This window comes from Impatiens glandulifera, chromosome 1, assembly GCF_907164915.1.
Source record: "Impatiens glandulifera chromosome 1, dImpGla2.1, whole genome shotgun sequence".
In the NCBI taxonomy this organism is placed as follows: Eukaryota; Viridiplantae; Streptophyta; class Magnoliopsida; order Ericales; family Balsaminaceae; genus Impatiens; species Impatiens glandulifera.
The window spans coordinates 53,831,722-53,975,900 of record NC_061862.1 but is presented as its reverse complement, the minus strand read 5'-3'; the positions used below and the strand labels follow the sequence as shown (position 1 = coordinate 53,975,900).

At 32.7% G+C, this 144,179-nt stretch overlaps 8 protein-coding genes, 2 non-coding genes and 1 pseudogene across 10 annotated transcripts; 4 read left to right on the top strand and 7 right to left on the bottom strand.

The window, feature by feature from the left end:
- Positions 1-43,310: 43,310 nt before the first annotated feature.
- Positions 43,311-45,240, bottom strand: LOC124928126. The gene is made up of 7 exons (XM_047468659.1): positions 45,106-45,240; positions 44,921-45,022; positions 44,595-44,753; positions 44,361-44,522; positions 44,211-44,264; positions 43,944-44,123; positions 43,311-43,703 (listed from the first exon to the last, which is right to left on the bottom strand). The coding sequence occupies exons 1-7, from the start codon at positions 45,238-45,240 to the stop codon at positions 43,311-43,313; spliced, it is 1,185 nt and encodes a 394-aa protein (XP_047324615.1).
- A 28,637-nt stretch (positions 45,241-73,877) lies between these two features.
- On the bottom strand, positions 73,878-79,630 carry LOC124938234 (uncharacterized RNA methyltransferase CT0009). Its single transcript, XM_047478643.1, has 10 exons — positions 79,180-79,630; positions 78,768-79,010; positions 78,485-78,640; positions 78,143-78,252; positions 77,483-77,591; positions 77,195-77,350; positions 77,005-77,120; positions 76,770-76,936; positions 74,527-74,657; positions 73,878-74,444 (listed from the first exon to the last, which is right to left on the bottom strand). Exons 1-10 carry the CDS (start codon positions 79,513-79,515, stop codon positions 74,325-74,327), a joined length of 1,644 nt encoding a protein of 547 aa, XP_047334599.1. The 5' UTR covers positions 79,516-79,630; the 3' UTR covers positions 73,878-74,324.
- Positions 79,631-80,897: 1,267 nt separating this feature from the next.
- LOC124920837 (ESCRT-related protein CHMP1B) lies at positions 80,898-81,876 on the bottom strand. Its single transcript, XM_047461401.1, has one exon. The coding sequence runs from the start codon at positions 81,761-81,763 to the stop codon at positions 81,152-81,154; it is 612 nt and encodes a 203-aa protein (XP_047317357.1). The 5' UTR covers positions 81,764-81,876; the 3' UTR covers positions 80,898-81,151.
- A 4,007-nt stretch (positions 81,877-85,883) lies between these two features.
- Positions 85,884-87,131, bottom strand: LOC124920836 (60S ribosomal protein L28-1-like). The gene is made up of 4 exons (XM_047461400.1): positions 87,001-87,131; positions 86,771-86,920; positions 86,468-86,628; positions 85,884-86,185 (listed from the first exon to the last, which is right to left on the bottom strand). Exons 2-4 carry the CDS (start codon positions 86,916-86,918, stop codon positions 86,060-86,062), a joined length of 435 nt encoding a protein of 144 aa, XP_047317356.1. The 5' UTR covers positions 86,919-86,920; positions 87,001-87,131; the 3' UTR covers positions 85,884-86,059.
- A 14,884-nt stretch (positions 87,132-102,015) lies between these two features.
- LOC124928116 (zinc finger MYM-type protein 1-like) lies at positions 102,016-102,840 on the top strand. Its single transcript, XM_047468648.1, has one exon. The coding sequence runs from the start codon at positions 102,016-102,018 to the stop codon at positions 102,838-102,840; it is 825 nt and encodes a 274-aa protein (XP_047324604.1).
- A 1,841-nt stretch (positions 102,841-104,681) lies between these two features.
- On the top strand, positions 104,682-104,752 carry TRNAG-GCC. The gene has a single exon. It is a non-coding gene; the product is annotated as a tRNA-Gly (tRNA).
- A 280-nt stretch (positions 104,753-105,032) lies between these two features.
- TRNAD-GUC lies at positions 105,033-105,104 on the bottom strand. Its single transcript has one exon. It is a non-coding gene; the product is annotated as a tRNA-Asp (tRNA).
- Positions 105,105-108,043: 2,939 nt separating this feature from the next.
- LOC124928106 lies at positions 108,044-112,931 on the bottom strand (annotated as a pseudogene).
- Positions 112,445-117,765, bottom strand: LOC124938180. Its single transcript, XM_047478574.1, has 4 exons — positions 117,680-117,765; positions 117,062-117,264; positions 114,731-115,245; positions 112,445-113,883 (listed from the first exon to the last, which is right to left on the bottom strand). The coding sequence occupies exons 3-4, from the start codon at positions 115,113-115,115 to the stop codon at positions 112,988-112,990; spliced, it is 1,281 nt and encodes a 426-aa protein (XP_047334530.1). The 5' UTR covers positions 115,116-115,245; positions 117,062-117,264; positions 117,680-117,765; the 3' UTR covers positions 112,445-112,987.
- Positions 117,766-117,938: 173 nt separating this feature from the next.
- Positions 117,939-123,438, top strand: LOC124938189 (RWD domain-containing protein 1). The gene is made up of 11 exons (XM_047478586.1): positions 117,939-118,095; positions 118,799-118,864; positions 118,953-119,020; positions 119,593-119,626; positions 119,874-119,943; positions 120,287-120,344; positions 120,939-121,064; positions 121,707-121,798; positions 122,000-122,084; positions 122,950-123,028; positions 123,106-123,438. The coding sequence occupies exons 1-11, from the start codon at positions 118,089-118,091 to the stop codon at positions 123,183-123,185; spliced, it is 765 nt and encodes a 254-aa protein (XP_047334542.1). The 5' UTR covers positions 117,939-118,088; the 3' UTR covers positions 123,186-123,438.
- Positions 123,439-128,432: 4,994 nt separating this feature from the next.
- LOC124938153 (ubiquitin carboxyl-terminal hydrolase 6-like) lies at positions 128,433-139,453 on the top strand. The gene is made up of 18 exons (XM_047478537.1): positions 128,433-128,603; positions 131,205-131,350; positions 131,484-131,519; positions 131,605-131,712; positions 132,362-132,462; positions 132,570-132,696; positions 133,180-133,239; positions 133,321-133,388; positions 134,518-134,568; positions 135,369-135,477; positions 135,631-135,719; positions 135,815-135,884; positions 135,989-136,069; positions 136,378-136,473; positions 136,558-136,606; positions 137,978-138,097; positions 138,216-138,290; positions 139,158-139,453. Exons 1-18 carry the CDS (start codon positions 128,594-128,596, stop codon positions 139,211-139,213), a joined length of 1,452 nt encoding a protein of 483 aa, XP_047334493.1. The 5' UTR covers positions 128,433-128,593; the 3' UTR covers positions 139,214-139,453.
- The last annotated feature ends 4,726 nt before the right edge of the window (positions 139,454-144,179 follow it).

Here is a 144,179-nt window from a genome sequence, read left to right as displayed (position 1 = left end):
AAGAGGAGGAAGTTTAAGCTTTCTTAAGCCCAACGCAAGGAATGTTCTAGCTGAAAGGATATGGTCTTATGTTAGTCACTTCACTTACAAGAATCTTTTCAAGGAGATTGTATTGACCAGACACGTCATTTTAGAAAAGTGAGATAGGTAAGAAATGAGAGACATATCTAGATTTCTTTTTCTTTCATCTTCATCTTTAGGTGTTGTATTGAATATGCTTATTTTCATCATCAATTTCTTGTTTCTTGCTTCCTTGGTTGTTGATTTAAACAAAAATAAATAAATAAATAGCAACAACTTCATCATCATAAATGAGTGTTATGATGAAATTTATGTAAAGATGACAGAAAAAAGACTATGTACTTATGATCAAATAGAGCAAACACAAAGTGTTTGTTATTTATGCATATAAAATCAAAGAAAGATAGAACTACTAGTCCTATGTTTGGCATTCAATTTTTGATTTGTTGTTGGTGGTATTGGTGATGAAGGTGTATCCATTAAGGATTGTGTCTCTAACCATGATCCATTCATGAAGAGAGAGTTAAAGCTTCTTGGAGGAAATTAGCAGATCTACAGCCTGAAATGGGGGTGAGAATGACAAGCAGATCTTTGAGTACGTCTCATTCCTATTTTTTGGACATTTTATTTTAGAAAATTAAATTCTGACTTTAACAAACTAGACCCTAGATTAATTTTTTTGCATGTTGGAGAATTAGCATACCATAGACTGTTGTTCTTTTCCCTTGAAGTACTTCTCCAATATGTCATTTGTTCTGGTTGCATAACTAATATCTAATTATGATTAATATTTCTGTAACTTAGTCTCTTTGTTTTTTTTAAAATAGGTGTACGTTGATTGTGATGATTCCACATTTTGGAAGAATCAAATCAAGTTCACTGATATGCTATAAATTAGGATTCAGTAATGTTTAGATCTAGGGAAGGACAGTACCTTAGTAACAGCTTGAGATTTGATGAGTTGAGAAGAGATAAGAAGAGAATTGTGATTACAGATCCTGCAATTAGATAGACGGGATTAGAATTGTAGAGGCGAATAGAAATTGAGGAGAGAGAGTTATGACTAACCTTAGATTGAAATAATGGTTGAATGCTTTTCATTCTCAGATTGCTGCTTTCTTAATCATTCAATTGTTGTAACTTCTTTTCCCTCCAAGTTTTCCCGCCAAAACCAGTTATAGTTTTCCAACCCAACTTCTTTTCCCACATTTTATTTAAATACTAAAATATAAAAAGATTGTTGTTAAAACAGCTTATTTGTAGAATAACTGTCGACTTATACCCGCCAGCTTATTCTAGGGCTGATAGCCCTAATTCTCAATTCCCTTCATAACATTAACCTCTCCATCACATCTTGTTCGACCACGAACAAGCTGAGAATTAGAAGTAGTTTTCTCCACTGACAGCACAAAATTGGGATAACGATCCATCAACCAAGATTCTTCCTCCCATGTTGCATCATCATCGGAGGAATTAGACCATCTAATCAAGAATTGGCCCACACTATTTCCTTTTTTCTACACCACTCTTTCATCCAAAATAGCCACTGATGTTAAAGCATCATTAGTGCACAAGATTGGAATATGAGGTATAGCTAAGACAGCACCTACTCTTTTCTTCAACTGTGAAACATGTATAATATTGTGCATTCGTGCTGTTGAAAGAATGTCCAACTTATATGCATCTTTTCCAATTTTTTCCACCACTAGAAAAGGTCCATAGAATTTTGGAGTAAGTTTATACATTTTCCTCGAATTGACAATTATTAGTATGGTTGTAATTTAAAAAACACCCAATCCCCTAGTTAATACACAAAGTCCACCCGTTTTTTGTCTACTTGTTATTTCATGCAATTTTGGGCTCTTTGAAGATGAAATTTCAACAACTTAAGGGCTTCTTCACTAGTAGATAGGCTACGATCAACTACTTCTACTTTTGAATCTCCAGCCAACTAAGGATAATGGTGGAAGTTGTCCATATACAATCTCATACGGTGATGATAAAACTGGCGAATGAAAGTTGGTATTGTAGCACCATTCCGCTAAAGAAAGCCAAGTTACCCATGACTTAGGCTTTTGGCCAAACATACAATATAAATACGTTTCTAAACTCCGGTTGACTACCTAAGTTTGACCAACAGTTTGTGGATGATATACCGATGACATGCCTTGTTGAATGCCCTACGACTTACATAATTCTCACTTAATTCTCTCTAGAATATACTTACAAAGATCTTGTCCCTATCACTAACAATAGTTAAGGGCATACCATGGAGCTTAAAACTATTTTCAAGGAATACCTAAGCAATTGTACTCGCTGAATATGGATATCGAAGAGTGATAAAATGTGCCATCTTCAAAAGTATGTCTACTACCACCAAAAATGTTGAGTGCCCATTAGATTTAGGCAACCCCTCAATGAAATCCATAGATATGTCGCTCCAAATTGGCTTAGGAATAGACAAAGATTGCAACAAACCTTTGTAACCTTGAGTTTCCCAATTTTGTTGTTGGCAAACATCACAATTTCTTATAATTTCTTGGACATTCCGTTCTAAACTTCACCAATGTTAAGCTTGTCGAAGTTTCTGATAGGTGACCATCACCCTCGAATGTCCACTCACCGCTGAGTTGTGCATTAAAGAAATTACATAGTTTCTCAACTCTTGGTCAGCACCTACTATAATCTTTCCTTCCTTCCTCAATTGTTGATTAATGAAAGTGAAACCTACCACCCTTGAAGCATCTTTTTCCAATGTGAGTATAATCCTTTTCAAAATATAATCATTCTCCCATAATTGTACGATTCTCTTCATTAAGATCGATGAAAATTCAGAAATAGCAGAACATGATCCTTCCAACGAAATTCTGGATAAATCATATGTTTCCAGGTTCTCATTACCCTTCTTATATTGGAAATAAAATCGAAACCTCACCAGCTTGTATAATCACTTTTCCTGGCTTAGATGTTTTATCTTATATCTTAGCAAATGTTTAAGTGATTCATGGTCTGTCTTAATAACAAATGGTTTGAATTGTAAGTAGCTTCTCCACATTTTAATGACATGTAGTACATCTAGCATTTCTCGTTCATATTTTTATAGAGCTTATAGTTTTGGTCCTAACATTTGCTGATCAATGCAATCAGATGTCCTTTTTGTGTCAAAACTTTCCCATTTCTGTCATACTTGCATCTGTTTCAATCACAAATTCATCTTCAAATTTTGGCAGTTTAAGTACTGGAGGTCTGGTCATCACCTCCTTGAGTCTTTCAAAAGTGATTGTAGTTGCATCATTCCATTCGAACTTTCCATTTTCTTTAACAATTTTGTCAATGTCCCCACAATTGACTCATAGTCTCTAATAAATCGCCAATAGTAGCCTGTCAATCCCAGAAAACCTCTTAACTTCTTCAGATTATTCAGTTCGAACCATTCCTTGGCATCTGTAATTTTGGACATATCTATTGCAACTCCTCTTCACGATATCACATGCCCCAGGTAATCAATTTCCAGACAAGAGAAAACACATTTGGAATACTTAAGTATTAGTTGATGTTGTCTTAGTTGACCAAAAACCAATATTAGATGTTTGATATGATCATTACATCTTTTACAATAGATAAAAATGTCATCAAAGAATACTAACACAAACTTTATAAGATGAGGTTTAAAACTCTCGTTCATCATCCTCTGAAATATCGATGGGATATTGGTTAACCCAAAAGGCATCACCACAAACTCATAATGCCCTGTATGCACTTTGAAAGTTGTTTTACAAATATCCTCTTCATTCATCCTCTTGATGATAGCCTGAACGTAAATAGAGTTTAGAAAAATATAGCTACCATACAGTTCATCCATTAACTATTCGATCAAAGGAATAGGAAACTTATCTTTAATAGTCAATGCATAATCTCCAGGTTTGATCCTTCTTTTTAACAAGCACGACTGGTGATGAAAAATGATTGTAACTCTTCCTGATTATTCTCGCATTGAGCATTTCCTTAACCATGTTTTCCATTTCATCCTTCTGTAGAACCGGATATCGGTAAGGCCTCAAGATTACTGCCTTTGCTCCTTCCTTTAAACATATTTGATGATCATAACTTCTAATTGGAAGTAACATTGTCAGCTCCTGAAATAAGTATTCAAGTTCCTTTAACAGTTGGTCCTCCAAATCTTTCTTAGGTAAAGAAGCTATGATGGAATATAATTCTGTCGGACTGATTTCTTCCTCCCTAATAGTAAGAACTACTATTCAGCTATCTTTTTAACTATTTTTTCAGCATTTTCCATCTAACAGTTCTACCTTTCTTGTAGTGTCACCCTTCAGATTTACCACTTCTCCCAAATACTCAAAACTCATTAACAATTATTTGAAGTTCCAACTTATACCATTAAGAGTTGATAACCATTTCACTCCAAGAATGATATCATATTTTGGAATTGAAAATACTCTGGCATTTATAATGAACTCAACCCCTTGATAAGACCATTTAAGACCAACACAGTCACTGTTGCTCATTAACCGATGTCCACTTACCACTGTTACCATTAGTTGTTCAGTAGTAGTCTTTATAAACTTAGTATTACGAAGTATCCGAGAATTCACAAAGTTATGAGTGCTACCCGAATCTATTAGCATATACACACTGTTTTTCCCACCGTACCTTTAACCTTTATAGTTTCAAAGTTATGACCTCCTTCTATATTAAACAAATGTGTTTTTTCCAGGATTTCTTCATTTCTGTATTTAGTTACCTCCTCCAATTGTACCTCCCTTCCCACACATCAGTATTCATAATAATCGGTATAGTTTTACACCTGTGTCCATACTCCCATTTTTTCACAATTAAAACATTGATTCTGCTTTCTTCGTTCATACATGGTTTTCTAGTCCAAATTAGTCCTCCTAGGATTCTGACCGATTGCTACAAGTTTATGAATTACACTACTACTACTTGAAGTACCCGAATTTTGCGTACATGGTCTAACGGAGACGTCACTACTGTTATTCCTATTTGCCAAATGCAGGTTTCCTCGATGTAAGAAAAAGTGGATTTCCCTTATTAGATAAGTAGCCTCTTCACGCCAATGATTCACAGAATGCCTCTTATAATTTCTGATTAGTCCTTTCCTCCTTTCCTGCAGCTTGACCATTCCTATAGCTTCCGATAAAGAATTTGGTTTCTGAATTCTAATAGGATTATCTATTTCTTCTCTTAAATCATTTAGGTAGCCTTTAATGGATATTCTTCAGTTATATGAGGGAGTTTATAGATCACATTTAGATAACTCTTACCATACTTCTTAACCGTTGTCGTTTTCTTGAGATCCTTCCATTTGTCTAAAGGATCATCGAATTCGCTTGGAGAAAATTCTTTTAGAACCAATGTTCGTAACTCTGTCCAAATCATAGCTCTTACAAGTAGTTGGTGATGTAGATGTGAGCTAAACCAGCAGCGAGCTTGTCTATTCAAGTGTGCATATGCATACTCTACTTTGGACTCTTCTAACGTTCGATCCACTTGGAAAAACATCTCTACTCCATAGACCCAGTCATCTAGCTCATCGCTGTTAAACTTTGGGAAATTCATCTTCGAAAGTCTCGTCGGTAGTTGGTACATATGAACCCGATAGTCCCGATCACCATTTTGATTTCTCGCTTCGTCAACTCTTCTGCAATCGGGAAAATTGTCACCTTGGAAGTCTCTTTTCTCTACACCTCCTGATTCATGGTTAAATCTACATGATGCTGGAGTTAAAAATCCAATTGCCACGTCCATGGAAGTCATTAGTTCTTCAATCCAATCAAAACAAGCATCCTACGCCGACAATTGTTCGTCCTGTGTCTGACTACAACTTCGAATTTCGTTCAATTCCTCTTCCATACGTGTTTCCACTATTATGACAAAAATGTGCTCTGATACTAGTGATATGCTATGAATTAGGATTCAGTAATGTTTAGATTTAGGGCAGGATAGTACTTTAGTAACAACTTTAGATTGGATAGCATGAGAAAAGATATGAAGAGAATTGTGATTACAGATTCTGCAATCGGATAGATGGGATTAGAATTATAGGGGAGAATAGGAATTGAGAAGAGAGAGTTATGACTAACTTTAGATTGAAATAATGGTTGAATGTCTTCCATTCTCATATTGTTGTCTTCTTAATCATTCAATTGCTATAACCTCTTTTCCCTCCAAGTTTTCCTGTCAAAACCAGTTACAGTTGTCCAACCCAACTTCTTTCCCACATTTTATTTAACTACTAAAATATAAAAAATTTGTTGTTAAAACAACTTATTTATAAAATAATTGCCGACGATTGTACCCGCCAGCTTATTCTAGGGCTTACAGCCCTAATTTTCAATTCCTTTGTAACAGTCACCTTCAAACTTTACACCTATTTGATTCTATTTCAGATTCCATTTTGAGTCTGTCATGATAAAGAAAATTATAGTCGAAAGACTTCACTCTTTAATGTAAAAGTTTATCAATTTTTCATTGACCGGAAAACCATTCCGGTCATCTACTCGATTTTTTAGGAGAACTTATTGACTGGTCCAACATTTACAAAATGTTCAATTTAACTGGCCCGCAAGATGAAGATTGATGAAAAAATAAAATGATAGACTGTATTTCCTCTTTTTTACTATTAATACATGAAAATGTTCTTAATTATATGCATATCGAATCTGCATTAGAGGATTTCAGATTTGGGAATGTTGTCATCGACCAATACACCAACAATTAGTATGAGAGAGAATTCCTCCGCTCCACCTGATTTTTCCCCAAGATAACCGATTGAAACATTCAGAAGTCATGCCTCTCCGTCCAATTGCAACACACAATCGTCGCCCATTATCCCAGCAGCCATGTACAGTGCTTCCAGCACATAGGCGAATGACGACAATCTATTTAAAGACTTCAAGGAAGCCATATATAGGTGGAGCTCAGAAGAAATGAAGAAAATATTCTCTAACCGCTCGTAAGAGGGAGGGAAACGTGATGAGTAGAAGTGAATCTGTTTGATTGGAATTACAATGTGATTGATCGATGTGTGGGTTGATGCAAGAAAAGAACCGATCGTGAAGACATTATATGCACCTTTGATTCATCTACCAATCAAATTCATAACTAGCTTGTCAAAATAGAGTTAACACTTAACAATGTAATTCTTTTTGCATGACTTGTAAGTCTGTATACAGCTAAATTCGAAATGTAGAGATTACAATAACTTATGTTGTGAAAACGCATGCGACGATTGAAAGTCAGTATTGAACATTGATGATTCAAAGAGAGTATGAGTTATGTTGATGCTTATATCCAACACAAAATTTTAAGTTGATAGTCTTGTCAGTTGTATCATGACCCTCACAGTTATATCCAATATACTTATGTAGTATTATAATTAGCAAACTAATTGGAATTCTTAACTAGTTTACTTAGTATAAATAATTAATACCAGTTTCATATCAAATCAGACATACACATTTCATGAGACATTCGTAACTAATTGAAGATGATCTCTCCTCCTAATAAGAGAAGAAACAAATGCATAATAATAACTTATTGATTGTAATTGCATATGTAATTTGCATCTCAAGAAGAAGAGCTTGTAAATCTTCTCATTCCTCTAACCCAATATTAGGTGTTGAAGTGTCATTAGTAGAGTAAATGATTTGTTGGACTTTGTACATCTTTGCTTGTTCTTTTTCCTATTTTAATTAACAATGTAGCCTCTAAAATTATAGTTCTAATTAACTTTTTTAACTTAAGAGTCTAGATTTTCAGAAAATGCTATTGATATAGATGTTAAAGAGCTCATTATAGTTGTGACACTTGGAGAAAGACTTTTTTCAAACTTTTATTTTGTTGTCAATGGTACAACTTTACCTGCTTTTGTGATGCTAAAAAATATAGCTATAGTATTGTTAGATAAAATTAGATCGGTTAAATAAGAACTTAACAAAAACAAACTTCTTGTACAGGAACGGTTAAAGAATTCAACCGGTTAAGAAACTCAACCGGTCAAGCAACCCAACCGACCAAAAACCTGACCGAACAAGAAGATAAGACCGGTCAAATCAGAAGGCCAAAATCGTTGAACATTCGGTCAATCTGAAGTTATGGAAAAACCGGAAGTCATTCGGTTAACCTAAACAACCGACCAGTACAAAGAGATACTTCGAGTATTTGTTGAGGATGATACCGAAAGGACAGACTTTAGTATTGCCATATTCATACAAGTCTGAAGACAATCTGCAGGCTGCAGAAGATCGTCCGACAAGATCTTTCCACTCCGGGATAAATCAGAGGCGCAATCCTCCAAGTGCAGGCAACTGTCCAACCGACAGTTTCCATACTAAGTAAAAGACAAACCTAGCCGGTTTGACCTATACATTGGAAGCTTAGACCGCTAGGTCTGAATCATTGAACCTCTGCTCAACCAATCAAATTCAAGGAAATGAAATGTGACCGTTGGCACATTTCACCTATAAAAGAAGGAGCTCAAGAGGAATAAATGCAGCTCTAAAAACAAGTTACAAACGGTTACCAGTTCTAAAAAACTACAAGCTCTAAGATTTATTGCAAGTTTATCTCTCTACAAGATTTAGAGCTTAAGTGTCTATTTAGATTGTGATTACAATTTCGGTGAGAATTATACGAGTGTTTATCGAGCAGAAAATAAGTTTCGATCGGATTGTGCTTGTGTATTCCTTAATGAATATCCTTCTCGCGGTTTCGAGAGGAAGGGGTGACGTAGGAGTTTATCTCCGAACATCCATAAAATTCTGCCTTGTTATTTACTTTCTGCCGGCCTTGTACTCTAACCGATTCTACTCAAACCGAATTACCGAGTCCCAAAAACCGATCCACTATACTCCAAACCGACCTTATCTAAATCCGGTTTTGTCTATCTAGTGTGTGTGTTGCTTCAACTTGAAACAAACCACTTCCGCGCTTGAACTCGGTTCAAGGGTTTGTGACAGTTTGTGTAGTATTGAAACCCCGGTGTTAATCTCTAACCGGATTAAACACCAACCGTTGAGTGAAGGCGCTAACCGATCAGACCCCGGTCCCTCAGCCGCGATCTAGATCCTAACAATTGGTATCAGAGCAATTAGTTTCAATACTCAAGCAAGCATGTCTTTTGATAGACCACCAATGCTAGAGGTTGACGACTTTGCCAACTGGAAGGCACGCATGCACCTGCATTTAATCACCATGGATGACGAGATGCAGTTCATCCTGACTGAAGGAACGGTAAAGATTGATAAAGACAGAAAAGACTGGACAGCTGAATACAAGAGAAGAAACAATCTGGACAACCATGCCAGAAATCGCATCACTAACGGTTTGGACAGAAATACGTTCTGTAAGGTTAGAGGTTGCAAAACCGCAAAGGAAATATGAGAAGCGGTGATTCAATTTCATGAGAGAAATAAAAGAACCAAGGAAAACAAGATAATGGTGGATACCCAGAAGTTTGAAAACATCAAGATGAAACCGGGAGAAACAATGAGAGAATACAGTGACCAGTTCACAAATGTGATAAACGAGCTATCAACTCTTAGCAAAAAGTATGACAACAAGGAAGTTATCATAAAAGCGCTAAGATCCCTTCCAAGTGCATGGGATATAAAGACAATGGTGATGAGGGAATCAAACTGTCTAAGCAAGATGAAGCTACACGATGTATTCGAAGATCTTAAGGCATATGAGTTTGAAATGAGATCAAGGACTGAAGATGAAGTCTCAGCCTCAACTTCAACCAGAGCATTGGTCACATCCACAGAACCGGTTGCTCCTGCAGCGATCAGAACCGCTGAACAGATCACCGAGGATGCCATGGCAATGCTTGCACATAAATTTGGCAGATTCATGAATAGAAGTCAACCGACAAACAACAACAACTATAACTACAGTGATAAATCTAATATTAGATGTTATAACTGCAACTATTTGGGACATTTCAGGTGGGAATGTAGAAAATCAAGACGGGATGACCGGAAACTAGACGATCAGAATCACCGAAATAACTATCAACAAACCGGTGAAGGAAGTGAAGTTCAGAAAGCACTGATAGTCGGTGATGGAGGAAGCTTATGGGCACACAGTGATATTGATGATGAACTAACATGCCTCATGGCAATTGAGGAACATGTATTTGACTCTCCCTGTGAAGAATTTACTAATGATAAATTATTTAATGCATTAAATGATATGGTAGCAGAATATAAGAACCTATTAACATTAATACCTACCCCACTCAACTTTAGAACCGACCCCATAGCACCTACCTTGACCGAACCAAAAATCATCCAACCTGATAAAATCCTGGAAATCGAGATAGCACCTGAAATATCCTCTAAGACCAAACAGCTCAAGGAATCAGTCCAAGAGTTGACCGAAGAGGATGATGCCCGAATCCAGTATCGAATAGCTGCATGGAAAAGATCCAGTGACATGGTGAACCAGATGTCTAAGTACAAAAGACATCCCAAATGCAAATTTGGTCTTGGGTACAATGACAACGACCCCGCCAACCGGAACCATTTGGACAAAATAAAGCTTACAAAAGGCAACCTTCCCTTTGTAAAGTTTGTCAAGAGCTCTATAACCGACGATGAGGAACTAAGTGCCTCATATCTGGAAGACGAACTAATCTATGTAAGTCCAACTAGCTCTGAAAAATGACTTCACCCTAAGAAAAGGATAGCCAACCGGCCTAAAGGTAAGAAAACCGAACCACATAAGTTAAACCAAAGGCCACCTCTGAATAAGGCACCTTTAGGAAAACAAAAGGATCTCAAACCGTATACAGGAAAACTAGTTAGAATTATAACTGGGAAAGTTGTTCGACTTATTAAAGTCTGGATACCTAAGGGACTAATCGCTTGTGGACCCCAAGTAAATGTGGGTACCAAATAGTTGTAAATATGTATATTTTGCAGGATATGAAGAAACGACTAGGAAACTCCAAGTGGTACCTGGATAGCGGTTACTCTAGACACATGACTGGAAACAACAATCTTCTAACCGACATCAGAATAGAAACCGGTGCAGTGATTACTTTCGGTGATAACTCAAAAGGTAGAACTATGGGCAATGGTAAAATTGTCCATGGTAATTTAACAATTGATAATGTACTTTTAGTTGAAAACCTACATTTTAACATGTTAAGTATTAGCCAAATGTGTGATGCTAGATACACTGTAGAATTTCTCAAAGATGCATGTTTAGTTAAAAATATATATAAGGTAGATTGGAAAAATAAAGTAAAATACTTTGTTTGCATGGTGGCTAAAACCGATCAAACCTGGCTTTGGCATAAAAGGTTAAACCACTTAAACCTGAAAACCTTAAACTATATCCGCGGTAAAAAGCTAGTTGAAGGAAATTCCTGATATAGTATTCAATAAGGATAAGGTTTGTTCAGCATGTCAAATGGGTAAACAAACTAAGTCAACCTTCAAGAGTAAAGGACACATTCAATCTAACCGATGTTTAGATCTCCTTCACATGGACCTATTTGGACCGATTAGGGTCGTCAGCCTAGGAGGTATGCTTTATACCATGGTAGTAGTTGATGATTATTCTAGGTATACATGGGTAATATTCTTGGCATCCAAACGTGAAACCGACTCAAATTTAATTACATTGCTTAAACGGTTACAAAACGAAAAATCAACACGCATCAATAGCATTAGGAGTGATAGAGGAATCGAAATTACAAACAGTACTCTAAATGCATTTCTTGATGAATCCGGTATTAGACACGAGTTGTCTAGTGCTCGGACTCCTCAACAGAACGACATGGCCGCGAGAAGAAACCGAACTCTCAAGGAAGTCGCAAGGTCCATGATAGCCGATTCGGGTATTGCCCAGAAATTCTGGGCTGAGGCTATCAATATTGCATGTCACACACAAAACCGGTCTCTAATTAACAAATTCCACGACAAAACACCGTATGAAGTATATTTTGATAGGATTCCTAACCTTAAGTATCTTAAAATTTTCGGTTGTAAATGTTACATTCACATAAATGGCAAAACCTACCTATCTGCTTTTGATGCAAAATCTGATATTGGGATCATGTTAGGTTACTCAGCAGTCAGTAAAGCTTATAGAGTGTACAATATTAGAACTTTAACCGTGGAGGAGTCACTTCATGTCGTTTTCGATGAATCGGTTGAAAGCAACACTACATCATCCTTTGATCTACACAACAGATTGGAAAACAACAATATCCATTCTGATAGTGAAGACGAGGTTCCGATTTTCAGATGGTTTGTCCATGACCTAATGGGTAATGATGAAACCCAGCCGGATCAAGCTGTCACACGGCAGGAAGCTGACACCTCGGTTCAAACTGATGAAATCGGTCGGTCTGACACTTCTGTTCAGCCTACCGATATGTCTAGCCTTGATCAAATAAACGGTGATTTGGTAGACACTCCTGAACCGAATCTCAAAAGGAACACAAATCATCCTCCTGAGCTAATTATAGGTGATCCTTCAAAACTTGATCGAACTAGGCGACAAATCCTGGAGGAATATTTCAATTCCGCTTTCATATCCCAGATTGAGCCGAAAAGAGTGGATGAAGCATTTTCAGATCCGGATTGGATCTTGGGAATGCAAGAAGAGTTAAACCAATTTTAGAGTAATAAAGTCTAGTACCTAGTCCCTAGACCGAAAGATCAACCGGTCATAGGAACAAGATGGGTATTTAGAAATAAACTCAATGAAGACGGTTTGGTCACGAGGAACAAAGCCGGATTAGTGGCACAAGGATACAAACAGGAAGAAGGCATTGATTTTGAAGAATCATTTGCCCCTGTAGCTAGGATTGAAGCCATTATGATTTTTCTAGCCTTTGCTGCTTTCAAAAATTTTAAAGTTTTTCAAATGGATGTCAAAAGTGCATTCTTGAATGGTGAACTACGTGAGGAAGTATATGTTGAACAACCACCCGGTTTCAAAATTGTTGACCTGCCTAATTATGTATACTGCTTAAACAAAGCAGTATACGGTTTAAAACAAGATCCTAGAGCTTGGTATGATACACTAACCGCATTCTTGTTAAAGCATGATTTCACCATCGGTTCGGTGGATAAAACCCTATTTAAATTTGAGAAAAAGGAGCACATCCTACTTGTTCAAATATATATGGATGATATCATTTTCGGCTCAACCGAACCTAAGCTATGTGATAAATTCTCAACCTTGATGACTAACAAATTTGAAATGAGTATGATGGGAGCGATAAGCTTCTTCTTAGGCCTTCAGGTTAAGCAACTCAGAGGAGGAACTTTCATCAGTCAACCCAAATACACAAAGGAACTTCTAAAGAAATTTGGGATGGATACATGCTCGTCAGCCGCTACCCCAATGAGCTCATCAATCAAATTGGACAAAAATGATGACGGTCAGGCAGTAGACTTGACAATTTATCGAGGAATCATCGGTTCTCTCTTATACCTGGCAGCAAGTAGACCGGATATACTATTTGCGGTCGGTGTGTGTGGAAGATTCTATGCTAATCCAAAACAATCTCATTACACAGCCGCAAAGCGAATCTTGAAATACCTAAAGGGAACTCCTGAAGTCGGTCTGTGGTATCCAAATGACTCATCTTTTAACCTCACAAGTTACTCAGATGCAGACTATGCAGGTTGCAAAGTTGACAGAAAAAGTACCAGCGGGACATCCCAATTCCTAGGTGATCTGCTTGTTTCATGGCACAGCAAGAAACAGACATCAGTTGCCACGTCAACCGCAGAAGATGAATATCTGGCAGCCGGAAGTTGCTGTTCACAACTTCTATGGATCCAACAACAACTGAAGGATTTCGGTATCACAGCCGAAGAATCTCTGATATTCTATGATAACACAAGTGCCATAGCAATCACATATAAATCGGTCTTACACTCTAGAATAAAGCACATCGACATAAGGCATCACTTCATCCGGGAACATGTCATGTTGAAGCACATCCGGCTGGAATACGTATTAACAGTACAACAAGTAGCCGATATCTTCACAAAGCCCCACAGGAAGCTAAGTTTTCTCACTTCAGAAACATACTCAGTTTAACCGATATTAATCAGCTTATCTCTTAGAAATGTCTAAAAGGGAAAATCGGTTCAGATAGACAAAACCGGTAGTTCCTCCTAAATTGTCGGAATTCGAATTCACCAAGGTACCTATTGAAGAACCGCTTTGTCTATCAGTTAGAGTAAATCGACTGGTTACTTAGTGCATGCACCAATTAACCGCATCGGAACAAATAACAGAAAACCGACCGGTTTGGAAATAATGTACTCCGGATTATTTGGTCTCCGAACAAAAGTGGAATAATTATCTGTGTTTAGAGTTATCTGTTCTGAAAAGATACATTTTCAAAGCAAAATGGTCATACCTCAAAAGACGTGAAGATATGATATCTTTCACCGTCCAGGCCTATGACTCACATCCTAGGTTGTAGACATGCCTATTTCATGCAATATGTTTTATACTATGGTCAATAGAATACATCAACTGTCACCCACTGGATAATACTATCATCCCTCTACTAATATATAACTTAGGCAAAAATCAGACAAAATATTCACAAGTATCAACTTATCCTCTCACTAAGACAAAAATATCTCAGTTTCCAAACATTCTCCAAGTCGATTTTGACTCTTCTTAAAGTACAGAGCACTATGAAATTTTCAAAATGATCAAGTCACTTAAAGACACCGGTCTAAAATCCTTCCTAGATGACAAAAATGTCATCTTCCCTGAAACCGTCCTGGAGTTCTTTTATAACGCTAGGGTTTTCAGGGGTACCCCTCATTTCGACACCCTAATTCAATCTAGGGTCGGAGGGACCGTGTTTGATTTCTCGGAGAGTGACTTCACCAGATGCTTCGATCTTCCGAAGCAAGGGATCACTGATCTGAACGTCCCGGTCGGACTAAAAGCCGAAATTTCCCTAAGCTTCTCTCGGTCAAACCATCCGGTTAGTGACCACGGTGCTAGGTCATCATTCAGATCTGAATACCAGCTTCTCAATGATATCATTGGTCAGGGCATCCTAGGTAAGGATGTGACCAACACCTACTGTGCTACAGTTTTCAACATGATGACCGTTATCACAACAGATACGCCGGTCAACTGGTCCAGGGTGTTATTCGATGTCCTGATCTGGATGATCAGCATTCGCCAAACCGACCTTATTCCACAGATCAGCTGCCTACTCATGGAACTCGGTGTTCCACTCTGTCCGGGTGAAGGACTGAATTAGGCCCAGGTCATAACCAAGGAAGTTGCCGACTCATTCTATGAGCGGTTCGAGAAGGCCTGGAAAAGGAAGAACTGACACCTCAACTCCTCCGGCAATTAAGTCACTCCTTCCTATAACCGGTCATTTTGCTGTACGAACCGGTTGTATCGCTATCCCACTCCATTATAATCATTTCGGCTTAGACTATGTTTCTTAAGGTTTGAACTATGTCTCTTTCGGTTTTATGTACTTCTCCTTCATTAATGAAAAGTAACTTTCAATTTCCAACTACATGGGAAATTACACAAACTTAGTTACTTTCCAACTAGATTCTCCACCTCGAGCTCCGCAACCGGTCAAAAGTAACTCATTCCCAAGGAGTTTTGGAAACATAAATATTCCCTTCATAAATAAGACAAGACTGAATTTCAGCATTAAATGCCCATATTTTCCCTCCAATCTCAAATCTATATAAGGAACCCATCTTATCAATTCACCATACCTTCAAACAAATCAGAATCCCTTAAACTTTCTCTCTCTTGACAAACTTTAAAAAATGTCGAACCGCACACTAAGAAACTATCTATGCATCGACTTCAACTCCGTCCTCACGATGGAGGATATTGAAGTAAAGGAAGTCCTCTTTGAATCCTTAATCGACACTGGCCTTCGTAATTTTCTCGAAGAATCCGGACCTATGCTCATTCCAGAAGTACTGGAATTCTTCAACAATGCATTCATGAGTGGCGATATCATTGTTTCCATGGTGAAAAGGCGCACCGTTTTTATGAACGAAAGCGCATTCGCTCAAATGTTTAATCTGCCCACTGAAGGGTTTTCCGATTTCCCATCCCGGGTGGGTAGTGCAACAATCGATTATTCGGAAATGTTCTCCGGAACCGAAGTACCGGTGGAAAACCATGGTCTGAAAACCCGCCTTGCCCATCACATCCAACTCCTTCACGAGATCATCAACCGATCCATCATTTGTCAATCTCTGAACCAATACTATTCCAAGAGAGTCTTCGACATGATGAATTACATCGTCAGCAACACCCCCATAAATTGGTCATCGGTTATCTTCAAAAACCTGAGGACTATGGTCGAGATAAAGAAAGGTCTCGGCTACGCCCCCCACATAAGTCGGCTCCTTCTTGCACATAGTCCAGATTTTTGACCGGGTACACTGACGTACCTATCAAATGTTCTCAATAAGGAAGGGGTGGAGGACAAGCTCTCTAGAATAACTATTACATAAGCTATAATTTTGTATCTTATGTATCCCAAACCGATCAGTGTATCGGTCTCTATCATGTTCCTTTTCATTAAATGATTATCTGAATTTCTAAGCTTGAAAACCGAGTCAAAATCACATTATTAAAATATCTATCTACATGATTAACCGGCTAAAAACGCTAACTACCTCGTTGACTAACCGGTCATTCTGTTCTTTATCATCGGTTAAATAACCGCTCCATAATCGGTTACAAGAACAAACCGCTTCATCGCTGGTTGAATAACCGCATCAAAATCCCGCTCAAAGTTTCCCGTCCATCACTTGCCGCCCAAAGCATTTTGGAGGGAAAATTCCCGCCCAATCCTGATGTGACGGTTCGCGGCGGTTGAAATTCCAACCCGCGACTATAAATAGGGTCCTTAGCCATTTTTTTCATTCTCACGCGAATCGGCTTTCTCTCTAGCTCTTAAACCTTTCAAAACTTTCAATCCTTCGATCTCTCGCTTTATTCAACCTACAATGGGTCGTGAATCTATGCTGTTCACCCACATCGTCCAAGTCGACTTCGATGAAGTTCGAGAGAATGGTTCGGCGGAGGTAAAACGAGTGTTAACCCAGATCTCAGAGTCCGGTCTTGAATATTTCTTGAACGGATCATTTGTCTTGTATCAGGATGCGGTCAACGAATTCTTTCAAACCGACGTCCTCACCGAAGGAACGATAACCGCAACTATAGGCGGATAACCGTTCAAACTGACGAAGGAGTCGGTTGTTGATGTACTATATCTACCAACCGAGGGGAGCGACTTCTCGGTGGTCACAGACGAGGAAACATTCCAGGCGGCTTGCAGGGATCTTTCGGATACGGAGGTCCCTATCGCGGTATCCGGTAAGAAACCTCACTTAAACCAGAATATAGACCACTGTGCGAGATTTTCACCAAATCGGTTCAAGCGAGAGGAGGCAACTATGATAGCCTCACCCGGATAAAGATTGAGATGATTGTCGGTTTAGTCAACGGCACCAAAATCAACTGGGCAAAGGAGGTTTTCACAAACTTATGTGAGATGGTGGATCCGACATCCAAACGGTCATGGGGATACGCCGTCCCACTCGGTAAACTGATGCGTCACTTCAACGCTAACACCGGTCCTGGTGTTTTCCTCGCCCCTAGCAAAGTCATTAAATCCCATCAATTTCTTAAACCGGAGGACAAGCAAGGCAAAAAGAAGGCCTCCGGTTCTACAAGCGGACGAAAGAAGAGACAAGCTAGAAAGAAAACGGCTCCGGTCAAAGAAAAATCCGGAAGCAAGGCGGATAAGAAACCAACCAAATCGGCTAATCCGCAGTCTGATACTCTTAACACAGAAAATTCGGCATCCAGCTCGGGCTGAACCTCTTCACAACACACCGGAGAAAATCGGACTAGCAAAGGAAAAGAGCCGGTAGTCGAGGAACAATCAGCAAGAACTGACGATAATGAAACCGGTCCGACTGGGCGAACGGATACCTCGGACGAACACATCCGGCAAACGGGCGAGGACCTAGTCAACCGAATCATGGAAGAAAATCATGAGCAGGCTCACGCGGCAACCGATGTCTACTATCACTGCGCCCTGAACCGGCAAGAAATATTCTACAACAACATGCTACCGGACCTCCCTACTGACTGGAAATTCGAGAAGCTGGTTAAGATGGAAGCGGAAGTCACAACCTAACAAAAGCTTAGAGCATCTTGATCGCTCTTCGACGAAGTAGGATGGTCGAACCGCATGCTCGGTTACTGGTGTAGACACTCATTTTTTACCCCCCCCCCCCAACTTTATAGTTTATGCTTTTCATAAATCCGAGCCTATACAAGTTTTTTCGAATTCATTCACGGGCTCATTGCACGATTTATTTTAAAGACGGTTATTTTTAGAACAATTAAGTTTTTGAAAATAATTGATTTAGTTTTCTTTTAATTAAATTAGTTGTTAGATTAGTTTGTTAGATTAGTTGTCGATTAGATTTTATTTTATTTTTTGAATAAATTAGTTAGTATTTTTTTTAAATTAGAATTGTTCCTTATAAATAGGAATAATTAAAAATAAAAATTTTTGTGTGTTTTTAACAAAATCTTTTTTTGTAGGATGAAGGGGGTGTAAAGGGGATAACTGTGCAAAAATAGAAGATAACGGTGTCTACACAATCGTGAGAAGCACCCTAGGTCAAAGAAAAAAAAGATGAAGGAAGAAGTTGCCATGAAAAAAGGGAAGAAGTTAAGAAGGATTCAACTGGTCATTTTTTTAATTAAAAATTAAAATGACCAAGTATTAGATAATTTATTTATTAAAGTTTAAATCCTATTTGATATTCCATGACATTTAGTGACATGTCAAGATATGGTTCCGAAGGATGAACCGGATATGGACAGTTCCAATAAGATTTCATTCTTGAACAAAAATCATGTCAAGTGGAGATTGTTCATTTAAAATATTTTGACATATTTTAAAATGGAAAAATCTTTCCAGTGGGCCTTTGGGCCCTAGGGTTTCTCTTGTGAATTCCCTATAAATACCCCTCTTAACACCCTAGCAAAGGGCGGAAAAACAAAAAACTCTCGACCTTGACCTTCACCTTCTTCTCTCTCTTTTCACATTGCACTCTTTTGACATTGCATGTGACATTTTCAAGATCCCAAATTTTAATATTAAAGTGCCCTTAGGATGCCCCTTTTGAAGTAAAAGCGTTCATTCACTTGAGTCAAGAAAGCAACCATCTTTGTAAGCTTCTTGTTTCTACTTTTAGTTTTTGTCTTTAATAAGATTGATTTTGGTCTTTCTATTATATATCTTTAATAAGATTGCTTTTGGTCTATGATTTATGTAAACTTTAATAACATACTTAACATGTAAATAAAATATAACTAAAAAAACAACTGTTTTCTTTATATAAACTTTAAGGGCTTTTGAATTTTAAGAATCCTAATTAAAAAAATTCATTATATAGTTTTGTAATTAATTATTATTATATTATTATTATTTGAAAAATTAGATCTGAGATGTTAAACTTTTCTAAGTAAAAAAAAAATTGTACAGTTTTATTATTATTATATTATTATTATTTGAATAATTAGATACGTTGAATTATATATTAATAATTTTTTATAAAACTTTAGAGCCATTTGAATTTGAAAAGCCCTAAATAAAAAAAATAAAAATAAAACCAATTTGTTTTCTTTAAACAGTTTTATTTGTTTTAGTTATTTTTTTCTTTATTTATTTATTTTTTTATTTTATTTTTTTATTTTTTTTATTTATTTATTTATTTATTATTATTATTATTTTTATTATTATTTATTATTATTATTATTATTTTTTATTTTATCATTATTTTTTTATTATTTTTATGCAAACCCTTTAATGCTTAAAATGGAAAAGTTCTAAAATGTAAAGCGTAAAAATGTTTTAAAGAAAGGCCAAAACTAATTAGTAGAGACCTTAGGGGCATTGTGGGACATAGTGTCTAAAAAAACCTTTCCCACACGTAACCAAACGCCGAACTCAAATCTTTTAAATTCCTAATTTTAAAAATTAGGTGGCGACTCTCTAGTCGTGAGGTTAATTAATAAAAAAAAAAGTTAAAAAAGGCCTATGACACACTTACCATTAAAAAACTCCCAATCTCTCCCAGATTCGACAAGAAGGTAAGATATGGAGTTGTCTATAAAGCCTCGTTTTTTTTAAAACTTAAATTTTTTTGACATTAAAATTAATTCCCCTCACGTTTTCAAAAATAAATTTTTTAAAGAGTGTCCCAGAATTTTCAAACTAGTCGATCAAAATATTTTTTTTTAAAAAAATCGATCACAGTTTTCTTGCGACTCTACTGGGGACATTCAACGATTGACTTGAAAGTAATTTTGGCCAAGTATTTAAACTTTCTTACGCTTTAATTCATACTCCATTTTCACATTAATTAATTATTTGCTTGAGACTTGGAGCTCCAATGTGAAGGTGTGTGGGTATACATCGTTGGATGAAGCTCACACATCTATATTTTATGTGCTAAGGGTAGTCAATCTGAATGACACCCTCAACCCTATGTCTTGAAGGCTTTTGTGTGATTTGAGAGTTGAGAAAAACAATAAGAAAAAACCCGGATTAACCCTCTCTTCTTTTCAAATATTCCCTACTATTGAAAATGAGGGATTTTGAAATAGAGGTGAGGGGATGTCCAATTGAGAGCTCCTCTTACATTGAGAGATCCCTTTTGGGATAGTATCCTTGTCGGTGGAACAACTCTCTCTTAAGCCATTTCCAACTTTAGAACAAAAATCCAAAAAGTCAATTCTACCAAGTCGTTGCCTCGTCTCGTCCTGTCGAGCAACAAAGCCACATCACGAAGCCCTTTACTTGACTACTATATATGATAAATACATGTATGCATATAGATATTTCTAGGCGCTCAATTTATCCATTCAAAGTTTTAAAATGTCATGAAACATGTGAACAAATTCGAAATTTTGAGGCTAAACCTAATAGTTTTAAAGGAGTAAAATCGAGGAAACTTAGAAAAGCTAAAAGAAGAATATAATGTAACTAGTTTTCTTTCTTTGTGTCTTTACTACTCAGATTCTAAGCGTAAGATATAATTAAGAAAAACGCGTGAAACACAAAGACGATCAAGAGAGACGCATGAGACACAAAGACGATCAAGAAAGATGGAAAGACTTGAAGATTCGAAGACTTAGAGTAGATTTCTTTGTGCTTGAAATGTAAATCTCTTTATGATGATACATGAGCGATATTGTAACGAAAGCATGAGGGTTGCTTGCTTTCTTTTCTTATTTTATTTTATGACTTGAGTTTGTGATTTTATCCATGACACTTAGGATTTTAATAAAATAACTCATTCTTATTTTACTCATCATTTTCTACATGTTATACATTGTGAATGGGTAAATTGAGCGTCTATTGCGTGTTAGGGATTATGTGCATACGAGCAACGCATTGCTTGTTTTACTTGATAAAGGCGTTCGAACTGACTTTGTTCTCTTGAACACAACATACTCATATTCATCATAATTTACAATGACTAACCCACCAAGAAGGTTCAATGAATCAGTCCGTCTAAAGCTAGACGATCTTCGTGATACACTGATACAATTGGGGCAACCGCTTGAAGACCTCACAGCAGAAGTCGAATCTTATGCGACAATCAAACCCCTTAATCCGAAAAGCTTGCGAGAAGAAAGAGAAAGGGTATGCAGGGCATTCATGGACGGTTGGAAATCTGCAGAAAGGTCTATTCAAAATAAGAGTCATGGACAAAATGCTCATCAAGAGAACTCATTTCTTCTAAACAAAATCAACAATCATCACAAGAAAGGAGTGCCACTACTGCTCCACCTCGTAGAAAATTTGACGACTTAGGGATGTCATTGTCGAAGGCCTTAAGGAACTTGTTGTAGAAGAAACAATTGAAATAAACCTTAACACAGAAGAAGATCATCAGATTGTTTTAATCGAAAAAGGTTTAAATGATTTAAAACGAGAAAATCTAACTAAACTTTTAAAAGTAAACAAAGACGTTTTTGCATGGTCTTATAAAGATGTGTCAGGCATTGATCCAGAAATCATCCAGCACCGTATACCACTTTACGAAGACGCAAAACTGGTAAAGTAGAAGCTTTGAAGAATGAAGGCAGACATCATGGACAAGATCAAAGAGGAAGTTCAAAAATAGCTCTACGCAGGATTCCTCGAAATGGTAGATTACCCAGAATGGATCGCCAATGTAGTCCCAGTCGTGAAGAAAGATGGAAAGATTCGAGTGTGTGTAGACTATCAAGATCTCAACAAAGCAAGCCCTAAAGATAGTTTCCCACTACCACACATCGACGTGCTAGTGTATCATGCAGCAAGCAATCAACTCCTATCATTCATGGACGGATTCTTAGTCTACAATCAAGTACTGATGGCTCCAGAAGACAAGGAGAAGACAACGTTCATCACAGAAGTTGTAACATTTTGTTATTGAGTCATGCCTTTTGGGCTGAAGAACGTAGGAGCAACGTATCAACGAGCTACCACGATGATTCTTCACGATATGATCCACAAGGAGGTAGAAGTCTATATCGACGATATGATTGTCAAATCAAAAGATCGAGAAGGGCACATCCAAAATCTTGACAAATTCTTACAACGCATCAGGAAGTTCTAACTTAGGCTCAACCTAAAGAAGTGCACATTTGGAGTGACAGCAGGAAAGATGTTAGGCTTCTTAATCACGCAAAAGGAATTGAGGTTGATCCGAGCAAGATAAAAGCGATCACGGCAATGCCACCTCCACAAAGCGAGAAAGAAGTGCGAGGCTTTCTAGGAAAGACCCAGTATATAAGTTGATTCATAAACAAGTTGACTATGACATGTGATCCTTTGTTTAAACTTTTAAGGAAAAATTAAAGATTTGTTTGGGATGACGCTTCTCAGAACGCATTCGAGAAGATAAAGAGATACCTCAAGAATCCTCCCATTCTGATGCCACCAAGACTAGGCGTACCGCTAATCCTATACTTAACAGTCACAGAAACGCAATGGGTAGTCTACTAGCACAAGAAAACGAAGAAAAGATGGAAGTCGCAGTCTACTACATAAGCAAGCGCATGACAGCCTACGAACTTAATTACTCGCCAGTAGAAAAGGTGTGTTGGGCCCTAACTTGGGTCACTAAGAGGCTAAGGCATTACACGCAAGCCCACACAGTCAAGTTAGTATCAAGACTCGATCCAATTCGTCATTTATTCTAGAAAACTCTTTTGTCTCTGAGATTAGCTAAGTGGATGATGATGATATCAGAGCACGACATCGTGTACACAGTTTAGAAATCTATCAAGGGGAGCGTTGTAGCAGATTTTCTCGCAGACCAACCATCGAAGTTAAAGACGAAGAGGAGTTAGCATTCCCAGACAACGAAGTGATGACTATTAACCCTACAACCTAGAAGCTATTATTCGATGGAGCTTCAAGAAAACAATGTTATGGCATCGGAATACTACTCATCGATCCTATGGGAACATACAACCCAATCTCAGTCAAGCTCGAATATCAAGTGACGAACAATGAGGCAGAGTATGAAGCGTGTATCTATGGTTTGAAGATTGCTCATGAAATTGGAGCGAGACGTCTAGAAGAAGTAGGAGACTCAAACTTAGTCATTTCACAAGCTAATTGTGAATGGAAAGTCAAAGGACACAACCTCAAACCCTACCATCAACACTTATCGACTCTAATAGAAAATTTTGAACATGTAACATTCACACATGCTCCGAGAAGTCAGAATCAATTCGCAGACGCTTTGGCCACGTTAGCAGCCATGATGCAAATCCCAGAAGGAATCAAAATCAAGCCTTTGAAGATTCGTCAAAAACAGAAACGAGACTTCGAGAAGAGGACGATTACCAACACCGAAGTGGCGCCCAAACCTTGGTTCGAACCTCTACAGAAGTACGTTGAGCATGGAGAGTATCCTTCACACTTCCAAAAGAAAGAGAGGAGAGCTCTACGCCAATACACAACCAACTATGTGCTACTCGCAGGAAAGCTATGTCGACGCTCCTTTGACGGTCATAACATGTTATGCATCGACCAACCTCAAGCATCATAGATCATGGAGGAAGTACATGCAAGAACATGTGGCCCACACATGAACGGATCAGCACTCGCTAAGAAGATCCTTCGCTTTGGCTATTACTGGCAGAACATGGAACAAGAATGTGTAGAATATGTTAAGAAGTGCATCAATGTCAAGTTTACGCGAACTTTAAGCACACCCCATCATCTCTACTTTACAACATGACTTCACCATGGCCATTCTCGACATGGGGAATAGATATCATCGGGAAAATTTATCCTCACGCTTCAAACGGACACGAATTCATCCTGGTAGCTATCGATTATTTCAAAAAGTGGGTTGAAGCTCAATCATACAAGGTTCTCAAGTCATCACATGTTGCCAAGTTCATACGAAACAACATCATTGCACGTTATGGAGTTCCTCATGCCTTGATCTCAGACAATGGTGGACACTTCTGGGAAGAAGTACTCAAAGTACTAGATGAATACATGATTGAACACCACAAATCCTCACATTATCGTCCTCAAACGAACGGCGCAGTAGAGGCAGCGAACAAGAACATCATCACTATCATCAAGAAGATGACTTAGACATACAAGGATTGACACGAGAAGCTTCCATACGCCTTATGGGAATATAGAACAACCATTCGAACGTCAACGGGAGAAACGCCATTTGCATTGGTCTACAGAATGGATGCAGTGCAACCTATCGAAATCGAAGTTCCTACTTTAAGAATTTTACTTGAGACACAAGTAGTGGAGGAAGATTAGTGTAAGTCATGGTACAATCAGCTAGCCTTTATGGAAGACAAGAGGTTAGACGCATTATGTCACACGCAAGCATACCAAAGAAGAATGACCAGAGCTTTCAACAAGAAGGTGAAACCTAGGAACATTCAAGAAGGCGATTTAGTTCTAAAGAAGAACTTATAGATACTAAACCCTAGAGGGAAATTCCAAACACCATGGGAAGGACCCTACCTCGTCAAGAAGGTCTTTTCAGGTGGTACCACGAGATTGACCACCTTGGACGGAGAAGAACTCTCAGCACCCTTCAATGTCGACATGCTCTAAAGATACTTCATCTAAAGCATGTGTGTTGAATCCCATACATCAAAGTTCATAACATCATAAGTTGTGAACTACGTGAGACCTGATCTCTCTCGAGAATACGTAGGCAACCCATCTAGGGTGCGGTCACCACTGTCAATTATCGAAAGAAGTTGATAGACATTTTATTTCACAACACATCGCATACATTCATTGCATATACATTAAAAAGGGAGTTAATCACACTCTGAGTTGACTCCTAAACCAAAAACTCCTAGTCAATATGTTACGTGCGGCTCATCAAAAACCTCGGTCCTAAAATATTTCATGCATCCATCTCTCGGCCCAAGTGTGCATATGGGCCCGTTTATGTTTTTTATAGAATAATTCTGTTTTGTTTACTTTCTCTCTTATTTCTTTTGAAACTGAATTCTGTTATTTTGAAAGTTTGTTGTAACCGAATACTCTTGGGTAAATCAGCCTCTTTAAATGGTGATGCCCACCCCACTTTTTGGGGCTATGAATTGAATATTTTGGAACTTGGTGTTTAAGTTATCTCTCGGCCCTCCTCCCCCTTCTTGGACCGCTAGGTGTGATCTAGTGGTATTTCTCTCCTCCCCTTCGGCTCTTCTCTCCCTAACCTCGAATTCTCCTCTAATTCTATGTCCGCTGCGCTAGAGTGTTGAATTCCATCATCAAGAACCCGTTTCTTGAATTAAAGAACTTGAAAGGCTCGGTCATAATTTAAAAGTCTAACAACTTGGTATCAGAGCTGGCCGATTCTCAACATGGTAGAAACTCGCCAGCAATCGGAAATGGATGCGCTCAAGACCCTGATTGAAAACTTGTCCCAGCAAACAGCAGCAATGCAAGCTGCCATAGACCGTAGATTTGATGTGGCCGAAGAAAGAATGGCGGTCCTTGAGAGCGGGGCATCTGGAAACATGCAAGAACCCCGCCACAGACCCTATGATGATAATTCTTGCCACGGTCCTTCACCATTTAGGCCCCCGCACCCTGGCCAGAACCGCGATCAACACTATGCTCCTCCTACTCGGCTAACCAAGGTCGATTTTCCTCGGTTTGATGGGTCGGATGTCGAGGGCTGGCTAATTTCTGCCGAGCAATTTTTCAGAGTGGACAAAACTAAGGATGCCACGAAATTAGAAATCGCCCCCATTCATTTTTCTGGAGAAGCAAGAATGTGGTACGGGTCATATCTTCAAAACCGAAATCATATGGAGGCCCTATCTTGGGCCGTGTTCAAGAGAGACCTTATGACTCAATTCGGGCCATCTATACATGATACACCAATGAGACAGCTAATAAATTTAAAACAGGTTGGGTCGGTTCAAGAATACAATCTCCGGTACATGTCGATCTCTCAAAAGTTATTACATATGCCAAGGGACTACGTCATTGATTGTTATTTGTCCGGTCTAAGGGAAGAAATTGCAAACTGCATCAGGCTGCGATTTCCAGATTCTTTAAACGAAGCAATGGCCATGGCTAAAGTCCAAGAAGCAACATATCGGTCCTTAATGAGCAGTGGTAACTTGTACAGCGCTGAAGCATCATTGCTGCCCACGCCATCCAATACCAACACAGCCGGGCCGAGCACCAATACTGACTTCAAGAATTCATCGTATGGGTCCTCTTCCAATGCAAACCAGGGCCATGTTAAGCAATTAGACTCAGCCTCAATGGATGAAAAGCGAAAGAAGGGTCTATGCTATTCTTGCAATGAAAAATGGCAACCAAACCATAGGTGTAAATCCAAGTTATTCATGGTTTCGGCCAATCAAGAAGATCAAGAACCTGACCAAGAACCTGTTTTGGATGATTTTCCTTCATTGCTCGGCTCAAGGGATGAACCATCCATATCCTTACATGCCCTGACCGGGTCTAAAGCCTTCCATACGCTCCAGATTCTTGGAAAAATTGGGAACCTGCCGGTGGTGATCTTGATCGATACAGGCAGCACCCATAATTTTATCAATAGCACGATTTTGGAGAAAATAGACCACAAAAGTATAGCAACCCAGGTACAATCGGTTAGAGTGGTTGATGGATCTAATGTTTTATGTTCTAGTGTTTGCAAGGACTTGAAGTGGTCGATGGAAGGCAATGAATACCAAACAGAAATGAAGGTAATTTCCATGGACGGATATGATATTGTATTGGGAATTGAATGGCTGATTACTCTAGGCCCGTCTTCTTGGGACTTTGAAAAGCTGACCCTATCTTATGATAAGCAAGATAGAACCACGGTCCTTAAAGGGATTCCTCGGTCGCAGGCCAGTTTGATGCATGGAAACCAGCTGGAAAAGACCTTAGATGAATATAATGTTGCTGCCAAAATGCAAGTAAAGAGTAAGCCCGAAGGCCAAACTGTTTCACTAGCTGCAATGACTTTGGAAGATATTCCTAATGATCTAATTAGAAGCTATGGTTCATTCGATGCTGCTGTTATGCTGGTTCGGGAAAAAGACTTGGCATGGATTTTTGAGCCAAGTATGGAGTTTAATCGAAGTTGGAAGAAATTATTTTTGCACCAGGCGCTGGGGACATTGCAGCAACCAAGGCCAGCTCTAAACACTGAAAAACTCGACCTTGGGTGCACAGAAATTCTAGACAGGGGCGGAGTGGCAAGCGACCTGGCAGCACAAAGGACCGCAAGGACCGGGCCAGTTCCACTACTGAAGCGATTCTGTCGAAAGTTTTTTGTGAAAATACGGTCTTATGTTGCACCTTTTGCTGAATGTGCCGAAGGCCGACCGAAGCAATAGTTTTGAAGTTGAAGATGCATATTAGAGGCTGACCAGTCCACGTTCTTTTCGTCGAGGGCGACGAATCTCGAAGGGGGGGATTATGTTACGTGCGGCTCATCAAAAACCTCGGTCCTAAAATATTTCATGCATCCATCTCTCGGCCCAAGTGTGCATATGGGCCCGTTTATGTTTTTTATAGAATAATTCTGTTTTGTTTACTTTCTCTCTTATTTCTTTTGAAACTGAATTCTGTTATTTTGAAAGTTTGTTGTAACCGAATACTCTTGGGTAAATCAGCCTCTTTAAATGGTGATGCCCACCCCACTTTTTGGGGCTATGAATTGAATATTTTGGAACTTGGTGTTTAAGTTATCTCTCGGCCCTCCTCCCCCTTCTTGGACCGCTAGGTGTGATCTAGTGGTATTTCTCTCCTCCCCTTCGGCTCTTCTCTCCCTAACCTCGAATTCTCCTCTAATTCTATGTCCGCTGCGCTAGAGTGTTGAATTCCATCATCAAGAACCCGTTTCTTGAATTAAAGAACTTGAAAGGCTCGGTCATAATTTAAAAGTCTAACACAATACTAGGGACATTTTTATTAAAATAAAAATGACTACAAGATCCTCACAGAGTCCCACTTGAGAAAATATGACGCCCAAAGCTAAAGTATTTTTCTCTTCGACTTATGATCTCAAAAAAATTTCAAAACATTCACACATACACAAACATTTTTCACAAAAATGTGCATGGAACTACGTTGGACCTGAATTCCCCTAGCTATGGGATACGTAGGCAGCTTGAAAATGAAATGATTGAAAGATCCTCACATAGTTAGCTTAAATGAGTAAATATAACGCCTAACACATGGCTAAAGAACTTTATTCTCTAGCAGCTTAGGATCTTAAATGATTTTCAGCTTATGTCAATTGCCACTCCAGCAGATACTTAAGAAAATTTCCCCAACTTAAGTCAATTGCAACTCCAGGAGAAACTTAAGAAAATTCCTCAACGAAATGCAGAATCACGATCTATCCGTGATACAATTTCGGAACTACGTTCGGACCGGATTTCTCCTTTTATGAGAATACATAGGCAACTTTTCATAAGTACGGTCCCAAATCCCCAGCAAGCCAAATCTTGAGCTAGGACAAAATACATCCCCAATGAGTTCAAGCCAACGAGAAATTGGGATCACAAATCTATCCAAAACAATCAAACCCCTTTGTCGAAACTAGGGGCATTTGTGGAAGATAAAAACAAGATAGACCCCTAAATTTTTCTAGTGCCAAGCGAACTGATGAGCGAGTGCAAGGAATAAGTAGGGATGCGGGAAAATATGTTTCTCCCCAATGAATGTCTCTTGACGAACTAATGTAACTAGTGGAATCCGAGTAAAGCGCTTCGCAAATGGATCTATCTCGAGCCTAGACAAAAGCTTAAACTACTGATGTTTAAGAGGGAGCTCATGAAAGATGAATGCCCAAACTCAGAACCATGTCATCAATAAAGGCGATGTCTCGTCTCAATTGAAGGTCAAGTGCCGAAGATCTAAGACTTCAAGAAAAGTATAATCAATTAAACAAAGACTGTGTTGGTTGAGATATGAAATATAATACTGTTGTTCATTTAGATTCTATCTAATTGCTAAGCAAGAACAAAGTGTTTGAATCTATCAGATACACCCCGGTCATAAATAAAAGAGGCCGAATAAAATAGAAAAATACTCGTAGAGGTTGAGATATTGAAATCACTATTTGTTGTTCATCTAGACTCTTTTCTAAATTGCCAATGCAAGAACAAGAATGTACCGATTCTATTAAATATACCCTCAGTATAAAAAGAGTCCAAGGCCATAGAATCTTAAGCACATTGACCTCCAAATTTGAGAAACGAGACTCAACCTCATGACGCATGGTTGAAAGATTAAGCATTCGAGCGAACAAATCCCTCGAAAAACTCAGGGCAAAACTTCTCGGCGAAAGACAAGTCCCCAAAAGTGAAAGCATGAATCTCGAAGAACATCGGTTACATGTGGTTTCCTCTCGAAACACTCTAAGGAAGAAAGTATGGAACCGATTCTTGAAAGTATTTAAAGACCGTTGAAGAAGACGCTAGTGTTTTGAAAATTAAGGAAGTCTAACTTCGAACTTAAATCACTAAACAATGTTGTGATTAAAAAGTGTTTCGCTAAACTGACCAGCGATACTTAAATCTAAATTTAGACACTAATTATAATTGTGATTAAAAAAGTATTTCGCTAAACTGACCAGCGATACTCAAATCTATATAATCACTAGGCAGAATTGTGATTAAAAAGTGTTTCGCTAAACTGACCAGCGGCACTTAAACCTATATAATCACTAAGCATAATTGTGATTAAATAGTATTCGCTAAATTGACCAGCGATACTTAGATTTATAATAATCACTAAGTAGAATTGTGATTAAAAAGTATTTCGCTAAACTGAAAAGCGATACTCTAAATCTATAATAATCACTGAGCAGAATTGTGATTAAATAGTATTTAGCTAAACTGACTAGCGATACTTAAATCTATAATAATCACTAAGTAGAGTTGTGATTATATAGTATTTCGCTAAACTGACCAGCGATACTTAAACCTATAATAATCACTAAGCATAGTTGTGATTAGAATAATCATTATGATTTTTCACTCCATGTGAAAAGCGAGACATACATAATCACTAAACAGAGTTGTGATTAAAATGACTATTAAATTGCTCAATGAAAAGAGTAATAAATAATAAATACAATCAGCAAACTGAGTCAAGATGTGTACTCATGTACAATCCAAAGAATAGGTGAGGTGTGTAGAAATATGGTCGAAACTACCAGGCTCGATCTACACGATCGATAAACCAGGAGCGATGCATATTCTAAACAAAGGTGAATCGTCAACGAGTGGATGATAAACCGACTTTGAAGAATGAAAGGTAAATTACACGGGTCTCCTAAGAGACTCGTCAGGTTTGTTCTCTTTTCATTCAAAGGATCCGAAATAAACTATAAATTGGGTGTTTTCAAAACGCAGTGCCTATTTTGAAGCTTGGACATGCATATTTCTAAAACCGAGTGTTTTCTACAAAATTTGTCCAAGAGGGGCATTCTGTAGACACTCATTTTTTACCCCTCCAATTTTATAGTTTATCCTTTTAATAAATCCGAGCCTATACAAATTTTTCGAATTCATTCACAGGCTCATTGCACGATTTATTTTAAAGAGGGTTATTTTTAGAACAATTGAGTTTTTGAAAATAATTGATTTAGTTTTCTTTTAATTAAATTAGTTGTTAGATTAGTTTGTTAGATTAGTTGTCGATTAGATTTTATTTTATTTTTTGAATAAGTTAGTTAGTATTTTTTTAAAATTAGAATTGTTCCTTATAAATAGGAATAATTAAAAATAAAATTGTTTTTTTTGTGTTTTTAACAAAGTCTTTTTTTGTAGGATGAAGGGGGTGTAAAGGGGATAACGGTACAAAAATAGAAGATAACGGTGTCTACACAATCGTGAGAAGCACCCTAGGTCAAAGAAAAAAAAGATGAAGGAAGAAGTTGCCAAGAAAAAAGGGAAGAAGTTACAAAGGATTCAATAGTGCATGAAGGCTTGGTCATTTTTTTAATTAAAAATTAAAATGACCAAGTATAACATAATTTATTTATTAAAGTTTAAATCACATTGGATATTCCATGACATTTAGTGACATGTCAAGTGGAGATTGTTCATTTAAAATATTTTGACATATTTTAAAATGGAAAAATCTTTCCAACGTCAAGGGTGTTAAGTGGGCCTTTGGGCCCTAGGGTTTCCCTTGTGAATTCCCTATAAATACCCCCTCTTAACACCTTAACACCCTAGCAAATAGCGGAAAAACAAAAAACTCTCGACCTTGACCTTGACCTTCACCTTCTTCTCTCTCTTTTCACATTGCACTCTTTTCACATTGCACGTGACATTTTCAAGATCCCAAATTTTAATATTAAAGTGCGCTTAGGCTGCCCCTTTTGAAGTAAAAACGTTCATTCACTTAGTCAAGAAAGCAACCATCTTTGTAAGCTTCTTGATTCTACTTTTAGTTTTTGTCTTTAATAATTTTGTTTTTGGTCTTTCTATTATATATCTTTAATAAGATTGTTTTTTGTCTTTTTATTATATAATATGATTGTATGTATGGTTATTAAATAATTAGGTCTTTAACTTTATGTATGATTTATGTAAACTGTAATAACATACTTAACATGTAAAAAAAATTAAAAAAAAACTTTTTTCTTTGTATAAGGGCTTGTGAATTTTAAGAAACCTAATTAAAAAAATTCATTGTATAGTTTTGTAATTAATTATTATTATATTATTATTATTTGAATAATTAGATCTAAGATGTTAAACTCTTCTAAGTAAAAAAAAAACTTTTTTTTTGTACAGTTTTATTATTATTATATTATTATTATTTGAATAATTAGATACGTTGAATTATATGTTAATAAACTTTTATAAAACTTTCGAGACATTTGAATTTGAATAGCCCTAAGTAAAAAAAATAAAAATAAAAACAATTTGTTTTCTTTGTAAAGTTTTATTTGTATTAGTTATTTTTTGTCTTTATTTATTTATTTTTTATTATTATTATTTTTTTATTTTTTTTATTTTTTTTATTTTTTTTTATTTTTTTTATTTTTTATTTTTTTTACTTTTTTTTAATTTTTTTTATTTTCATGCAAACCCTTTAATGCTTAAAATGGAAAAGTTCTAAAATGTAAAGCGTAAAAATGTTTTAAAGAAAGGCCAAAACTAATTAGTAGAGACCTTAGGGGCGTTGTGGGACATAGTGTCTAAAAAACCTTTTCCCACACGTAACCAAACGCCGAACTCAAATCTCTTAAATTTCTAATTTTTAAAATTAGGTGGCAACTCTCTAGTCGTGAGGTTAATTAATAAAAAAAAGTTAAAAAAGGCCTATGACACACTTACCATTAAAAAACTCCCAATCTCTCCCAGATTCGACGGGAATGTAAGATATGGAGTTGTCTATAAAGCCTCGTTTTTTTTAAAAAAACTTAAATTTTTTTTTACATTAAAATTAATTCCCCTCACGTTTTCAAAAATAAAATTTTTAAAGAGTGTCCCAGAATTTTCAAACTAGTTGATCAAAAAGTTATTTTTTTTAAAAAAATCGATCACAACTGGGGCTCACCGAACACATCCAACGACTCCAAGGAAAATATATCGTAGGGACAGCGGACTCTCAACTTGAGCTCTTGGTGTTGGACATTCTAGCGGTCAAGGAAAAGGAACTGACCGAGGAAATGGCTCGGTTGGAATCTGAACCCGAACATCAGGAGGCGTCGCATTTCTCTAGATCTCCACCTGAGGATGAAGGCGGTCCAAATCCGGCCGAAGATAAGCATTTCTCTCCTCCACCGGAATAGGAAATCAACAAGACCAAACTCAGAACGGGTACACCGCCCACCGACCAGAGAGTCTCTCTTCAAACCGAGGACTCGGTACCAGCGGTAACAGAAGATAGGGTAAAGGACCTCATCGAGGAATTTGTTAATGCCGCCATTCCGCCGTGGAAAAAGAAGATCAAAGAAACCGCAACTAAATCTATCGAGATGATTGAGTCGATAAATAAAGAGCTACAAACCGCGGTCGGACGGATCACGTCCATTGAAGACAATTACGGCATGACCGATCAGTTGTACAGTGGCTATACTAACAGAACTAAGGCATTGGAGGAGGAAACTAAGAAGCTGGAGACCGACCTCGCTCTTACCAACCAAAATGTCGGTATGACGGAACAAACCCAATTAACAACCGATCAAAGGTTGAATAAGATTGTTGAGGATCTGGCTCAATCCGGTGTCCAAGCCGGTTCTACACTTGAGAGGGTGGCGATGCTTGAGGAAAAGCATGCCAAAACCGGGGCTGGTCTAAAGGCGGTCACCAAACAACTGGCAGAAATGATAGCGGCAAAGCTGGCTGCCGATAAGGCACTTGAGGAAGCAAATGAGCTCGCGGCTCAAAAGATTCAAGATGCATTGGACGAGCAAACCCGACTTAAAAAAGAAATGGCGGAGGCAGATGCGAACTTGGCCGGACATCTGCAAACATTAGAAAACATTGCACCGACCGTGGTGATTCAGCAGAATGAAGATGCGGCTCGACTAATCGGCCAACAGACAACATACAATGACTTCGCCGAGGCTCATCAAAAGTCCAAAGCGGTTGCTTCACCATCCGGTCCGGTTACAAGAAAGAGAAAGAATTCTTCCAAGAGGGCGGCCATCTCAAAGTTAATAGACAGAGTTACTGACACGGTTGTCGACCCTCCAAGAAACCCGGCTTCACATGAAAATGAAGATCTCGAGGAAGAAGACGTACCGCTAAACAAAAGACCGCGAGGTCTTGACGTAGCTCCAATCAGATCGTCTACTCCACCGGCTTCCCCTTTCACCGGCACTTCAGGCGGTCAAGGATCTTCCTCCATGCATGTTCCACCAGTCAAGGGACAACCAACTGAGGAAATGGTGGACAAATTCTTGTCGCCCAGGAAGAAGAAATAGGGGTTTTCTTTACTTATATTTCCTATGTTTACTTTAGTTTAACTTTATATATATCAAGTATTTTTACCTTAGTATATTTTTATATATATATCAAGTATTTTTGGAAACCGGCCTACATTTGCATTCTTACATAGTTTTGAATATTTTAAATAAAATAATCAAAAAAGGAGAAATTGGTAAGATAAAAATATAAAATTATAAAATTTTTCCAAAATTTTTCTCAAAATGTTTCCGAATTTTTCGAAAAATTCTTCTAAGTCAGTTTCCAAAAATCCGGCCAAATAAACTTTTAAAAACATCCAGCCTACATTTGCATTCTTACATGGTTTTGAATATTTTAAATAAAATAATCAAAAAGGGAGAAATTGTTAGATAAAATTAGATCGGTTAAATAAGAACTTAACGAAAACAAACTTCTTGTGCAAGAACGGTTAAAGAATTCAACCGGTTAAGAAACTCAACCGGTCAAGCAACCCAACCGACCAAAACCCTGACCGAACAAGAAGATAAGACCGGTCAAATCAGAAGGCCAAAATCGCTGAACATTTGGTCAATCTGAAGTTATGGAAAAACCGGAAGTCATCTGGTTAACCCAAACAACCGACCAGTACAAATAGATACTTCGAGTATCTGTTGAGGATGATACCGAAGGGACAGACTTTAGTATTGCCATATTCATACAAGTCTGAAGACAATCTGCAGGATGCAGAAGATCGTCCGACAAGATCTTTCCACTCCGGGATAAATTAGAGGCGCAATCCTCCAGGTGCAGGCAACTGTCCAACCGACAGTTGTCATACTAAGTAAAAGACAAACCTAGCCGGTTTGACCTATACACTGGAAGCCTAGACCGCCAGGTCTGAATTACTGAACCTCTGCTCAACCAATCAAATTCAAGGAAATGAAATGTGACCGTTGGCGCATTTCACCTATAAAAGAAGGAGCTCAAGAGGAATAAATGCAGCTTTAAAAACAAGTTACAAACGGTTACCAGTTCTACCAACTACAAGCTCTAATATTTATTGCAAGTTTATCTCTCTACAAGATTTAGAGCTTAAGTGTCTATTTAGAGTGTGATTACAATTTCGGTGAGAATTGTACGAGTGTTTATCGAGCAGAAAATAAGTTTCGATCGGATTGTGCTTGTGTATTCCTTAGTGAATATCCTTCTCGCGGTTTCGAGGGGAAGGGGTGACGTAGGAGTTTATCTCTGAACATCCATAAAATTCTGCCTTGTTATTTACTTTCTGCGGCCTTGTACTCTAACCGATTCTATTCAAACCGAATTACCGAGTCCCAAAAACCGACCCACTATACTCCAAACCGACCTTATCTAAATTTGGTTTTGTCCATCTAGTGTGTGTGCTGCTTCAACCTGAAACAAACCACTTCCGCGCTTGAACTTGGTTCAAGGGTTTGTGACAGTTTGTGTAGTATTGAAACCCCGGTGTTATTGTCTAACCGGATTAAACACCAACCGTTGAGTGAAGGCGCTAACCGGTCAGACCCCGGTCCCCCAGCCGCGATCTAGATCCTAACAAGTATTTTTTTTAAGAGATTGTTCACTGTTTTGACAAAATTATTTTTATTTTTGACAAATAGTTGACCAAGTACAGCTAGATAATGCCCAAAAGCCAACAAAGTCTGTTATTCTGATAAATTTTGAGTCTGATATTTGGATCCTTGCACAGAGCTGACCTAAACTTAAAATAGGTATACTGTCCTAATAAAATTGTTATTGAATTTTTTGTTTGGAATACATTAACTACGTAATTTTCCTCTGGTTTCATGAGTTCAAGCCTTCAAGGTTAAACATAGTGCCATTTAAGATGGTTTGAAGAATTAGTAATATAAAAGGTTTTATAACGATGGTGAAAAGCGGGTCATTTCTCTTTCACAGAGTATTATACCGGTTTTATAAGCTTTTCTAAATTGAAAGTGTTGTTATTTTATTTTATGTTATTAACAAATCTATAAAGAGAATTTAAGAATTAATAGCAGAGTATAAAAATAAGAATTTACATCTGGGCTGATTTGAATCCTGCATTATCTAAAACAAGGAGTTGTCTCAATGATGTTTGCTTACAATCAGGTAACAACAACTTTACTATGACAATATAAACTTAAATATGACTATATAAAATATATGATTTCAATTGTTCTTATATTTGATTGTCTCTTAAGATATAATTCGGTTGAACCATTATTGGGCAATATATATCAAGTTGTACAGTTGAACATAATGAATAACATAGTAAAGATGTTCTTTAATTTCTTTTCAACCTACCAATTAGTATATTAGTGCATGGAGATTTCCAAATTGCAGGTGATGATTGATAATGGAATTCTCCAATTTTTTATTTTATTGAAACCAAGTGAAACTATCATTGCTATTCAGTATAATAAAATTTATAATTTGGTTAAAACTAACAATCCTGAACTAAATGGAGGGTATGAGTTATGACATAATTTATGCATGTATTTCTTACATATGTGTTTAGCTTTAATGGAAATTATTTCTTTTTACCAGTTCTGGGATCTTAATTGGTTTGAACTAGGTTTAGTTAATCCATATTCTCTAGTCAAGCAAACAGAGAAGAAGAAAATGGTATCCCTTGTTTTTTTATCTTGCTATAAATATGAGAGGCGCGAAGGTAACAAAGTTTGTCCCCAATGTAAGGTGTGAAATAGTTGTTTGTTTCTTAATTGAATTTGTTTTCATAGTTATCAACTAAATGCAATGTACATAGATTTAAGAACATTGTTCTTTGATTGAAATTGCATTTACAATGGATGGTTGTGGATTTTGGTAATCTTTGTGAATTTAGTTATATTCTTTATTCTATTTTTCTTTGTCTTAAATATGGTTTAGTATAGAAATGTATATGTTTCTTATCTTGATCACAATGTATGTGAAATATCTTTTTGATTACATGATTCTGCTAATAAGAACAACTTGTTTTTGTCAATTACATTATTATACTTTAATTAAGACTCTTAAAGAAATATATACATTTTCATTTCAGTATAAAATTTGTTTTGTGTTAGAAGGTTGTGGATTCATCGACGCTAGAGAGACATGTACAACAACTAAAAGGGATCACTACAAGAAATCGATAATTCAATTAACCTTCTTCCGTCTTTTGTCCTCTAGATTGAACAATGACATATAATTATGTTTGATTGATAATACAGAATGACATACTTAATCAATTAAATTTTGATGATAAACATATTAGATGTTCAATACAGTTTTGATGGTAATTTTTTGAAAAGATAGTTGTTAGGTTGTTGTGCTCTGTGCTGTTTCGTTGGACACAAGATTCACTCATTCTTCTCGTATAAACTCTTAGGCCTTATTTTTACTTTGAAATATTTCTTTATATATATGATCATCGTTATGAAGAAAGGTTACCATACAAAATGGAACAATTTAATTTTTTTTATATAATCAATAAGTATTGTTTAATTGATGGACAATTATTTAATACATATTTATGGAGTATCATGGTAATTAGATTATTAAATTTGTATTGGGTATATTATAGGAGAATGTTAAATTCTTAATAGATATATTAGGACAAATTAAACTATTTGTTCATCTATATATATAAATATATATAATGATGCTTAATTTTGAAAGTGTCCAGATTGTCGGGTCGAAAGTTGTGGTTAATTTAGATATATATGTGAGATTAAATGAATATTTGGGTCGGATTATGGGTTGACTCAACCATAAACATAAAATAGTTAAAAATAAAATTAAAAATGCTATAGATATGTTTCGAACTCGCAACCTAATAAAACAAGCACAATTCTTTAACCAACTAGGCTAATAAAACATTATATTTTAAATTCAACACCAAATTTGATAGACACGGGACATTTTTAACTAACTAATCTATATATATATATATAATGATGCTTAATTTTGAAAGTGTCCGAATTATCGGGTCGAGAGCTGTGGTTAATTTGGATATATATGTGAGATTAAATGGATATAAACTTAAAACGGTTAAAAATAAAATTAAAAATGGTATAGGTAAGTTTTGAACTCACAACCTAACAAAACAAGTACAACTATTTAACTAAATAAACTAATAACACTTTATATTTTAAATTCAACACCAAATTTGATGAACGCGGGACGTTGTAACCAAATATTTTTATCCGTGTGCATCGCATGGGGATCTTCAGTTGGATTAAAAAGACTTATTATTTTAGATTGGCTTAATTTGATAATCATATTAATTTTATTTATTTGTTGTAGGGATTAATCATGGATTACAAAAATAAAAAGAAATTGTTGAGACTAGATTGAATGCAACATATTACAAGAGTTCAAATTTTAATTTTAAACAAAATTTGTAATATAAAAATATTATAGGTAATATAAATATTTAATTTTAGTATTATAAAATTGTATTTTATTTTTAACATTATTTTTTAGTTAATAATAGATCACGAGACAGTTTTTAAATTTTTGTTTCAGCTGCCATTCTTTTAGCGACTGTAATTTGTTCATGTGGCTATAGGTTAGCTACGAAACCATTTATTGACTTCCATCGATGGTAAATTGATCAATAACGACAATATTTCTTGTCGCTATTGATCTCTTTTCTCTAGTGTACTATTTAATACAATATCATGATATTAGAGTCAAATTTTCGTTATAGAGCACACAAAATCATAATCTAGTTTTATGGGGCCTCCATAAATTGTTACTTTAGTTATTCATGAAAGGCTCTAAATCTCTAATAATTTATTATTATATTTTTGTTGTTGCTTTTATTTTATTCAATTATCATAAACTCAAAATTCTTTTTTAGTTGTTGTTTCACCCTAACATTCAATGTCCACGAGATTCTACATTTTTCGCTAGTTTATTTAGTCAATACACAATCATTCGGTTGTTGGATAGATCTCAACACTCATGAGTAACTTCGTAGTTCTTTTTAGTTTTTATTTCACCCCAAATTTAATGTCGATAAGATTCTACTTTTTTCGTTAATTTATTAGTAGACACACTATCATCCTATTGTTTAATGTATCTCAACACTCATGACTTAATCCAATTTTAAGAACATAACATTATCATTTTACAATCTAATCTATTTTCCCCCACCCACCAACAACACAAACTCATTCTAACCATATTATCAAAAATGAACTCTCAATTAACATTATCATATGCTTTTTCGTCATCAAATTTAATAAAAGCACACTTATCGCCTCTAGAGTTAGCCGAATCAATACATTCATTGACAATTGCAAACACTTATTTTTAACTTTTCAAATTGATACTTTTTAATAATAATCCTGAGCATATAATTTTTTATAAAATGACATAGAGCCTTACTGCACAGGAATTAAAAATATAATTATTTGAATGCGATGCCATATCGATAGAATCCCAAAATTAATTAATTTTGGACTTTAAAATCGATCCAAAATATAAATGATAAGTTGTTAATTGGGGTGATTAAAATAACTATACATATTATTATTATTATTCATGTTATTGTTTTAAGTATTTTGGGAATAAGAAAAAATACTAAATAAATATAACTATATCATTATTTTATTTTTGATAGGTATGTTGGAAAAAATAAAAAGAATGAGTCAAAAAGATTAATGTTATTCCAGCCAATTAGGAGGCAGCAAAATATGGACGTGGATCTCCATGAAGGCAATTGGATGAGAAGTCTGTCTAGGCCTTTGGATCATCCTCACTTGGATCACTAATATAGCCAGCAACCAGACCATGTCTTCCTGTAAGCTGGATCTTCTGCTATCGATTCCCATGTTTCTCTGTTGCGGACCGATCAAAATGCAGGAGCATTATTATATTAATAAATAAAAGCTGGGTTGAGGGAAATGAGAGAGAATTCGGAACCCGGATTTCATTTCGAGTTGACACCAAACGACGTTAATGAAATATAGAGATAACATATGGAGCGAAGCTTCCTTCCCCCAGGTTCTATGTCAAAAGGAATGAAGATATATTATTTTGAGCGAAGCTCAATTCGCTCAAGGCACCATGTAAGGCAGAATGGAGAGAAGCGGTACGGAGCGAAGCATACTTCGCCTAGGCGCCCCGTTGAACGTAACGAAGAGTTTCTTTTTAGTGAAGCATACTTCGTTTCAATTATTTTTAATACCTTAACGTTCATGTAAAACCTCCAACACACCCATGTAAAGATCGTTTAACTATCATGTGAAAACATTTATTCATGTATGTGAAATACAAAAATTAACAAAAAAATAAAATATTTTAATATTAAAAATAAAAAAATTTATGAAGAGACGCTTTTCAGTGAAGCATACTTCGCTTCAATTAATTATTTTTATATATAAAAAAAATTAAAAATTTTATTTATGAAGAGACGTTTTTCAGTGAAACATACTTCGCTTAAATTAGTTTATATGTCTAGAGAATCGAGCGAAGCAGACTTCGCCCAGGCGCCATATAAAGCTGATAGAATATACTGGTTTCGAGCGAAGCATCCATCGCCCAGGCGCCATGTAAAACGTAATGAATAGACTATTTTCGAGCAAAGCGTCCATCGCCCAGGCGCCATATAAAGCGGAATGAATAGACTATTTTAGAGCGAAGCATCCATCGCCCAAGCACCAAGTGAAACGGAATGAATAGATGCTTTTCGAGGGAAGTGTACTTCGCCCGGGCTCCATGTGAAACATAATGAATAGAGGCTTTTCGAGCGAACATACTTTGTTTCAATTAGTTATATGCCTATACGTTCATGTAAAACCACCAGCATACCCATGTATATACCTTTTAACTTTCATGTAAAAACATTTATTCATTCATGTATGTGAAATAAATTAATTAAAAAGTAGTAAAAATAATTTTAAAATTATGAAGAGACGATTTTCAGTGAAGCATACTTCGCTTCAAGAGTTACTTAGCGATGCTTACTTCACTTGTATTAATAACTTTAATATATATAATCCCTAATATCATTATTATAAAAAACACTTCCACCCGATTCATCTCTCTCTTCAAGCTTCTGCCTCCTTTCACGGCGATTCGCATCCGGCTCCCCGTCTACCAGACAAAAAGATCTTGACGTGTACGTACACCAAAATAGTAAAATTTTCTTTATATTTATGAAACCACTAAACCCTATGATTATGTACCCACAATAAAACCACTAAACCCTACTCGAAAAATATCACGTTCAATGAAAATCCTTCGTATTTAGAAAAAAGTACATAGGGTTAGGGTTGTGTATATTATTTCCACGAAACCCTAGTTTTTTTATATTGATAAAGCCTATTTTTTAATGTGCAGGCAACAAACAACGCAATCGTCCAAAACATTGTAGGAAAAGACTGGATTTTTTTTCCAAATCAATTAGTTAGTGAAGATATAGTACTATTCTTGACCTATATCCATTTTGTTCATATTATGTAAGTTTTCATTGTAATGACCATGATTGTTAGAGATATTATTATTGTTTTTACACCAGCTGTTGACGGTGCAATATGCTGACACTTGTGGTGCCACGGTGTCAATGAGGTGAAGAGACGATGTAACTCATGTCATAGCTTCCACCGATGCTAATGATGGATGTGGTCGAACTATCAAAGTATTGAAGGTAATATTGAACGGGAGATGGGTCCTTACAATTGATTGTGAGACTCTGTTAGTCTTAACGCAATATTTTCCTTTTAATGTCCAACATTATTTATTTTTATTGTTTTTGTATATTTAATGTCTTGAATCAATTAACAAAAAATACCCAATACCGAAAGATTTGGGTATATCTTTCGCTAATTCCTCATTCCAACAATTAGAAGTATTTTCATGTTTTTTGGGGAACAGCCAATATCGAAAGATTTGAGTATATCTTTCGTTAATTCTCCATCCCAACACTTAAAATTATTTTCATGTTTTTGGGAAAGAGCCAATACCGAAAGATTTAGATATATCTTTCGATATTGACTTTTCCCAACACTTAGAATTATTTTCGTATTTGGGAATAGGGTAATGTCGAAAGATATTCGGAAATCTTTCGTTAAAAAATTCTAATAACGAAAGATTTATGCATCTCTCGGTAAATAATTCTATTAATGAATGATTTATACATCTCTCGGTATAATCTGTGGATAAAGACCAATTTTTTACTAGTGATATATATTTAGATTAATGATAAATACAGCACCCTTATACAGCACCTTCACATAACACCTACCTCATTTGGAAAGAAAGAGAATATTTTTCTCTCTCTTGTTTTTTTTTTAAGATATATTTTCTTTTTTTTTAAATGAGGTAAGTGTTATGCAAAGATACTGTATAAAAGTGTGCTGTATATATATATCCTTACTCATGTATTTATATTTATTAGTATAATATAATAATTGTGGACATTTTGAAAAGGATACATAACCTCCATAATAAATATAAATTTCAATCCTTTTCTTTTAATTAATTTAATTTGTTTTCTTATTTTTAATTATTATTATATATATATATAATAATATAATATAAAATATATTTTTATATATTTGAAAATTAGTGAAAAGGGAGGGGATAAATACTTATCGAGGAATAAAATAGAATGACAAATCATTAAAAAAAAATTAATACTAATTGTATTTATTTAGAATTAACTACATAATGTCAACTCATTTTGGGCCTCATTCCATTGAAATCTTTGATTCACCCTACTATTATTATTATTATTATTATTATTATTATTATTATTATTAATATTATTATTAATATGGACATTTGTCGGAATATCCATAACCTCCGTAATAAAAATAAACCCTCCAATTCTCTTTCCTTACAAAAATACTTGGAAATTTTAAGTCATAACAATTAGAGTTTGATATCATTTCTTTAAGAGACCAATGAGAAGGAGTCTTCCATTCGTTTGTCTCCTTCATGACTTGAAGATTGCGGACATGACTAGCTATATTGTTATATTTAGGAAATGCCCCCATGCCCATCTGAGTAGTCGTGTGGAACCCACGACGTGAAGGTTTTGAGTAGACATCTCCGCCCCATAAAATTTGATTGGCGTTTGCACCTAAATTGCTGAAAAGATCATGTTGCCAATATCCTATCGTTTCATTGTTCACTTTGAGCCACCAGTCACCTGTGACTGCCTGTCACGTTTAAATAAAAGAGGTTGAAATGATGTTTGATTTTTTTAGATTATTTTAATCATCCAAAAACCCCAACAAGATGGCGTAAGAGTCTTAATTAGTAGGTTTGTGAGATGAATTTGTTATTTTGGTTTAATCTTAAATAAGCCTTTGAATATCTTATACATCATATCATATCAAGATCTAGATCTAGACTAATTAAAAGGATTACGACATAATTCTAGATATTTCATTTCAAACCTTATAGACAGAAATTTGTATCTCGGTCAATATTATATTGTCCAATTTGGAATTTATCGGTAGGGGCGCGCCGATGGAAAATGTTTGGCTTGTTTGCACGAAGCCAGGGCATATGAGATTATAACATCCTGTACCGTTATAGCCATTATTCTGCATTGCCGCATAAACTAGGTTATCGTACTAAACAAATTTCAACATTGAATAATGTTACAATAATAATCTTAAAAAAAACACCCATTATGTTGGAAGAGTATAGAGAGAACTCACTGTCCAATATATGAAAAACCTTGTTTTATTGTCTCCATACATGTGGGGATGGACCTAAGGAATTAATTAAATCGATAATAAATCAATTAAACAAGATATGTATATAAATAATGTTTTGACATAAAATGTTCAATTGAGTTTTGTACTTACTATCCAACCGGCTTCAATAGAGTTTGATTTCGGTGTGCCATGATCAGTTGCAAGCATAAGTTGCACTAAACTGAAATCACCTTCCTCAGTTCGAGGGTTCGAAACACTGAATATTGCAGAACCTCCATAGTAGTTTCCTTTTTTATTCGATACCATTGCATGCTAACATTTTTATTTGTTACATTAAATTATTTAAAAAACAATATAATTTAAAATGTAAAAGAATAATCATACCTTATGATTCTGAATTTCAACATTTTTGATGGCTGGAAGTGAATGAAACGAGGAAGTTTGACGTCTACGGGATCTTAGAATGGGGACTGTTTGAAATGGGCATTCTCCATATATATGCCAGTCCTGGACATTCTTGGGGATATAGTTATCCCTTTTCATCTATAAACATTAATTAATTAGCTTAATCAGATTCTAAAGCGCGTCTGATGCCCTCCAAAGGCATTTCGCCCCCTCACAACTAACAATGAACTATAGATCTTGATTAAAATTTGAATTCAGATTACGAACCAAGAATTTAGGGAATAATTTCATGTGGTATAATGTACCTGCTCCAAGTTAAGATCGAGTTGCGAGCTCTTAATCAATGGATTGTCGAAACTTATTTGTTTGTAGATATTAACACAATCGATAATATCTCCGTTTAAAGTCTGCATACATCATAAATGATTTTATTGTATAACATTAATGTTGAAACTGAAAAGAAATAAATAATGAAGATGATGGTGATGACCTTGATGGTTTGAACAGTTCCTTTGGGTTCTGACAAGTACATAAATGTTGGAGTGGCTTCTGTAAATCCATGGTGTAACAAATGGGCTATGGCTATTATCCCAAATGCAGAGATCAATGCAAGAAAATTCATCATTTTTAAAAATACGTTCAAGGTGGATTCATTATTTGAGAGTCATTGGTGGTAGGTTATATAAGACTCATAAGGCTTTCTTATGTTTAAATCTATTAATTGTAAGAACAAAAATAAGAAATTACAGACCTGATATGATCCCAAAGTGTTTAGGCATTAATTATACATTTTCTTTTAAATAAATTAATTGCATCATAATAAAATATAATCTAATCCAATGGAAAGATTTCTTTTTCTTTTGTTAAAAAAAAAATTATAATATACATAATTTTATATAAATTATATAGGGATAAAATCTACTTTTGTTTTCAAAAATAAGATTTACATTCAAGGACCTTTTTTAAAATATAAATAAATTAAGATATACATAATTTTATGAAAAAATTAGCAAAGTCTTTTACATAAATAAAAACTCAAACAAACCTATATATATCATCGAATAATATATTTATTAAAATATAATAATTATATTAATTTACGTACAAGTTTAATATAATTTCTATATATTAAACATAAACAGTCTAATTTAATATATACTATTTAATATAATATCTTTATATTTTAACATGGTATTAAATTCAAGTTATCATTTTAGAGCACATAAAATCATACTCTAATAATTTATTATTACATTTTCTTAATAATTATAATTATAAATATTTTATTTTATTCAATTATCATAGACTTACAATTTTTTCTCATGAGATCTCCTATTGTCAAATTAACATGTTTCTATGTTCCCCTCTCAAAGGGGAGGAGTAATATGGTAAATAAATTATAAAAATAATTTATTTACCATATTACTTATCCCCTTGTGAGAGGGGAACATAGAAACATGTTAATTTGACAACAAGAGATCTGCTTCCCAATTTTTTTCGTTTTTGTTCAACTAAGGGAAAAAACATTATCAAAAATATTGTTATATTGAAAATATCGTACCGTAAAATATTGATTTTTTCAGTATACCGAAAAAATTGTAAGGTATAATACTGATACCAAAATTATTAGTAAGAAAGTAAAGGTACAAGATTTTCAAAATTTCAGTATCGATATATACCGAAATAATGTATATATAATATATATATATATATAATACTTATAATGAATAAATAATTACTAATTAAATTTTAAATAATTATACTTTAATTTCTGTTTTAGAAATTATATTCACGAATGTGTTATGAAATTTGTAGTAAGATTAAACGTTTATCAACGAATCAACCAATTTTAATAAATTTATTTATAATCCTAACATATTTTAATAGATTTTATGTTAATTCAATTATAAAAATAAATTTTTGAAAATAAAATAAAAAATAATTGTACTGTAATATTATTCAATATATATAATTCATACATATATTAAACTAATTTTATTTTACAATAATGTGTCTTTTTCCTTTAAAATAAACCTAATGGAGCCTAATATGTTGTCAAGTTAATCTCAAATATAAAAATTTGAAACACATGAGTTCACAACTCGAAAAAGAATAAGAACAATTTCAAAACCAAAACTCATTGTAACTCCTAAATAATGTAGAAGTATATTCTAGGAACCATTTGAAAAGAGTTGGTTGATTAAAGAATTCAATCAATCGGGATATACAATTACTGTGAATTTGAGATTCAGCCATTTTTAGAAATACTAGAGGGTTGAAAATCACCTATTAAAAATGTGTAAGTTGAGTCCACTCTACGAAACAAGTGAAGGTGATAAAAAAATAAATTATATTTACAAACAAGACGATATGGCAAGAAAGTGTTTTGTTTCACACACTTTTAAACCAGAAAATGTGTGAAATGTATCTTATTTAGGTACAAAGGGTATACAATGATACCCTACCGAAATCAAAGTATACCGAAATTAATGTAAAAAAAACGTATGGATTTTTTTATACCAAAACTTTTAATAAGATATATATAGTATATATAAAAAAAATTAAGGTATACCATATCGACCCATCCCTAATTTCATAATAACATTCAATGTCTAAGAGATTTTTCTATGTTAGTTTATTTAGTTAATACACGATCATTGTTTGATGGATCATAACACTCATTAGTAACTTCGTAGTTCTTTTTTTTTTTTTGTTATTTTACCACAACATTTAATGTCGGTAAGATTTTACATTATTCACTAATCTATTAGTAAACACACTATTATCACGTCTTGTTTTTTTTTATGAATCTCAACACTCACAAGTTTATTCAGTTTGGAAAACATAACATCATCATTTTATAATCTATAATATGGTGATAATATTATTATATTAAGAAAGTTTAATGTAACGTGTTTATATTATAAATAAATATTTATTTTAAATGAAATGAAATGAAAATTTAATCGTTTTGGAAGAATATTTCTTTTTATTTTATTTTTAAAAAAATACAATTTGCATAAACAAATTATGAAGGGATAAAAATTCTTTTGTTTTCCAAATAAGATTACATTCATGGACATTTATAAAAGAAATAAGATTTACATAATTTTATACAAATGGTAAAGTAATGAAAAAAGGTAACACGGTATTCTATGAAAATGAAAACTCAAACAAACATATATGTCAAGAATACTACCAACAATATTTTCATAATAAGAATATAAGTGAAATAAAAAACTACTCTTGTAGTTTTGATGGTTATATTGTCTTAATTTTCATCAAGAATTCAATTATTAAAAGTATTAAAATATTTCTCCAAATGTTAATAATTACAATTTGAACTTATAATATGGTTTGCGTCTCCACCTAACCATTTTTATTTATAACTCTAACATATATTTATTTCTAACACTAGTAAAAAAAAGAGTACACTGAAATCCCCTAAAACCGTTAGTATGACCTTCTGTAACGACATTTATCGCCGTTACCATTCGTTACAAAATCAACTCTAAAATAGAACAATTTGTTTTTATCGATTTTTTTTTTATGTTATTTTCATTTAAAATTGACAACAATTCTTTTTTGTAGATCCTTATGAACTTGAACTCTAAATGTTTTAAGTTATAGTGTCACCAACCAGATTATTAAAATTCAATTCCCAAGTCAATTAATAAATCAAGATCACTTAATAAAACACTTAGAGTCTACAACCAACTGTCGAACTAGGTACTATCCTCTTGTCCCCATAGTCGAGGTAAAGAAACACTCGAGTTCAATGTCATAGAAATTAATGATGACGACCCTTATGGTTTTAACAATTCCTTTGGGTTTTGTCAAGTACATAAATGTCATAGTGGCCTCTATAAATCCATGGTGTAACAAATGGGCTATGCTATTATCCCAAATGCAGAGATCAATGCAAGAAAATTCATCATTTTTAGAAATGCATTCAAGGAGGATTCATTCTTTGAGAGTAATTGGTGTTGGGTTATATAAGACTTTCAGAGCTTCCTTATGTTTAAATCTATTAATTGTAAGAACAAAGAGAAGAAAATACACACCTGATATGATCCCATGGTGTTTAGCTATTAACTGTACATTTCCTTTTAAAAAAATTAATCGCATCATAATAAAATAATTTAATTTTGGAAGGACAGTTTTTTTCTTTTGTCTTAAAAAGATATTTACATAATTTTAAATAAATTATAAAAGAATAAAACTTCCTTTTGTTTTCAAAAATAATATTTACCTTCATAGACATTTTAAAGAAAAATTAAGATATTCATAACTTTTTATAAATTATAAAGGAATAAAAAAAGTAACAAATCTTCTATGAAAACTCAAACTCAAACAAAATATCAAGAACTGTGTATTTCAATATACCATATTTCAATTGAATAATATATTCATAAAAAATTATCAAAATTTTAAAATATAATAATTATATTAATTATATTAATTTTCAATTATAAATTTAATATAATATCTATATATTAAACATAAATGAATATGAAAAATTGATAAAAAAAATTTATTACATTAGTTATTATAATACTTTTAAATTTTAACATTATATTAGTGCAAGTTTTATTTTTGAGCACATAAAATAGTCTAGTTCTCTACCAGCTTTATAAATGGTTAATAATTTATTATTATATATTGTTTTTTAATAATCATTTTTCTTTTTAAATGTTTTAGTGATGAAATTATCATACTCAGCATTCTTTTTTCAGTTGGTGTTTCAACAAGGGGTGAAAAATTATCACAATTTTCGTTATATTGAAAATATCCTACCAAAAATTATCGAAAGTATTGATTTTTCGGTGTACCAAAAAAAAATGTAATTGATACCGATACTGAAATTATTAGTAAAGTCAAGGTAAGAGATTTTCAAAATTTTGTTATATCGATATATATGACATAATATTTTTCAATAAAAATTTATATATATTTATATATATATATAATTGGAAATAAATAATTACTAATTAAATTTTAAATAATTATACTTTAATTTTCATTTTAAAATTATATGCACGCATGCATTATAAAAAAATTTATTAAGATCAAATGGTTATCAACGAATCAATCAATTTTAGTAAATTTATTTTCTTAACCGGACATATTTTAGAAGATTTGATGTTAATTCAATTATAAAAATATAATTTTTGAAAATAAAATAAAAAATAATTATACTTTAATATTATTTAATATATGTAATTCATAGACTATATGAAGCTAATTTTATTTCACTATAAAATGTTTTTCTTCTTCTTTTAGAACAGACCCAATGGAATCTAATGTGTTGTCAAGTTTATCTCAAATATAAAATACAATGAAATTTGAAACATAAAAGTTCACGAACATCAAAACAAAAACTTCTTCCAACTCCTAAACAAGATATAAGGATATTCTAGGAACACTATGAAAAGAAGACAAGAGAGTTGGTTGATGAAAGAATACAACCAATCGGGATATACAAGTACTATAAAGTTGAGATTCTAGTCATTTTTAGAAGTATTAGAGGGTTAAAAATCACCTATTAAAAATGTGTAAGTTGAGTCCTCCCTACAAAAGAAGTGAGTGAGATAAAGTCAAATCATATTAACGAATGAGACGATAGGGCAAAAAGTGTTTTGTTCCACACACTTTTAAACCATAAAATGTGTGAAGTAAAATTAAAAAAGTATATTTTTAGGTATGAAGGGTATTATGTATCTATCGATAGCATACCGAAATTAAGGTATACTGAAATTAATGTAAGATTAACTTATGAATTTTTCTATACTGAATTTTTTAGTAAGGTATAAGCTATTGATAAATATTAAGGTATATTATACCAACCCACCCCTTATTTCATACTAGCATTCAATTTCTATGATATTCTACATTCTCCTTTGATTTATTTAGTCAATATACAATCATTTCGTTGTTTGATGGATCTCAAATACTCATATATAACTTCATAGTTCTTTTTTTATTTTGTTATTTCACCACAACATTTAATTCTGATAAGGTTTTACATTTTATTGATTTGTTAGTAAACAAACTATTATCGCGTTCCATTTTTTTATTAATCTCAACACTCACCAGTTTAAAAACATAACAACATAACATTATCATTTCACAGAGTCTCGTGTTCAACCTTGAATTGTCAAAGTCTGGAGGAATGTTATCCTTTAGAATAATAAAAAAAATTAATATTATCCCAATATTATAATTTTGTGATAATATTATTATATTAGTTTTTTTTATAAATTTGATGTAATTTCTAGTATACCTAAATCATTATTTAAAACAAAATGATCAGTTGCATCATAATAAAATAATCTAATTATTTTGGAAGGACGTTTGTTTTTATTTTGTTTAAAAAAAGTTTTTATTTTGTTTAAAAAAATACAATTTACATAATTTTATATAAATTATAAAGGATAAAAAATTCTTTTTTTTCAAAAATAAGAGTTACGTTTATGGACATAAAAAAAAGATTTACATAATTTTATATAAATTATAAAGAAAAAAATTAATAGAATCTTCAACGAAAATATGAAAACTCACACAAACATATCAAGAACACGACAAACAATTTTTTCGTAATAAGAATATAAGTGAAATATAAGACTTTATCACCTATGGTTCGTGTAGCTTTGAGGTTAGATTGTCTTATTCCTCACCAAGAATTCAATTATTAAAAGTATTTAAAATCTTTCTCCAATATTAATAATTACAATTTCAACTCCTAATAAATTTTTAATCTCCGTCTAATAAACTTTTTTCTCATTTATAACTCTAATATATATTTATTACTAATAATTTCAATTATATATAAAATCAACTCTCAAATAGAACAATTATTATTTTTATCCATTTTGTTTCTATGTTATTTTCATTTAAAACTGACCACTTTTTTTTTTTTTTTGTCCATTCTTATGAAATTGATATCTAAATTTTTTTTTTATGTTTATCTGTTATACTTCAGATATTTTATTGATCATTAAAGTTAAAAAAAAATGAAGTAAAATAATCTATTAATCAATATATAGGGTAAAAAGAACTTTTTTTTAGAAAACAATTAGAAACATTTCATTAAAATTCCGAAAGTGAGAGGGTTAAAAATCAATGCTAGACAAACCTTAGCTATGATTAAGATTGACAATCAAAAGACCCTAAAAAACTTATTAGTAGCATTCATACATTTAAAAAAAACAGATATTACAAACATAATAGACTACATTCAAATCTAACTATCACAGTCTAACATTTTCGCATGCCATCAATTTTCATTGAGAGACTTTCTTTCCCTTCCTCTAACAATAAAATGAGACTGTATTGAATATGATGATGAGTATTGTTGTTTCTCATTTTGAAATCTCTCTTTGTACGAGCTTATTCTGATTTGATAGAAAAAAAAATGTTTTTGAGAATTTTAGTACTTTATCTTTGTTATCTTCAACATGAATTTTTGTGTTCTTGTCTTCATTATCTTCGTCTTCAGCTTCAGACTCCACATTGGTTTTGGAATCTTCTTTATCGGCTTTAGAATTCTCTGTTTCAGCTTTGAAATTTTTGGTATCTTCCTCTTGAGTTTCCTCAACAACAACTTGAGGTTCCTCAACAACAACTTGAGGTTCATCTTCCATTTACACCCTGATCCTTCGCATTATAGCAATTTTATTTTTCTCTTCACCTTTATTTCCTTTTACTTTATTTCTTTCACTACTTTCGTTTTTTCCAGAATTCTTCTTACATTCTTTTACAACAGTTTGATCTTTGACTTAATCCTCTTCTATTTCCTTCTTTTTCTTTTCTGTTTCTTGTCTTTTATGTTTTTTTTGCTTTTTTTAGCTTTATCACATTTATTGTGCAGAAAAATGTTACAAAAAGCACACATCTTTGATTTCCATTCATAAGAGATCTCCATGACATTTGTGATTTTCTTTCCTATCAAGAATTGTTATTTTTATTGGTAGAACACTCATAGGATGCACTTCAATATTAATTCTAGCAAAGGACAAATGCTCTCCTCCTTTAGTTATTGGGTCCATATATAATGGCTTCCAAATTGTACCTGCAAAATGACTAGTTGCTATAGCATTGTATGTGGGATGGAATGTTACAGAGATTGAACCATACCTAGGTCGTTTCCTTTGGTCTGCTATGTAGATTCATCTCTTCTGACCACTTTTTCAGCTTCATACAATTTTATCATATGTAAGTATATGTCATTTCTCTAAGATTTCTTTTAGATTTGAGCCCTTTTTGAATAGCAGGAAGTATATGTCATGTATGTTTGTAGAAACTTTTTCAAGCCTCTTTTCTCCTCACTATTTAATTAGAGCCTCTTTGGTAGTTGAGAATGATACTTTTATTTTTCCAATGAAGTTTCCATCCATCACAAACTTCCAGTCTTCAATACATTTCTCCTCTACTTTAGAAGACAGTTTGAATTCAAAAGGAGAGTTGAGTAACTCTACCTTTGTTTGGATATCCCCCAAGTAGACTTTTCCTTTGTAGACATAGTTTTCAGATTTCTTTTCTACTTTATTCTTCTATATACCTTGTTGACTTTCCATGTTTAATTACTCTTGTTAGTGTAGGTCTTGGTTTTTAGAGCCTTCATAAGCTCCTTCATTGCATCAATTGACCATTTAACTATCTCCTCATATTCTGCTTTTTTCAGTAAATTACAGTCTTTGAGATAATGAATATTGAGTTTGACTGTTATTTGTTGAGATTTCTATTTACTAATTATGATTTCTTCCTTCTTAGAATGCATCAAGAGTTTAGTAATCTGGTTTTAGGACTAAACATCTTGGCTCTTTCATTATAACTAACCTTCCATACTCCCTCTTTGTTGTCTTGTTTTCTTGCATTTTTTCTACAAAAATTTCTATAGGATCTGTTGATTTAACATTGCTTTCCTCCTATTTTTCTTGGATAACTTCATCAACTATTTACCTAAATTTTCGCAATAAACCTAAAATCTCAAGAGTTTTTCTCTCTCTTCCTTGAATCTTGTAGTAGTGTGTAAAAAAGAACCTTGGCTATTGAGCCTTTGTAATAAAAGAGTACACATCTTAGTTTCTATTTTAATTTCAAATATTATTTAATAAATGGATATAAAAAAAACATTAAACTATAAACTCCTTCCCTAACCCTAACCTAAACAAAACTACATTAACCCAAGCTCGCTTAGGGGCCAGAGCTACGAATCGAAGAAATGATCTAGATGACAGGAAGTAGCTACTGTTCGAGTTGTTCGTCCTGACTGTCGGTTACTTTCTTTTCTCTCAATCTTAAGACTTTATCCTTATTTTACGATAAATGTAGGATTGACATTCATTGCATAGACTTGATACTCTCTCAAATTGTGGCATCAAATATTCAATTTATGTACAGCTTTGTTCTTGACAAAGAAGATCTTGACTAGGGCATTAAAAAACTCATTTTCGATTGTAGCAATGTTCAATTTAATATTTTGTTATTTAATTTAATGTTGTAATCACAATTGTATGCATTCAATTGAATCCTTGTTGTGCTATAGTATTTTATTGTTTAATCTGAAATTACGCAGTGTTGTAGATTCCATTGTCTATCTTTACTATTTACCAAGTATGTTTCATCCCTAGTTCTTTCATACACTCGTTTCTTAAGAGTCGTTGTTAGGCCCTTAACTTGCAAGAATCTTATCAGGGAGATGGTCTTATGTTAGGCACTTCACTTACAAGAATCTTTTCAAGGAGATTGTCTTGACTAGACTCGTCATTTTAGACAAGTGAGATAGGTAAGAAATGAGAGACAGGTCTAGATTTCTTTTTCTTTCATCTTTAGGTGTTGTATTGAATATGCTTATTTTCATCATCAAGTGTCCGTTGCTTGCTTGCTTCCTTGGTTGTTGGAACTCTTAATATATATCTCCTCGTGTTGGAATTATTAACTTCTTTATCATGTGCTTCCAGAGCTAACACCTTCATAATTCTTGCATACAAGTACCAACATATTTTTTCCCTAAAAACACAAAAGCCTGTAGTATAAACTCACAAACATTATATTAAGTTACCCAAAAGATCTAACTTATTATTTAATAGCGATAATTTAAAAAGCAATAGTTTAACCGGCTTATATTGTCATTTTCTTCTTTAGAAAGTGTGCCAACAATACCCAAGACATGCTTTGATAATGGACGCTCGGAACCATGACTTCCATAATAAGTTTTAAATTAACACAAAACACTTTCATTTGTTAGCATTCTTGTCTTCAAAATAACAAAATATATATATAAACACGATGTTACAAAAAAATGATCTATAATATACAGAAAACGAAATCACCATAATACAATGTTGATTTGAGTCATGTGCTTAACATATTTCACTTAAAATAGTTTTACCGTCTCTCCCTATGCTGAAACTTATCGCAGATGACTATCACTAAGGGTACAACGAATTTAGTAATGATTTAGTCGTGAAATCACTACGCAACAAACTTGAGAAAGTACCTAAATCGATCACTAGGTTTCAATAGAAATACGACGAGTAAAGAACTCGAAGAACACTCGGTTGAGTGAAGAACTCAAAATATACTCGGTTGAGTGAAGAACTCGAAGAACACTCAAGAAACAAAGAAAATATTTTTCAGAGTTCTAAAGAGATAATTAGATGACTGAAAATAAGAAATATATTAAGAGTTCCAACATGAGGGGATATATATAGTTGGAAATTAAACCATCATAATAAATTCATTTTTATCAATTCAACAGTTGATAATTCATCCAATGGCTGTCATTCCTAGACTCTTGGTATTTACTCTTTATCCATTGTCATTAAATTTTACCAAAAATTCACATTTGAATTTGGTATGAATTTATATTTATTTGGATTAAATTACATTTAATTTATTTGTCCTAATTCTCATTTTTATTTAATTAATGAAATTAGTTTAAAATTCTAACAATCTCTCATATTAATGGAAATTGAAAGATTAAGTCAATGAAATGTTCATTTGGTTGAATCCTACATAGGATAGGTAGGTAAAACCCTTTGAACATTCTCTTAATTGAACGAGTTAAGAGCCATACGTATAATGGTAAGTCTAAACATATACGTCGTAAACATAATATCATTAGACATTACTCTCTAGTGGAATTATCTCAATTGAATACATAAAATCAAAAAAAATAATATTGTGGATTTGTTAACCAACGGGTTAAATAGTTGAATCCTACATAGGATAGGTAGGTGTAATCCTTTGAACATTTCATTAATCAGATAAGCTAAGAGTCATATGTGTTAGGATCGATGACAACAATAGAAGGGGGTTGAATATTGTTGTGCTAATTATCACTTTTAATTCGATTTTAATCCTGTTAGAGATGAAATTTTGTTTCTATTCTTTGACAAATCGTAGCAAGCTCTTGAACGGTTTCAAGTGCGGAAATTACTTGCTAGATTTGTAGCTGCAGATAACGGACTAAGTAAAGTAGTAAGGAAATAACACACGATTTTATGGATGTTCGGAGATAAAACTCTTACGTCACCCTTTTCCGTTTACAGAAGAATTCCACTAGAAGGCTTTGATTTGTATAGTGCCTACACAAACCCAGTCAGAACTCAGGACTTAACAGTTGTCTGTTCTAAACTCCTAGCTATCACTCATTGTTCAACAAACAACATTTTGTTCAACTTACAACACACTAAAAATGACTATCAGGTAGTACAGTAAATTATCTCTCAGCTTAACGTAGTGAATTACAGAATACATTTGAGAAATATGAGCTAGAGAGAGAGTGAATTGATTCAAGATTCGCGCAGAGAGATCTGGTAATCAAGAATTCTGGAAGCGAGAGATTCACAGTTGTACTCTACTACTCTTTTATCTTTGAAGCATAGCAACGGTCAAATATAATTCTTGGATACGTGTCAACTTTTTAATGGTTGTACGCCAAGTGTACAGGATAGTACGTATTGGAATATATTTGTTAGATCGTGGAGTACGGGATAGTACTACGAAATATTCGGTAGAACGTGGTGTACTGGAAGGTACAACGCGGACTAGTGGAATAAAAGCGTATGTGCAAGTTTCACATTTTTGTCGTGTTAAGCTTACTGGGCAGTCTATTGATAGCGGACACTATTGTTGATGTGGCACAGTTGTTTGTTACTCTTCAAACTGTTGCTAGCGTTACTCGGCTATTAGCGCTTCTTCAGACAGCTGTTGAAGCAAGGCGTCTACTCACACTTCTTTAGACTGCTGCTGAAGTAAGGAGTATGCTCGCGCTTCTTCAAACTGTTGCTAAAACAAGGCGTCTGCTCGTGCATCTTCAAACTGTTGCTGAAGTAATGCGTCTGCTCACACTTCTTTAGACTAATGCTGAAATGAGACGTCCGCTCACGCTTTTTGAGTTGTACATGCGCATTAAACATTTGCACAACTTAGTTTTATTCACTTATGAATACATGATCAAAATTATGTCGTATTAATAAACTTATTTTTACTCACCTAAGTTCATTTTAATCAATTATAAAAAATTTCTTAATTCATTATTTCTCATTTAATTAATTTCTATTTTTCTTTATTTAACTTAATCTAACAATTTTCCCCCTTTTGATAATGTTAAAACTAAGTTAAGAGCAAGGAATTAAAAGGTAAATAAAATATTTACATAAATATAAAATATATAAATTAAAGAAAAAATCCTCCCTTCTTTTTCTTCTCCCTCTGAAGCTTCAGCCTTTAGCCGAATATGAGGCTTTCTCATCCTCTCCATCCTCCTCGACCTGGCTTCCTTCCTGTTCTGCCACCCCGACTGTTACCTTCCCTTCCACCATGACTAATGTCGTCTCCTCCACCTCGACTACTACATTTCCCTTTTTAACAGCATCACCAGCTTCTTCTATTTGTTTGTCTGTTGCATTCCTGAGGTGGTTGGTCACCTCAACAAACTGAAAGCCGAGAGTATCCATTTTTGTAGAGAGTTTTAGGGTTTCAAAAATCGCAAAAGAGGATAATAAAACGTCTTAGGCGTGTAGAACACCTTTTATATAATCTAACTGACACGTGTCAAAATTAAAAGACATCATTAAATAAGTATGTGTGTGGTAATTAATTAACTATGTGTGGGTCACATTTAAGGACATGATAGACACGTGTCTTCATGTTATTTTAAAATAAATGAAGGGAAAATATTTATTTTAAAATGTGACCGTTCACTGTCTGAATGGGAATGAAACGACAGCGTTTAGATAAGATTAAGACAGTTGTCCCACTCGTCTTAAGACGAGTCGTCTGAAGTACACTTAGACAGTCGATTGATTGTGTTGTCCACGTGTCTTGAATTTAAGCTTAATGAGAAGTTTGTTCTGAAGGCGTCTGCTGACTCATAGCAACAACTGTGTCAGCAGCCGTCTGTCTAATCGCTTAGTGTCTAACTATGCTAAAATTATAAGCTGCTTAGGCACAGCTCGTCTGATGTACAATGTCATCAGAGAACTGTTCTTTCAGCACGATTTGAGACATCTGTCTTAACACGTCTGGCTTACCATCTTATTAACAAAATCCCCCTAACTTTATGCGTACTAAATTAAATTAATTTAAATCTAAAAGACTCAAATATTTCTAAAGTAAAGAAAACTTAGTCTCGGGGAGTAGTTTCGTGAAGATGTCGGTCACTTATTGTTCCGTTAGCACATATTCCAGCCGAATATTCTTCTACACCACGTGATCCCGAATGAAATGATTTTGGATGTCGATATGCTTCGTCGAGAATGCAACACTGGATTGTAGGTGATCACGATAGCACTAGTGTTGTCACAAAAGATTGGATACTCATCTACATGGATGCCAAAGTCTCTCAACTACTGTTGAATCCACAACAATTGAGCATAGGAGCTGCATACGGCAAGATATTTTGTTTCTTCTATATACGTGGCGATAGACGTCTTCTTCTTGCTAAACCAAGGGATTAGACAGTCACCAAGGAACTGACACGTTCCACTGGTGATCTTCTGATCAATCTTGCAATCTGCATAGTCTGCATTAGAGTAACTAATTAAGTTGAAACTGAAATCCTTCAGATACCACAGTCCAACAGATTGAGTTCCCTTTAGATATTTCAAAATACGTTCAGCAGCTATGTATTGAGATTGTTTAGGGTTAATTTGAAATCTTCCACACACGCCGACAACAAACAGAATGTTTGGTCGGCTGGCTGTTAGATATAACAGAGATCCAATGATTCCTCGATAGGTTATATTGTCGACATCCTGATCACCTTCATCCTTATCCAGCTTGCTTAACGAGCATGATGGGTGAGCTGACGTTCTTCCTTGGTTTTCAAGTTCGGAAACTTGAAGTTGGCATCTTCATCAATCAAGCGAAGTATACACTTGTTAGGATCGATGACAATAATAGAAGGGGGGTTGAATATTGTTGTACTAATTATCACTTTTAATTCGATTTTAATCATGTTAGAGATAAAAATATGTTTCTATTCTTTGAAAAATCGTTGAAATCTCTTGAACGGTTTCAAGTATAGAAATTATTTTCTAGATTTGTTCATGGGTGTAGAGGTAGTTGAATAGTTCTTCATGCCGAATTTCTTCAGCAATTCCCTGGTATACTTCACTTGATTAATGAAGATGTCAACTTCAAGTTGACGAACTTAAAGAACAAAGAAGAATGTTAGTTCCCTCATCATACTCATCTCAAACTTATCTTGCATCAGCTTAGAAACTTTTCACATAATTTGGGGTTAGTTGACCCAAATATGATATCATTCACATAGATTTGAACAAGTAATATATGTGAATCTTTAACAAATCTGAAAAGTGTTTTATCTACTATGTCTATAATAAAATCATTCTCAAATAAGAATTTAGTCAAACTGTCATACCAAGCTCTAGGAGCTTGCTTAAGACCATATAAGGCTTTATCTAATTTGAAGACATGATTAGATAAAGAATGATTTTGAAATGGAGGAGGTTGTCAAAATAAACATCCTCAATCAATAGACTGTTAAGAAAAGTGCTTTTAACATCCATTTGATATACTTTAAAGTTTTTAAAAGTTGCATAAACTAGTAAGATTCTAATAGTTTTAAGTCTAGCCATAGGGGCGAATGACTCCTCAAAGTCAATTTCTTCCTCCTGTCTATATCTTTGAGCTACCAATCTGGCTTTATTTCTCACAACTAATCCATCTTCACTTAGCTTGTTTCTAAAACCCATCTAGTTCTAATAACAGATTGATCATCCGGTCTTGAAGTTAGATGTCACACTTTGTTTCTTTCAAATTGATTTAACTCTTCATGCATAGCATTGATCCAATCTGGATCAAGCAATGCTTCATTTATTTTCTTAGGCTCAATTTGAGAGATAAAAACAGAGTTTGCAAATTCATCCATTAATTGGTTTCTAGTTCTAAGAGGTGCGTTAGGATTATCTATTATTAGATCAGGTGTGTGGTTTATGTTCCATCTGAAGTTTGGTCCTAGAAGATTAGTCGTTTGGTCAGCTATATCAGCAACATCCAGACAGTCAACAACTTGTTAACTCTCAGTTTGGCTTTCTGGTTGAACTTCAACTAGATCAGTTGGATGATCAACTAGATCAGTTGGTTGATAGACATGTTGTTTCTGATGACCTGAATTTCATCGTCACTATCAGATATAAGATTATCAACTTCTAATCTTTTAGCCACTTTGATGATTTCTTTCGAATTACTTTTCAACAGATTCATCAAAAATAATATGGGTAGATTTTTCAACGGTTAGAGTTTGTTTATTAAAAACTCTATAAGCTTTGCTAACTGAAGAATAGCCTAACATTATGCCAGCATCTACTTTAGCATCGAAAGTAGTCAAATTATTTTTGTCATTGTTATGAATAAAACACTTACATCATAATATCCTAAAATATAAAATTTTAGCAACTTTGTCATAAAAGATTTCGTAAAGTGTTTTATTGAAACGTTTATTAATCATTGATATGTTTTTAGTATAGTATGTTGTGTTAATAGATTCTGCCCAAAGTTTTTTTTAAGAAACACCGGAATCAGCTAACATTGACCTAGCTGCTTCCTTCAGTATTTTGTTCCTCCTTTCAGCAACGTCATTTTGTTGTGGAGTTATAGCACTAGACAACTCTTGTCTAATACTAGATTCCTCAATGAAAGAAGATAGACTCGTGTTTGTAAATCCAGTTCCTCTGTCACTTCTAATCTTTATGATACTTAAAAAAAATTCTTTTGTAGTCTTCTAAGGATTTTAATCAAATTTTCAGCAGTTTAATCCTTAGATACCTAAAATATTATCCAAGTAAATCTAGAATAATCATCAATTATGACAAGGGTATATCTCATTCCCCATAAACTGGTTACTAGAATTGGACCAAACAGATTCATGTGTAATAATTCCAGACACTCCTCGGATTAAATATTCCCTTTATTTTTAAAAGTTGATCTGTCATGTTTTCCCATCTAACAAACAGGACAGACCTTATCTTTAGAAAACTTCAGTTTAGGTATTCCAATTACTAAATCTTTTGAACAGATGTTGTTAGTGGTTTTAAAATTAAAATGATTTAGTCTTTTATGCCATAGCCAGTTTTGATCATTTTTAACTATCATGCATACAGGATTAGACGCCTTATTCTTCTAGTTCATCTTATATGAGTTTCCTACCCTACTTCCTATCAACAGGGTCTTCACTTGTTGATCCTTAACAAGACAGGCATGTTTTTGAAGATCTATTGTATATCCGTTATCACACATCTGACTAATATTAATCAAGTTATAATATATATTTTCTACCAGCAACACGTTATTAATATTAAGGCTACCATGGATAATCTTACATTTACCCATGGTTTTACTAAATGTGATCTTAGGTCATGTAAATTTCGTTATTTTAGTTAGTAGTCGGTCATTGCCTGTCATGTGTCTAGAGTAGTCGTTGTTCAGATACTAAACAGATTCTTCCAGGCAGTTGTCCTAATTTACCTACAAATAAACATATTTACATCTTTGGTACCTATATTCATTTGGGTCCATGGTTGATCAGTCCCTTGGGGATCCATATTTGAGTTATCTTTATGGATCTCCCATTTTGAGTTGTTAATATTGCGTATGATTTAGACTCGACAGACGTCTTCCTGCCAGCTGATGATCCCTTAACTTTAGAAGATGGTTTTTGATAATAAAAAAAAACTTCTTGACTTTTTGTCAAGTTTTTGTTTGCCAGACCAGCTGGCTGCCCTTTTCTTGAGCTTAAACCAGCTTGAAGTTGGCTTAATATATTTAATCTCATCTTTTAAATTTAAGTCATCACAACTGTTATTATTTATAGTGTCAGTTAAATTTCTCTTGATAAAACTTATGGGTTTAAGTTCGCCTTTTTATTGGGTTCAACATTTTGTTGGACTCATTTGGGTTGCCATTAACAAATCCTAAACTGGATTTGTATCTGACAGGTCTTTGCTGCGTAATTAGTAGCTTGACGGCATCTCCAGACTTTTCTCTAGGAACTAACCACGTAATTTAACCTTTGGTTTTTAGTAGAAAAATTTGGATAGTTTCTTTGAGCTTCTCATTCTCAGCTGAGAGCTCATTTATTTTATTTTTCAAGACTTCTGGTTCATTGTTTTGGGATGAAGAGCTCGTACTGGCAGATTTGTTTTTCAAATTTATTTTATTAAAAGAGTTTGACAGTTTCTTGTACTCAATGACCATGTCATTGAGTGTAGTAGTTAGTTCATCTCTCGTGAATTTGTCAGAAGAGAAGTCAAATACCTCAGTGTTATTAGCCATGAAGAATTTGATGTTTTCGTCTTCACTCTCGCTTGATGAGTTATCATCTGAATCGTTGTCAGCCCACTTGATTTTACTTTCTTCAGACAGTAGAGCTTTCTACTCCTTCTTGTTTATTTTGTCAAGGGGCTTCTTGTCGTCCCTCTTTGGCTTTCTGCAATCTGCCTTGAAGTGACATGGTTTTTCAGAGTTAAAGAATTTTAAGTTAGTTTTGGATTCATTCTTATAATTATTATCATTAGACTTAGAGTTGGAATGAGTCTTCTTCATGAATTTGTCAAACTTCTTGACGAATAATGACATTGCATTGCTATTGATCTGCTCAGCAGACTTCGCAGCTGTCGGGGCAGGTGACTCTTTAACAGTCACCAACGCTTTTGTTGAGACGGATGTGGATGGCTCCTCTGCATTCCTTGATTTTATTTCAAACTCATAGGCTTTCAGATCGGCGAATAGGTCATGCAGCTCAAGCTTGTTGAGATCTTTGGATTCCCTCATCATCATCGTCTTGATTTCCCATTCTCTGGGCAGAGATCTCGTGACTTTAATGGAAACCTCTCTGTTGCTATATGTCTTTCCCAGAGTGGATAGTTCAATGACAATGTTGTTGAATCGTTCATCGAATTCAGTCATTGTCTCTCTAGGACGCATCTTGATGCTGTCAAACTTTTGTGTGGTAACCATTAGTTTGTTTTCTTTGGTTTGGTCATTTCCCTCACACAGCTGAGTCATCTTCTCCCAAATTTCTTTGGCAGTAGAGCATGACTTGATCTTGCTGAATATATTCTTGTTTAGCATCTTGTAGAGAATATTTTTGGTCACATTGTCGAGGTTGGTTTTCCTCTTATCTTCAGCAGACCACTCAAATCTTGGTTTCTCCTTCATTTCAGGAGCACCATCAGTTGAAGTTATGGTTGTGCTGACCTTCATAATCTTCATTAGACCATTAGTGATGACATACTACATATCATCATCTTGAGCAGCCAAATGAGCTTGCATCATAATCTTCCAATCATCATATCTTCCTTTGAGAACATTGAGATTTTGTTTAGGAGAGACATTACTTAGGAAAACCTTGCTCTGATCACTTGTTAGGATCGATGACAATAATAAAAGGGAGTTAAATATTATTGTATTAATTATCATTTTCAATTCGATTTTAATCCTGTTAGAGATGAAAATTTGTTTTTATTCTTTGAAAAATCGTAGCAAGCTCTTGAACGGTTTCAAGTGAAGAAATTACTTGCTATATTTGTAGCTACATATAATGGATTGAGTAAAACAGTAAGTTAATAACACACGATTTAATGGATGTTCGGAGATAAAACTCTTACGTCACCCCTTCTTCTATTTCTAGAAGAATTCCACTAGAAGGCTTTGATTTATATAGCGCCTACACAAACCCAGCCAGAACTCAAGACTTAACAACGGTCTGTTCTGAACTTCTAGCTATCACTCACTGTTTAATAGACAACGTTCTGTTCAATTTACAACACATTGAAAATGACTATCAAGTAGTACAGTAAATTATCTCTCAGCTTAACGTAGTGAATTAAAAAATAAACTTGAGAAATATGAGCTGGAGAGAGAGTGAATTGATTCAAGATTCGCGCAAAGAGATCTGGTAATCAAGATTTCTGGAAACGAGAGATTCACCGTTGTACTATGCTGCTCTTTTATCTTTGAAGCGTAGCAATGGTCGAATCTGATTCTTGGATATGTGTCAGTTTTTTAATGGTTGTAAGCCAAGTGTACGAGATAGTACGCATTGAAATATATTCGTTGGATCGTGGCGTACGAGATAGTACTACAAAATATTCGGTAGAACGTGGTGTATTGGAAGGTACAGCGCGGGCTAGTGGAATAATAGTGTATGTGGCAGTTGTACATTTTTATCATGTTAAGCTGACTGGGCAGTCTGCTGATAGCGGACACTACTGTTGACGCAGTACAGTTGTTCATTACTTTAGACTACTTCTAGCATTACTCGGTTGTTAGCGCTTCTTTAGACTAATGCTGAAGCAAGGCGTCTGATCGCACTTCTTCAGACTGCTGCTAAAGCAAGGCGTCTGCTCGCACTTCTTCAAACTGCTGTTGAAGCAAGGCGTCTTCTCGCACTTCTTCAGACTGTTGCTGAAGCAATGTGTCTTCTCGCGTTTCTTCAGACTACTGCTAAAGCAAGGAGTCTGCTCACACTTCTTTAGACTGCTTCTGAAATGAGACGTTCGCTCGCGCTTCCTCAGCTTTGCTGTTGAAGTGATGCGCTTATTGATTTGTATATGCGCATTAAACATTTGCAGAACTTAGTTTTATTCACTTATTAATGCATCATCAAAACTATTTTGTATTGATTAAATTTATTTTTATTCACCTAAGTTCATTTTAATCAATTATAGCAATTTTCTTAATTCAACTTAATTAATTATTTCTCTTTTAATTAGTTTCATTTTTTCTTTATTTAACTTAATCTAACAATATGTATAATGGTAAGTCTAGACATATACGTCGTTGACATAATATCATTAGACAATTACTCTCTACTAGAATTATCTCAATTAATTATGTAAAATCAAAAGATAATATTGTGGATTTACTAACCAAAGTGTTAAATAGAGAGTTGATGTTAAAGTCCTCTCAAGGATTGAGACTTAAGCCTACAATAAGTTAGTATGAAGGGAAATCCAACCTATGATAACTAGAGATACCAAGAACTTGTTCAATGGGACAATCCTATTGAACTAAACTTGGTGGATTTATATGGGTGGAAAATCCTACGATAAAATCGTATTTCGGGAAAGAATAATCACACGAGATTTTAATGATTTTTTGTGAACAGAGAGATCACCTATTTGAGAGAGAAGTGGAGTCGCCTCGAAAAAATTGTACAGCTCAATTATAAACCCACTCACTGAACTAGGTGAGTGTTTATGGTCAAAACGAACACAATCATGAGAACTGACATGTATCAAGAAAAATTTTATGTAAGAGCGTGTAATCGTTCACACAAAAGACAAAATCGTTCAAGGACATCGAGTTTACTAATCGGTTTACTTTCATAAAGGAATGTTCATAGGGTCACACTTACATATCCTATATAGGATTCAACTATTGAACATTTTACCAAGTTAATATTTCAATTTCCATTAATGTGGGGGATTGTTAAAATTAAACTAATCTCGTTAATTAAATGGAAATGATATTTGGATAAATGAAATTCACACTAAATTTAAATATGAATTAATGGTAAATTTTAATCAAAATGAAATTCATACCAAATTTAAATGTGAATTAATGGTGAAATTTAATCCAAATAAAATTCACATCAAATTCAAATATGAATTAAGGTGAAATTTAATTCAAATGAAATTCACCAAATTCAATGTGAATTAAGATAAAATTCAATCCAAATGAAAATAAATTTGTTAATTGTTACAATTTATATTAATGTCTTGGATGAGGCAATTAACAAATGTTGTTAATTTCTATTGTAATTAACTACAAAATACTTATTGATAAATGTAACTTGAAAGAATAATGAAAAGGCAAAATATTTATAAAGTGGTAATTATGTCACGAAGACTAAATTACTCTAAGATTATCCGATTAACTCTAAACTTAATTAACATTGGTATATAAGTCACCTACACAACCGTTATAATACAAAATCTATCTGCCTACAGAAATAGGACTCACATTCACATCTAAATTATTAAAAAGTTGGCGTGATCAATACCATATTAACTCCCTTATCCAATTGGAGCAATCAATTTCTTGTTCGATTGTCCTGGTACATCCATCATTTTCGTATTAAAATTATGATTCTTCCAAGATGATTTATTAGGTTAGAAAGTAAAATCACTAAGCATTTAATCATGAAACACTTTGTAACTTAGAAATATAAATTTATATCTCCTTCAATTTTTTGTTATAAGTGGAAATTTGTCTTAGGGCCGAGCCAAAGACAAACGTTCAACTTGTTTGAACGAAGCCACTACATTTGAGATTGTAGCATCCAGTTTGTTTGTAATTATATCTATGCAATCCGCCACCATTAACTAGGTTCCTTAATTGAAAATCCATTTCAAAAGTTAATTTTGATTTAACAATTTAATATTTTTAATTGAAAGTAAAATCATAAACCAGAATCAGCATGGTTTATATATGATCTAACATTTATTCCATCAAATTAGGAAAATAAAAAAGACTAGGTACTAATAACATTAATTTTTAAAGAATAAAACTCTTTTTTTTTTATCTATTTAATCATTGAAGATGACAACCAAATATTGAAATTCTATTAAAAATATTTATTTCAAATTATAACATGATTTTTAATAAATTATCTGGAAAATCACTCAAAATTTGTGATTTATCAGACAAAGAAAGAAAGAATCAAATGCAGTAGTTAACCACAACATTCAATAATAGTCTTATAGATACACACATTATGTTGGAAGTCTCAAGATAAATTTGCAGTCCAATAGATGAAAATTCTTGTTTGGTTCTCCATACAAGTGGGGATAGCCTATTTCAATAAAAAAAAAAAGTGTTAATAGTTATTTTGTCGTAAAATAATATTGTTAATCAATCGAGTTAGTGTTAATAGTTATTTTGTCGTAAAATAATATTGTTAATCAATCGAGTTTTGTACTCACGTTCCAACCGGCCTCAATTTTGTTTTTCACAGTTATTTATGGAATAAACTGAAATCATTATATGCTCCTTTTTAGTTAATACCACCTCATTCTAACAAATCAATAAATAATATAAAATTTAAATACTAATTTAAAAAGCATATAAAAGAAATATATAATTTATATAAATTAACAACATTCCTTAGGTGAAAAGAAAATAATTTAAAAAAAAAATTATCAAACATTAAATTTTGAATCAAATTACCAATCAAATTATATAAAATTTTACTTGGGTATAATATTTTTATAATATATTTATTTGAAAAATAACAATACTAAAAAATCATCTAACTACTTCATTTAATTTTTTTTATATTTATAATAATTTTAATTATTTAATAACCAAATTTAGTAAAATTGACATTTATTAAAAATAGAAAAATAAATAAATTGAATAGAATAAATTATTTAAAAATAAATAAATTAATATAATAATTAATTGGAAAAATATAATATAAAAAATATTTAAAATTAATATATATATATATATAATTTTAAAAAATATGTAGTAAAAAATTGTTAAATAAAGTGTCTTAATTTATTTTTAAAATAATAAATTATTATAATAGATAATTGAAAAAAAAAATAATTAAACTAAAAAAATAGGTTTTTTACAATAATAAATTATTAACAACTATTTAAACCTAACATATGTATATATAGATATAGATATATAAATAATTAAATAAAAATATATGTGATAATAAAAAATAAGTCTCAAATATGTTTCTTAATAAATTTAAAATTTAACATATTTAGTTATCAAATATGTTTCTTAATCAATTTAAAATTTAACATATTTAGTTAAATATATTTTTAATTTAAATATATATTAATATTTTTCTTTTTTAAATTTTCTGTCAATTCTAAACTATTTTTTAAGTATGTAATTTCTTATTTTGTTTATTACAATAATAAATAAAAAAATTCAAACACTTTATAAACTTAACTTATTTAGTTAAATATTTTTAATTTTATTTTTTAATTTTTATATTTTTTAAAATATATATATATATAATATAAATTAAAATAACAAATATTTATTATATTTTATGAATTTTATATATATATATATATATATATATATATATATATATAATTAATAATTTTAATGCTGAAAAAAAATGTATTATTAACCGTGGGCAAATTGGCGCATTACCAAATTACGTCCCAACCAATTGCCACAGCTATAGATATAGGTATTTTGATAACACGCCCTAAGGATCAATGATTAATGCCGGCTCTAATGGGTGATTTTGCGAACTTAAATTAAAAAAGGCGTAATGGAAATCAAATTCCATTTGATGAATCTTAAAACGACAGATGCCTCTATAGTAAACAAACCAAAGTAGATGATTCGATCAAAAAGAATTCTTATTTCAACTAAACACATCAGTAGTTTGAAATGTTGACCTATTCGTGAATCTCCAGATCTATGCTTATTTTCAAATCCCCGAAGCATTTCGTCGCTTACTACGTCATTCCTCGTCTATGGATGCCTAGGTATCCACCATAAGCCTTTCTTCGTTTGAACGTCGTCCTTAACTTTAAGGCTATGGCATTCTAAGGTGTTGCTAAATGGAAGAATCTTATCAACGTCCATGAATGATAAATCATAGATCGAATCGCCGAATATGAAAAATTGAGTGGTATTATATAGCTTTGTATCGGCTAAGTTCACAAGTTAGAGATAAGCGGTTGGTAAACCACTGCCTCTCAGGTCCCCGACAAATTCTACCCATAGAGGCCATATATATATATATATATATATATATGGAAGAACTTAATTTGTGGCCAGGGTGCATACATTATCGTTTTCGCTTCATTTATCAATGTTCGCACACCCACATATAATAATTACTTTTAGAAAGATTCGAACCTTAGTTTTAAGTATGAAATGTTAACACTTTAATTTTTAAATTACTTTTGATTATTGAAATAATTTTATAATTATATATATATATATATATATATATATATATATATATATATATATATATATATATATATATATATTTGTAAGTTATATTTTCAATAAGAAAAAAACTTGTTTAAATAAACTTGTTTAAATGTATGTGCTGGTTCAACTATCTTAATTAGAGGTAAGAGGTATGAACTATTAAAAATTCTAACCATTTTTAATAAAGAGAATTCATTTTTTTAAATAATATTTAATAATTAAATATTTATTTTTCTCTCCCTTCTTTTTTTAGTAATTAAATACTCATTTTATATTTTTCTTTATTCTTCCTTTAATGATTATATTTCTCTTCTATCTTTTCAATTTTTTTCTAGTATTAGTTTTGTTCTATTAATGTTTTTGGAAGGATTTGTTCTATTATAACCAGTCTTTAAATTTTGTTGAAAAAATTTAATTATTTATTTGTGAATTTTGTTCTAATATAATATTTGTGTGTAGTATTTTTTTTAAATATAAATAAAAATAAAATTAATATTCATTCTATTTAATCTTTAATTCATGATTTATAATTTTTAATATAAATAAATATTACATTAAACATTGAACTACTTTGTACATCATAATATATAAGTATTATTTCCTAAAATGACCAATCAATTTTAAAATAATTTATGTTAATATAGAAAGAAGATAAAAGACATAAAAATAAACAAACAAAAAGAAGGATAAATTAATTAACCAATTAATAAAAAAAAATGAAAGTGAGAAAATTTATATTTAATTAATAAATATTATATTTAATATAAAAAAAATAACCATGTTTACGATACTATATGAGCCCATGTATAGAGCCAATTTAAAATGGTATATATATATATATATATATATATATATATATATATATTTAAATGAACTTTTATTAGTTTATAGTATGTAAATGAGTTTTTTATATATATAATTTTTTATAAAAATTATAATAAAATATTACTATCTTTTATTCTAATATCAAATAAAATAATAATAATAATAATAATAATATATAAGATTATTATTATATCCTAATTTTTCTCAATATATTATATAAATTTATTAATAAAAATAATTTTATTTTTTTCTCTTTTATATATATATATATATATATATATATATTATTCTAAAAAAATATTTATCTTTTAATTTCATTTTTAATATATAATAATTATATAATGTTACATATTTATTTATATATATAAATATTTATATCATATTTTTCCTAACTATTTTTTTTTAAATACTTTGTGTTTTATATATCTTTATTCTTATTTTTAATTTATATGTATATAGTATTCTGATTTAATAGGTTAAGCTTTTATTTATATATAAATATAATAAAAGAAAAAATATTTATATAAAATTATTGATAATAGAGAGGTTATTTGTTACACATTCATTCAATTTTATGTAGAATTTAAAATATAATTTTATGTAGAATTTAAAATATAAAATTTTAGAGAAATGATTAGGTGGGGGAATTTGGTGAGGGAATGACGTGGCATAATCTTATTCGCTGAAAAAATTAAATAATTTCTCTCTTTTCTCTCACTTTTATCTTTTCCAAAATGAAGGTGATGCCACGTCATTCCCTCACTAAATTCCCTCATTAAATCCTTCATTCTATCACTCCTCAAAATTTTATTAGCTCAAGTAAAATTTTGTTAAGTTGTAAGCCTATAAATTTTTATTTTCATTTTTAATCATTTCAAGTTGATGAGTATGTTAACTCAATTAATAAACATTATTATATAAACATATCTCATGATTTTTTATGTCAATACGGGTTTGAAATGGACGAGGATCTAATGTCCCAATTATATTATAAAGGCGGTGTCATTTTTCAAAATAAATGTATTTTAAAATAATTTGTTGGATCGACATACAATTTTATCTATAAAATACATTAATTTTAAAATATGGTGCCTTTGAGACATACTTAGGGACAACCAATCCTCTCCCAACTATGGGCAAGGAATATATAAAAAATAGCAATTTTACCACTAAATTATATCGTCACAATCTTAATCATTAATAAAAATATATATAAAGAGAATAAAATATTAAATATGAAATTTATTAATATTTTTTTACTTTACTAATTATTTCTTTTTTTTATTTATTTATTTATATATATATATATATTAAATTAATTTAATATATTTTTTAATTAAGTAATGATAGGAAGAGAATAAACAAAAATAATAAAGTTAATATATTAAATTATAAAATATATAAAAATTTAATATAAAAATTAATTACTGTACTATTTTAATATTCTTAATAGTATTCCTCTGACCAAAGCAAACATTATCAATGCTAATGTTAATTATTATCGGACTTAACCAAACAATACACTTCTATCAATCATACATATTCTTATTACACATTCTCATTATCTTCCTTTATTTGAACCAAGCGCACCTTTATTTTTAAATAATAATGTATCTATTATCCAATAGAAAATTGGAGATAATTAAGATAAACACATAAATCATTACATAAAATACATATGATAAAAATTTATAGTTTAATTTTTATTTTTTAATAGTTTCAGATAAAATTATTTATCAGGTTTTAATAATTAAAATATGTACTATTAAAATAACAAGAAAGTTTAGCTTTATTTATTGTATTCTTTCTTAGCTTTTATTTTTGTTCAAAAAGAGCCCCGCTAAATTATGGTAGAGCAGTTTATGAATGTCTCCGCGCAGTGGACTTGATTTTACCAAAGAAAATAAAAATGTGAACTCTCAACCATTTATGTGTTGGCAAGACCCAACTAGGTCGTTTCTTGTTTTGTGCCAAAGCAATTTATAAATCACAAAGCAATTTATAAATCACAAAGCGGGACATACGAAGAAATTATCAAAAGGGATGTCTTTGCCAGAGAATTAGGAATTCATATTGTAATGAATGACTACGAGTTCACTGCAAACACTAGCTTGCTTTATTATTGTCGAGATAATGGCTTATTTCTTCACCTCCACAGAAAGTGTACTTGCGACAGAAGAATCATGATATACACTTTCGCAATAGCAGCGGGTTAAGAAAGTGTACATCCATCACCTAAAAGAATTGGGACTTTCCCATTCTCGTTTTTCTACCATTCTCATTCACAGGGCTAAGGCGAACCAACTCTTAACCCGCGCCAATTGAAGCCAAAAGAAGTAGTAGGGTGCCCACTTTCGTGTACTGAAATGTTATGTCTGTCTGGGGAGAAGGTAAATTAGAAGGGAAAGAGACATTATTTTGGGCTTTGTTGATTTATTATGGGATGATTTTATTAAAAATGATAAAAATTGATGTATTTATTTCACATTGTTTCAGGGTATTCACGTTTGGCATATGCATGCCCAAATTGAGATCTTAGGATGATTTTGTACTACAATTTGGTGGAGAAACATTAGGACACTGCAATTCGAACTGAGGACGGGTTTTTGGGGGTTAGCTTACCCTCACGCTGCCATTTGTCCCGGCCATTGTAGTACGTGTGTCGCCCAAGACATAAGGGCATGATGACTTGACGTCATCCTCACCTTCCTCTTGTTTATCACCAGTAGTCTGTTCAAGATTCCAACCTCAATGATGGCAACTAAACACGAGGGTTGCGCTCGTTGGGACTTAACCCAACACCTTACGGCATGAGCTGACGACAGTCATGCACCATCTGTGTCCGCATTCCCAAGGGCACTCCTCTTTTTCAAGAGGATTCGCGGCATGTCAAGCCCGGGTAAGGTTCTTCGTTTTGCATCGAATTCAACCACATGCTCCACTTGTGCGATCCCCTGGGCCATAAGTCTCTTTCGCCCGTCAAAAAGTCAAACTCTCCTAGTATAAACTTTGGTACTCAATCGAGTAATTGAATAGTATGATACTCAGCTCGACTCGTTTACACCCATAGGTATAACATAAAATGATAAAAATCAAAGTTTGTCTCGTCATGTATTTCATTTTTTTTAAATAAGGAGAAATAACATGACGCCGCACAACAATGGTTCTCTGTTTTCATTTAAAACGTTTCCAATGAGAATCGAACCCATGACTTTTTGATCTCTTATGTCGACTATTTTTATTGATCACTATGTTGATATCTCGTCTCTTTGTGTTGGAGATGCAGATGAGTTATTTACTTTAACAAGTATATTAAATTAAATAAATGGTAGAGTTCTACATTCTAAAATTCTCTAAGTACTTTTTCTTATGTTATTTATACATATGTATTTTTGTCCTTTTCAATGATGTCAATGCCACAATAAAGTGATACATTTGGTTGGTTTTTCTCTTCGTGTTGGAAATGCAGATGAGTTAAGTGAAACCATTATTTAACTTAATAAGTATTTTAAATTAAACAAATGGTAGAATTCTACATTCTAAAATTCTCTAAGTACTTTTTGTTAAGTTATTTATACATTTGTGTTTTTGTCCTTTCCAATGATGTCAATGCCACAATAAAGTGATACATTTGGTTGGTTTTTCTGTGGCCTATAATTTTCTAAAAGAATTCTCGTAAAACATAAAGGTATAGTAATAAAAGTCGACTTAAGAGACCTAAAGGTAACAAGTTCGATTCCATCTTGAAAGCGTTTTGAGTTTAAGTGAGAGAGGATGACTGTGGAGTGTCATACTAGTTCTCCTTTAATTCTCAAATAATAAAAAAAAAACTAAGGGTTTCACTGAGAGCATAATTCCTTGTGAAAACATCCACTAGTTTCATGCCTTACATATAAGAATCTACAAAAATGTAACATCGATATTGTCATACAAAACAACTAACATGAGAACACAAAAGCTCACCCGAAAGTGATCACAGTCAGCAAATCCAATCTTAAAATTGACATTGAAAATGAAGTTTCAATAATATGAATACATGGCTATCATCTCTCTGTTAGCAAATTAACATTCAAAACACTACAAATATAAAAATTCATTGACTTATTTCTACCATGCCCTTTCTCCTTCCATAGCTCCAAGTGCAAGTGATTGAAGCCATGACACTTACAAGTGTTCTAGTCTTAGAGCAGCTCAATCTCAAAGACCCTTTGTTTTCTCGTCAAAAAAATAAAATCATTGTCAATTGATTGTGATGTAGAACACTCACAAGAATATATCTATAATTAACACTCCTTGAATTCATCGGGTTCATTGGCCTTGACAAGCAAGCTAACCAAAAACAAAGAACATGATCATAAGGCCGAGAATTAAATACTTGCAAACTCTTCGTCGATTCTCTAAAACTCTCAAATTCCCGTAATAACCCTAATGTTCTTGATCACTAAGCTCCAGGAGGCAAACACACTCAATGTGAGGGGTATGAGGGAACATGTCTACTGGCTGTAGCTTCGTTAAGTTATAGCATCCTTTCACATTTTTTCCTTCCTGCAAAAAAAGTTTTAAACTCTTTTCACGTAAAAAGAAAATTAACAAAAAAAAACTGTAAAGATTGGACGTTAGCCAGTACCACGCCATGACATAAATAATCCAGGTCACGTGCACAGGTTGCTGGGTTGCACGATACATAAATGATTCGAGGGGCTTGCAACTTCAATAAAAACATAATCAACTTCATGTGCATACCAGGTCTGTTTGGATCTGAAATGTGTTTTTTTTCATGTGAGATAGACAGTACTTAAGATGGTAGGATCATTAGTATGTACAATAACCAAAGGAAGTTGAAATAATCTTTTATTTTGCAATTTGATCTTAGGTACCAAGTACTAATCTTTACTCTTCATTGTGATATTTACATAGACTTCATGTATATTAACCATACATAGTCTCAATATGCTGTTTTGGTATGACATTTTTTCATGTTGATCATAAAAAATTTATATTTGTTATTTTTGTCAAAAACCACAATCATCTAAAAAAATGTTTTCATGATTAAAAATGATCTAATCATGATGTTAGAAAAAAATAATCTGAACCGTCTCTCCAAGTCTATCTCTAAAGTGTAACGTGTCCGACAAGACAGTTTCGGGTGTATCTGTTAATCAGAGAGCTCAAGTAACATTTGTCATTCTTTCAGTCTTAGGATCGATGTAAACGAGGTTACAAGTAGGCAGGCAAAGTGAAGAACGGCCTGAGTCGAAATCTTCTGAATCCGAAATCAATCTTGTACACTCATAAGCAAGAAAGTGAAGGGAAGAGACATTACACCACCCCGTTTCTCTGTTTCTCTATGGGAGATCAGGAGGTAGGGAAAAGTTGAATAGTTATACATCTGTAGTGGCCAAAAGAGTTTCAAAGCCGAAGGTTATCCTCATCCCAGATATATCTTTTGAAAGTCTCCCCTACAGGTAAAACTAATGAGTCTGAATGAGTTTGAGTGATAATTGATTCATCCCAGATATATCTTTTGAAAGTCTACAGGTAAAACTAATGAGTCTGAATGAGTTTGAGTGATAATTGATGACGGGGATTGTGAACATTTTTTAATGAAAAACCATCTGATTAATAAAAATGTCACAGATTGAAATAGTTTTGATAATATTGGAAATGGTGAAAGTTTATTTGAAAAATGTTTTAAGACTAATCTTATTTCTAGTTACAACAAAATTTATAAGTTTCTGAAAATATTGGCAGTAAGGATATTGGTGGTGTTGAATGTTATTCCCTCAATTTTGCTAGGTGGGTTGTAAAATAACTCACAAAATTAGAGAACTGATAGCGTCATTCCTAATGGGACAGGCTCACAACTGTTTAGAAAATGGGGAAATGAAGAGATAATGATTTAGTTCAATGTTTGTTATTTGCAATACTGGAAATAGTTCTGTGAGAATGTATACAAGGACATTGTTTCATGTTCTGTCAATATTATTGAAAGAACTGAGGGCGTGTCCGAAGCGTAGGGTTACCAAACATATAATAGTGGAAAGAACTTGGCAAAGAAAGACACCAGCTAGCATCACCCCTTTTGAGTTCTCCCTCCCAGTTAAAGTGGAGGAAGAAGGCATAAAGTTCTCATTACCGGCTGTTAAGGACTCCCTAATGAAGCAATGTGAATTTATTAGGCTTGAGAAAGTGCTCAGAAATAAGTGGGCTTCTATTATCTTATGTTTAGAAGCGGAAGTGATTTGTTTAAAGTTGAAAAGTGGAAAGAATGTATGAATCTGAAATTTAGACCCACGGAACAAATCTGGGTAAATTTTAGAAACATCACACCACATGTACACCGATAAAGGACTTGGCCACTTTGGCAGCCTACTTGGAACTCCGCTTTACATTGATCCTGAGACTGAGATAATGACAAATGTTACTTGAGCTCGGATCAGCATCATGATACACTCGAAAAGTGTTTTGTCAAACACGTTACACTTCAGATATAGACTTGGGGATACGTTCCAGATTGATGTGAAGTATGAATGATTACAAATGAAAAAAAAAATACTTTATAATTTGGATAATGATCTGGAATATGATTCGTATACAAAAGCAACAAAAATTACACTATAATCTTATACCAAATGAAATTTTCAATTTTAACTTTGGAAATTTCTCATTGTGATTGTGAAAGAGATCGTGATCAAATACAAGATTCCAAATAGGCTTGTTTCACCGACAATAAGATTCCAAGTTTCTTTGTTTTTCAACAGTGGTCTAACTAATTTTTTATTTGCTTCTTTAGTTCATCAGGGAGAAATGTCTATGTTGTTTCAACATATTACATATACTAACAAGTCTAATGTTAATGAGTTACGTTACCTGTTATGACAATATCAGGCTTGGGAAAATTCTTCCCAAAATTCTCATCAATCTTATTCAGATCACCCTGGACAAATGTAGCATTTGAGATGTTGTTCAGTTTAGCATTCCTATGAGCATCAGCAACAGCTTGAGGAACAACTTCATAGCCATAAACATGTTTGACTCTGAAAGAAGCCCACCAAAAGGACAATCTTAGGTTTCTGGAACCTCACAAAAAAAAAATCTGATTTACCTTTTGGCAAGTGTCAAGCCGATTGTGCCTGTGCCACAGAAAAGGTCGAGAACAATTTCTGATTTGTCTCCTCTTAGACCAGCATAATCTTCAACAACACCATAAAGAACCTCTGCCTAATGAAAAAGCTTGACAATGAGAATTAATAATGCATATGTAGACTGAAATACGTTATGCCTCTAGTGGGTACCTGGAATGAATTTGTCTGGAAGAAGGAATTTGCTGAAATTTGAAATGTTAGCCCCCTTAACATTTCTGTGATTGAAGATTTTCCGAACAATACATATTCTTCCTCTCCAACTGATGTATTACTAACAGAAGAATTTACATTGTTTACAACGCTCACCTGTTCCAACAGAGACTGTAGCTATCAGAAAATGAAATCTAAAAAGTCGTAATTTTTGGCTAGTATAATAGCATAAATGATGGGAATTGGGATTCAGTTTAGAATAAATTGCTTATTTTTTTCAGTACAAACCACTTCAGGAATGCTTTTAATTTTCTCTACGAGGGGCTTCAAAAGCTCTGGCTTGTATTCCGATGTCACAAAATTAACCATAATTTCAGGCAGCAGGCTATCAACATCCCTGAAAGTTATTGGTGCAAGTATTAAGTTAATTTATTTATTTAAATTAGTATCCACACTTAAAAGGGATTTAAAAAGATATCTCACAAAATGAACAAGCAAGGATTTATAATTCTGGACAAAGAGATGCTCCTTAAGACTATGAGACAAGCAGGTAACAAACTTTAAACTATCCAATTTATAAAGAAAAGAAAACAAAACATTAAGTGTTTAGAAAAAAAAAATGGAAGATTTGATTTATTTGATTAGCATACTGTATACATAGAGCCATGTATTCTAGTTTTTTTCATTCGGAAATAATACAGATTCTCTCTTCACATACAAATTACATGACCACTTGATAAGTTCAAGAGTCAAGTAAAGGTAATTAAACTAAACCATCAAAATTAAATATATAGATATAATTTAATTATATCACAAATTCCTTGATATTTAATTCCTTCATTATCTCTACATTATGATATAATGATAATTGATAAGTAAGATGTTTAAAGAAGGTCAAGGAGCTTAATATCTAGCATACATTATGACTGTTAGACAGATGATGGATACCTGCCTGTTCTTAGCATTAAGTGCTTAAGAAACCCCATATGAGAATACACGTCATATGGAGTAATGCTCAATTCTGGGTCTCTCCAACAATCTTGAATAACTTTGAGAACCTAAAAATCAAGTTAACAAAATTAGATAAATGGGAGAAAAGAGAAACAATTGTATTACTAGGAAGTAACATTAAGCATTATAGGCATTAGAAGGACAAAAATCGTGCATATATCTAGAGCTAAAAGAGAAAAGTCTGAATAAAATGCACACACAACAATCACATACATAGGGATTGCCATGGATCAGAATCATGCATATTGCCACCATTTGAAAAACATCATATGATAATACCTTGTTAGCAGGCTCACTTTGCAGCAAGCAATTGTTGACATTCAGAACTTTATCGAAGAATCCAGGAGCATGCAATCCCAGAGCATAGCTATTAGTTCTTTGTTTATCTTCTGGGGGTTCTGGCAGCCATTCATGATTTCCAAATGAAAATTCCATCTGAAGCATGTAAAATATAACTTGAAATAGAATCAACATGCAATGGGTACAAAGCAAAAAAAGGAATCAGAATCAGAAACATAAGCCATAATTCTATTGTCCTTGGTAACTTAGTTTTCGCAATTACCTTGTTCCTGTAATGAAACTGAATATCGCATGGAATGATTGGCTTCATTACGTTAAATTCAACCAATTCTTTATCAGGAACCTTCCCAACATGTCGTACCAGCTCATGAACTTGTTGCTCCTTCGCCCTAACTTGTGCCTCATACAACAGATTCTGTGTTTTACAACCTCCACAGTATGAAGCATATTCACAAGGGGCTTCCACTGAGTCCCAATGTGGCGATATAGTCTTTATTTTGGTTACCTGAGAAAAATTGAAGTGGTATAATTTGGATCACATAGACATAGCACCAATTTAATTTAAAGGGGAAAGAACGGTAGCAGATAAAGTGGATGAATTCATAATTAGTAGATAGAATTAGAAAAAGAACAAGCTTGTATCTTTTTCAAAGAAATTAAAAGCAAAAATGAACCTCGGCATAGTTATCCTTCTTGCGAGTGACACGGCCGAGGAAACGCTCTCCGGGTAGAGCTCTGTCGCACATGACAACGAACCCACTTTCTTCTACTTTACAAAGACCTTTCCCTTTGAAAGCCAAGCTCTCGCAAGCCAGCTCCAATGTTTGTCCTTTCTTAGGAAAATAGGACTGAGACTTCTTTGGCAGCGTCTGTCCCGTACCTTCAGATGTTTGAGGCGGGGGAGGAGAGGACATGGAAAATGCGGATGAGAAAGACGGAGACGCCGTCGTGCAAAAGTTGTGAAGCCATGGACGGGAGTTTAAGCGTCGAATTCCGCAACTTGGCATCATCGCCTTGCCCAGCTGCTGCGCAGAGCTTAGTCTGCAAAATCGGCAGGCAAAAGTGTGGCCTTTCCTAGATGGGGTTGGGGATAATACTTGGGTTTAGTTTCGAAAATGGTGGTAATATAATAGTAGTCTAACTTTAACCTATTTAAGAATGAAAGTATGCATCTCTACTTCATTCTATTTAAGGATTATTTTTTACTACCATTTTCGTATCATTCGGTTTCAAATAATTGATCGGTCAAATAATCTATGCGATCAAATAATCTATGCGAGACACTGTTATACTATGTTATTTAAAAAATAAATTTTAAATAAATATATTGGTGACGTTATATATCGGGACAGAATTGGAGCGGGAGACACAAATACTGTCTTCACATTATCCTCATTCGATTTCGGAGAAAAACATTCTCTAACAGGACAGTTCGAATCAAAAATTACGGAACGGTTTATAATTATCGTCCTTATTCATCATGATTGGTATAGAAAAAAATGAGCAATGTTATCCCTTATGCGATACCTCTTCTAGTAAAATGGCAATTTATTCATGTTCTTGACAAAAAGATATATGTGCAATTAGGTCATTGCAACAAGTTCTAATTTCAGCCTTTTTATGAGAAGCTCATAATATAAATAAATTTGCAAAACAATTGTTTTGCTTTTCGAACTTCAAAAAAGTGCAAATATTTATTATTTTAGTTAATAAGGTTAATGTCATGACATGCACTTTAAATAAAATTATGTGCAAAATTTGTGATATTTTAGTGAAATGAGATCATAATTTGTGTAGATTCATTTTTTTTTAGACATTATGAGCTCATTTAAAACAATAGAGGAGGTAAGTGTAGACAAACAAATGTTGGTTCTAATTAAATTATGCTTCAAAATATTATTTAATCCAGAAGAGATACTCGACCTAAAAACTGTTTATTCGACCAAACCCATATTCAGATTCAACTCCACAAAGACTACTTTTCTTTCTAAAGAAGACTAGCATAATATTTACAAGAAATCTACTTAAACCAATGTGTTTTCAACTAGACATCAACATTGTAAGTTTTTCCCAATGCATTGAAGAAGAGCAATAACACATAAATCCACATTCCACAACACACCCGGGTGAAAAACCATTCCAAATGTTGTTTCCAAAACCATAATCACATGATGTAGCTAGACTAAGAGTTATCGAGTTTCTGAATCAGGGCCATAGTTTAATTAAACATAACCATAACAGATGATGCAAATATATCTTTTTTAGACACAACAGTCAACAGAGTGTAATCAATTTCAGATTCAACTCCACAAAAACATAATATTTACGAGTAATCTACTTAAATCAATGTGTTTTCAACTAGACATCGACATTGTAAGTTTTTCCCAATGCATCGAAGAAGAGCAAGAACACATATATCCACATTCCACAACACACCCAGGTGAGAAACCATTCCAAATGTTGTTTCCAAAACCATAATCACATATCTAGCTTCTGAATCAGGGCCATAGTTGAATTAAACATAACCATAAACAGATGATGCAAATATATCTTTTAGACACAACAGAGAAAGTAATCAATTTCACAGATTGAATAAGGCATCAAATGTATGTGGGTCATACTCATTATCTCATACTGAAATACTGATCAGCCTCGGGCTTTGAGCTCAGCAAGGCGTCTGGACAAGTCATCTTCATCAACCTTCTCCTCAGATTTAGCAGCCACCGCATGAGCAGCTGGCTGTGGAAGCCCAACTGACACTTCAAGGCCATAATCATCGGCGACTTGTTGCATAAGACTGTTGACATCTCCTTCAGGTGTGGAAAGTGAAGTGCTACCAGCCATAGAACTCTCCATGAACTCGGCTTGGACCTCCATGTTAACGAACTGACGCTCGAATCTGTCCATTGTCTCTGACATCTTCTGTAAATTGCCGGTGGTTAGAGACGATTCAAGAGATTTCACGATCGATCCCATGGATTTACTGATGGTGGTCATCTTCGCTTGAGTATCGAGCCTGGAGACGACCGCGTCAAGGCGAGAAGCTAAGCGGAGATAATTCATCTGCTCGCTGCGTTTACGGATGGAATTCTCGGCGTAGATCCGGGCACCGTCCATGTTTCCTTTCTCAATCGCCTTCTTTACTTTGAGCTTTTCACTTTTCTCTTCTTTTTCGCACTTCTTAGCCTGACGCTGGAGACTCTTCGATGTGAACTTTAACTCCATGATCTGATTCATCAATTTATCTGTGTTCCCCATCTCACTGATGATCGAATTCGATCGATCTCAAATCCAAGATTTCTTAGCTTTTGCTTTGGGAAATTTCTTCAACTCAGGATTTGTGAGGGTTCTTCCGTTACAAGTCTTTGACCTACCCACCCCACTAAGAACATCAATTTTATAATAAGGTTGTTTTGTTTTTTTTATTATTTAAAAGAGAAATGCGATGAAATTACCTTAATTAATAATTGTCTTAATTGCTTAATTGCGCAAATGATCCGTGCCTAATAAAAATTATGCAAATAACAATTTCATACTTTTCAGACAATATATTCCCGTGTCGACGCCGACATACTCGACGAATTAGGGTTACGTCGTGTAACGCGACGGCACACTTGACAAGTTAGGATTCTGCGCATTAAGTAACGATGATATTTTTGTCTGAAAAATAGGAAATAATCTTTTGTGCAATTTTTATTAATCGTCAGGTCATTTCCAGTGTTTAAGTCAATTATTAGGATCATTTCATCAAATTTCTCATTTTTTTTTTACTATTCGAATAATGTGATAATATTAAATTTAAATAATTTAATATCTTGTTACATTTGGGTGATTTGAATAAACTAATTAAAAAAATGAATTATTGAAAATTAATCTGAAAACATAAGTTAATTATATGTACTTCTAATAATTATATTAATTAAAATAAATATTTTTTCAAATATATACTCAAAATATTGTTTTTTTTTTTTTAATATCCAAAATAATATACTTATCAATCAAATAATATTATACTCAAAACTGAATAAGGCATAATTATTCTTAAATAATTATGTTCAACATAGTTGATTGAAAAAGGGTATTATTTGTGTTAAAAATATTTAATAAAAAAATTAAAAAATTTTGTGACATTTTGTGATATGATAAAATATTATTAGATGATTAATTAATTGAAATTAAACTTTAATAAACTAAATTTAAATTATTCAAATCTAATATTGGGAAATGTATTGGGATAGAGGGGTAGACAATTATTTATATACAAATTTCATTTAACTAAACTAATTTGTTCTATTTAAAATAAAATATGAATATACATATACCACCATTCTAAATATAAATTTAAATTCTATTGGTGATAATATGTTTCTAATATTAATGATCTGTATATTTTATGATATAGCAAAATACACAACCAAATACTATTTGAAAAAAAATTACAAATACGATTTCGATTTAATTATTTTAATTGTTTCATTTTCAAAAATAAAAACTATTACTAAATTAGACAATTATACATACAAAATTGTTTTGAACCATCAGTTTTGCTTACCCATAATCTTATACTAGGATGTATGGGTGCTTCGTTTCTGTAGCGCACTGCGCACCGGGTGCTTCGGGGTGCGGTTGGGAGTGCGTACGGGGTGCGCCACGTGGCGTATCCCAGAATTGAAGGTGAGGGTACGGGAATGACATATTCAGTAAATATGAGTTCCAAAATATTAAAAAAATCCCAAATTAAAAAACCCCCAAATATTAAATATGACTATGAACCCCCAGCCCCCAAATTAAAAAACCTAATTTCTAATTTCTACGGTGCTTCTCTCTCGGCTGCCTGTCTTCCACTACCATTCTTCCACTATCAGGTTAGTTCTTCTTCTTCTGTGTGAGAGAGAGATTATAGCAGATGGAATCAATGGCTTCCTCTAACTCAGCTTCAAAGACGACAGCCACTCCAAGCCAATAAAGTTCAGTAGATAAGGACCCGCTGTGGAAACATGTGACAAAATTAGTGAAAATGAAAGAGAGGTGGAAATACGAAAATTAAATGCAACTTCTGTAATCTGGAATTTACGGGTTCTTATTCAAGGGTTAAAGCACACATGTTGCAGATCAAAGGAGAAGGAGTTTCAGTGTGTCCCAGAGTCACTGCTGATATTTTGTTGCAACTTCGAAGGGAGATGGCTTAGGAAGCACGGATATGGGTGCATGAGTGCGGGTGCGCAGTGCGGGGATACGCCGATTCGGCAAAATTTAAAAAACTAGAATTCGGGTGCGGGGATACGTCATATAAAATATAATTATATAAATTATAAGTACACAAAGTTACAATTTGACTTCCATATTGCCAACAGTCTTAATCATCTTGTAAAAACATTGCTTCAAACTCCGGCTCATCTAATGAAAGGCTAGATATTTCAAGTTCTTCGGCACCATCAAACAGATCAAATCGGTCACCTCCTACATCCTAGAGTCACAGCTGATATTTTGTTGCAACTTCGAAAGGAGATGGCAGATGCAGAAGAAAGAAAAAGGCAGGTTGTGATTCCACTCCCACCATTGAGTTATTATGCTTCATCAGATTCTGCCTGGGGAGGAGCTGAAATGCTGCCAAAACAAGGTTTCAAAAGAAGAACAGTTGACAAGAACAGTCATATAAATAAAGCTTTTAATCAGGAGGTGAGAGCACAAGTGGATGGCGAAATTGCAAAAGCATTTTATTCAGGATGGCGAAATTACAAGAGCATTTTATATATGATATGTGGGACGATATGATAGAGAAGGTAAAAATATCATATATAGGCATGAAGAGAAAGAGCTCACGGAGGGTTCTGAATTTTATGATGTAGTCTATGCAATACTAAAAGATAGATGGACTAAAAGCTCTTCACCGCTTCAGTGCTTGGCTCATTCACTAAATCCGAGGTGAACTTTTATTTTATAATATATTACCATACTTCTTAAGATCATTTTTGTCATCTTTGAGCTTTAATTTAATTTATTTACTTGTTTTTGTTTAGGTATTATAGTGACACAATGGCTTAGTGCCGCTCCGAATCGTATTCCTCCTCATCTTGATATTAAGCTATCAGAAGAAAGAAATAAGTGTCTCAAACGATACTTTCCATCAAGTGAAGCAAGAACAACGTTAAATATTGAATTTGCTCGCTTTTCGGGGCATATGGATTTTTTTGATTGTCCCGATTCCGTGGAAAAAGAGGCATTATGGAACCACGAATGTGGTGGATTGTTCGTGGAGCTTCAGCACCAAATCTCCAAAAAATAGCTTTGAAACTATTATGTCAACCTTGTTCTTCTTCTTGTTGTGAGCGAAATTGGAGCACATATTCCTTTATTCACTCAATTCGAAGGATTAAGATACTACAAAAAACGAGCGGAAGATTTAGTTTTTGTGCACAACAATCTTAGGCTTTTTTCAAGAACGAATGAATATTACAAACAAGGGCAATCAAGGTTGTGGGATGTAGGAGGTGACCGATTTGATCCGCTTGATGGTGCCGAAGAACTTGAAATATCTAGCCTTTCACTAGATGAGCCGGAGTTTGAAGCAATGTTTTTACAAGATGATTAAGACTGTTGGCAATATGGAAGTAAGATTGTAACTTTTTGTATTTATAATTTATATAATTATATTTTATATGACTGTTCCCGCACGCGAATTCTTGTTTTTTAAATTTTGCCGAATCAGCGTATCCCCTCACTGCGCACACGTGCTTCCTAGATCTCATATTTGTGTTTAAGACTTGAATATAATTGTTTTTATCAAAATTATACTTATAACAACATATGAATATAAATTTTGAATAAAATATGTTGAATTGAAAATATTACTTGCAAATGCACAAGCTTCTTTATTTTCAGTCTTAATTTATTTTGTTTTTATCTCTAAATGATTAGTTAGTCAATTCAAGGACTTATTTTATTGAATAACAATTTGTTAAGACTTAAATAAGATAAACAAATATTTAAAAAATGGTATGTGTATTAAAAATAACAATGAACAATAAAATATTTAAAATTATGATCCATAAGCCAAATAAAGAAAAGAATAAATAATATAATCTTTATACCAAATGAGTTATTAAAAAAATATGATCTAAATTGTAATAAAGAAGCTTAAAAATATCAATCCAAAAACTAACATGGATCACATTATTCACAAAAGAAAAAAAATCTTGTAACAAACAAAAAAGAAATCAATTCAAATTTCATATGAGATCATGACAAAATTGAAACATTTCAACATACTCAACTAGTAGTAGCACAAGCTCTTCCAGTTTAAAGGAACATAAGGCAAGAATGACAAATATTCTGTACTTTAAGAGAATATTGGCTTAAAGACTATAACATTGGTCCAAATCACAAGTAAACATGATTCATTAAAGCTCAAATTACTTCCATGATTCTTGCAAACAAAGATTTCTAGAGGAGAATAAAGTTTAACCAAAAATATCCAGCCAGATATTCGATAGTTCAATCAAATCGAAAGAAAAGAACATAACACAAACAAGAACGAACTAAAGCCTTGATAACTTAGTTACCCGCCTGCCTGTTCTTCTTCTTCACACCAGACTTGGAAACCTTGAGGCTCCTGTGTACAGCACTCAACCTTGCAAGGGCTGCACTCTTTAGATCTGCCCTGTAGTAGTTCTCAGCCACCTGTGTAACGATTACCCAAATCAATAAACAAAACGATGTTTGACCTTAAAAATTCCATCTGACCAAACATAAAACATTCACAGTGAATGGAGAAACAAAAGAGGCAATTGACATATCAGTTATACATATTTGCTAATGATTAGGGAGAAAACACAGTGGATATCACATGAAAACTAATTGTCAATGTTATTCAAGATTAAAGTATGATATATACTACATCTTCAACACAATTCAGATTATAATAGAAATTTAAAAGAAAACCCATGTTGGTATTTTTGATACCTGATTCTCAACAGCCTTAGCCATACGAGGGAACTCTTTCTTCAAGATAGACTTGTGAAGTAAACTAGCAGGCTTTCCTTGTTTTCTTGTCTTTGTCGTTGCAAAGACTACAGTTTGATCTTTGCCTTCTTGAATTGTGACAGTTTTCTTATTTGCCAACCCTATCAATTTCCATTATTGAATCAAATATGCACACTTTAGTACATGTGACAATCAACTAACTATCTTGTTTCAGTGCTTTATTTCAAAATTAGAGAACCATGTATATTCAGATCACTAAAAACATCTATTTCATAAAATTACCAGAGTGCTTGTAAGAGTTAAGGTTGTAAAGATTGTTGCTTTCTGTGCTGAACTGAACCCTAGCAGATCCATTACCGAATTCCTTCACCAGAAACGAGTTGTTGTTCTTCACGATCTCCCAGATTAAAGGTCCAGGGACTGTTGCCATTTCTACAAATCGTGGATTCATAATAAAATTAGCTAAAAGATCAGATCGAATGATGAAGAAATACAAAAGTATTAGAAATTACCAGATAAATGAATCCTGAATGAAGACTGATTTCTCTGGTTCTGCGGCGGCAAGGCTTTTGGAACGAGGTAGATAGAGAAAGAGAGAGGCGCGAAGTTGATAACTATTTATACCGTATATGCTTTAGTAAACCCTAGAGCCTGGATGAAAAAAAAAACTCATTTTACTAATTTGTACATTTATTTTATTAAATTGACCACTTTTGTCCTTGGATTTCTATACAATATATCCTCATAAATTATAATAATTTTGAGATATTTACTGATTTTTATCTCATATTTATATTTTTTCCAATAATTAAAATGTTAAAGAACTATTATTTTAATATTATAAAGTTTATTTAAATATTTTATGATATTTTAGTAATTCAAATAATTTATTTTTTCATCAAAAAGTTTTTATTTTATTTTTAAAAATCAATAAAAAAAAAAAACCCCACGAAATAACCAATATCAAACCAGCCCTAAGAGTATGTTTCTCAAATTTAAGACAAACTAATGTAAAATAAATAAGTTCAATTGGACACTTAGATATTACATCTATATAGTATATAACCATTTTAACTCATTAAGAGTAATACTATTACATAAATGAATATAGGTATTTACCTAAAGTTGTATGTCATGATGTCACGAACTAGTGTGTCGAGACCAACTTTTGTGCTGACAAAGAGGGCGTACGGCAAGTTCGATCATCAAGTGGTTATTTAGTCGCTTGGGATCTTATTCCAGAAGAGCCCGTAAAGAAGAAGAGCAAAGATCATAAACGACATAATTTCGCGATGATGGAGTTTGCATTAATGATGATACACTTAGAACTTCGAATGTGGAGTTTGAGACATTATTGGTGCGGATTGAAATAAATTCAAATTTTAGAGTTGGGTGGGCTTGAAATTTTTTTGGAATGGGTTTAAAAGAATAACGAGAAAAAATTAAATAAAATGAGTGGATAAATGTAAGTTATACCATTTATTAATAATTAAATAAACAAACAATAAATTATGTTAAAATTTTGTAAAAAAATAGGTAGTGAAGGCACATTTGTACCATTAATTTTTTTCTTTTTCGGGGGTGAGTTTCAACAAACCCGAATCCCTACATAGATCCGTCCTTACGTGCGGATGTCTATGGCTAAAAAAATTTGATATTGTTAGGGATCTAGTAATGTTTTATAATCCAAACTTCTGAGGAGCACATTGAAGAATAAGAAAATATACACCGAAAGGGAAGCTTACAAATAACATTCGTCCCTTTTATATACGACATCTTGACTTGTTTTCATCATTTCATGTATTTTGTTTGGAATATGCAAGTCACAAGTGTTTGGAAAGGAATGCTACATGGTTGATCATGTTAGTAGTCATATGCGTGTCTCAAAGATTAAACCGTGCATGTGTAAGTATGAACTAATTCAGACTGTGAAACTGCGAATGGACGTTCCCTAGCGAATTCCTCGAAAATTGGAAATATGTCATGCATGATACGTAGTCGTGTAAACCATTGCCAAGCTGAATCTTCTCGGTCTTAAGTAACTAATGTGTCTAATTTCTGCCGCCCTCGGTCCTAAACCATGACACCGCACACCCCTTTTCAGACAATGGTCGAAAATCATATCGCCACAAATTCCAGTACACGGGGAAATTTACCAGGTCCATACATAGTAAGGATTGACATCCTAAGAGCTCTTTCTTGATTCTATGGGTGGTGGTGCATGGTCGTTCTTAGTTGGTGGAGCGATTTATCTGGTTAATTCCGTTAACGAACGAGACCTCAACCTGTCTCAAGTCATTTCACAAAGTCGGACTAGAGTCAAGCTCAATAGGGTCTTTTTTTCCCGTTGATTCTGTCATGCCCGTTCCCTTGGCTGTGGTTTCGCTGGATAGTAGACAGAGACAGTAGAAATCTCGTTAATCCATTAATGCGCGTCACTAATTAGATGACGAGGCATTTAGCTACCTTAAGAGAGTCATAATTACTCTCGTTGTTTACCCGCGCTTGATTGAAGCAAAACTGATGATGCGGGATGAATCGGAAGTTTAGTTACAGTGCCCAACTATGCGCTAATCTAGATCCCACAAAGGGTGTTGGTCGATTAAGACAGAGTTCTAAAACTTGTTTGTAAATTCTTATATAAGTTGTAGTGTGGTATTTATAATTGCTTGGGACATTGTTGTGTAATAACATTGTAAGTTCATAATGAAGAATGACTTTCTTAGTTATAATAAGCACATATACTCAAATTTGAAGAAAGTGTTTGTCTAGACCATAATATAAGGGATATAAGTTTATAGTTTAGTAATTTTAGAATCATGCTTATGAAAAAAAAAAATTAGCGACATTAATATGCTTGAAAATGAGTCACAAAGAAGATGCAGCAAAATGTCTTGATTCCCAATGTTCCCATCTGCCGGATTGATTGGAATTTTGAGGCCGCATCTATTTTTTATTATTATTTTTTTTAATCTTGGATGTGATATTATTTTTTTTTTTTTTTTATCTTGAATTTGTTTTTTATTTTTATTTTTGAATAATTTATGATAATTTTTTTATATGATAAATTATGTTATTACTCGAACTAATTTATTTGTATAATTTTGAATGAGTTTATATACTTAGACGCTTTGAAAAAAAATGAGAATAAAATTTCATCTTTTGATTGTGCTCAATAACTAAAATCATTGGTGAACTCTATATAAAGCACCACTTATATCCAGTATTAGTTTATATGAAAATAATTAGCCGAAAATTCGTATTTATTCTTTAACAAATATGAGCTATTAACTTTAAACCTTATCAACTATTACCCAAAAGTCTATGCAGCTGCTTAGAACAAAGACAAATGTAAAACTTGTAAGTTTTATTTATTTATTATTATTATTATTATTATTATTATTATTATTATTATTATTAGAATGCAGAATGCAGAATGCTAGAGTTACATAAATATAGTCAACTAATTTAATTAGACATGTCAAACATACTCTAACGGTACTCTAACGGGTTCGAACTCAAAACCTTGAGAAGACTTGATAAAACGTGTTACTTTAGAATGTATTGAATCTATAAGTTACTTGATCTGGAATTAGTCTAACACTTGGATTTTCAAGTCACTTTAATATTGAATTAGCCTTAGCAGAATTTTCTTGATATAGAATTACACTATTCATATGTCTTTTTATTGTGTTCGGATCTGCTGTTCCATAATATATCATACTAAGTATCGTTCAAAATTCTTCAGAAATCGTAGAAAGAGAAACTAACTTTTTATCAAGAGAATGATTTATGAAAAATTTTGAACAAGGAACAACTAGTGTGATGTATATTGTGGGACAGCAGATCCAACCCCTTTTTATTTAACTTCACAATATTAGATTTTATTTAACTTCACAATATTAGATTGACACGTCTATATCTTTTTAGTAATAACTAAACGCCATGGAAGTTATCAATTGTGTAAGGTTGCACTAACCTTACTAATAGGGCGGTTTTCTGGGAACAATTATTTTTTTTTTTTTCCATGTATCTATGTGTGGGAGTTTTTAACGATTAATTAGAAAGATAGTGTTAGTGAGAGGAATGTTAATATATTTTTTTTATTAACTTGAGAAAAATTATTAATAAAAAACTAGATAGAACCTTTACAACTGAGAAATAGAGAAACATGTTTCTATAAGCAACAATAATCCAAAATTTAACTCTAAACGGCTCAGATCATTCCCCATGATTATTAATTTGTTTCATCAAGAAAATTTTTCAAGCAAACCATTTCGTTTTGAACATTACTTGATCGATAATGAATGTTTCCATGATTTGATTAAAATCAATGGAATAAACTAAAAATGCAAGACATACCTTTATGTTTCAAACTACCACGGGTTGTCAACACCCATTTTATTTGGAACAAAACTCTCTATGGAAATATTTTTATTCAAATATCTAACCTTTCCACTACATCAAAATGCAGGTTTATGTATTGAAATCAAACAAATTAAAGAGAAACTTTAACTGCTCAAGAAGAACGAGAAGTATTAAGGAGCGAGATCGGGAATTAAAAAATGTTTTGCGATGATTCTAATACGAGATATTTTAATACAACCACAATCCATAAAAGGTAGAATAATAAGATGTTAAGACTTAAAGATCAATTTGGCATTTGAGTCTTAAATACTATGAGAATCAATATCAATCAGAAGGCTCAGTTAATTTGGACCCATCACACACCTTGTTCAACCAAGAGTTAACTAATAAATTAATTCACAATTGCTCAAACTCGTAATCTTAGAAGAAATTTGATTTACGATATTAAGTCTAAAGGGATAATAAGGCCCCAAACTTGATGGCTTATTGCGTATTTTTCTGAAATGGTTGGGATATCATTAAAGTCGATTTCTTTCAACTTTGTACTGATTTCTTTTTATCAGGTATTTTGCCCCCCCCCCCCCCCCCCCCTTATCTTAATAAAACAAACTTTGTCCTCATTCTAAAGATACCAAATCTTGAACAGATTAGTCAATTTCTCCCCATCGGTCTTTGTAATTTTGCATACAAAGATATAAATTGTTTCGTGTATATTTTCAGACCTATCAATAAGAAGAATATGGAAGGCAAAGTAACAAAATTTATAATAAAATAATTAGAAGGCAACCACCTTTTTAACCCTATCATCTTTGTGCGAGTCTCATAATAGATCTAATCAATCAAAACCTAATAAGAGATAAATAAGGAAAAGAGTAAACCTATTCATTTGACAAATTTTAAAAATCGTCGAATCTATATATTATATTTGACAAAATATAAAAATCATCGAAACTATATTTTCGACAAATAATAAAACCATCGAAACTTTACATATTTCGACACATTGTAGAAATCATTGAAGTTATATCTCATATTTCGATAAATTATAAAAATCGTCGAAACTATATCTCATATTTGACAAAATATAAAAAACATCGAAACTATACTTTCGACAAATAATGAAACCATCGAAACTTTACATATTTCGACACATTATAAAAATCATCGAAACTGTATCATCATATTTCAACAAATTTTAAAAATTGTCGAAATTATATCTCATATTTCGACAAATTATAAAAATCATCAAAATTGTATCTCATATTTTGATAAATTATAGAAATCGTTGAAATTATATCTCAAATTTCGATGAATTATAAAAATTGTCGAAACTATATCTCATATTACGATAAATTTTAAAAATCGTTGAAACTGTGTCTCATATTTTGACAAAATAAAAAATTGTTAAAATTATATTTATGACAAATAATGAAACCATTGAAACTTTACATATTTTGACAAATCCTAAAATTCGTCGAAAGTGTATCTCATATTTCGACAAATTGTAAATATCGTCAAAGTTGTATCTCATATTTTGACAAAATATAAAAATCATCGAAATTATATATCATATTTTGACGAAACAAAAATCGTGATAACATTTACTAGTGATTCATAGAATAATTTGTTGAAATATTTCCATGTAATTTCCACCTAATTGATTTCAATAAATTTATAGATAAAAAATTATTATCAAAATATTTTGTAACAATATTTTCCATCATAAATATTTTTTTGTGATGAATTATAATAATTGTCATGAAATAAGTTGTAATTTTGTCACTAATTTCTTACATTTGTTTTTATCGCGTTTAATAACGTCGTAAAACTAGTATTATTTTTTTAGTGTTTAGACTATATTTGGTATGGAGTATAAGAAGTATAACAATATTGGTATAGTATAAACTATACCAATAATATTTTTTTATATTTTTATATGTTGTTTGTTAGGATTTTACTATTAGTATAAATTTATATTTTTATATAATTTATACATAATATTTAGTATAAAATTATAACTACTACTTTAATTATAACACTTTTTTTTAATATCACTAATTTTTAATTTATCATTATACCCTTTATTAATATTAAATATAACTTATTATTGTATAATATATTAAATATATTTTATTTAGTTTTAATATTATTATTATACATAATTATTTTTAATATATATTTTTTAAAGAGTTTAATATTTTAATTAAATATATATATATATATATATTTTTATAACGATAATTTTATTAATTATTTTTTTATATATTTACTTATTATAAATAGTATTTTTATTTTATTTATTTTAAGTGAATTTTATTATAATTATTAATAATATTCAAATTAAATAAATATAATTTACCGTTTATATTAATTATTAAATAATAAACAGTTCAATAATTTATAATAATAAATAATATTATTTATAATATAAGTAAATATAAAAAATAATAATGATAACAATTTGAAATTCATATTTATACAACTTATATATTACATTCGAGGCTATGTTTGGTTGACAGTATAAGTAGGTACAACACTATTGGTATAGTATAAACTATACCAATAGTGTTTTAATCCGGTGTTTTTTAACATTTTTATTATTGGTATAAATTTATATCCTTATATAATTTATACCTCTTGGTATAAAATAATAACTGGTCCCCCATAGGTACAACACTATTCTTATTTCATTTAATTTTTAATTTCTCATTATACTCTTTATTAATACTATATTATTATATAATATATTTTATTTAATTTTAATAATAATATTATTATTATATATAATTATTTTTAATATTGCTATTTTTTAAATAATTCAATTTTTTAATTAAAAAATATTTATTTATTTTTATAACTATAATTTTATTAATTATTATTTTCTATATTTACTTATATTATAAATAATATTTTTATTTTATTACAATTATTAATAATATTTAAATTAAATAAACATAATAATTTATCGTTTATATTATAATTAATTTTTTATATGTTAATTAAATTTATATTAATTATTAAATAATAGTACAATAATTTATAATAATAAAAAATATTATTTATAATATAAATAAATACAAAATAATAATAATAATTAACATTTTAAATTAATATTTATATAACTTACACTACATTCTTATACTATATACCAAACACAAAATTATAAACCATATACAACTTATATCATTTCTTATAATTCATACCAAACATCAATAACCTATACAATTTATACTACCCTATATTATTTATACATCGTTACAATTTATACCTCTATACAACTTATACCTTATATAATTTGTACCACCAACCAAACCTTACCTTATAGTATATATCAAACACAAAATTATAAACCACATACAACTTATACCATTTTTTATAATTCATACAAAATATCAATAATTTATACAACTTATATTATCCTATACAATTTATATATAGTTATAAGTTATATTTCTATACAACTTATACTTTATATAATTTGTATCATGTACCAAACCCTACCTAATTAAATTATGAAACTTAATTCTTTCCTCTACCATTAAATATAGAGAAATGATTGAGGGAATTTGAGAGAGGGAATGACACCATAACAAATAACAAAATTTCTCTTTATTCGCTCTCTCTCTACCATTTATTATTTTTCCAACTAATGATATGACACACCATTCCCCAGTTCCTATCTCCCAAATTATTTCTCCCTGTCTCTCCTCTTAAATATATATTTATATATCGATTTCTTTCTTATTTTTTTTTAAAATAACTTCATTAGCATTAAAATATTATATCTATGACATATATATCATAATTTGTATATAATATAATATAATTTTAACGGTATAAAAGCCATACTAATGATTTAATTCTCTCTCTACATTCATATCTATATACATAACTCATGCATATAACAAATTCCTTAACTATATATTGTTTAGAATTCAATAACTCCAAATCTCCATATCAAATACATATATATGATCCATATATAATTAAATTGAGTTGTTCTTAATTATATAATATGACATATAAACGGTTCATCTTCCTCATTCATCAATAAATCTGTTTAGATATTATGATGACTTTCTTCTTTATCTTAATTGAATCTGATTTTAGCATTTCATACGAATATATGCTTTACAAGTTTTGTGATTTCTAATTCAGTGATTCACCTTATCATTATCAGTCTCTATTCACATTCTTAATTTTTTTATAAACCTAAATCACAATTCAAATTTTAGGCCCTCAAAATTAAAATAAATATAATAGTGATATATTATATCAAAAACTTATTAAATATACAAATTAAATATATAATTAACTAGATTTTGGTGATTTTGAAATCTCCTTTAATAATATTTGTGATATATTGTGTATGATATTTCTATAATGAAAAAAAATGATAAATATTTTAAAACAGAAGAGATTATAAAATAAACATTAAGATTAAAAACAAATGAAAAATAAATTTAAAAGTATTGAAATTTAACCTTAAAGATGATTTTCACAATTAGGTTAGGGTTGAATTTATGATAAAATAAAAATAAAATTAGAGATGAAAAAAGTTTAGTGATATAAAAGATAATTATAATTAGTGATATAAAAGGGTTACGGAGAGATAAATTATTTTAATATATTATTATATTAGATATAATATATATAGAGAGAAAATTAATATATTATATATAATATAGAGAAAAATAAGTAATATATATTATTATATAATATGGAGTGAGAAAAGAGGAAAAAGTTAGTGTATTATAAAAAAATAAATATAACATTATATATAGAGAGAAAAAGTTAATATATTATAAAGAAATAAATATAATATTATATATAGACGGAAAAAGTTAGCGTATTATAATGAAGTAATAAAATATTATACTATAAAATATAAATTGTATATTATATATTAAGAATTTTTAATCTAAATCTTTATTTATTAAGTCTTTAATCATTAATACTCTTTGCAGAAACATACAAGAATCTTTAATAAAGAATGATCTATTAGATTTCCCAATCTTTAATAAAGAATGATCTATTAGATTTCCCAGTTCTAGATCTAGACCTAAATCAGAATGTTTGATATGTGTGGGGTTTAAGTCTTCTAACCTTCTATCGATAATCCTTTAGTGTTCTTAAGAGATGAACAACATTGTATTTTTCAATATGAGTTTAACATAATAGGTAGACTATCTATATGTTGTGAATTTATCCATAATATACTCATTACCACTGGCGGAGCCACGTAGCGAGCTGGGGTGGGCTGCCCACCCCAGGGTAATTAATTAAAAAAAAATTATATATATATATATATTATTTATATTTAATTATTATTCATGTAGTGGGGCATATGAAATTGAAAATGTCACCCTGACCTATAAATATGATTATGATTGAAATTGTCAACTTAGAAATAGGTTGTGTATATTAATTTTTTAATTTTATACACGTCACTTAAATTATTTAATAATTGAGTATAATTTTATTTCTTCAACTTTTTATTATTTAATAATTTTTGTCTCTTTAATTTTTTTATTATAAAATTATTATAAATATTCACTTAATTTGAAATTAGATGATTATTGAAATTGAAACGAAATAAATTCTTAATTATTAAGAGTTTAAAATTATTCAACTGACAAACTATTCTACTAATATTTAAAATATAATATAAAAAAATAAAAGAGATATAACTTTATATTGTAATATAAAAGATAAATTATAATATTATGTGTTAGATTAATTTGAGAAAAAAAATAGAAAAAAAGAGATTTATAAGGAAAAAATAAGATTCAAACAATTTAAAAGGAGAAAATTTTAATTTATATATATTTAATTTAATATAAACACATAAATAATTTAATAAATTTTGACCGCAAAATAAAGTAATTAATTAGATTAAAAAATAATTAATAATTTTCATATTTAACTTCTTATTTATTAAATATAATATATATATTTATTATATTATACAGTTATTACTCTTAAAAATATATAAATTAATTAATTAATTCAAATATATAATTACAAATTAATAAATAAAAATATAAAAATATAAAAATAATAAAAGAAGAGATATATTATTAATAAAAAGAATAAAGATAAATAAATATTTAAATTAGACTTAGTCATCAATAATAATTTCTCATCATTTCATTACTAGGTTAAAATAATTTTTTCACTTAAATTTTCATATTTTCTTTATTTTAGCCTTTACTTATTAAAAACCTAATTAATTTAATTTGTTTACTTCTTTTATTTAATTTCTCTTCAACTAAATTTTCATATTTTCTTTATTTTAGCCTTTACTTATTAAAAACTAATTAATTTGTTTACTTCATTTATTTAATTTCTCTTCAACTATCATAGTTCGTCTCTCTCTTAAATCTCCTCTGTATATGTATAACTTTCGATTAATTTTTCTATAATATAAGATGGTATAAATTGTATATATTCTCATCATGATTATATGTTTTTGTTAATAGATTACAATGGAAAATGAAGGAAGTAAAAAAAGAAAAATCCTATTTTCATTTTTCAAAACATAAAGGAAGTTCATCCACTATTAACAACGAGGTAAATCTTCAATCTGATACATCTAATACTGAAGAAGAGCAACCTATTTTAAATTTTCCATCTAATACTGAAGAAGAGCAACCTATTTTAAATTTTCCAAGAGTTGAAATTGATCTTAATACTCTTAAACGATCCCGCCATTCGAATTCCTATATGGCAACATCCTGTTAATCTACAAGATGAAATTAGGTGAGCTTATATTAGAATGAGTCCGTATCAACCTAAGTTGGATGAGTATCCAAGAACTAATTATGGATCACAAACCCAATATCGCAAATTTCAATACTCGTGGTTTGAAAAGTTTCCTTGGTTAGAGTACTCTCCATCAAAGGATTTAATATTTTGTTTTCCTTGTTTTCTTTTCCAAAAGAAATCACCTCTTAATCCTTCATTCACTATTGATGGATTTAATAATTGGAAAAGGGTTAACTATGGAGTTAAATGTTTATTTTTAATTCATATGGGAGGTCCTACTTCATCACATAGTAATGTAGTCAAATGTGTTGAAGATTTGATGAAAGTGAGTGGACATATTGACAAAATGTTGAATTTTCAAAGTTTAGACGAAATTCAGAAAAATCGGCTGCGACTTAAAACGACAATTGAGAGTATTCGATGGCTTAGTTTACAAGCTTGTGCATTTAGAGGTCATGATGAATCTTCATCTTCTAAAAATCATGGTAATTTTATAGAGATGATAAAACTTATGGGTCGATTGAATGTTGATATTGGTGATGTAGTGTTAGAAAAAGCTCCAAAAAAATGCAACATATACTTCACCAATTATTCAGAAAGAAATTTTGCATATTTTTGTAAATAAAATAAGAAAAAAAATCCGTGAAGAAATTTGTGATGCGAAGTTCTGTATTTTAGTTGATGAAACTAAAGATATTTCAAATAAAGAGAAGATGTCAATTATTCTGAGATTTGTTGATTGTTTGAGTATTTTACGAGAGCGTTTCTTTGATATTGTTAATGTTCCTAATACTGCTGGTTTAATGATGCAGCGTGCGTGGCTAGGATGAACCTGTATCAAGATTCGTTGATTCTTACGAATACCGAAAGTCGATAGATATTGAGGAAACCTCGTTTTCTGATTAATAATCTTCCCCTAACAAAGTGTTTTAAGATCCTTTTAAATACTCAAACCCTAGCTTGCAAAAGAAATAAACAACTTTTAATAAATTGCAAAAAAAACACCCGAAACTAATAAAAATGCGATTTTGAGCCCCTAAACGTTTCCGCCCGAAAAACACTAGGCAATCGTCGAAATCTGACACTTGCGAGATATTTTCGGATGCTGCAACTTTCGCATAAACGCCTCTTCGACTCGCACCGCATCATTCCCCCCAGGGTAGAAAAGATTCGTCCTCGAATCTGGAACCGCATCATCCTCATCAGAAGAAGACTCACCCACAAAAGGAACAAGATGCTTCACATTGAACACATCAGAGGTACGCACATGGCTGGGAAGGCGTAAACGATAAGCATTGGGGTTGATCTTCTCCACAATCTCAACAGGACCAATCTTCTTAGCAGCAAGCTTGCTATATTCATGAGCTGGAAAACGATCCTTAGTCAGAATAGCCCACACAAAGTCACCAACTTCAAAATCAACAGCACGCCTTCTCGAATCAGCCTTCTCCTTGTACTTGGCAGTAGCAGCAACCAAGCGGTCATGAGTGGTCTGATGAACCTGAGCCAACTGACCAACAAAATCCGCAGCAGTGGAATGAGGACGCACCTTGCTGGGCAGCGCTAACAAATCAAGAGGAGCACGCTGAGACAGCCCGTAAATCACATGGAAAGGACTGAAACCAGTGGAGCGATTAACAGCATGATTGTGAGCAAACTCGGCCTGAGGCAGCTTCAGATCCCAAGCCTTAGGATGATCCCCAATTAAACTGCGCAGAAGGTTCCCCAAAGACCTATTAACAACTTCAGTTTGGCCATCAGTTTGCGGGTGATAGGCACTGCTAAAATTCAGCTGAGTATTAACCAAACGCCAAAGACTCCTCCAAAAGTGACTCACAAAGCGAGTGTCCCGATCAGAAACTATGGAGGCAGGAAGTCCATGAAGGCGATACACATCCCTGAAATAAAGCTGTGCAACAGCCACAGCATCAGATAACGCACCACCCAACTGATCCAACAAGTCATCCAACCGGGGAATAGGAAACCGATAACGCACTGTAATCTTGTTGATAGCACGACTATCAATGCACATACGCCAAGACCCATCCTTTTTTGGGGTAAGAAGGGCCGGGACAGCACAGGGACTAAGGCTCTCTCGAATGTGTCCCTTAGCCAGCAAGTCCTCCACCTGTCTACGCAACTCTTCATGTTCTTTGGGACTCATGCGGTAATGAGGACGGTTGGGTAGGGCAGCACCTGGAACCAAGTCAATGTGATGCTGGATATCACGCAAAGGAGGCAAGGCACAAGGCAGATTCTCAGGAAAAAACATCTGCAAACTCCTGTAACAGCGGCTGCACTGGAATAGGCACCTCAGAACTAGCACCACAGGTAATCAGCGAACAAAATAGAGCAAACACCATGCCCGATTCGACCATGGCGGTCTGAAAAGGACCCCGAGACAACAAGGTGGTAGGGGGGACGCATGATGAGTGGGGGCAGCACCCTTCTTGGGCTGATTTGGCATCAACACAATCTTGGTACCATGAAATAAGAACGTGTAGGTATTAGCACGCCCATCATGTATAACAGAATGATCAAACTGCCAAGGGCGACCAAGTAAAAGGTGACAAGCATCCATAGGAACCACATCACAATATACAGCATCACGATAATGGGAACCAATGGAAAAATTAACAAGTACGCGCTTGGAAACTGTAACATCCGTACCTTGACTCAGCCAGGACAGACGATAAGGCTTGGGGTGAGGTTCAGTGGACAGATCCAGCTTCGAAACTGCAACCTCAGAAATCACATTCTCACAACTCCCAGCATCAATGATGAAGGTGCAAACTTTGCCACCGATGGTACAAGTGGAATGGAACAGATTATTACGTAACCACTCGTTGTCAGGAGCACGAGGGGTTAAACATGATCGACGAATCACCAAAAGGGGGCCAACATCACCAGAAACATACTCCTCCGCTGCCTCATCATCATAAACATCATACACTGGCGCTGAATCTGAAGGAAGAGCAGAGTCAGGATCATCCACCTCAGTAAAAAGACCACGATTGGTGGACTTTGGGTTGCGACACTCTGCTTGGCGATGGCCAATTTCACCACAATTGAAACAACGCAAGCCACCGGGACGTCCCTGCGGGGGGGCTGGGGTGGGATGGGCCGGCTGGGAAGAAGAACCAATGCCACTAGTGGGGACAACCTGTTTTCCAAAGCTACCCGAACCGCGCCTGGCTAGCTGTTTCTCAGCCTGTGAAGCACGCTGATGTGCCTCAGAAACAGTCAAGGGATCAAACATATTCAAAATATCCTGCAACTAGAGGCGAAGGCCACCAATATAGCGAGAAACCAACTGGAGAGGGGACTCAGATAGGTCAACACGAGCCACAAAGGTGTAAAACTCAGTGGAATAGTCATCCACAGAACGAGAACCCTGACGAAGATTCTGGAACCGCTGGTACAAGTTACGTTCGTAATTATATGGTAGAAACGCAGCCCTAATATGCTTCCTGAATTTGTCCCAATTCGTGAGCTTTGCCTTACCATGACGAACACGTGTCTGTTTCAACTGCTGCCACCATGCTTGTGCACGACCATGTAAGCGGATCGTAACAAGGGGTACACGACGATCTGCAGGAACTTCCTTGAAATCCAGAATCTCTTCAACCTGAGAAAGCCAATCAATAAACTCTTCCGGTGATAGACTACCATCGAACTTAGGGATGTCCACCCTGAAAGCCTGCTCCCAGCGATGATTGGAGCGTTCAGGGGATCGATTCCGAAGACCACCGAGAGGGTTTTCATCTGTCATCGTAACATCATCTTTAGGGTGGTGCATGTGCATAGATGCATCCATCCGTTGCGTCAACCATTCAACCTGCCGCCTCAAATCGTCGTTATCACGGCGAAACTCAGCGTTTTCACGTCGCAACTCAGCAAGGTCACCATCATCAGCACCAAGGGTAGGGTTGCGCGGCTGTCTTCGGGGCGGCATACCTCAGGGTCGACTGGAAACTGATACCAACTGATGGAGCGTGCGTGGCTAGGATGAACCTGTATCAAGATTCGTTGATTCTTACGAATACCGAAAGTCGATAGATATTGAGGAAACCTCGTTTTCTGATTAATAATCTTCCCCTAACAAAGTGTTTTAAGATCCTTTTAAATACTCAAACCCTAGCTTGCAAAAGAAATAAACAACTTTTAATAAATTGCAAAAAAAACACCCGAAACTAATAAAAATGCGATTTTGAGCCCCTAAACGTTTCCGCCCGAAAAACACTAGGCAATCGTCGAAATCTGACACTTGCGAGATATTTTCGGATGCTGCAACTTTCGCATAAACGCCTCTTCGACTCGCACCGCATCATTTAACATTAAAGAAGAGCATATCAGATGTTCTTTCTCGACATAATTTGAATGTCACTAATATGAGAGGGCAAGGGTACGACGATGCTAGTAACATGTCTGGTGCTTGGAATGGACTTCAAGCTTTATTTCTTCGAGAGTGTCCATATGCATATTATATACATTGCTTTGCTCATAGGTTGCAATTAGCATTAGTTGGAGCTTCTACAACAGAGATTTCTGTTTGGCTATTCTTTTCAAAATTATCCACCATTATTAATCTTATTGGTTGTTCTTCCAAATGGCATTCTGAGTTACATTCTGTTCAAACTATTGAAATTGATCGCATGGTTACTTCGGGTGAACGTGATACTGGTAAAGGAAAGAATCAAATTGGTAATTTACATCGTAGTGGATCTACTCGATGGAGCTCTCATTTTGAATCTATTTGCAGTTTAATTGATATGTTTGGTGCAACTATTTCTGTGCTTGAAAGTATTGTGGAAGAAGGATCGTCTAGTTCTTTACGTGGAGAAGCATGTGGTTGTCTGATAGCTTTGAGATCTTTTGAATTTATTTTCACACTTTATATGATGTACAAAATTATGGGAATTACAAAACTATTTTGTCAAGCTTTGCAACAAAAATCTATTGATATTATAAGTGCCATGGATCTGGTCTCAACTACTAAAAGACTACTTTTCAATTTAAGAGAGGAAGAATTTGATCAACTCTTGGAGTCCGTGCAAATGGTTTGCACACAACATGACATTGAAATTCCAGATCTAAATGCTTCATACAAAAGTGCAACAAGACGTTCATGCCAACAAAAAGATTCGTTGACAATTCGGCAACACTATCATTTCAATGTCTTCAATTCAGTTATAGATTTTAACAAGAAAAGTTGAATTCCAGATTTAGTGATGAAATAATAGAGCTACTTATACTTAGTTCTGCTTTAGACTCTAAAGATAATTTTAAAGCATTTAAAGCTGGAGATATTTACAAATTGGCTGAAAAGTATTATCCAGGAGATTTCAGTGAACAAGAAATGCATTATTTGAGACCTCAACTCCAACATTAATAAATTGAAGTTTCTCGTAATGAGAATTTTCAAAATATGTCTTCCATCATTGAATTGTGTCGCAGATTAGTTGAAACAAACAAGTCATCAAATTATAATTTGATTGATAGATTGATTCGACTTGTTTTGACTTTACCAGTTTCTACTGTCACTACAGAAAGGTCATTTTCAGCAATGAAACATTTGAAAAATATTCAACGGAATAAGATGGAAGAAGAGTTTTTAGCAGATATTATGATAATTTATATTGAACGAGAGCTTGTTGAAGATATTGATTCAGATTCTATAATAGATGAATTTTATTCTATAAAGAATAGAAGGTTACAACTAAAATAATATGTAAACGTTCGTTAAATTTTATAGATTTTTTTTTGTCTTAGTTTTAGATTTTTTTGTCTTATTTTTTAGATTTTCAATAATACTATATACAATTATATATATAAATTTGTTATTTTAATCAGGTATTCACATCAATTTTTAGATTTTGTATATTTATTTTATTTTAGTAGTTCGATGATTATGTTTAATATTCTCACTTATTACCCGTAATAGTGAAATGTATAATCTTGATAACCCAAGGAAGAAAAATTCCTGGATACACCTTGCTCATTACTATTCGGCTCATCAACGAAATAGTAAATGAAATAGTAAATGATATTTCTGTTTCTACACAAATATGTCCTTATATTTATTATAGACGTTTAAACAAGTTCATAACATTTATACTTTAATAAATTATTTTAATTGGGCTTTAATTTTATTTTGATAAAAATTTATTTATAAAATTATTAAATAATATAGGTACTCAAGAATGGTATTCAAAGTTAACCAATTGTTTGACAGATTGTTGGAATTATTTACAACATGGACATTATCTTTTTATTTTATTTATTTATTTTTGAAAATTGCAATGATATAACTTGCTTATGAGTAAGGCAGGATGCTACTTTTGATTGGCCTAATTTGTGACATTTATTTGGACCTTGTGATGATCAATATAAGTCTGTGATTTATGTTATGTTTCTTTTAGTATTCCCACTTGTCATTCGCTATTACTAAACATTATGTCACCGGTTTTTTTACTCATTTTTCTCTTGTGTGCATATTTTTCTTTCTAATTGATTAAATTATTCCTTTGTTTTTAGCCATTTTTGTAAAATTAGTTTGTTTTTGTATAATGTTCGATTTAAATAGTATTTATAAAGGATAAAACAATTTATTAATTAATTTAAATTACTTCAAACTTATTTGATTTAAGTTTCTTAAAAACTATTAATTATTTTTAATAATTTCAAATTAAACTAATTAGACAAGCATAATAAGCTAATTAAATTTGTTGCGAGAAACCAATTTTATGAAGATATTTTAATTTTTTTTAACGAATGATGCTATTATGACCCACAATAAGTCATGACATTCATTTCAACTTAAGACGTTCTAAATGGAATATTAAATTATTTTAATGAAATTATTACATTGTTTAAGACAAAAAAGGAAAATATATGACTATTTTTTTTTTGGCACACTTAAAACTATAATATTTGGAATATATAACTTGTAAGACAATTATTTTTCACATTTCAGGTTTAATTTTTGTTGAATTGAAATGTTTTTTTTTACGAAATTACGAGTAGTGAACAAAATAATATAAATGTTATTCACAAAGCACCAGTGGTCTAGTGGTAGAATAGTACCCTGCCACGGTACAGACCCGGGTTCAATTCCCGGCTGGTGCACTAATATTTTCATATTTTTTTTATTCACATAAAACAATGGAGAATGTATTTATTTATAGGTTATATTTTTTTATGTGCATCATATAAGCAACTGTTGGAATCCCAAGGGGGTTCATCCAATTACAACCTTATGCAACAAATATATATTCTATAAGGAATAATTTAAACAGTTTTAATGGTTTCAGGCATTCAGCTACAAAAACAAAACATAGACTACTGTTGTAACAAGTTTTAATTAGCATGGCATCAGTTCAAATATAAGAACAAAAGCAAAAAACGACGCCGTTGCCGGGGATCGAACCCGGGTCACCCGCGTGACAGGCGGGAATACTTACCACTATACTACAACGACTTGTGCTTTGGGATTCAATTATTAGTTAATATAAAATTAAATAGACTCAAGTTGTAGTATATAATGAGTCAATTCAAAATATCCTTGTTGAATCAGACTTTTGTTTCCTCCGTCTTCTTTCCCATTTCCCATTACTGACCATAACAAATATTATTCACATGATTGCATCTTTATGCTTCAATTTTCTTTTTTCCTTAAGGAAATAGACTTCAATTAATGTTAGCTTTGTATATGCTTTCTTTTCTTTGTAGTGTTTTTATTTTTTTATTTTATCTTTCATGTATTGTAAAACAATTATATTCATATTTAGTACAACCTTACAAATGGTTAAATAAGAACATTTTAATAAGAACATTAGTGGTGGTGGTGTTATAGGTACATATACAAATTACGATCATATAAACAAATAAAAAATATTATTAAAAAAATGATAACAAGTTTTCATACATAATTATTAATAAAATATATAATTTCCCTATATAACAATAACAAAGAAATATAATAAAATATTAAAATGTATAAAGACTTTTTCAATGCATAATTAATAAACAAATATACAATAAAATTATAAAAAACTATGTTAGTACCCAACATCCATTAACTGCTACGAGCCATTAGAAAGTTGAACCATGCCCTGGTTAGCTTGCACCACTATGAAGTTGGCACACTATACTCTTCCTTAAGCCCATCTAACCCTTTGTTCACTAGAGCAATATCCCTCTCGATTACCAACACCAACTTGAATTTGACCGCCTTACTTCCTTGAGTTCCAGCCACCATATGTATATACTGTTAGAAATAATGTCTTGAAATAACAGAAAAATATATATACATACGATGTTACAAATAAATAAAATAAAATAAGATATACGAAGAACAATATCACCGTATTTGATGGTTGATTCGAGGCATGTGTTAGACACATTTCCCTTAAAACAATTCCACCGTCTCCCCATGTGCTAGAGCTTATCACAGATGGCTGTCTCCCAGGGTACAACGAATCTAGTAGTGATTCAGCACCGAAATCACTACACAACGAGCTTGATAAAGTACCTGAACTATCACCGGGTTTCAACGGAAAAATCGAACAAAGAACTCGAAGAACACTCATAAAACAAGAAGGCTTTTGGAATTTTAGAGTGAGAAAGATGAAGGATGAAGTATCTGTAAAATGAATAATGAATGGGTATATATTGCTGAGAATTAAACTTGTAAATAAAACCATCCAAACGTTTATTAGCAATAAATATTGCTCATTCATTTGTTAATTAATCCATAACTAATTAACATCAGCCTATACGTTGATTTGCAGAAATGCAATGTTAGACATTCAATGCTAATTCTAGCTAATTGAAGAGTCCATACGTTAGCCAATAGGCCAATTAAAGCTAAATGTTTATCCTAACATTATGCTTTAATTTTCTAATCAGGCATTAAATATTAATTAAACAATTAATATTTAATTATAATTTGGATTAAATTCACCGTTAATTCACGTTTGAATTTGTGTGAATTTTATTTGATTTTATTTATTTACAATCTTATTTCCATTCATTAATGGAATTAGCTTAATTCCAACATATACTAATATACACCTCCAAGTTGTGAGCCCTCAAAAGGAACAACATGATCCCCGGTTGCCCATTTTTCAAGTAAGGAGATTTTTGGCTATCCACTTTTAAAACATTCCCCACAACATCATAGCCCACAATGTTTATTGAATGTTCTCGATACGGAGGACACACAAATGTTACGCAGATCAGAAGCTCTTGTCCTTGGCTTAGAGTTTCCCACACGCGGGCAGACAAAGGGGAATCAATGACTAGGAGATTTCAACAACATTCCTCGTTATGCTATCGCATTTAGATCGAGTTGTGATCGCTGCTATGAGGCTATGAACTGTCATGGTAATACTAAATTCCTCATTTTTATAGGTATTCACTAATTTATGGATCACTTCGAGGGCCTAAATTATAATGAGAAAGAAGAGTTGAGTTAAGCTCTTAGACGAAACTTATATAATACAATCAATGAACTATTTAGGATATCTCAAATATTACCTGATCTCTTGCACTAGTCTTGTTATATATTAATCTAGAATCAACTGAAGTGTACATAGAGTAAATAGTCCCGAGATTCAAACTAAACTTTGGCAATCTATCTTACATGAAAATTCCCCAACGTCGTTCAAAATTCCTTCAAGAAATATGCGTAGATTGACCCTAAATAATATAAAAATTAACACGTTTATAAGAAAAATGATGGAGAGGATAAATGAACTTTTTTAACTATACATATATTTAAATGAATATATCTAGACGATTTAGTTATACAAGCATTACCAGCCTTGAGAATTAGTGCCTTAAACAAAAATAAAATAAAATTTTAAGTTTAAAATAATTATATTTTATATATTATTAAATAAAAATAATAAGTTTGTAATATCTTAAACAAAAGTAACCTAATTTACTTGGCTAAATGACATGTTAATACTGGGAATTAAACATCGCTAATACATATGTCTAGATGAGATAATCTAATGTAAAATGGTCTTATTTATTTTAAGATATAAAACTTTTATTCTAAATTATAACAATAAATAATTTTACAAATAGAACCAACTCAACATATATATAATATATATATGTACATGATGCTTAATTTCAATGTGTATAAGCAATTCTTTAGTTGCCGCACCTCTCGGCCCTATGGAGATAAGGGCGGTGGAGGTTAGTTGAAGATGATGTTACGCGGCGTTCAGAACCAGTCTTGAAGTTCATGAATTAGAAAGAACGAAGAAGTAAGGAAATGAGACGACTCTTTCTTGAACTATATCATAAACAGATCTTCCCCTTCACACCAATCACGAGTTTTTCTCCATTCCTCTCGTATATCGTCGTAACGCCCTTAATGCTAGGTTTTGAAAAACACTTTTCATGTCATTCCCATTTAGGTCCGATTCGGATCCCTCCGTTGTTTCCTTTTCCTTCCACACCCTTTCCTCGAAGCCTATGACGAAATTCCCCAGTTTCCAATGACTGGTTAATCGCAGCGGCAATAGTTCCCGTATTTGCAGTAGGCAAATTCTCACCTGAACTTCCACCTTCACCCGACGGAATCAAGAAGACTCAAAGATATTAGGTTTTGACTGTCTTCTGGAACATGCCGTACCTCCACTCCAAGGTTCTAACAACCCCATCATACATCTTAATGATAACTGTACCCAAAGCAGTGGTCCAAGTACCCAAGGGACCCCGCCTCTTTAGAGGGGATTTCTTAAGTGAACAGGCCAGGGGTTTTTTCTTCTATCAAAGAAAGCTTATTCTGAAGATTGTCGGGTCGAGAGCTGCGATTAATTTGGATATATATATGAGAGTAAATTGATACTTGGGTTGGATTCTGGATTGACCCGCACATAAACTTAAAACGGTTAAAAATAAAATTAAAAATACTATATGTATATTTCGAACTTGCAACATAACAAAAACAAGTACAACTTTTTAACCAACTAGGCTAATAATACTTAATATTTTAAATTTAACACCAAATTTGATGAACGCGGGAAATTCGTAACAATATAAGTTCAACTTTTAACTAAAAAATCTATATATATATATAAAGATGCTTAATTTCAAAGTGTCCGGATTGCCGGGTTAAGAGTTGTGATTAATTTGGATATATATGTGAGAGTAAATAAATACTTAACTTTTGTTGCTGTTTCAAGATCTTTTTGTCCAAATCTACTAACACAAGAAATATTTAACATATATGAATGTAATGAAACCATTATAAGAAGTTTTTGTAGAACATTAACAATAATAATAATACCTTTTTCTATAAAGTTTTCTACATCTTTCCTTTTCTTGAGAATCTCAAATCTCTCCTGAACCTGAGCACCATCAATATGATAATTGTATATGAACACATGAAAGTTGAAACCATCTAAAATGGATCGAAATGGTTTCTTGTATCCAATAAGATTTTCAAAAGGCAATACCACCACCACCTACCCACCTTCTCAAGGGATGTCCGTTCCACTCACATAGGCATGCTCAAAGCTCTTTGATCTAAAAAAAATTCAACAAAAATCAATAAGAGCACAGTTCTGAATAAAATATAGATAAATTATGATCTACATGCGTTTTTTTTTCCATTGATATGATCCAAGTAGTTTCTGAATCTTTCACTATACATTCACAGACTGAGCAGAAATATTCTACCTGTAGAGATTGTAATCATGCTAGAGCATACAAACAAACATATGAGCAAATGTGGGGGGAAAATGTAGGAGAAAAAGAGAGTGGCAAGTTATGAATATCAATAGATACAAGAAGCTGATTATGACATGAAAACACAACAAATTAAATGACATATGTTTATAATTAGATAGCAACCAATATACTTGTTGGCTTAAGGGTGTTATTAGAGTGATAACTTGACATTATAAAATAAAATAAAATAAAGAAGAGGATCTAATTCAGAGTAAATGTTGGTACTGAAATTCTAATAGCGCAACATAACACTAAAGTGGATGTTTTAACAGTAGGGAAAACGACTTCAAGTCAGCCATAATCACAATCTCATAGATAGAGCCAAAAAGGAAGTAATGTGATTTGTGTGAGCCAATTCCATACATACTCGTGATTCCATATGTGCATTTACAATGTCAACCTCTCGGCTATATTTAATACATATTTTATAAACTTGAACATGAAGGTCGTTGACAAATAAGAAATTGGTTAATGGTAGTTTTCATGTTACCAAAAGTTGGAAACGAGCAAGAAAGAAAATAAAAAAACAGATGCATATGATACATTAATATATTTCAGTTGCTAACTTTAAATTCAAAATGACAGAACTAGTTATTTCGATTGTGAATGCAGCATGATGGTGTACTAACATGAGTCTTCCCCCTAACGGGATTCAAGATCAACCTCATAATTCCTATGCTTCAATGGTTTCCTTTGACCTTTTACTGTCATGCCATTCAAATACAAGAAGCATATTGTGAATATCAATAAACTATTAACTACAAAGAGAAATTCTATTTACTTACATTTGGATTTAGACTTTACCTCTTCTTACACAGAATGACAAAAATACAATGATCGAAACATGAAAACTACAAGGAAGAATACAGAAGATCAATTTATTATTTTTGTGAATACGAGAGAGAAAGGGGATAAGCATTGAGAACCTTTTACTCACGCTCACGAGCGCGTTGGAGGTATTCTTCTAGATCAATCTTCCTTCTAAAAGTGTTGTCAACACCTGCCGCCTACTAATTGATGACGTTCAGTTTGAAGTTGTGAAAGATTCTACAAACAAATCATATATGTGCATGTATTATTGAACGAACGGAGCGGTCGCGGTCATGGCATCTACTGATCTTGAATGAACGGAGTGTCGTGGCAAAGGGAGCGGGAGCGGAGAGGATAGGGTTTGAGAGAGAGAGTCGGAACCCTAAAAATTGAAGATTTAAAATGAGGGTCAAAATTAGACGTTTTATATACTATGAAAGACGCATATTACATATACGCGTATTATGTAATATGCGTACATTGAAAGACGTATATTACATAATGCGCGTATATGTAATATGCGTCTTTCAATGTACGCATATTATATATTACGCATAAGTGTAATTTGCGTAAGTGTAATTCGAGTAAATGTAATTCGAGTAAGTGCAATTATAAGGGCAAGACAGACATTTCGCAGGGTGAAAAAACCCTTTTTTGTAAAGTTTATCAAGCGTGGTCCATTTTTAGAATTACACCCATTATTAGGGTTATTTCGTCAAATTTATCGATAATAGACCGGTATCAATCGAAAGTGGTTAAAAAATATGAATCAAATATTTGATTGACCAAAGTGAAAGTGTACCAAAATAGATGAGATGTTCATTCGAAAAAAATATGTGATGATAAAAAGATAAGTTATTTTACCGAAGTGAATAAAATGTGGGAAAATAGTATTTTATTTTTTATTTTAATATATTATTTGTGATTTATTAAGAATTTTAAACATTGAATACATTATTATTATTATTATTATTATTATTATTATTATTATTATTATTATTATTATTATTATTATTAAATTTATTTTATTTATATTTTTATTCTGGTGTATAGAATGAGAATATTTTTACTTATTTTATAATAATAGATGTTTTTATTATTTGTTTTTTATTGTGAATAGTAGTAATATGTTTAAAATACTTTATTTGTTTTAGAATAGGAAGAATAAGATCTTTAAAAATCTTTATTTTTATTTTTAAACAAATGATTCGTTTCTATGATTTTTATAGATAGATGTTTGAATGATTTTATACAATAATATTATATTTTCAATGGGGGGTTTTCAATAGATTTTACACTAGAATATATTTAACAATATTTGTTGTGCAATGCTTTTAGCGACATAGTTTTTACTATTTCTCCATTTTTGTTTTCACTTTACATTTATGTTGTTTTTTTGTGTCTAAAATAAATATTCAAGTACTTGTTTTATCTATAGTTATTAATTTCCAAATTGAACAATAAAATGGATGAACAAAAGGTGATATTGAGAGATTTCTTGTGATATTTGTTTTTCTTTGCAAAAGAAAAAATTTCAATTAGAAAATCTAAACACAAACAAAAGGCACTTAGTACAAATAATTCTTAATTTTAATCTGATTTTTAATCTTCAAAATTAAGATTCATTTTTTTGTTATGATTTTAATATTGGTACATTTTATCAATTTGCAATAATTAACATCATTTTTCAACAGTTAAAAGGACAAAACTATCAATACATTTAAATTTCAAATGATTATTTCCCTAATAAAATTTGCAAATTGAAAAACCTCACACCTCAAAAGTTAGGGTTTGCTAGTAAGCTATGTTCAGAATTCAAGCCATTCCTAACATCTCATCTTCTCCATAACAAAATCAAATTAATGATATTTATGATCCAAAACAAGTAAATCTAACCTAGCTAAGTTATAAAATTATGCAGACACAATATAAGCACAATTATTATAACTAGAATCTAAATAAAAAGGTGGAAAACTCGCTAAACAACAAAAGCAACATAAATCCGCTAAATCACAAAAACAAATGCATCCCATCCTAATCAACAAGTTCAGGAGAACCAAATGATCGCGACCGGTAGTGCAAAACAAATTACCATGTATTACCAGATATATAACAACAGAACCACCACAAAACAACCACATGGAGTAACCTAATACTCAAGACCTCTTTTTTAGGTCACAAAAAACATACCAAAAGACATGAATGAGTGATAATGGATTAATTCTGAACTTCCAAACTATAGCTCAAATGTAAAGAGTTAAAAAAGTAATTTCAATAATTTCCACAACAAAGTTTAATAACTTCACAACTGCCTGCCTGCACTATCATTATTTCACGTCTAGAAAAAAGTAAAAATAAAAGAATATAGTTCCAACAAACAAATAATTACCACGAGAAACTGTGATGTTGTACACCCATGATCATCCTCCCTATATATTTTTGCTGAAAGGTCTAGACATATCTCCAAAGTGCAGGATTTTGTCAAACCATATCCAATCCAATTATTAGCCTCTTTAGTAAAATACTGTCCCATTTCCCATAATTAACACCAACAACACTAAAAGCCAGTCCATATCTTCACTTCCATCTACCAATGCTACATTTTATATACATAGCAGACTAGCATCACATCTTCTCTTCTCTATATTCCTAGGGCCAGAATGCTATTGTACAGACCAGAAGGACCCATCATTCCCTTTAATGCTTCTAAACTACTACTCTGCTGCTGCTGAAATTGAAGAATCATATTATACCCCGTCTAAAGAAGAAAGAGGATGTGCATTTCCTGACAATAAGCGGTTTTCAGGGATTACTACTACTCGATGCTGCCATAAACCGCATTGAGCTGTTGAATGATGCGTTTATCCTACTAAATACCACTTTCAACGGCACACAAGCTATAACAGGGCCCTTGACCTTCTCTACCAACAAATTCTTCTCATTATGGCTTTGTTTTTGGGAACCTGTAAGTGAAGAGAGCTTCCTTATTTTTTTCGAGGACAGGCCGTTTTTCCTAGTATTTGGCGATTTGCTCTGTTTGAGATTCTTACCACTACCTTGATTTGTCTTAGCTTTAAGACCAGCGGGGGAATCTTTCAAATCAGCTATATTATTGTGCATATCGTCTTTCAACATGTGATGTTTGCTTTCACTTGCTCCTCCCACCAAACGATCACAAACCGATTCATCCAAAACCTCAGCAGTGATAGGATGACCTATAATGGCTCGGCCATTCAACTTACTCATAAGGGAAATGTAAGGCACATGAGGGGGACGATAACTAGCTTTCACTTTCAAATGGACATCAAACAAGGAAGAGCTGGGATCATAACCTCGAATAGGAATATGATAAATTGGGTTCATTGTGTAACATGATTGCCTGTAAGGAAGCCATCTCTCAGAGGGCAGCAAATCAGGCCAATTCCAACCAAGGAGACTGTCCATTTGAATAGCACTGCCTGCAGTTACTTTATGTTTGCTCATATGTCTTGAGTTCCTCTTACCTTTTGATTTCCACCGAGAAATACCTTCAACAAATCTACGACTTATATCGTTAATATCAACAACCGCTGAACTAGTAGAATCAGACTCCACAGATTCCTTGTTTCCTGAGGACTTTGTTATATCTTGAATACTTTGGCTGGATTGTCCATCAGCAATATCCTGAGGCTTTGGAGATACAAGAATGGGCACAAGACCTGATTGAGATATATATTGGCACAGAGACAAAGAAAAGGAAAATCTCAATCAGCTACTGTATCTGAATATGTGTAAACAAGTATATAAAATTTCAAATTTGTGCAAAAAAATACTCTATAAGAAAATTAGCAATCTTATTGTTTTTGTAACATATCTGTATATGGAAACGTATCCAGAAACAGAAACAATAAGTGTTTCCAATGGTATTGTACATGGACCAAACAACTATATAAAATACTACTCACTGCCTCCCATTTTGAACAAATGCTGCACCGTATGTTGTAAGGTTCAGAGACTGAAACGCCCTTTTTTATTAGGAAAATAAAGTTACAAGGGTATAGTAGTACATGAAGATAAAAAATATGTTGAAATGTCACATAAAGTGAACGGTAGAAGTACTTGATTTCTACAACCATACTTGCATTGAAGCTTGATATTTATTGAGTAATATTCTAAATGCTAATAAAAGTTCAGGGGGTTTCAACTCTAAATCCTGATTTAATACTTAAGAGAACGAATATCTAAATCATATGGTAAAAAGACTTAGAGGGATTAATATATAATGAAAAAATAATTTTTTAAGAAGAAAATATAGAGTATTTTTGTATGTTGGTTGATAGTTTGAGTGATGTGATTGATGAGAGGATAGATGAAGGGTTATTGGGGATTATTTAAATAACCCCAACCGAACAAGGCTAAGACCACATAAACCAAAAAGAAAAACTCTAAGTAAATCACCAAGGCCATTCACACTAGAAAGCAAGAAGAAACTAGAATGCACATTGGATAGGGAAATGACTCAGTTTAACAAATTGGGGATCAGTTCATTTTTGCAGTCACATGTACCTTCAGTGTGCTTGTCCTGTGAAGTTCCATTTTCAATGGGCTCAGGAAGGGGGGACCCACATGAACGGTTAGCAATCGGCTGCTCACTTATAACCACTTTTGTTTTGCTCTTCAAAACCTTTGTCAAAGGACGACAACGGTTTTTCCTTTTCAAGAACTCGTGAACGTGGGCTGTTTGAGATCTCTTTCTCTTGGATAATGAGGAATCCCCAATTCCCAAGTCCTTAAGCCCTTTCATTCGCTGCTGCTTTACAACCTGAGTTCCATCATCATCTGAATCATCAAGTTCTCTTCTCATCCTCCCTTCTTTACGTTCATTTCCAGGACTACTGACCTGATTTGATTCCTCAAGTGATGCTGAAGACTCGGACATTTCCTCATCCATATGATCAAGAATTGTTATGATTTCTACAGAGAATGTCAACACTTAATTTACACATTTAAAGACTACTGGCAGCTTATTCCCCACAGAGAAGATCCTTCATCCTTCTAGTTTTGTGAAGGTTAAGCAATCCCTAGAAGAAAAGGACGTACAAAAGTTATCTTAATGTCTTGTCAGAAATATTATTAATCTGCACACAACACACAGCATGACAAACAAATAAAAGAAACATTTGCCAGTTTAAGGTTTCAAAGTTACGAAACAATGAGTAACAAATAGATAAAACGTAAGAAAATGTGAAAACATATAAATCAAGCGTCATACTTAACTCCGATCTTAAATTTCACCAAGTTCTGTCCACTTTCATCAAGCCCAAAATTTTTTGGATTAAATTCTACAGTCATCTTGATAGTTACTACAACGTTGTCCCTTCCGATTACTACAGGCCGTCATTTAAAATGTAATAATAGATGGTGACATTAGCTAACCGCAGACACAAAGAAACCTCAAATAGGGTTTCAATCTATAAGTAAGCACTCATTCTGAACAAGCGTATAATAATAGCAAATGGCTCTAAACCGTCACATTAGGGTTTCATTATGTTAAATAAGCATAAAATGAATTGATTTTGAGGGTGGGCCAATTTATAGGTTTTCTCTAACAAAATTATCTCTAGCCACTTAAGCAATATAGTATAACTGTTCAAAATGATTTTTACACCCTTGGACTTATCCCAATTTCAATACATCAAGCAAAACCTAGATCCACATAGATGTTGAAAGGCAAATTCGTAACTCTTCCCGCATTTATTTTACTCAAACGCCTAACATAATGAATCCCTCTTTCATCCTAGGTGGAATCATTGATTGAAACGCATAAAACAAATTACTTTGTTACTAAAAAGGTAAAAGGTAAAAGGTTTGATTAATGAACCAGAACCTAGGCATTATATTCCGCTACATTCATCATTCATACTGCCAAAATACAATACTCCATAATTTATGTCTAACTTCCTCTCCTAACCTAATAAGAATACTAACCTTGTCATTATTTACCTTTATCCCCAAGTACATAACATAAGATGTGTTCATAGTAAGCTTGATGAGTCATCTAACATAGCTCATGCACATTAACCGTAACAAAACTATAAAGATGTTTAATATGCTAATTGATAATAAAGTTCGTTTTTGTTTGTGCTGCATGAGTATAAAATTAGCTAGATGGAAAATAATTGAAGAGAAGAAGAATAAATGCGAAAAAAGAGGCACGTCACCAAACCACGCATTAATTCTACTAACATTTAAACAGCTAATTATAGTAATTGAATACAAGGCTCGCATTAGTGATCACTAATGAAAAATTCCCAAACGAAACTACAAAGTAATAATTAAGGTGTACAATGTAACAATAACTATGGAAAGTTTACGATCTCTATAGAACTAAACAATTAAACACTGATCCTTGACTTCAATAAACCAAAATTCGTTAGAAATTGATGTTGTCTACTTTATTAAAATGAGGCATAAAAGGCGGCAAGTGTATAGTATCTGAGCATTTAATGGGAAAAGGCCAAATAAACCACGTCGGATAGATGAATTTGATTGTGTCTTGTCGGTTAGTGCCATCACCTCCCATAAAAAGCATAGAGAGTTAAGGAGCAAAAGTTCAACCAAAACCCTCCCAATCAGCAAAACTTTCCACAAAGAAGCAAAACAAAATCTATTTGACAGTTTGTTTCCATTTACATTAAGTTTGAAAGAATTATGAGAAATCATTAACTCAAAAAGAACAAAGCAGAGCACCACCAATCAGACATTGAATTAATCCAACAACCAACCATAGTATTTCCAGTATATGATAAAGGGCCACAGTTGTTAAACTAGAATTTAGTTAACAAAAACAGTAAATAAGTTACTACATATAGAGAAACCAGATAGGAAACCCCTTACATGCTTATTTGCACCTTCTCTTCCCAGAAGCTTCACCGGAGCATCAGACCTTGCAGAAACCAGGCCACCACAAACAAGTATGTTCCACTTGAGCCTCTGCCTTCTGTACTAGCTATGCCTCGGATATAACCAAACGCACGTAGGAAACCGATCTAACTCCTTCATCCAAAGGGTATAGAACCCCCACATGAACAAATGCGCACCTACACAAATAAGGAAACATGATGGATAAAGTAGAGAAAAAAAGGTGGGTTTTACATGCAACAGAAAATCTTAAATGCCCAGATAACAGACAAACAAATGCAACAATCTGTAGAAGATACAGGAGCAGAGGAGAAAACAGAGGAACCTAGATAAAGGGGTTTAAGGTATCAGAAATCTGAAAACAGAAGGAAAGATAGAGAGGGATAACAAATGGGTTTTCTCCTGGAAAGAATATCTAACGGTTTCGATACACCTTTTTATGTCCGCAGAGAAATTCTTATAAAAAAACCCAACAAATCTTCAGTTTTCTTCAGATCGTTTGACAGAGTTTTTTCATGATTCTATGACCCGTCGTGTTCATAGGCCCATAGCAGCAGTGTAGGTGGGTTCTGTTATAAAAATGGATCGGCTTACCTTTTTGTATCTTTTCTGCAACACACAGCAGGCAACAGAGAGAGAGAGAAAGAGAAAGGGATTTATGTGAATCTGTTAACACTATAAATGGATTGAAGGGAGGAAGAAGAAAAGGAAAAATAGTTTAAATCTAGTGTGGCAGGTCTTCTTTTAATATCTATACACCTGTCCGGTCCATTATAATAAGGCCCACGTACGCATTAGACAAAACCCTCATCTTCTCATCAATTGGAAAAATCAACGGCTTGTATTGCATGCGCGTATACGATTATCAATACCGAATTTCCCCACTCTTCTGTAATACCTCTAGGTTTAGATACTGGTGCGAGCTTGACAGAGTGTCCACAACAAGGACTAAAATTCTCGCGAAGCATTTGGTTTAGAGAGAAAGAGAAAGGGGAAAGCAGCCATGACAGGTAAATCTCTATAGTCTATACTGCTGTTGTCAACTTCGATCAATTGCACAATCGTTAGTATTTCGGCAAAAAGTATTCAACTTTCAGGTGGGTTTTATGAAAATGTAGATTGTTGAGTTAAGCTTCTACTCATCATAATCTATTGATTTGGGTATTTCATGGTATCGATTGATTAAGCTTTCTATCGCGACTTTAGCCGGTGTCCCCTTCCGGCCTTGACGAATCTCTTGCTGAATAGTTAAAGACAGTGTGTATTATGATCATACGTCTTTCTCTAGTCGTTCTTTGGAAAGAGGATCAAATGTCGATCAGTAGGAGCAAAGTTCTTGGTCGTTTTCAATTTGTAGGATTTTTTTAGGATAAATCAAGTGGTTGATCTTCAATGATTATTGAACACCTTGTTTGACGTTCTTTATTCAGAAAGTCCTGTACAAGAGGACTGTCTGCAATACAAAAGGATTGATTGTCTTTGAAATGTCTTTGATTGTCCTAGGAATCATCAGTAGTAAGCAAGTTGTTTGGTTATTCCATCTAAATAATGATTGAATTGGGCAATTTTCTTATGTTACTGGTGGTTTAAAATTTGAAAGGCAAAGTAATTTATCACTTAAATCCTAAGCTGCCACATTGGCTGCAAAAATAAACTTCCTCCTCATTTTATCCTGAAATCCGACTTCCATGTGGCCCCGAACCATTTTGACAGATTATGCGCAGGAGCAAGAGATGGAAATTGAAGCTTTGGAAGCCATCCTTATGGATGAGTTCAAGGGTATGAATAAACATCTAAATTATCTTTAATCTTGTGATCTACTTTCAGAGTCTACTTAAATAGCTAACATTTTGACTTATAATGCCAGAAATTCATCCTAGTGAAAGTGGACTAAACACTTCTAACCGATGTTTCCAGATAACACTCTCTCCTCAGGTACATCCTGTCCTCGTGTTAGTTTTCCTTTGAAGGAGTTGGGATAATTGCATTGTATTGTAGTAATATGTATACGAAGATGATATCTCTTGCATGCTTTAGATAATTACCATCGATGCAACCTTACTGATCCGCAATCGCTACTGTTTACACCATATGTTGCTGGAGAGCACTTAAGTAGAGAATATATCCTATCACCCTTAGATAATTTATATGTATAATGTCTATTTGGCAGTTGTTTAAATATTCAAATTAGCACTATATATAGATTTATATTGAGCTAAATAAGGTAATGAGAGGTAGAAAGAAAATATACAATAATTGATTTCCTTTATCCATGATTCACCGTTCTTTGATATTAGTGTGATGTAGAATGATAGACAATGGTCTGAAACAAGCATGGGCCTGAATGGTAGTCTCTATAACCATGCATTCTTATATTTGAAAGAGAATAATATTGGAATTTTGTTACTGTACTTTGACAAATTCAGCTGCATTTGATAAATATGGTATGGCTACATCCTGTCTTCTTTTGTATACAATATAACTTCACTCCTTTTCGTTTTTAATAGGAAGATGATGCCGATGCATCTACAGCAATGCCAGGTTCTTCCTATTTTACATATTTCAATTAATTTATTATGTCTATCTCTTTCTTTAAACCCCATTCATTTCCTTCTACCCCCTAACAATAAAACACACAGAATTGAAAACAAACTAAGACTGAAAAAGAAAGAAATAAGAAAGTAGTATAGAATTTTAGATTATGATATGGAAACTCGCTTAATAAATTACTACCTGCAGTCTGTTAGTAATCATTCAACTAAAACTGTTAGAATGTCATCCTTTGCAGTTCGGTTGGCTTTGATTTTCTCACACACAGAGAAATATCCTGATGAGCCACCACTTCTGAATGTGAAAAGGTTGGTTGGAATATATTATCCTTTTGTCCTTAATTTGTTAAGCCTTACCATGCAGGGCCATTTTAACTGCTAGGAAAGTAAGAATTTACATTCTTATCAAGTCCAAATGACAACTAGCACTGTTGTAGTAGCTCACTTATATATTCCTTGTCACTTTATGATTCTCATTTTGTCTTATTTCCACACCTTCTTTATCAATGAAGTGAAAACTCTCAACTCCTTTACAACATCAACTGATCTATTTTTTTTTTGTTTTTTTTACTTATGACACAATCATGTTTCAGTTTGTGGTATGATATGGAACTATTTTGGCTTCTCCTGACCCAATCTTAATATATTTCAGTTTAAAAGGAATCCAAGTCACAGATCTCAAGGTTTTGAAAGAAAAACTAGAGGAAGAGGTATTATAATATCCTCCTTAACATTGATTCCAAATTTGAATGGTAGTCTTTGCTACCTGCTTTAAGTGTGTTGGGCTAATTTTCTTGAATACTTAAAGGTGGTAATTAGAGCCTGACTTATTGGGTATAGTAAATGCCATAGAGTTATGTGTTGGATTGGCAGTTAAAGAGCTCTCATATTTTGCAGGCATATGAAAATCTTGGTATGACAGTTGGGGTACTTTTATGATGAATAACCAAGGATCAGATTCATTTATGCACTTTTCATAAAATAAAAATGTATGCCTTACTAGATAGTGCTAAGAACTTATGGGGTACAGTGAATTAGAATTACAGCCATAGAGTTATGTGTTGGATTATTTGTCAAAGAGTTTTCATATTCTGTAGGCATCTGAATACCTTGATATGGCAGTTGTATATTTTTATGATGAATAACCAAAGGTCACATTCATTTATGCACTTTTCATTAAAAAATATGGGGACTTTTAATGTCTTACTAGATAGTAATATGAATATATCAGGTATAGTGGATTATAATAGAAGTCGTAGATTTATCTGTTGGATGAGTTGTTAAAGAGTTCTCTTATATTGCAGGCATCAGAAAACCTTGGTATGTCAATGGTCTATACACTAGTGTCATCGGCTAAAGATTGGTTGATTGAATTATTTGAAGAAGACGATGGTAGTAACACTGATAATGATGAAACTGCTAAAGATGATGTATGATGACTCTTTTTGGTATATCTTTCTTATTTATGTATGTTTCTAATGCATAAGAATCAGGCTATCGAATCAATAACAGGTAGTAAATGTTAACATGTACAATAATTTGTGTCAAATTAGAATTAAAATTAGACTTGGTCGCCAGTTCCAGTGGTGGTTCCAAATAGAGCAACTTTTATTATTATTATTATTATTATTATTATTATTATGTAATGGTAGTAGTAGGATATATTAGTAATAGTATAAGGTAGTATGGTAATTAGTAGAGTATGTTAGTGGGTTAGTAGCTTATAAATACTAGAGTATGTATTATTTGGAGTAATAATATTGAATCTCCATATTGCATAGTTTGTTTCTATCTAATAAGAGACACATAGTTTATGAGTTAATTAAATACCAAAACCTGTGAGTTATTTTGGTTTGACGTGACATAAGCCTTCGTGCGTATCAACATCCATTTTTTTGTAGCTTTAGTTACTGTCTCTGTATGGGCTCAATTCAATTTGCACTTTGTTCATGGCGGCTTTATGTTTTTACTCCATTTCTTTACACCGAAAGTGTTTTTTTAGTATTTTCTCCATTCTTTATGCATATGCGTCTCCTTGATGAAGAACAATTGCCTCATGTTTCAATTTATAGATAATTATACCTCATGGAGAGCCTGTTACTATGGAAACGTTTCTGGCATGGAGAGAGAGATATGAAGCAGAATTAGCGCTAGAAAAAGCCAAGTAAGTTTCCATTCCTTTTCTCCAAAGTAATAAGTTTCATGGATCATCTTGAAAACATAATGTTGACCTAACTTATATGGTTCAACAACATGTGTTGTGTGTGAACAGCGATTTGGTCAGAACTATATGTTGGCTTGAAATTATTCAATTTCTTTCAAGGTGATTTTTGTGACAATTGGTTGCTCTAATTATCATCATTAGGTTGATGCCTGAATCAGCACTCTCTTCAACAAAGGAAAAGAAGCTCAGTGGAAGACATTGGTTTGAAAGTGGAAGGGCTTCCACGGTACTAACTTCATTTTCCTATTATGATTTCCATTTAGGAAGTTTTTCTTACTTTTTTATTTTGGAATGGCTGGAGGCTTGTTTTAATAAATGAAAAGCCAGTGATAAATAACAAATACAGCTATAAAAACATGAAAGAAAGATACCCCAACATTCTGAATATTACAAACAGAAAACAAGGAACTTAACCTATTTGACAAAAAACAAGTTAAGAAAAAAAACATATATATATATAAAGAAGGCAAAAGAAAATCATTGAGAGCATATTTGGAAACGGGTATTTTGTCACAATCAAGATTTCATTTGAAAGTTGCCAAATCTTAAAACGAAAGTGATACTTTTAGGTTTGGTACAAGATTTTTTCTGGATATCTTGATTATGATCCAAATTGATTTTTGTTGTTTCATTTGGTATACAAAATATTTTCTAGATCATTATCCAAATTAGTGTAAAAAAATTTTCTTGATCATAATCAAATTATTTATTATTTTCTAGATCATGATCCAGATTGTTTTCTACATCAATGTAATTTTTTTTTTGCTAACATAACAAATACAATTTTTTTGGGTATAATGATCAATATGACGAAATTTTAAACGAAACAGCCCATTCTCTCAGATTTTCCCAATCAGCATTTGGGTTAAATTGGGCCTTTGAATCTTGAGTATAGCATCCATCCCCTATTCTTTGCACACAAGTTGTGTATTAATTTTAGTTATTACTCTGAAATGATGATTATTGCTGTTATTTGAGAAAAATGGTCATGAAATGACAAATATGCATTAAGTTGTTGAAATCACTTGAGAAATAACTGGTCATGAAATGTCAAAAATATGCTTTAAGTTGCTTCACTATCTCATCTGCAGAAAGGGTCAGCTCCCATTACTGGAGATTCTGAGGATGAAGATGAAGAAGACATTGACTTTGATGATGAAGATTTCGAAGGTAATCCCTTGCATTTTAAGCACTTAACTTCCTTGAAAAACAGAATAATTATTGGATTTTCTTTGGAACCGATGCAGATGATGAAGATGATATGCTTGACCATTACTTGGCTGAGAAACCAGATTCATCTACACATTCTTCCAGCATAGGCATTTGAAAGGGGAGCTGAAATGGCAATCAGAAGGCCCTGCAATTAATATTATTTATATCCAATCTCCCATAGTGATGTGATAGAGAGGGGAAAAGCTTTTTGTCGAGACGGTTTTTGTATAATATTGAGGGCGTAATGAAATTTTCATTGGAATTGTTGTTTGTTTAGACATTGTGCTAAGTTCAAATAAGTTAAGTTAGACTTGAATTTTTTTTGTTGTATTGATGATTGAAGTTTGGAAATGAAAACAGCATTTTAAAAGTCCCTATTGTGGATGTCTCAATGAATTGGTTTGAGAGGTTCCCCCCTTCCAGAAGGAAGGTGACAAAAACCTGTTAAGAAAGAGAACTATGTATGATAGAAATTTAACCCCATATAGGGGTCCTTGTTATATCTTGATCCATCACATCTAATGTGCAATTTTGGTTGTGATTAATATTGGCTATTTTTCATGAATAAATAAGAAAAAAAATGATGAAATGTCTTCAGAAAGCTTGTCTATGATTTAGAAGTTATCATTCTTGATTATCATTCATTATCTTCTTTGAGATATCCATGTCGGAATATGTGAGCGTATTCTGATTTTTTGAAAAAATTAAAGATGTCACTTTTTTCAAATTCTCTCACCCTATCAATCATTTATTAATAATTTATTGGATAAACTAGTAAATAGGTGAATGATTTTATGTATTTTAAATGGTGTTATTTATGAATTTTAAATGGTGATATTTATGTATTTGATGCTTAGATGGGTGATTTCTAATATGATATTGTTTGGAATTTAATTTCTTAATTTTAATATATTTTGTTCATACTTTTTCAAATTCATTTTTTCTATTTATTAAAAGCATTTAACAGTTATAAATTATTATTAAACGAGTAAGGTTAGAAGATGATGTATCATACCTCTTAATAAATACATCTTAAATTTAGTTATTTATTTATTATTTTTACGTCGACAAATAATTAAAAAACACAAGTTTAACAATTTACAAAAATAATAATGATAAATAAGACAATGTTTATCGACGAAACAACCTTAACATTTAGTGTTAACGAATTCGAAATTTCTCAAAAAGATTAATGAGTCCACCCATCGTTTTTATTGATTTTCCAAGAAATACATTTCCTATAATCATAATAATAGATTAATTTGTGAAGTAAGCATCTATCAACAAGTAATGAGTAATATAATAAATATTCGCTTAATAATTTAAATGTATAAATATATATATATATATATATTAAAATATAAGTAGTTAAAATTATGAAAATAACAATTTATAAACAAAATAAATTTATGATGTATTTAATAATAAGTTATAAATGTTAAATAAATAAATAAATAATAGGAAAACTAAATATGAAAAATAAACTAGAGTAGTTCGGAAAAGAAATAACAATAGTTTGGATGGTTAAATTTCAAACAAGGTCATACTTATACGGATAAACAACCACCGTTACATTGATTTAATTATTGTTATTTTAAATGTTGTCCCTATCTTTTAAATTTTTTTCTTAAACTCGATAGTTAATAGTATTATACCGTACTATTCTCTCGAATTTCGTAAAAAATGATGGAGAACTAAATTGTATACATACGACACTTATTTTTTTACGTGAGAAACCAATAAAGAAAAAAATTGTGTGTCAGAATCGTTTTAAAAATTCTAATTTGATTCGATGATTGGTTACACTTGGTATCATCATTGTGCCTTTCAGATAATGATATCTACTTTAAAAACTTGTCATTTTAGAAAATATAATGTTGCATTTTATTTACCAATTATTCGATCAAGACCTAATCAATCATGTGTATACTTTAGGTAAATCTGTGCCTTATGACATGCATCTAGGTTATATTGTATATTCTAAAATTGATAGATGAAAGACATAGAGACCTATCTGTTATAGATGGTAGAAAATATGTAAGGGTTCAATTGATTGGAAATCTTTCTTATACTTTTCTCACTTTCCATTCTCATCATTTACATCTTACTCAATTGAGTATTTTGAGTTACTCTCTTCTTAATGTTCAAAGACATTTTCAAACTTGGAGTTGCTTCAAACATTAAATATCTGGAATTTCACCCTTGGGGAACATCCAAATGCATTATTGTCCTTCTTAAACTACAATAATTTAGAAAGTGACCTAACACACCTCATTACAATTTTCTACATTTCTTGGTACCGCATATATTTACCAGGAACATGAATATATTTGTTGTCTAATACCATGAATTTTCAATCTTTTATCGATCTTTCAAATGATTTATAATTATGAATTATATTTTAATTTTTCAAACATTTTCATAAGTAGAGACTTAGAAAAAACGCACTTCATTACTGATTTTGACAATTGATTTATTACATTTTTTTCAAGCTTCTAACCATTACTAGATTCTTATAATATAGACGCACCGCAAGTAATTTTTTTTTTTTGTTACTCTTAACAATATTTTTTCATTTATAGGGGGACTTGAGAACACAATTCTTTCAAATATTTTTTTTAAGGTTGAATTATTTTTGGCTCAATTACCTAACGAGGCTCGAACTTTGAGTGTTTTTATCATATGGGACTTGAACTTTGAGCGTTTTTACCATATGAGACTCGAACTTTGATTTGAGCCATATTGGGATCGAACTATCAAAGTTTTGATAATTTAGGGCTTTTTACTAAACGAGTGTTATGTCCGTTTATTCAATATGATGTGACATTCTTTTTATACAAATTATATGAAATTGGACAAAAAAGAGAAAAAATATAATTCCTCTTAGTCTCCTCTCTCTTTGTCTCTTCTTTATGTACGTGGTTCCTCTTAAAATTTCTCATTTCTTCGTCTTCTTCAATAATCCGCTCAATCAAATCAGATCTATGTGAATCTTCCGCTGAATATCACGACTAACTATTCCAACAACGAATGTGAGTATTCTCCACTTGTCTCCATCCCTCGATTTAGGGTTTGATTTAGGAATAGTGAAGACAATGTATATTTTAGGTTTTACATTAACCCGTTCGTATTTTAGGTTTTACAGATTTGTTTGAGTAAAAATCATTATGCCCTTTTTCGGATGAGATTTTATTCTTAACACTATTTTAGAGAAAAAAGGAACTTATAGCAGAACAGTTGAAAAGAATGTGCTATGTTGAATGTTGTATTTATTCGATCTTATTTCTTCAACTCTTATCTCATATCCCATTGATACATCTAAGTTTTATAGTTTTACGCATCTAAGTAATGCATTCAATTACCTTATTTCGTACTACTTGATGTATAATACTCAACAAACAAGTATGATGTACATGATACTCAACAAACAAGTATGATGTACATGATACTCAACAAACAAGTTTAATGATATGTATGATACTCAACTAACAAGTATGATTCATAAAAGTGGTTGAATAAACGATTATAGACCAATATTTAGGGTGGATGGTTATTTTTTAAAGACAAATTGCAAATGATCCATATGAGATAAGAGTTGAAAAAATAAGATAGAACATATGCAACACTCAACATAACACATCCATTTCAAATGTTATGTTATAAGTTTCACAAGAAGAATTTTTTTTCCCTAGAATAGTGTTAAAAATAAAATCTCATCCGAACCTGAAAAATGCATAATGATTCTTACTCAAACAAATCTATAAAACCTAAAATACACATTGTCTTCACTATTCCTAAATCAAATCCTAAATCGAGAGAGGGTGACGAATGTAGAATACTCACGTTTATTGTCGGAATGGTTAGTTGTGATATTCGACGTAAAATTCACATATATCTGATTTGATTGAACGAATTATTGAAGAAAATGAAAAAATGAAAAAAAAGTTGAGAGTAACCTATAAACATAGGGAAGAGTCGAAGAGGAGGAGACTAAAAAAAAATTGTTTTTTTTTTCTCTCTATTTTTTTTTTTGTAAAATATTATATAATTTGGATAAAAAATTATCACGCCATATTAAATAAACGGACTTAACACTTATTTAGTAAAAAAACTGACACATTTTGATAATTCGAATATCATGATCAAAACTTTGATAGTGAAAGAAAATAGTGTTAACTTTATTTATATATATATATATATATATATATATATATATATATATATATATATATATATATATATATATATATATATATATATATATATTTAAAGAAAAGATTGGGCGACAAAGAAATTTGAGAGGGGATGCGTGGTGGTCAATGTGATTCCCCTCTATATCACCTCTTATATATTTATATATAAATAAAAACTTAAATATATTTCTCATCTTCTTTCATTCAATTTATATTTTATTAAATGTATATTTTTTTTAATATAAACATTTTTTTATAAAAAAAACTTTAAATAATATATCTACAATTTATTTAAATTTAAATCAATTTAAATTTTAAATATAATTTCTTTCAATATTTTAAAAAATAATCTATATATTATTTCATTTAATATTTATATATTTTAATAAATTATTAATAACGGGTTAATTCACATCTTATTACAATTTAAATACAAATTAAGAAAAGTGACACATTAATTATTAAATTAAATTTATTATTATTTTTTTTAATTAATAATATGCTATTTTTTTTGTTATTAATTAACTTTTCAATTAATATCCAATTAATTAGTTTTTAGTTATAAATAATTTAAAATGAAAATTATAGTTATTAATATATATATATATATATATATATATATATAAAAGTTATATAAATTTAAAAATCATTTATTAATTTATAATTAAAAACAATATTAACCAGTAAAATAATATTAACTAGTAAAATAATTGTTAATAATATAATTTAAAAAAAATATTTTTTTAATTTTAAATATAGAGAGATGTTTTTATCTAAAGTTTTTGTCCCAATCTTCTAATTAAAATGTTACTATTTTCAGTTTTGTATTATTAGATGCCTTTATATTTTAATTAAATAATATATTATGTCACAAATTTAAACATTATATAATATATATATTTTAATATTAATAATTCTAAATTCTAAATTTCTTAAATTATTTGTACATTATTATTTTTAAATTATATTATCTTCTATTGTTTGATTTTCTTTTTGGAATGTGAAAAATAAAAACATGAATAACTTTGTTTCCATTTAATTTCTTACCACCAGCTTTGGATAATCATTTGTAATTTCTCTAAATAAAAACTAAGATATTTAATATATATATATATATATTTACAATAATGAATTAAAATAAATAAAATGAAGAGAGAAGAAGGGGACTGCCCTCCATTTTGAACAGTTGTTCTTTGAAAGGATTTGCAGAAGCGAATTCTGTACGCTATAAATTAGAGAACTTGCTTTTGCCCTTCTCTTCTTGCAAGTTAGAACAGCTAAAGGCGACTCCTTTTCTAATCCCCACCAACGCCGAAGCTAATTTGCAACTATGCCGACAGGTTTGAAATCCTTCCGTTGAGTCCGATTCTTTATCTGCACTTGATTTCTCACCGTATCGTATCCGATTTGGTGTTGCGCTTTTAGATTTCCATTTACACTGTTGTCAATGTGGTTTCGAATTTTATTGTAGTTAAATCTCTCATCTTCACACCCTTCATCTCCTTGTAATTTTTTTCATGTGATTGTTTCTCCAACTTCTTAAATTATTGTCTACATTCGAGTTCACTTGACGGATCGGAGGTTCTTCTTGACCCATAAACTGAAACTTGATAAATCTGTCGGGAATCCATTTCATTTCAGTGGTTTTGCATCCTAGGAAAGAGATTCAGTCATACACAAGGTCTAGATAATAAAATATACTAGTCATAAAGAGTTAAATATGCAACATTAAGCTCCCACCAAGAGTATAGAGGGAAATCTTCCAGTAAGCTAGGAGATTTGTTTATAGAAACATTTCTTGAATCTTTTTTCAGGGGAATTGTCAACAATAAATAAAGTCTCAATTTTTTTTTCTGCAGTTTTCAAAATATGATCAAGATGAGCTCGCTCTCTAGTGAGCAAGCTTGCTTTTATGACTAGTTTCTGGGCATTTTTCTGTATTCATGAATGCGGCTTCAACTCTACAGAATTAGGAATCTCAAATATCTGGAGTTTCTTTTTGTATATAGTTAAAAGCAAATTTAGTTTATTCGTTTTGTCATCCAGATTATATTCTTATGCATAATAGAGAACGTCACGTGGCATTTCAGTAACTGATTTCCCGTTTACTAGATTCGAAACTTGACTGTACATAATTTTTTTTTTGGATTTAATAGTCTTGCTAGATCTACCTCTCAGTGCCATCAATGAGGAATACCCTTCATAAAATTAAATAAATGATGAATGCATGTCACATGAAGAATTGCCACCAAGATTGGCTGATGTAGCATTTCCACTGGTCATCTTTTCAGACAGAACTGATATTGGTTTATGAAAAGTAAAAGATTGCGAGTGGACATAATCAAAACCTGGGTAAGGAAGTTATGAAACTGATGAATCACGGAAAGATCATTTTCAACAAATAAAGAAGTGATCCACGCCCTTTCCTAATTAGGCAGAACCTTTTCCCACCTCGTCGGTTTAATTTTTCTTCTATTACCTTCTGCTATTAGAATCCGTCTTTTGGTTCTCTAACTTCACTCATATAATATTAGATATTGCTACAAACATAAAATACACGAGGAGAAAGTACCCGTAAAATATCAGTACTGGAAGTGCCAACACACATGTTGGAAAGATCACTCATTAAAAACTTTGCAGACTGACCCCAAGGTCATTGAAGTGACAATTGTGTAAAATAATAGCAAATGAAAGATCTGAATTTACTAAATAAGTTTTCTAACCATGTAAACTTCTCTACCTAAAATGTGAGGGATATGCCAAAGACATTGAATGTGAGTTTATTATGAAATACTATATTACTGATGGCAACAGTTGAAGTACACGGAGAGTGAGAAGCCTTTATATACATGCCATGTCTTAGCATTAAGTGGTATTTTCCTTTCATTTGGAAAAATATGTTTACATTGAATAGCAATTATCCTTTTCATAATTTTAGTTAGGTGAATAACTATGTTTTTTATATGGTAGGTGCTGATAAGACTTACAAATTTTCTACCATGCTATGCTGTCACTTCTTGTCTTTCTTCTTCTTCTAGAGAAACTTGAATTATCGCCTCAAATACATGGCAAGTAGCTATGTGCCCAGAATCATCTTTAATGTTTGTTAAGCAGTAGTCATCATGGAAAAGACAACCATCTTTATTCTTACTTCGTAGACAATAACTCGTGGTAATTACAATTGTTAAAGCAGTCAATTAAAGTCATTTAATAATAGATAATATAATACTAAGGTCATGCAAGTTTAAAAAGTGAGAAATGCTCCTGAAATGGAGAGTAGAAAATAATTTAGTAGATCTGTGGAGTTACTTCAGTCTATATGTACCTGAATTTCTCCTGTCTTTGTTTTGTAAAGAAGGTGGTCGTACACCCAAAGCTGAGAAACAGGTTGTTTAATCTGAAATCCATTTATCAAAATGCATTTGTCCAAAGAAGCATGTGCTATTATTCATACTAAAAGAAGCCCTGCATTATGGGGATGGAATTATAAATCCTTTGTTGCATGTATCCCCAAATTTTCCTTTTCAAAAAAAAAAATGTATCCCCAAATTTTATGCACTTTGCAAATAGAAAAATCCATTGGAAAGATGTACTCATTAGTTAGCTCTATTTTTCTCCATCAGCTCCATGTGAAAATATGCTCTCCCTAACCACATCTTTTGTGAGCTCTTCTTTTTGTACGCCAAAACTACCCCAACTATGTTTTATAATCACATCCAGAACTTAGCTTTTTAATGTGCCATGAATTCAATTGTTTTTCATAGTCTGCCTTCACTGCTTTCTTCTTCTTGCAAACTATCCTATAAAGTTGGTATTATTTTTAGGATTAGGTCCTCTTATCTTTTCTATGAATTAACTGGTTTACTCCTCCCCTTGGTATTGTCTTGAAATTTTCCTCTGTACTTGGGCCTCAATATTGCAATGTGATTCTTGTCTGGCAGTAAGCGTAAAGTGGCAAAAAGAGACATTCCAAGGTGTAGAAATTGACACTAGCCAGCCTGCATATGTTTTCAAATGCCAGTTGTACGATCTAACAGGCGTACCTCCTGAGAGGCAGAAGATTATGGTGAAGGGAGGTTTGCTAAAGGTTAGTGCTTCTTATTAGGCTTGTCAACTGCTCGTTGATCACTGAGGTGTCAGCTAGTTTCTTTTCATTTATATCATTCTGAATTGTTTTACTGCATGGGTATTAACTTGATATTTTTGTCATTAATGTTTAGGATGATGCTGACTGGTCAACTTTAGGAGTGAAACAGGTGGATAACCTTTATATTTATTGTGGACTTTGTACTTAAATGGACACATTTCTCAACTACTTGGCACCCTTCATATCTGATGTAGGGTCAAAAAATAATGATGATGGGAACTGCTGATGAGATTGTGAATGCACCAGAGAAGGGACCTGTTTTCATGGAAGACCTTCCAGAAGAAGAACAAGTTATAGCAGTTGTATGTTTTTCAACTCTTTGTTAGGGTAGATAACAAGTACCCAGTTTCTTTTTATCATATCATCTCTTGGTCCTTCTGTTATGTGGGTGTTGCAGGTGCTTATGCTTCCTAAGCTAAATGTTATTTTATTGTACTTCATTTCAGTGCAATCATATCCTTACATAATAGGGATCTACTTAATTAAAAAAAAAAAGAAAAAAAAAGAGAGGATTTACTTAATTATGAACTACTTTAAGAAGGGTATTTCTGTTCTTCTTTCGTAAGAGAGGATTTGCCTTCCAACCTGATTTGTAGCTCCTCTGGGATGATTGTTTGCTATCTATTTAACATGCCTTCCTATACATTTCTTTGTTACCTTCATATTTCTAATATTCCACTCATGCACGATAGATGCTTGACTTAGATTCAGAAAACACTATCCAAAGAAAGTCATGTACCAATTTAGTTCCTTCCTTTTAGATTTTGATGCAATTCTGGCATATTTTTATCTCGTTAAATGATCACAGTACTCTCTTAAGTGCTTGTTAGCTTCAGCTTCCATGAGAGACTGGTAGTTTTGTGGTACTGCTGCCTAGAATGTTGGTGTACAGAAAGTGTATGAAAAATGTTGCAGCCTCTAAAACTTGTACAATATGTTTTCCCATTTCAGGGTCACACTGCTGGCTTATTTAATCTTGGAAATACCTGTTACATGAACTCTACTATACAATGCTTGCATTCTGTTCCAGAATTGAAGTCTGCTTTGATACAGTAAGTTTTTTCGAATGAAATGATGTACATTCTTCCATTGCTATCAGTACTATACTTGCCCAGTATATTTTCTTCCCTTCAACCTGCTTTTGACTTTTCCCAAATAGGTATCAAAAGTCAGGTGGAAGTAATGATTTGGATCAGTCATCCCATCTCTTGACTGTTGCCACAAGAGATCTGTTTGGTGAGCTTGATAAAAGTGTCAAACCAGTGGCACCTATGCAGTTTTGGATGGTATATCCTACGTTTTATCATTTTGATTCACAAGTTATTTTCTTTTTGAATAAATACCTGATTTATTTTTGCAGTGATGGTGTTTTAAAACTAATTTATTGTCATTAGAAATATTTCTTTAACAAATCTCAGTGGAATATTTTTGCATAATGCTATTATATCCGAGCTTATGAGTAGGCTTTAAGAAAAATCTAGGGGGATTAGAAAAAAAATGACATGTTACCTACCTTGGATTTTATTTTATTTTTTTGAAAAATGTCAACTTTGATTAAAAAGAGCGCAATATGCGTTCAAACTTTACAACCTTGGACTTTATTTTTGTTACAATGTTGATAATAATTTGATATAATTTGTTTACCCAATCTACATATTTTAGCCTCTACAAATACATGAGAGCTGTCAAGGAAGCTGCAATGTATAAACAATTTACAAGCATCCACCTTTTTAGAACTTTGGTTATGCATTTTGTTCTTGGCATTGTAGGTGTTAAAGAAAAAATATCCTCAATTCAGCCAGCTGCATAATGGAACCTTCATGCAACAGGTTTTTAGGAGTTCATAATATAATGTCATTTTATTGCTTAAACTTATGTTATGTACTAATATCAGCATCAACAAATACTAGGATGCTGAAGAATGTTGGACACAGATTTTATATACTTTATCTCAATCTCTTCAGTCTTCAGTTTCCAGGTAAATTGCCTTCTGTCTGCTGCATTTGAGTTTTTCTCTTACTTTTTAATAGCATGTTCCACAATTATTTTTTTAGCTTTGTAGTTATTGTTGGAATTGTATCAATATCTTGTTGGATGAGTCAATATTTTGAATTATTCATTTTGTTAGTAATTTAAAATCCTCCTTGAATATTAAATGCAACATCACACATAGGTTGTTAATGAGTTAAGACTTTGGGGAGGTTACAGCTTGAGCTGGATTGAGTTTGATAGATATTAAACTTGTGCCAAACTTTAATCCTTAATCTTGCTTGAGTAGTAAACAAGCTCCAATTTGAATACGACTGTTCAACTAAAGAGATTACAAAGATGTCCGTTTACATTACATTTTTGTCGTACTAATAATACATTGTATAAAATATTGATCATCTCAGATATTATTTTATTATTTAAAAAAATGTCAATCGAGCCTAATGGAACTAGATTCTGTAAAGGTTATAAATCAGTCTAGCTTGGTCACAATAGATGAGCTCGAAGTCGAACATTTGCAACTCTAAATAAATGCATCCATCCATCAACATATTCCTCTAGGTTCGGTTCATGAATAGCCCTTCACCAGACCATTTCCACATTTCTCAATTACAAAGTTGGTGTACCATATTTCCTTCCACGAGGCTTGTTTCCATCATTCAGCTTGCTGTGTTATTTAATCTTTATTTACACAAGACTCATATATAAGGTTCAATTGAATATCAGATAGTCATACCAAAAAAAAATATTAGTAATGGGTATAGCGCAATTATTCGATGGCCAGTTCTCTGACTCCGTCATTGATTCACTATGTCAATTTTAGTGGAGAAGAGCATGAATGATTGACCTATATTTATATATTGATGAAGGTATTCTTTTGAGTGCGGTCTATGGAGTTTCTAAACAGTTTACTTTTCTCATGCTTCATCAGTACATGTAATAGGTCTAAATTCTCAAAGATGTTACTACTGATTCAGTAGCCTTTGTTTAGTATTTGTTTCTAGGATTTAAAGAATCATGATATGTTTTGTTTAATTTTTAAGATAGGTTACTATTGAACACTGACCTCCTATTTGAAAATGAGATCTCTAAATCAGTTTCCCCCCTAAATGTTGCAGTAGTAGTGCTGATGCAATGAAGGCACTATTTGGGATCGAACTTGTTAGCAGGTAACAACTTTTCTTCTCTATTATAACCACCATAAAACTTTGGAGCTATGATCCTTTTACTTTCCTTTTGATTAATTCATGTCAACTCATGTCATGTGATGACTTGTACTTGACTTTGTTTATGTGACCTTTACTTTGACTGGATTAATGAAAAAAGCTCCATCCTTTAAAATAAACTGTGAAGACTTTTCATATAATAGCAAGTCTCTACAAAGGACTTGAAATCTTCATAAATTGTAAAATGTTGTGACGAGCAGCATTCTTTCTGCGCTTTGCTCTGGCGGTACCAAAAGTGTAGTACTGCACAGCTCTCACATGGTAATGAAGGTCTTTGGTAGTGATATCTTAGGAACTCAATTGAATGACTTGGAAACTATACTTAGTAATTAACCATTAAAAGTCATAAAAATTAAGAGTTTTATAGCTGTATCCACCAAACGTTCCTTTGCTAGGTTGGAAGCACTTAAAGTCCATATTTAATATGTTGAGATTCTGACTTCTACTTTCATTTGAGTATATATGTTTATCTTGTTCCTGACAATGGAGAGAACTTAGAAGTACATAACAGAAGAGAAGATCCAAAAGTAAAAATATAGACATTTAAATGGTGTTGACCCAATAAGAATAAATGTGAAGTAGCTAGCTCAACCAAGTCGAACCCAGAGATTTACCTACTAAGCAATGACTTGAGTTACATGAATCAATATGTAGTTTCTCTGTGAAACAATTCACATCATTTTGTGGTGGAACTAAATGCTGGTTTGCGTATAAGATCATTCTTCTTGGCGATGTGATTTTAGGGTGCATTGTCAAGAAAGTGGTGAAGAAAGTTCTGAGAGTGAATCGATTTATGCACTCAAATGTCACATATCTCATGAGGTGAACCATTTGCATGAGGGGCTAAAACATGTAAGTAATCTTACTTAACCGCTAGCTAGTCTTGCTTGATTTCTGTGTTTGCTAATTCATTCTTGTCCTTTTTTGATTGGGTACAAGTTTTACTTTTCAGATTTATTTCATCTTGCTTTATTTATATTCTACAAGTTAATTTGATCACTTCAGGGTTTGAAATCGGAACTAGAGAAGGCTTCACCGTCCTTGGGTCGCAGTGCAATTTACATAAAAGATTCTCGTATTAGTAGCCTGCCAAGGTATAAACTGATCTCCAAACTCTCACTTCTTATGCATAGTCATCTATAGGTGCCTGACACATTCATTTTTCCCGTTTCTTACCCTAAAAATATAGATACTTGACCATTCAATTTGTAAGATTCTTCTGGAAGAGAGAGTCAAACCAGAAGGCCAAGATATTGCGGGTAACATATATATATATATATATATTATTCATATCTATTGAAACTATTATTTTCAGTGACCTCTTCCAAAAAATCATATGTATCATGACCTGTATTGTTTTCAGAAAGTAGATTATCCTCTGGAACTGGATGTTTACGATTTGTGCTCTGAAGACCTTAAGAAGAAATTGGAAGCTCCTCGTCAGGTTCTATATTGTCTTTTCTTACACCCCTTAGCACAAATTAAATGACAAAGTTAACAAAAAGACATAATAGAATGGTCAACATTTATTTTGTTTGACTCAAGATATACTCAAAAGCTCTTTTATTAATCATTGGAGTTGTCTTATTATCAACATTTGGTTTTACGCAAGGGTACTTTGAACAGTTTACTCAAAAGTGTAATTTCACCCACTTAGAGACAAATATATTCTAACAATGTCAGTTCATATGCAAAATTGCATAATTTGTTTGTAAAAGGGAGTTTTATTTGGTCATAACTATGTGATGTCAGATTCTGAGAGATGAAGAAGGTAAAAAGCTTGGTTTAAAAAGCAAAAACAAAAGCCCTGATGCTACGGAGAAGGATGTGAAGATGACGGAAGCTGAGGTATCTAAAGTGGCATCAAGTCATGGAAATATCCTTATAGAATATATATATTAGTATGATGTTTTCTTCTCTCTTGATGAATAGGGGTCATCAAATACGGATGGGGCATCCTCTAGTGCAGTTGCAGCAGGAAGTAAGCAGAATCTTTAATGCATTTCTATGTAACATTCACTTTTCTTTTAGCTTATGTGAATGTGCTTAAAGCAATGGGGCTTGAGCTTGAGGCATTAAACTGCTTCTTGGTTCTTAATTATTCCCCAGTGAATGTGCCAGATGCAAATTTGTGAAGGGAAATAGTTAATGTGATGTAAAGTCGTATAATTTCTTATTTGATGCCGGGTTTCTTTTGAAGTAATCCAATTATTTGAAAAAAATTGATTGATGAAAAATGTATTATTTGAGTTAAATGTCTAAAATATTCTTTGTATTTGATATTATAAAATGTTATAGAGAATAGAGTAGGGGTATTGTAGTATTTTAGTTGATGATTTGATTGATGTTAACCCTTCAACAAACAAGGCCAAGTTTATGGTTGAAAATAATACGTAAACTCCTGTAGAGTTGAGGTTCTTTTTACATTCTTTTTCTTTTTGGGGAAAGACTGAAGCCTTATTGATAAATAAAAAGGTAGTGGCACTCAAAAAGTAGAGCAAGAAAAGGAAAAAGGTACACCACCAGAGTATCTCAAAGGGAAAAAAGTTATTCTAACCTATACAAAATTCAGATAGGCCAAGTAAAGAAAAAACAGAAAAGTAAGTCAAACAAGCCAATGTAGTGTAGAAAAGCAAGGCAAACATAAGTGAGTCTCCCAATCAACGTTGAGATGATGTAGGGGGCAATGAGTCTTTAGTGAGTTAGTAAGAGTCTCAGAGTCCTTAGGTTGATTCTCAATCAAATCACATTGATTGAGTGGGAGGTCGGTCATGGCGGTGGGATGTTGTGTTAGCCTTCTCAAGGAAATAAACTCTGGTCTAAAAGAAAGTCTTTGGTGAGTACGCATACCCCATTCCTTGTACAACCAATTAGCCTGATTGTTTCGGGTTCTTGTTCCAGATTCTACTTCAAAGGTCGGCAGCGGATGACAATAGTTTTTCATAGCTGCTCTCAGTTCTTCTTGTTCTTCCACAATCTACATTTCATAGTTCTCATAGACAAGTGCAACAAATGAGATTTGAGAATTAACTTCAATGTAGTCCCTACATCATGGTGAAATTATTTCATTTTATACACTTGAGCGCATATGATCCATGGAAATAGCCTACAAGCTAGAAATTCAGTTCTCCTTATTTAATTTGCTACACTAAGAGCTTGTTTGATGTAGGGATTTTCCAAAACCATCCATTTACAAAGAAAAACGTAGATTGATGAAAAAGCGGATTATTGTGTTAAATGACTAAAATGTCTGTTTTGTTTAATATTTAAAATGTTATAAAAATAAAGGGTAATTTAGTTGATGATTTGATTGATGAGGTGATTGAACAAGTCCTAACTCTTGGTCCCTCAGGTGCAGAACCTGGCAAAGGAGTGCAGTTGACAGGTGTATACGATCTGGTTGCTGTGCTTACACACAAGGGTAGAAGTGCTGATTCTGGACACTATGTTGCATGGGTCAAGCAAGATAATGGTCAGTTATTTATTTGAAGAAACTGTTTGCATATATTGCTCCTATATTTTCTGTTGTGTGTTTTTGTCATAGTTTATTTACAATTATATATTGAATAAGAATGTAAACTGATTTGCAGGCAAATGGATTCAATTTGACGATGACAATCCAAGTGTCCAGCGGGAGGAAGATATCACGAAACTTTCTGGTGGAGGTAACATTTGTTCTTCATCTGTTTAAAAATCGACATAAATATCATCTAACAACAATAAAATAAAATTTGATCTAAACTGATTTGCATCAGCCATTGCGATTTACCCTTAAAGATGACATAAGTATCTGATTGGTGTATTTCTTGACATTGGTGGTGTGTCGCATCTTATCACTTATTCTAAATGATTAAGTGCATATCTAAATTAAGTGAATTAGCTAATTGGTATTTAAAATATTTAATTATTTAGATTCTGCGCAAATTAAGTTAAAAATATTATGCTAGAACTTAATTCATTAATATAGTAAGAGCATTCTAAATGCAACTTTAACCCCTAAATTAATCGAATTATGAGCTTAAACTACTTTTTAGTATTAGTTCCATATTTTATCAAATTAACTTACAAGCACTTCAAATTTATATATTTTCATTTGGTTTATTTAACATTTTTAAACTTAACTAATTTGACACTTCAATTTAGTATTAATATTCAAGACTTAGAGCTTGTTTGATTATGGGTTTTTTCAAATAATCCTTGTTTGATGAAAAGTGCATTATTTGGGTTATGTATTTAATAAATTAAAATGTTATAAAAAATATAGTAGGGATATTTTAGTATGTTAATATTGATTATTTGAATGATGAAGTGATTAATGTTGGGGTAAGAATAATCCTTCATCAAACAAGTCCTTAATTTTCAATTAATGAAACACACTTAGATCTTGTTTGGTTTCAATTACATATCATTTCTGACGGATTTCATTCTGGTGCCATTGGCTCATATCCAGTTTTATTGGTATAGGATTGTTCTTATATAAAAAAAACACCCATAGAAGTTGTATATATACTTATTGTGTGTTTAATTTTTAGGTGATTGGCACATGGCTTATATTTGCATGTACAAGGCTCGTGTGATTCCCATGTAGAACTGATATTCGATTCGTTTGGAACCATGGATTTATGGTATACCCTTGATGATTGGTGATTGATGAAAGAACATTTAGACATTTTAAAATTACAAATGTTACAAGAAGACAGTATATGGTGGTGGTTGTCTGCTGAATTAAATATGGATTTGTTGAATCTTGTAGTTATCTTTCTTTGCTTTTGTTTTACTTTACTACTCACAAGTAAAGTTTATTTTTCTATAAAAGATTTTATTTTCACCTTTTGTGTTGTTGAATGAAAGTGTTATGTTTTAAGGTTAATCTTTACTATTTTGATGGTATGAATATGAAATCAAAATAGTTTAGTACTCGCAATAAGAACAATTAGATCCCCTCAAAAGGCACCAACAATTCTTTTTGATGGTGTTTATTGACCCCTCCTAGTTTTTTTTTCATATGTAGTTAACATTGTTGTGGTTCGTTTGTTTTACTTTCTCAAGTTTTAATCTTGCGCTCTTTGATCAGTTTCTTCATTGTGGTTGGATAAATGCCTCAATAAATCTTCTCACTGAGATAAGATTTCCTTCTCAACAAAAATGTATTTGAATGTTTGTGAATAATTAACACAATGTGAGATTTTTGATATTTGAGGACAAACAAAATGTCTAGTTTTTCTTTGTATTCTTGAATTGAATGATTTGTGCATTATGACCTTGATATACAACTTCCCTTCTACATGGATGACAAGAAATGACAATAGAATCAAATAAATTTTGGGTTCCTCAAAAGTCAAATTTGCCTGATTTAATATTTTGCTATGTGATAAGTATAATAGTGAAAAAAAAACTTATTTTGATATGGGTAATTCCATTTCTGAAAGAGGTTTAGATTTGTAAGATCATTAATTTCAAACTCTCTTTTAAAGAGCTTATTTAACATTGCTATTTATGACAGCGATGTTGAAATAACAAATAAGAATAGTGATCTTGTTTTTAGTCAAAATTCTTACAAATAAGGTGTGTTCCCTATTTGTGCTTAGTTGTGTACATAATGAACTTTGCTAAATCAATGTCGAGATTGTTTAAGGTTGTAAAGATTTATGCAATTTGCACACTTTGTTGAGATACAATTCAATTTGAGATGGAACATTCTTAAAAGACATTTTTAATTTTATTTCAAATTTCCAGCCATTCTTGGCGGGGCAGAGGAAATAGGGAAATTTGAATAGATGGCCTTATTTGAATTTTTGATCGGCGCATAAAATTAAATGTGATGGTAACATTTTTTTTTGGACAAAAATGCCCCGTTGTGAGACGCAATCGGATACCGTGTGAAAAGTCCACAATTGCGAGACGCAACCGGCATTTGTGAGATATAATTTTAAAAAAAAATTGTCTCGTGAATGCCGGTTGCGTCTCGCGACTTGGGCAAAATCGTCCAAATAAAAAAAGGTGTCACCAGCGCGTTTAATTTTATGCACTGGTCAAAAACTCAAATAAGACCATCTTTAAGGTCATTTCGTCAAATTTCCCGAGGAAAAAAGGGTATGACCGGGTGAATCCTTTAAACTATTAGTAGCTCTTTTAGTCTTTCAATTGTCCCACATTATTGTACGAAATGCAAGAAAGTGTTCTTTACCAGGTCGGGACATAAACCTGTTAACAACACTAACTGAATACGCAATATCAGGTTTAGTGCATACCTTGGCATACATTAAACTACCCACCGCACTAGCATACGGTACATGAGACATATATAACTTCTCAACTTCAGACTGTGGTGCTGCAGACAAATGATCAGTAACAGCTGCATTAGTATTGAGAGCCTTTGCTGTACTCATCCCAAAACGAGACACCATTTTTAAAATACAACTCTTCTGTGAAATAAATAGTTTCTTTTGAACTCGATCTCTTACTATTTCCATGCCCAAAATTTTTCGTGCTCCACTTAGATATTTCATATCAAACTCGGAACAGAAGGTCTTTTAGCTTTTGAATCTCCGACATCTTCTTGGCTGCGATTAACATGTCGTCTACATACATGAGTAAATAAATAAAAAAACCATCACCGATTTTGTTGTGATAGACACAACAATCATATGCACTCCTATTGTAACCATGTTTAATCATGAATTGTCGAACCGCTTATACCACTGTCGAGGAGACTGTTTAAGTCCATACAAAGACTTTTTCAGACTACAAACATGTGTTTCTTTACCAAGAACAAGAAATCCTTCAGGCTAACTCACTAGTATATCCTTCTCAATCTCACCATATAAGAAAACTATCTTCACGTCTAATTGCTCGAGTTTCAGATCTTGATGTGTTACTATAGTTAGTAGTACCCTGATAGAAGTGTGTCGAACTACAGGTGAGATTATCTCATTGTAGTCTATGCCTTTCTTTTGATTGAATCCCTTTGCAACTAATCGTGATTTATATCTGGTCCCTTCAGCACTAGAGGTTCCATCTTTCCTTTTGAAAATCCATTTGCATCCAACGAATTTCTTCCTTAGGTAAAGTAATCAGCTCCCCTATATTATTCTTGTGAATTGATTCAATTTCCTCACACATGGCAGCAATCCAATGCGTGGAATCACCACAATTAACAACTTCATCGTAAGAAGATGACTCGTTATATATGACATCTTCAGCTACCTGAAGTGCATAACTTACCATTTATTCAGTATCATTCATAGAGGGACTGATTGTCCTACTTCCAGGACCAGTTGAGATTTTTTTCCCTTGATTGAATGAATTAACTTGTCAGGAACTTTAATTTGTCTTCTAGATCGTGTTGCAATGTTAGATTGACTTTCAAGTGCTCTAAATTGATAAAATTCCTTAGCTGACTTATCAGTATCATGTGTCATGTTAGTTGTCCCTTGAATTGGAGCCACCTCAAGCTCTACTTATTTTTCGGTATTATTATTTTCTCCAGAAAGTGATGGTTTGATAGAGGAGTTAAGTATAAACTTCTCATTAAATGTGTCATCCCTGTTGAGGATTACTCTACCTTCAGAAGATGACCAGATTCTATATGACATGACTCCATCTTCATAGCCCATGAAAATACCCTATTTTGTCCTTGATTCCAACTTCCCTTCATTAACATGATAGTAAGATGTGCACCCAAAGACTTTCAAATGAGAATAATCAACGACGTTACTAGATCATACCTCGTAAGGGATTCTGCAATCAATCTCAGTATGTGGTGCACAATTTATCAGATAGCAAGTTGTTAAGACAGTCTCGCTCCAGTACTTTCTAGCCAATCCAGCATTAGAGAGCATGCTTCTAACTCTCTCTAACAGTGTTTGATTCACCATTTCTGCTACACCATTCTGTTGTGGTGTACCTCAGACATTGCGATGTTTTGCAATCTCCATATCTCTACAGAACTCATTAAACTCAAATAAACAGAATTCAAGTCCATTATCTGTTCGCAGCCTCTTAACCTTTTTTCCAGTTTCATTCTTCACCAGTGCCTTCCAATGTTTGAAGGTCTTAAATACCCCTCTCTTATGTCTCAGAAGATACAACCATGTCATCCTTGAGTAATCATCTATGAATGTTACAAAATAATTATAACCTCGTATACCTTCTACTTGAGTAGGGCCCCATCAATTAGAGTGAATATAATCTAGTGTGCCCTTAGTGAATATAATCTAGTGTGCCCTTAGTTACTGAACTTACTATGATGCTTTTTCCCGAAAATGTAGTGTTCACACAGCTCAAGGTTGGTAACCTTGTGGCCAGATATAAGATCCCGTTTGGACAAAATTTGCATCCCCCTCTCCCCCATATGTCCAAGTCGCATATGCCACAACTTGGTTACATAAGGGTGTCGATTCACAAATTTGGATGTCACCGCAACGGAACCTGTCAGCGTCTTACCTTGTAGTATATACAAGGTATTCTGTTTGATACCTTTTAGTATTATTTTTGAACCTTTACTGATGCACAATTTTCATTCTTCACCGTTAAACTTAAAACCTTTAGCATCTAAAATTCCTAAAAATATTAAGTTTTTCTTCAGTTGAGGAACATGCCGAACGCCAGTTAGGGTCCGTATCTTACCATCATCAGTCAGAATCTTGATAGTTCTAATACCCACTGTTCTACATATGGAATCATTTCACATGACAACGTTTCCACCATCATAATCTTCATAGGTATCGAACCATTCTTTGTTTGGACTCATATGATATGAACACCCTGAATTCAACACTCACGTATCAATGGGGTGTAGAGAAGCGTTAGTTACAAGGGCAATGTCCTCCTCCGAGTCAGTGTCTCTGTCTTTATGTTCTATAGCAGCCGTAGAATATTTGCCCCTTTTCTTAGGACAATTATTCTTCTAATGACTAGGTTCTTTACAGTATTTACAGATATCTTTAGCACTAGAGCCCTTAGCTTTGTATTTTTTATCCTTCTTCTTTCCAAACCCTTTATAGTTGACTGTGATAGAAATCAACCTAGATGCTTGACTGTCTACAATTTCACCGCTCGCCTTATGGCGCAGTTCTCTAGTATGAAGTGTTGACCGAACTTCCTCTAGAGTTACGGAGTTTTTACCCACAACGAACGATTGAACAAAATTTTCAAACGAGTTGGGTCAAATTATTCTGACTAAGTGTTGAAATAGTTTGACTATTAGAATTTTGATGATGAAATGATTTATGCTCTTTGATGCAGGTGTATCGAAATCATATTTCATGAGACTTGGCTCTAATGAGGCTCATTAGACCGATTTGGCATTAGATGCACGGAATTAGACGTGCAGTCTAACTCGTGGAGTTAGACGTGCAGTCTAATAGATCTCGGAATTAGACGTGCAGTCTAACTCATGGAGTTAGACGTGCGGTCTAATAGATCTCGGAATTAGACGTGCAGTCTAACTCGTGGAGTTAGACGTGCAGTCTAATAGATATCGGAATTAGACGTGCAGTCTAACTCGTGGAGTTAGATGTGCAGTCTAATAGATCTCGGAATTAGACGTGCAG

Excerpts from the sequence above, each read along its gene's own strand:
- LOC124938180 (XM_047478574.1), bottom strand. The coding sequence starts at position 115,115 with ATGGATGAGGAAATGTCCGAGTCTTCAGCATCACTTGAGGAATCAAAT. Across the intron at positions 113,884-114,730 it reads ACAGGACAAGCACACTGAAG|GTCTTGTGCCCATTCTTGTA; the intron begins GTACATGTGACT and ends TATCTCAATCAG.
- LOC124928126 (XM_047468659.1), bottom strand. The coding sequence starts at position 45,240 with ATGATGAATTTTCTTGCATTGATCTCTGCATTTGGGATAATAGCCATA. Across the intron at positions 44,265-44,360 it reads CTATTGAAGCCGGTTGGATA|GTCCATCCCCACATGTATGG; the intron begins GTAAGTACAAAA and ends TTAATTCCTTAG. Across the intron at positions 43,704-43,943 it reads TACAAATTTCTGTCTATAAG|GCAGTCACAGGTGACTGGTG; the intron begins GTTTGAAATGAA and ends TAAACGTGACAG.
- LOC124920836 (XM_047461400.1), bottom strand. The coding sequence starts at position 86,918 with ATGGCAACAGTCCCTGGACCTTTAATCTGGGAGATCGTGAAGAACAAC. Across the intron at positions 86,629-86,770 it reads TAACTCTTACAAGCACTCTG|GGTTGGCAAATAAGAAAACT; the intron begins GTAATTTTATGA and ends GGAAATTGATAG. Across the intron at positions 86,186-86,467 it reads CTAAGGCTGTTGAGAATCAG|GTGGCTGAGAACTACTACAG; the intron begins GTATCAAAAATA and ends ATCGTTACACAG.
- LOC124928116 (XM_047468648.1), top strand. The coding sequence starts at position 102,016 with ATGAGAGGGCAAGGGTACGACGATGCTAGTAACATGTCTGGTGCTTGG.
- LOC124920837 (XM_047461401.1), bottom strand. The coding sequence starts at position 81,763 with ATGGGGAACACAGATAAATTGATGAATCAGATCATGGAGTTAAAGTTC.
- LOC124938153 (XM_047478537.1), top strand. Across the intron at positions 131,520-131,604 it reads CAACTTTAGGAGTGAAACAG|GGTCAAAAAATAATGATGAT; the intron begins GTGGATAACCTT and ends TATCTGATGTAG. Across the intron at positions 131,713-132,361 it reads AAGAACAAGTTATAGCAGTT|GGTCACACTGCTGGCTTATT; the intron begins GTATGTTTTTCA and ends TTCCCATTTCAG.
- LOC124938234 (XM_047478643.1), bottom strand. The coding sequence starts at position 79,515 with ATGATGCCAAGTTGCGGAATTCGACGCTTAAACTCCCGTCCATGGCTT. Across the intron at positions 77,121-77,194 it reads TCCAGACAAATTCATTCCAG|GCAGAGGTTCTTTATGGTGT; the intron begins GTACCCACTAGA and ends CTTTTTCATTAG. Across the intron at positions 74,658-76,769 it reads GCCTGATATTGTCATAACAG|ATCCAAACAGACCTGGTATG; the intron begins GTAACGTAACTC and ends AACACATTTCAG.
- LOC124938189 (XM_047478586.1), top strand. Across the intron at positions 121,065-121,706 it reads ATGAAACTGCTAAAGATGAT|ATAATTATACCTCATGGAGA; the intron begins GTATGATGACTC and ends TTCAATTTATAG. Across the intron at positions 122,085-122,949 it reads AAAGTGGAAGGGCTTCCACG|AAAGGGTCAGCTCCCATTAC; the intron begins GTACTAACTTCA and ends TCTCATCTGCAG.